The 123898-nt window shown below is 47.5% G+C and overlaps 6 protein-coding genes, 2 long non-coding RNA genes, 1 other non-coding gene and 1 pseudogene across 14 annotated transcripts; 4 read left to right on the plus strand and 6 right to left on the minus strand.

The window, feature by feature from the left end:
* Window positions 1-6474: 6474 nt before the first annotated feature.
* Window positions 6475-18617, plus strand: LOC119951363 (zinc finger protein 239-like). Of its 2 annotated transcripts, none has more exons than XR_005457596.1 (2): window positions 6475-6604; window positions 17604-18617. XR_005457596.1 is itself a non-coding variant. In XM_038774505.1 (2 exons), exon 2 carries the CDS (start codon window positions 7659-7661, stop codon window positions 8685-8687), a length of 1029 nt encoding a protein of 342 aa, XP_038630433.1. In that variant the 5' UTR covers window positions 6511-6604; window positions 7329-7658; the 3' UTR covers window positions 8688-9495. The 2 variants fall into 2 exon arrangements, 1 of the variants encoding a protein (XP_038630433.1); XM_038774505.1 differs by lacking the exon at window positions 17604-18617 and adding an exon at window positions 7329-9495 and having other exon boundaries at window positions 6511-6604.
* A 1172-nt stretch (window positions 18618-19789) lies between these two features.
* On the minus strand, window positions 19790-31435 carry LOC119951353 (gastrula zinc finger protein XlCGF26.1-like). Its single transcript, XM_038774488.1, has 4 exons — window positions 30435-31435; window positions 27764-27766; window positions 21905-24017; window positions 19790-20807 (listed from the first exon to the last, which is right to left on the minus strand). Exons 1-3 carry the CDS (start codon window positions 31233-31235, stop codon window positions 23142-23144), a joined length of 1680 nt encoding a protein of 559 aa, XP_038630416.1. The 5' UTR covers window positions 31236-31435; the 3' UTR covers window positions 19790-20807; window positions 21905-23141.
* Window positions 31436-44432: 12997 nt separating this feature from the next.
* On the plus strand, window positions 44433-52096 carry LOC119951369 (zinc finger protein 239-like). 3 transcript variants are annotated; one of them, XR_005457598.1, is made up of 2 exons: window positions 44433-46542; window positions 51344-52096. XR_005457598.1 is itself a non-coding variant. In XM_038774514.1 (2 exons), exons 1-2 carry the CDS (start codon window positions 45512-45514, stop codon window positions 51355-51357), a joined length of 702 nt encoding a protein of 233 aa, XP_038630442.1. In that variant the 5' UTR covers window positions 44433-45511; the 3' UTR covers window positions 51358-52096. The 3 variants fall into 3 exon arrangements, 2 of the variants coding, with proteins under 2 accessions (XP_038630442.1, XP_038630441.1); XM_038774514.1 differs by having other exon boundaries at window positions 44433-46199; XM_038774513.1 differs by lacking the exon at window positions 51344-52096 and having other exon boundaries at window positions 44433-44646; window positions 45088-46731.
* trnai-aau lies at window positions 51020-51093 on the minus strand. Its single transcript has one exon. It is a non-coding gene; the product is annotated as a tRNA-Ile (tRNA).
* A 10228-nt stretch (window positions 52097-62324) lies between the features above and the next one.
* On the plus strand, window positions 62325-64106 carry LOC119951366 (zinc finger protein 239-like). Its single transcript, XM_038774509.1, has 2 exons — window positions 62325-62443; window positions 62783-64106. Exon 2 carries the CDS (start codon window positions 63132-63134, stop codon window positions 63975-63977), a length of 846 nt encoding a protein of 281 aa, XP_038630437.1. The 5' UTR covers window positions 62325-62443; window positions 62783-63131; the 3' UTR covers window positions 63978-64106.
* A 2148-nt stretch (window positions 64107-66254) lies between these two features.
* Window positions 66255-67933, minus strand: LOC119951372 (annotated as a pseudogene).
* Window positions 67934-74049: 6116 nt separating this feature from the next.
* On the minus strand, window positions 74050-76064 carry LOC119951380 (zinc finger protein 239-like). The gene has a single exon (XM_038774527.1). The coding sequence runs from the start codon at window positions 75998-76000 to the stop codon at window positions 75494-75496; it is 507 nt and encodes a 168-aa protein (XP_038630455.1). The 5' UTR covers window positions 76001-76064; the 3' UTR covers window positions 74050-75493.
* Window positions 74050-96908, minus strand: LOC119951391. Its single transcript, XR_005457608.1, has 2 exons — window positions 96154-96908; window positions 74050-75072 (listed from the first exon to the last, which is right to left on the minus strand). It is a non-coding gene; the product is annotated as an uncharacterized LOC119951391 (long non-coding RNA).
* A 481-nt stretch (window positions 96909-97389) lies between these two features.
* Window positions 97390-103132, minus strand: LOC119951386. The gene is made up of 2 exons (XR_005457603.1): window positions 102945-103132; window positions 97390-97509 (listed from the first exon to the last, which is right to left on the minus strand). It is a non-coding gene; the product is annotated as an uncharacterized LOC119951386 (long non-coding RNA).
* Window positions 98250-107090, plus strand: LOC119951375 (zinc finger protein 239-like). 3 transcript variants are annotated; one of them, XM_038774522.1, is made up of 2 exons: window positions 98250-98259; window positions 104611-107090. In XM_038774522.1, exon 2 carries the CDS (start codon window positions 104896-104898, stop codon window positions 105568-105570), a length of 675 nt encoding a protein of 224 aa, XP_038630450.1. In that variant the 5' UTR covers window positions 98250-98259; window positions 104611-104895; the 3' UTR covers window positions 105571-107090. The 3 variants fall into 3 exon arrangements, 2 of the variants coding, with proteins under 2 accessions (XP_038630450.1, XP_038630449.1); XR_005457600.1 differs by lacking the exon at window positions 98250-98259 and adding an exon at window positions 103832-103888 and having other exon boundaries at window positions 104303-107090; XM_038774521.1 differs by lacking the exon at window positions 98250-98259 and adding an exon at window positions 103862-103888.
* Window positions 107091-123898: the final 16808 nt, after the last annotated feature.

Genomic DNA, 123898 nt, shown 5'->3' on the forward strand with positions numbered 1-123898 from the left:
ATGTCTGGCACACAGTCCTCAATCCTGGAAGCCAAAAGCTTGGCTAGTAATTTAGCATCTACATTGAGCAGAGAGATCGGCCTACAGGACCCACATACCTCCGGGTCTTTGCCCCGTTTCAGTATCAGCGAGATAGTGGCCTGTGACATCGTCAGGGGTAAAACCTGTCCCTTGCCTCATTAAAAACCCTGACCAGCACCGGCCCCACTATACCGGAGAACTTTTTATAGAACTCCACCGGGTATCCGTCTGGCCCGGGGCTTTACCCGACTGCATGGACCTCAAATATTTCTTTGGCCCTAATCGGGGCCCCCAGCCCGTCTACCAACCCCCTCCCCACTTTTGGGAAGGTCAGTCCGTCCAAAAAGCGCCTCATCCCCTCCGGCCCCGTAGGGGGTTCCGAGGTATAAAGCTTACTGTAGACATCCCTAAACACCTTGTTCAGTCCTGTCGGGTCCCCTACCAAGTTACCCTCCCCGTCATCTACCTTCCCTATTTCCCTAGCCACCTCCCTCTTTCTAAGTTGCTGTGCCAGCATTCTACTGGCTTTCTCCCCATGCTCGTAAATCGTGCCCCTCGCCTCCCTAAGCTGCTCCACAGCCTTACCTGTGGACAACACACCAAACTCAGTCTGCAGCCTCCGCCGTTCCCTTAATAGCTCTGCCCCCGGGGTCTCTGCATACCTCCTGTCTATCCGTAAGATCTCCTTTACCAGTCGGTCCATTTCTGCCCTGTCCGTCCTGTCCCTATGAGCTCAAATCGAAATCGGCTCCCCTCTCACCACTGCCTTCAGTGCCTCCCAAAGCACCGCTGCTGAGACGTCTTCTGTGTCATTGACCTGCAGGTAGTTTTGCATACATTTCCTCTACCTCTCGCACACCACCTCGTCCGCCAACAATCCAACCTCTAACCTCCATTGTGGGCGCTGAAAGCTTTCCTTACAGACCTGCAGATCAACCCAATGTGGAGCATGGCCCAAAATAGTGATCGCCGAATATTCTGCATCCGTTACCCCCGCCAGCAAATCCCTGCTCATGATGAAAAAAATCAATTCGGGAATACGCCTGATGAACATGTGAATAGAACAAAAACTCCTTCCCCGTCGGCCGACTAAACCTCCATGGATCAAACCCCCCACCATTTACTCCATGAACCCTCTCAGTTCCTTTGCCATTGCTGGCACCTTACCCGTTTTTGGACACAACCGGTCCAAGCCGGGATCAAGGACTGTGTTAAAATCACCTCCCATAATCAGCTTGTGCGAGTCCAGGTCAGGTATCTGCCCCAGCAGCTTCTTAATAAAATCTACATCATCCCAATTCGGGGCGTATACATTGACCAAAACTACCCTCACCCCACCGAGCTTACCACTAACCATGACAAATTGGATTTGGATTTGGATTTGTTTATTGTCATGTGTACCGAGGTACAGTGAAAAGTATTTTTCTGCAAGCAGCTCAATAAATCATTCAGTACATGGGAAGAAAAGGGAATTAAACAAAATTCAAGAAAATACATAATAGGGCAACACAAGATATACAATGTAACTACATAAGCATTGGCATCGGATGAAGCATACAGGGTGTAGTGTTAGGAGTCTGGTGACAGTGGGGAAGAAGCTGTTTTTGAGTCTGTTCATGCGTGTTCTCTGACTTCTGTATCTCCTGCCCGATGGAAGAAGTTGGAAGAGTGAGTAAGCCGGGTGGGAGGGATCCTTGATTATGCTGCCTGCTTTCCCCAGGCAGCGGGAGGTGTAGATGGAGTCCATGGATGGGAGGCACGTTTGTGTAATGGACTGGGCGGTATTCACGACTCTCTGAAGTTCCTTGCTGTCCTGGGCCGAGCAGTTGCCATACCAGGCTGTGATGCAGCCAGATAGGATGCTTTCTATGGTGCATCTGTAAAAGTTGGTACGGGTTAATGTGGACATGCCGAATTTCCTCAGTTTCCTGTGGAAGTATAGGCGCTGTTGTGCTTTCTTGGTGGTAGCGTCGACGTGAGTGGACCAGGACAGATTTTTGGTGATGTGCACCCCTAGGAATTTGAAACTGCTAACCATCTCCACCTCAGCCCCGTTGATGCTGACAGGGGTGTTACAGTACTTTGCTTCCTGAAGTCAATGACCAGCTCTTTAGGTTTGCTGGCATTGAGGGAGAGATTGTTGTTGCTGCACAACTCCACTAGGTTCTCTATCTCCCTCCTGTATTCTGACTCTTCGTTATTCGAGATCCGGCCCACTATGGTCGTATCGTCAGAAAAATTGTAGATGGAGTTGAAACCAAATTTTGCCACGCAGTTGTGTGTGTACAGGGAGTAGAGTAGGGGACTAAGTACGCAGCCTTGCGGGGCACCGGTATTGAGGACTATTGTGGAGGAGGTGTTGTTGTTCATTCTTACTGATTGTGGTCTGTTGGTCAGAAAATCGAGGATCCAGTTGCAGAGTGAGGAGCCAAGTCCTAGCTTTTGGAACTTTGATATGAGCTTGGCTGGGATTATGGAGTTGAAGGCGGAGTCAATAAATAGGAGTCTGATGTAGGAGTTCTTGTTGTCGCGATGCTCTCGGGATGAGTGTAGGGCCAGGGAAATGGCGCCTGCTGCGGACCGGTTGCGACGGTATGCAAATTGCAGTGAGTCAAGGCATTCTGGGAGTATGGAGGTGATGCGCTTCATGATCAACGTCTCGAAGCACTTCATTACGACTGAAGTCAGGGCCATCGGACGGTAGTCATTGAGGCATGTTGCCTGGTTCTTCTTTGGTACCGGTATGATGGTGGTCTTCTTGAAGCAGGTGGGGACCTCGGAGTGGAGTAGGGATAGGTTAAAGATGCCCACGAACACCTCTGCTGGCTGGTCCGCGCAGGCTCTGAGTGCACAACCAGGAATCCCGTCATGGCCCATCGCCTTCCGTGGGTTCACTTTCGTGAAGGCCGATCTGTCTTCGGAAACTGTGATGGTGGGTATGGATGAATTATGGGCTGCTGGGGCACTCGACAGCAGATTGTTGGTTACCTGCTCAAACCGAGCATAGAATGCATTGAGTTCATCGGGGAGGGGTGCACCACTGCCAGAGATAGTGCTCTGCTCCGCTTTGTAGCCCGTTATGTTGTTTAGTCCTTGCCACAACCTCCGAAAGTGTGTCTGTGACTCTAGCTTGGTTTGATATTCTCTCTTGGCATCTCAGATGGCTTTGCGGAGGTCGTACCTGGATTTCTTGTATAGGTCAGGGTCATCTGCGATGAATGCCTCAGATCTGTCCTTCTGTAGGGAGTCAATCTCGCGATTGAGCCATGGTTTCCGGTTGGGGAACGTACATATTGCTTTCTTTGGCACGCAGTCGTCCACACATTTTCTGATGAAGTCTGTGACGGTGGTGGCATACTCATTTAAGTTAGTCACTGAGTTGGTGGGGGGAGTGTGATACATGTGATGTTACGGTTTGGGGGGAATTGTGGGTGTTATGGGGCTGTTAATTGCATATTAATGCTTGTTGCTATACTTGTTGTTATATTTTTATATTTTCTGTAAAAAATTCCAATAAAATTATTTTTTTTTAAAAAGTTAGTCACTGAGTTCTTAAATATGGACCAGTCCACTGTCTCTAAGCAGTCACGTAAGAGCTCTTCTGTCTCCTCGGACCAGCACTGCACAACCTTCTTAGCTGGATTCTCCTGCTTGAGTTTCTGCTTGTAAGCCGGGAGAAGGAGCACAGTCTTATGGTCTGATTTCCCAAAATGCGGTCGGGGGATGGAACGGTAGGTGCCCTTGATTTTTGAGTAGCAGTGGTCAAAAGTGTTGTCGCCCCTGTTGGGACAGGAGATGTGCTGGTGAAGTTTTGGCAGTACACGCTTGAGGTTGGCGTTGTTGAAGTCTCCGGCCATGATGAACAAGGCCTCCGGGTGTTCTGTTTCGTAGTTGTTTATGACTGTGTACAGTTCGTCCAGTGCCTTTCTCACTTCTGCCTGGGGTAGGATGCAGACCGCTGTGATAATGGCTGAAGTGAACCCACATGGAAGATAGTATGGGCGGCACTTCACAGTCGGGTATTCCAGGTCTGGGGAGCAGTAGATCGCCAGGGCCGCCACATTCAAGCACCAGGAGGAGTTGATGAGGAGGCACACCCCTCCACCCTTCACTTTGCCTGATGATGCCGTGCAGTCCACCCGGTGAATTGAAAAGCCTTCAGGTTGTATGGCACAGTCTGGTGAGGCGGGGGTGAGCCATGTCTCTGTGAAACAGAGCACACAGCAGTCTCTTACTTCCCTCTGAGAGGTAAGTCTGGCGTTAAGTTCATCCAGCTTGTTTTCAATCGCTTGGACGTTTGCCAGGAGTATGCTGGGGAGAGGGGTCTCGAAACCACGTTCCTTCAGTCTAACCTGTGGACTGCCGTGTTTCCCTCACTTCCTCGGTCGGCGACTGCTGCTGGATGATCCTGGGATCCGATGGGAGATGTCAGCCCTTGTGGAAGGTAGGTGGATGCGTCTGGCGGGGTCCAGGGCGCTGACGGGGTCCAGGGCGCTGGCGGGGACCAGGGCGCTGTTTACGTATCTGGGGTCACGTCTGGCAGGGTCCCGTGCGCTGGTTGAGGTAGAGGGGTTACTAGGGGGGTGAGTTTGCGATCCAGATGGGTCCCGGAGTTCTGCGGGCACGTGAATAACTTGCAGCGCGTTCGATTCCTCATGCGCGATCTCCGCCGTTTCTGCGGTCCTGGGTCATGGGCAGGGGCTTCCTGAGGCAGGTTGGGCTGGGTCCCGTGGTCTGTTCCCTCCTTGGGCGCTCCTGGGGTCGGATCTTGAAGTAGGCCCGGTCGGGCCTCCACGTGGATTTTTCTTTCTTCCATCACCAGGTACGTCGGGTTTTTAAAAATGGCCTCCCGATCTCTCATGACAGTGGGGCGTTCTGATCAGCGGAACTCTCCACTGTACAAAATGGGGCTATGTGCAGCATTGGCCGCGCATTCCCCGTTCATGTCCCTTATACAACGTGAGGCGCGTTGAATAGCCATGTGCTTCTCAGCACTGCGAGTGGCGGGCAACGTGCAGCTAAACGCACTGGCTCGGGGAATTTGTTCGTCTTCGTAGAATCGCGTCCACTATGTTAACATGTTAACTGTTCAATTGCTCTGGCATTTCACCTGGCGAGCCTAAGCCCTTCAAATATCCTGTTCTGAAATAATTCTGCAATACCTTGTTGTATTTATGCTGGCAATATCTCTTATTCTGCCCTGTACCCAATTTCCACCAGTTTTTGTCACTCCATTGTGTTTATTGTATAAAAACAGATTTAAAACAATCTGTCCAATTTATCCGTGAAAATATTCAATGCCCCTCTAGCCCTCCACGGTCCCTGTGGAAGAGAAATCCAGAGACTAACAACCCTCTGAGGAAAGAGATGACTGGAAATATATAACATAGCTACAGTACAATATTACACAACTGGAAATAATAATAAATGTACTTTATTACTGAACCATCAATAATATATCTAATCTATACCAGATATCAACACCAGACTGAAACAACTGAAAGTGGGAGAAAATAATGGGCGGAATTCTCCCCCTCACACCGGGGGGGGGAGAATCGCTGGGGCGCCGAGCGAGTCCCGCCACGCCGTCCCAGCACCCGCAGGCTATTCTCCCATCCCCCGCAAACCGGCACGGCGGGATTCACGGCTGGCAGCTTGGAGAATCGGCGTTCGCCGTTAGTAACGGGCGAGCGGCGATTCTCTGGCCCGAATGGGCTGAGCGGCCTGCCCAACACGACAGGTTCCCGCTGGCGCCATCCACACCTGGTCGCTGCCGGTGGGAACAGCGTGGGTACACTGGGGGGGGGGGGGGGGGCGGCCTGTGTGGGGGGGAGGGGGGATCCTGCACCGGGGGGGCCCTCAAAAGGGGTCTGGCCCACGTTCGGTGCCCACCGATCGGCAGGCCGGCCTCTCTGAGGGAGGACCTCCTTTCCTCCGCCGCCCCGCCAAATCCATCCGACATTTCTTGCGGGGCGGCCGCGGGGAGGACGGCAACCGCGCAGCGCCAAGGCCCAGCGTGTGGAAATGACGCGGTGCCGCTCCTAGCCCCCTGGGTGTGGGAGAATAGGGGCGGGGAGCAGCCTCTGAAGCCAGAGCGAAACACTCCGGTTTTCGGAGAATCCCGCCCCCATGGGAGAATCTCGCCCAAAGTGTTTGACTGACAGAGGTTGGAGACAAGAGGAGGTTTCATTCTGTGTGAAGCTCATTGTTCGACAACACAAAGCCCGCGCTCTGATTGGCTGGAGGACCAGAGTCCTTCCAGCCGGACAAGTCTGCCCATTGGTGAACAGCTCAGAAGGAAAGTCAGTGGTAGCCCCGCCCCCGCAATTACGGAAATTACCCTCTCCCTTGGACATGCGCAGTCCCGGACCACAGTGAGAGATCGCCGAGCGGCTTCTCGCTCTGGCCGGAGCTGTCAGCCGGTTGCCTGGAAACCTCGTCTCGAGGAGCTGTGGAGAGGGGGCGGAACCTAGAAACGTCACCGCCGAACAGAGTGAGTCCTATTGGCTGATTCAAGCTTGTTTTCACTGACGTCACACAAAGCGGAAGTTGGAGGTGAAACTTCCTCCTGTCTCCAACATCTGTGAGTAAAACACTTTCTTTTCTCCCCCTTTCCATTTATTTTCTCGTTCTGACCTTCAATTAGTGACTTGCAGCAACTGAAGGGAAAGGAAGTGAATCCAGGGAGGGTGCAGGCTCTGGAAAGCTTGGCCCAGGTCTCTCTCTCTCTTAAAGACATTGACATCCTTTGCTCCCTCAGCTTGACACATTTATTTGTCTGGCTAAAAGGATGCTCTCTTTCCTAATGTTCACATTTAAAGAGCTGCTTTCCCCAGGAGATGGCTGACATTTAAGGGGGCAGTAAATTAATATCACACTGAGATATATCTGGTGTTGTTACATGGCACAGATTAGATATATTGGGAGGCACGGTAGTACGGTAGTTAGCACGGTTTCTTCGCCACTCTGATGTCCTAGGTTCGATTACCGGCTTGGATTACTGTCTATGCGGAGTCTGCACATTCTACCCGTGTCGCCATGGGCTTCCTCCGGGTGCCCTGGTTTCCTCCAACAGTCCAAAGATGTGCAGGTTAGGTGGATTGGCAATGCTAAATTGCCCTTGGTGTCCATAAAGGCTAGGTTGGTTCACGGGGATATGATGGAGGTGTGGGCTTAAGTAGGGTGCTCTTTTCAAGGGCGGTGCAGACTCGATTGGCCGAATGGCCTCCTGCACTGTAATTACTATGATTATTGTTGGTTTTGTAATAAAGTGCATTTGTTATATTGAGTCTTGAAACATTTTACAGGATATTAGAAGAGAAGGAATTACAGGCAGAAATCTCAAACATCACGTCGAGATCTGACAGAGCCACTTGACTCCTTGGGAGATGAACATTATCGGCATTTGACTCTGGAAGGAGAAATGTCTGCCTGTTCTGTCTGCATCAAAACACTGAAAAAGCAAAGATACATATGTGGGTGAGAGTTTTCCAGAGCACTGACTGTAGAAAGAGGTTGAACCAGTGAGACAGCCTGAAAAAAAGTTGCACCATTCACAGCGGGAAAGACCATACCTTGTATGTGGACAAGGCTTCAACTGATTATCCGATGTGGAGAGAAACCAGGGGACCCAAAACATGGAGAAACCATTCAAACCGTGGATATGTGGTGACTGTGGGAAGAGATACAGCTTCCCATCAGAACTGGAAACTCATCGACGCAGTCACACTGGGGAGCGGCCATTCACCTGCTCTCAGTGTGGGAAGGGATTCACTGAGCTATCCAGCCTGCATACACACCAGCGAGTTCACACTGGGGAGAAGCCTTTCACCTGCCCTCAATGTGGGAAGGGATTCAGTTTTTCATCCACCCTGCAGAAGCACCAGCGAGTTCACACTGGGGAGAAGCCGTTCACCTGCACTCAGTGTGGGAAAGGATTCAGACATTCATGCACTCTGCAGAAACATCAGCGAATTCACACTGGGGAAAAGCCTTTTACTTGCTCTCAGTGTGGGAAGGGATTCTCTCAATTATCCCACCTGCAAGTACATGGGCGAATTCATACCGGGGAGAGGCCATTCACCTGCTCTCAGTGTGGGAAGGGATTCAGTGATTCATCCCACCTATTGACACACCAGCGAATTCACACTGGGGAGAGGCCATTCTCCTGCTCTCAGTGTGGGAAAGGATTTACTCAATTATCCAACCTGCAAACACATCAGCGCGTTCACACTGGGGAGAGACCATTCTCCTGCTCTCAGTGTGGGAAAGGATTTACTCAAATATCCACCCTGCAAACACACCAGCGCGTTCACACTGGCGAGAGGCCATTCACCTGCTCCCAGTGTGGGAAGGGATTTATTGATTCATCCCATCTATTGAGACACCAGCGTATTCACACCGGGGAGTGGCCATTCGTCTGTCCTCAATGTGGGAAGGGATTCAGTGATTCATCCACCTTGCAGTCACACCAGCGAGTTCACACTGGGGAGAGGCCATTCACCTGCTCTCAGTGTGGGAAGGGATTCACTCAATTATCTAACCTGCAGACACACCAGCGAATTCACACTGGGGAGCGGCCGTTCTCCTGCTCTCAGTGTGGGAAAGGATTTACTCAATTCTCCAACCTGCAGACACACCAGAGAGTTCACATTGAGAGCATGTGAACAATTGTTACCCAATGTGGGAAGGAATTCCATGATTCATCGCACATGATGAGACACCAACAAGTTCATAATTAATTTCAGTGGTTCTATTTTGCTGTTATTGTTTCTGCTCTCAGTTTTATCGCGAATGGCATTTTGTTCATTCTTGACAGTTGGTCAATGGAGACGGGCGGGGGTTTCTTTCTGCTGGACTTGTCGCTCTCTTGTCTTTGTCTCCAGTGGGCTGATGCTCTTTGAGCTTTGTTGCGAATACCTGGCTTCAAATTGCACAATGATCACAGAGTGAAAAGGTGTTTGGATTTTTGAAGATATTTGGTCGCCATTTTTCTTTTTAATCCCCCAAAGCATACTTTGTTGCCATGGAGATGGGTCCTCATGGTTACATGGTTCCTTTGCTCAATTTACCTGGGTGTTTCTCACAGAAAGAAACTGTCAAGGTATGAAGGCCAAGTTACCTGTGATAGTTTGGGAAACTGATGGGAGACAGGCAATAGCTAATCTTTGAACCGTGCTGCTGGCCTGCCTTGGTCTGCTTTAAAAGCCAGCTATTTAGCCCAGTGTGCCAAACCAGCTCCTTTAGAAATAATTACATATTTACACGGGGATCAGTTAGCTCCGTTGGCGGTATGGTCTGTTTCTGATGCAGAGCGACATGAACAGTGCGGCTTCAACTCCCACACCAGCTGTGCATATTCATGAAGGCCCAGCCTTCTCAACATTGCCCCTCATCTGATGTGTGGTGACCCTCAGGTTGAATCATCACCAGTCAGCTCTCCCCTCTGTCTGGGCAGCACGGTGGCCTCGTGGTTAGCACAACCGCCTCACGGCGCTGAGGTCCCAGGTTCGATCCCGGCTCTGGGTCACTGTCCGTGTGGAGTTTGCACGTTCTCCCCGTGTCTGCGTGGGTTTCGCCCCCACAACCCAAAGATGTGCAGAGTAGGTGGATTGGCCACGCTAAATTGCCCCTTAATAGAAAAAAAAATAAATAAATAATTGGGTAATCTAAATTAAAAAAAAAAAAGCTCTCCCCTCTGTCAAAGGGGGAGCAGACTATAGACCTCTGGGACTTTGGCAACGTTCATTTCACACATATACAAGACATAGTGATTCCTTTTAGGAATAAAACTCCAACAGGAAAAGTGATGCAACGTGACTAACAAAAAAAGTTAAAAGATTCCATTAGATCCATGGAAGAGACTCAAAGTGGCCAAAATAGTAGTAAGCCTGTGAATTGGGAACTTGATTTAGAATTCAGCAAAGAAGGACCAAGAAACTGATAAAGAGAAAATAGAACATGAGAGCAAACATTAAAACCAACTGGAAAAGCTCCTATCAGAATGTGAAAAGGAAAAGATTAGCAAAGACCAATGTGGGTCCATTCCATACAGAGACAGGAGAGTTTATAATGGGGAATAAGGAAATGGTAGAGAAACTAAACAATGTGAATCTGTCTTCATGGAGGAAGATACATAAATTGCCCCAAAAACTCTAGAGAACCAAGGGACTAGTGATCACGAGGAACTGAAAGAGATTAGTATTAGTGAAAAGGTAGCACTGGAGAAATTAATGTGGTTGAAAGTTAATAAATCCCCAGAAGCTGCTGCTCGACATCCCAGAGCGTTGAAAGAGGCGGCTGTAGAGATAGTGGATACATTGGTGATCATCTTTCAAAATTCTATAGATTCTGGAATGATTCCTGCAGATTGGAAGGTGGTAAATGTAACCCCAATATTTAAGGAGAGTGAGAAAACGGGAACCACAGACCCATTAACCTGACATCAGTAGGAGGTAAAAATGCTACAACTATTTTTTTTTTGAAAATATTTTTATTCACCATTTTCACATTTTCTTCACAATTTACACCCCACCAACAAAAGGTAACATATGTCCATCCCCTTATCAACAACAACAATCCCCTTCTCCCACCACCCCAAACAATGGCCCACCTGACAATATAAGCATAAAATAAAACAACCTTTCCAAGGTTGGAAAATAAAGAAAAGGAAAAAATTGACATATACAGCCCCCCCCCCAATATTCTGGATCTGTTTTCCACATCTTCCATTTTGGCTCACAGACCCTTGTTGGTCTCTATCACCCTCCGCAGCTCCTTCCCCATCGAGGTGAGTTGATCACTGTGCTGCGATAATGCCTCTTCTACTTCCTTCAGCGCCTCACCTTGCTCCCCCACTTCCGCCGCTGCGCTTGATACCGCTGCCCTCACCGGGGCAATCCCGCCCTCCACCAGCACTTTTAATACCGCCCCATCTCCTTCTTTATCGCTTCCATGTGCTTTGTGAACTGTTTTTCAAGTTTCACAGCCATCACCGTGGTCATTTCTTCTGCTGTGAGCAATGCGGCCTCCCCTGGTGCTCCAGCCTCCGCTTTCCTTACAGTTCCTGTGCTGACTTTTGCACTCACCGGCGAACTTCCGTTAACCCCTTTTTCACGGCCGTTTTTCTCCCAAATTTGGCCATTTCTCTTCCCTGTGCCTTCGCACATCCTTTTCAGCCTCTGTTGCTCCTGCGACCGGGTGTTAAAACTCCAAAATTCCTATTCCTGGCTGCCTCCCGCCCGCCCGCCATCACCGGAAGTCCCATGCTACAATCCATTATAAAGGATGTGATTCTTTTGTTATGCTCTTGACATAGCATAAGCTGCTTCCTTGATGTGCACTCTGACAAAGGAAGATTCAGACTTGGAGATAGCTTCAACATATTTATTAAACTGTTAACAATTCTCCTACTTGGATTCGACTCTCCTGTTAATCCTGCTATAGCTACTCAGACTATCTAACCAGACTGCTACAATCCACGTGGTGAGTTTGATGTGTTCAATCAACCCTGTGTACTCTATACCTCATAGAGGTACTGGAGCGGTTCGGGCTTGGAACAGGGTTCACAGCTTGGGTAAAGCTCCTGTACAACGCTCCCATGGCGAGTGTACAGACCAACAATACCAACTCCCAATACTTCCAGCTGCACAGGGGCACCAGACAAGGATGCCCACTGTCCCCGCTGCTGTTCGCACTAGCAATCGAACCGCTAGCAATCGCGCTCAGGGCAGCAAAAAATTGGAGGGGGATCCGAAGGGGAGGTAGAGAGCACAGAGTCTCACTCTATGCGGATGATCTGCTCCTCTATATCTCGGACCCACAAAGCAGCATGGACGGAATCATCGCGCTCCTGAAAGAGTTTGGAGCCTTCTCGGGCTACAAACTCAACATGAGCAAAAGTGAGATCTTCCCATTACACCCGCAGGGGGGGGGGGGGGGCAGCACTAAAGGGGCTGCCGTTCAAACAAGCCCAACATAAATTCCGCTACCTGGGGATCCAAATAGCCCATGACTGGAAAGGGATCCACAAATGGAACCTCACCAGCCTGACGGAGGAAGTTAAAAAGGACCTGCAAAGATGGAACACACTCCCGCTCTCCCTCGCGGGGAGAGTTCAGACGATCAAAATGAACGTACTGCCCAGGTTCCTCTTCCTGTTTAGATCCATTCCGATCTACATCCCCAAGGCCTTTTTCAAAGCGCTGGACAAACTCATCATGGCGTTCGTATGGGGGGGTAAAAATGCTAGGATCCCAAAGAAGGTCTTACAAAAAACAAAAACCAGGGGAGGGTTAGCCCTCCCGAATCTACAATTCTACCACTGGGCAGCAACAGCCGAGCGAGTAAGGGGATGGATCCAGGAGCCAGAAGCTGAGTGGGTGCGTGCGGAGGAGGCCTCCTGCATGGGAACCTCCCTCCGGGCCCTCGCCACGGCAGCACTCCCATCCCCACCCAAAAAACACTCCAGCAGCCCAGTGGTGACAGCCACCCTCCAATCCTGGAACCAACTGCGGCAGCAACTTGGCCTGACCAAAATGTCGAACAGGGCTCCCATCTGCAACAACCATAGGTTCAAACCAGCACTGACCGACGCCACCTTCAAAAGGTGGAGGCAGGACGGGGGGACACTGACAGTCAGGGACCTATACACGGACGACAGGATCGCAACACTGGACGAACTGACAGAGAAATTTCAGCTAGCTGGGGGGAACGAGCTACGGTACCTGCAGCTCAAAAACTTCCTACGAAAGGAGACAAGGACGTACCCACAACCGCCACGACAGACACTACTGGAAGACCTACTGGACGCAAGTATCCTAGAGAAAGGGAACTGTAGTGACATGTATGACCGACTGGTAGATAGGGACGACACCGTACTGGACGCAACAAGGAGGAAATGGGAGGACGACCTGGGGATGGAGATCGGGTGGGGACTCTGGAGCGAAGCACTGCATAGGGTCAACTCCACCTCCACGTGCGCAAGGCTCAGCCTGACGCAACTAAAAGTGGTACATAGAGCCCACTTAACAAGAACCCGTATGAGTAGGTTCTTCCCGGAGGTGGAAGACAGATGTGAACGGTGCCAAAGAGGCCCGGCCAACCACGCCCACATGTTCTGGTCCTGCCCCAGACTCGTGGAGTACTGGACAGCCTTCTTCGAGGTAATGTCCAAAGTGGTGGGAGTGAGGGTGGAGCCATGCCCGATAGTGGCGGTCTTCGGGGTTTCAGAACAGCCAGATCTATTCCTGGGGAGGAGGGCGGATGCCCTTGCCTTTGCCTCCCTGATCGCCCGCCGTAGAATCCTGTTTGGCTGGCGGTCAGCAGCACCGCCCAGAGCTGCGGACTGGCTGTCCGACCTCTCGGAATCTCTCCAAATGGAGAAAATCAAATTTGCCATCCGAGGGTCGGACGACGGCTTCCACAGAACGTGGGAGCCATTCATGCAACTGTTCCGGGACCTATTTGTGGCCAATGTACAAGAGGAAGAATAGTCGGGGGAAGGTAGCGGGAGGGGGGGGGGGGGCTACAGGTTCGTTACGGGGGTTCGATGGCTAGCTAAGGCCCAAAACCAAGCTAAATAAACATGTTGAGGGGGGGGGGGGGGGGGGGGGGCGCAGTTACTACTACGAAGATGCTTACCTGTAAATATGTATGTTAATTTTTGCGTGTTTGTTTTTGTTTGTTTTTTTTTTTTTTCTCTCTCCTAACAATTTGTAATTTGTTCAATATAAAATACGAAAACTGAATAAAAGCATTTATAAAAAAAAAAAACCCTGTGTACTCACTGAGTGCTTCCATTGGAAAGAGGAAGATCATGTGTGCTGTGTCCTTTTATATGGGTTGGTCTAATGCCTCCTGTGGTAGTGTCACCTGTGTGTGTGTCTTGAATTCTGATTGGTCATGTCTCTGGTGCTCCCTCTGGTGTCTATCTAGTCTACATGTGTTTACATTAACCCCTTGTGTATTTACAGTGATGCATATCACCACAGTGATAACATATGAATTAGAAGCATGAGTAAGCCACTCGGCCCCTCGAGCCTGCTTCACCATTCAATAAGTTCACAGCTGATCTGACTGTAACCTCAAGTCCACATTCCTGCTGACCCCCGATAACCTTTCACCCCTTTGCTTATCAAGATTCTATCCTGCTCTGCCGTCAAAATAGTCACAGATTCTGCTTCCACTGTCCTTTGAGGAAGAGTTCCAAATACTCCCAACCCTCTGAGAGAAATGAGTTCTCCTCTGCCTTTAGTGGACAAGTGATTACTTTTAACATATCTCCAATTTCTAAATTATCCCACAAGAGGAAACATCCTTTCCACATCCACCCTGTCAAGGCCCCTCAGGATCTTATACGGTTCAATCAAGTCACCTAAACTCCATCGGACACAAGCCCAGCCTGTCCAATCATTCCTCATAAGACCAGCCTCCAATTCCAAGTATGAGTCCAGTAAACCTTCTCTGAACTGCTTCCAACACATTGACATCATTCCTTAAATGAGAGCAATACTGTACACAGTGCTCCAGATGTGGTCTCACCAATGTCCTGTATAACTGAAGCATAACCTCCCTACTTTTGTATTCAATTCCCCTCACAATAAACAATAACATTCTATTAGCTTTCCTAATTACTTGCTGTACCTGTATCCTCGCCTTTTGTGATTCATGCTCTTGGATACCCAGATCGCTCTGAATCTCAGAGCTCTGCAATCTCTCACCATTTAGATAATAAGCTTTTTATTTTACCTGCCAAAATGGAGAATTTCACATTATCCCACATTATCCTCCATTTTGCAGATCTTTTCCCACTCACTTAACCTATCTATATCCCTTTGTAGTCTCCTTCTGTCCGCTTCAAAATTTACTTTACTATCTTTGTATCATTGGAACATAGGAGCAGGAGTTGGCCATTCAGCCCATCGAGCCTGCTCCACCATTCAATACGATCATGGCTGATCATCCACTTCAATGCCTTTTCCCCACACTATCCCCATATCCCTTTGTGTTATTGGTATTTAGAAACCTGTCAGTCTCAGCTTTAAACACACGCAATGACTGAGCTCCCACAGCCCTCTGGGGTAGAGAATTCCAAAGATTCACAACCCTCTGAGCAAAGAAATGTCTCCTCCGAGACCCGTCCTAAGTGGCTTCTTCCTTATTTTGAAATTGTGTCCCCTGGTTCCAGACTCTCCAACCAGGGGAAACATCTCACCTGCACCTACCCTGTCTGTTCCTTTATGGATTTTGTAAATTTCAATGAAATCCTCTCTCATTCTTCAAAATTCTGGAGAAACGAGGCCTAGGTTCCCCAATCTCTCTTCACATGACAGTCCGATCTTGCTCAGAGCAAGTCTGGTGAACCTTCATTACCCTCCCTCTGTGGCAATAATACCTTTCCTAAGGTAAGGGGAGTAAAACTGCACACCGTACTCCAGCTGTGGTCTAACCAAGGTTCTATACTATTATGCACAATAAAAAGTCTTACAACACTAGGTTAAAGTCCAACAGGTTTGTTTCAAACACGAGCTTTCCGAGCACTGCTCCTTCCAATGAGCTGTGCTCGGAAAGCTAGTGTTTGAAACAAACCTGTTGGACTTTAACCTAGTGTTGTAAGACTTTTTACTGTGCTCACCCCAGTCCAATGCTGGCATCTCCACATCACATCTATACTATTGAAGCATGTCTTCACTACTCCTGTACTCAAATCCTCTTGTGATAAAGGCCAACATCCCATTAGCCTTCTTAATAACTTGCTGCACCTGCATGTTAGCCTTCAGTGACTTATTGACAGGCCGCCTGGGTCCATTTATACCCAGGTCCCTTTACCACGAATACCACTTACGTTAACAGCACACGAGGCTCAGGTCGCACAGAGGGAGACCATTCGGCCCGTTGTGCTAATGCCAGATCTGTGAAAGAGCCAACCAATTAATCCCATTGTCCAGAAATTTTCTTTTCTTTTCAAAGATCTGCCCAATTCCCTTTTGAAAGAAAGAGTTGAATCTGTTTCTTGCAGTCTTTTCAGGTAATGCTCTCCTGATCACAACTTGTCTGTGTTTTAAAAACAAATTATTCAGGATATAGTGTGTTTAGATTTTCATTGAGAATTTCAGAGAGAATGAAAATATTACTCAAAATTAAAGCTCAATCTTTGTCAATCTTTTTGATGAGGGGTCCAACTGTAAGATATCCCAAGTTTGAGGAAAATATAAAAAAAAAAATCCTTTTCTATAACATCACAGAGCCTCCAAAAGTTTTAGATTTTAGATTTAAATATATTGTTACGCGTACTGAGATACAGTGAAAAGTATTGTTCTGCGTACAGTGCAGGCAGATCGTTCCATAGATGAAAAACATAGGACATACAATAAATACACAATGTAAATACACAGACATCGGGTGAAGCCTAATGAATGTGGTGCTAAGTGTAGTCATTATTGTAATGTACAAAACTCTAGGTAGGACTGGGAAATCCATAAATTTTATAATTCCATCACTTTTACACCACATTCATGGCTATAATTAACAAGGTCAAGGAAGTCATTTTAAACTCCTTACATCTAGCTTCTAGCACAGATTATGGAACATTTCTTCGTTAATCACATATTGATTTCATGTCAGAAGCTAGTCACAAAACAGTTGATTATTCAACAATGAATTTTGATTAAGTTATAATTCGCTAAACAATAATAGAGAATTTTGTAATGGCTGAATTGTTCTTTTAAAAATTAAGATTGTACAAACCCAAATGTTTCGAAACTGCAGAGCTAGCAGAAATCGTTTATTCAAAGAAAGTATTCTGATAAATAGCAGCCTATCATATTCTATCCAAGTCTGACTCAAGAATAAGCTTATTATTCAACCTGATCAAGATTAGAAAAAGAGGGCAGCACGGCGGCGCAGTAGTTAGCACTGCTGCCTCACGGCACCGAGGTCCCTAGTTCAATCCCGGCTCTGGGTCACTGTCTGTGTGGAGTTGCACATTCTCCCTGTGTTGGTGTGGGTTTCGCCCCCACAACCCAAAAATGTGCAGCCCAGGTGTATTGGACGTGCTAAAATTGCCACTTAATTGGGAAAAATTAATTGGGTACTTTAAATTTATTTTTTAAAAAGATTAGAAAAGAAGAAAGCTATTGCTTTCCACAAACTGTTTTTTTAAACCAGTGTATCTTGTATTAACCAAATGTATGAATTAGATTACTGTATTAATTAGCTACCAGCAGTAGCAGTAATACCTAGTGAGCCTTAATCGAATTGCAACTAATGAATCCACCATGAATCAGTAGTTATAGTGAAAGCCTGATTTTCTTTTTGCTGTAAAAATGTAAACGCTTAATTGCTGTGTATGTAAAAAATATGAAATGAAGATAAATGTACTGGCAAGAGAGACCTTCAAGTTCAGATTAGCCTCAACATTTGAAACTGTATGAAAAAGGGATTGTATAGAATCAGATAAAGGGATAGTATAAAACAGTTCTATTGTATTCCTGACTAAGATAATGAGGGAAGGTGGTGTCAGTAATTGGAATCCAATTAAATTAATCCAGTGACCAAATTGACCAATTGTCATGTTACAACAGGCCCAACTCTGACGTGAGGTAATGGTTACTTTGGGATAAAAGTAGAGGTTGCGAAGGTCTTCCTTGTTGGCCAAGTACTGAAGATTCCCGAGGCCGAGTTCCAAGGAAATTACTGTCAAAGAAGGAGCCAGACTCCCGAGGCTGAATTCCACAAGAATTACTGTCAAAGAAGGAGCCAGAGAGGGTTACGCTGCTACAGACTGGTCACCCACATGAAGTTGGAAAAGTCAATGTCTTAAAGTTGTTCAGTAAATCATTTCATTTAATAAACTTTTAAATCCAGAGAATTCTGATTTTGACTTAATTGATTAAAGTCTTGTCTGAACCAAAGTGAATTTATTAAATGGTAATTTGTGGGTGTCTGAAATCAATTATGTTCCGGATAAAAGATCAGAAAACAGAAATCTTCAATTAAAAAACTTGCATTTCTATAGCACCTTTCACACCAGAGGAGGTCCTGTATCATCTCAGATGACCACCTGCAAAGTACCATGGGAATTATGGCCACCCCAGGACTCAGACAGACTCAGAGCTTGTGTGTGTATTTGCAACCCAGATAGCTAGACGCGATTGAAACCCCCGCTCGTTTGCATTCTAATGGCCCATTTCCCCAGAACGAAAGAACTGTACTCAGGTAATTGATACAGATTAATCGGCCACTCCCTTTACCCAGGGAGCCCAAACAGCCAGGGTCAATGACCACTAAGGACACGCCCAGCCATCAAGGCACCCGCCCCTTTATGGGCCAAAATCGAAGGCAGTGATCGAAGCCTGTCGAATTATTGGGTCAATAATCGCCCCAAAGAGCACGAAATCCCAGAGGGTTAAGAAGAGACGCAGCCATGTCCTCGGTCTCTCTTGGATCCAGCCTATGCCAACCCAAGTGCAGCATAATGACCAGGCAGACAAGTTCAAGACCAACGATTGCTACCAGATGGATGAGCCCAGCAGAAACAGAGCCACTTCTTCCACCCAGCCATGCGAGATCTGGACAAAGGCCTTGTTCATCTGCATAGAGCCGGTTGCACTGAAGTTAAGTATACGTTATTGTAGTTGTTAGGTGTAGTTTAACTTGTCGTGTTTTTGTGTTGCATGTCGAAGTCATCCTTGTGTTTAAAGAAACCATCTTTGAACTTGAACTGACTAACTGGTTATGTGGTCCTTTGATCGATATCTGATAAAACCTTGTGGTGGTATCATTTGATACCTGGCGACTCTAAAGAGCATCATTATTTAAAAAAGCAACAGGCCCAACATACTTTACAGCCAATGAAGTACTTTTGAAGTGTAGTCACTATTATGAATGAAGCGCAGCAGCCAACTTACACACAGCAAGATCCCACACACAGCAATGTGATAATGAGCAGATGATCTGTTTTGAGTGATGTTGATTGAGGGATAAATATTGACCAGGACACCGGGGATAACTCCCCTGCACTTCTTCAAAATAGCGGCTGTGGGAACTTTTACACCCACCTGAGAGGGGCAGACAGGGCCTCAGTTTAACATCTTATTTGAAAGAAGGCTGTTCTGACAGTGCAGCACTCCCTCAGTGCTGGGACCAGGAATGTTGGAACTGGTTTTTGTCCACAGTTCCCTGACTTGGCCTTAACCTTCTGACTCATAGGTGATAGTGCTGCCCACTGAGCCCTGACTGACACTAGCTAGAAAGGAAAAGTAACACTTTAAAACCCTCTACCTTTTGCCTCCAGTGCCTAAATCTAATAACTAAAAACCCAGTATAAATAACATATTTCACTGACAAATGTTGAAGTGTTGATTTGGAGCCACAAGTTTTAACTTCCCACTTGCTCCTCTGCACCTTTCTGTCTCTATTGCTCGTCTCAGTGACAGCCAGGAGACGGAGCTGAGGCTGAATCTCGCTGAGAATAACAGGGCCTGGGCCCCAGTTGGGAAACTGCCATGGGCGTCGCACTAATAGAGACAGGAAGGTGCTGGAGGACTGACTGGGAAATGGGCCTCCAACCAATTGTTACATCGGTCACTATTCCGATTCCAGACCAGACCCCAACAGAGGCTGGGATACTCGACCAAACCCCCAATGTTTCAGTTTATTTGTCAGACTGTGCGGAAAGAATGATTCGCTCCAGGAGTGATCGCATAAAGAAATAGAGCTTGGTTATTTTTAAAATAAAACTTTACTATTGCTACAATATTAAACATTTTAACTTCAGACCCAAAAACAACAGCTTACAATTAGCCATTTAAACATCACTACTCAATTTCCCATTAAATAATAGGAAAAGAAAGATACAGCTCTCAATCTATCTCACTGTGGAAGAATTGTGGACCCAGAATTCAACTCCTCTCTCCAAATCTTTCTCCAAAAACTGCTCTCTAAAGATTTTTAAAATGTCTTTCTGCCTTCCTTGGTTCCACCCAGCAATGACCTCATCTCCCCAAGCTGGAAAACAAATGATCTCTGCCGGCTGCAAAGAACATTCAGTCCACAAGTACTTTCCCAGTCAAACCACTCCTTGAAGATTGCTTTGGAACATTCCGTACAATCTCTGATCAGTCCATTAGCCCAGATTGAAACACATTCCTTTGTCAATTTCACCTTCTGGCTTCTAAAAACACCCACGCCCTGCTAAACAGGATTCTTCTTTCAAATAAAAACAGGACCACTGCAGTGAATCACACTCTAACCCCACGCTTTTAACCCTTAAATTGCCCAATACAATGAAAATGGAATTTTCTAAAATCTTCCAATCGTCACACCTCCCCCTTAAAAAAAATGAACCAGCTATGTCCGCAGATGGCTTTCGTTTTCTAAAAACATTTTAAATTTTGAACATTTCTTATGATTACATGCAACTTATACTCTGTAATATCATTTTACATGTTACAACAGTCAAACATACATGCGAGTGTAGTGAGTATAGTCCATTTTAGTCTCTCACGTCACAGTCACAAGCACAAATTTATCCACTCCTTGATTTCTAAAGACCGGGGCGGCCTCCAAGATTACACAAGAAAAGCTTCAACAATTCAGTGATATGTAGTTGCCTGGCTCTGACTGCAGAATTCTTCACTTGATGGTGAGACAGGTTGCTATCGATGCTGCAACATTCATCATCTGTTCTTCACATTTATCAGCTGCTTTGTATTCTGTGTCTGTTGAGGAGAGCCAAAAATAATTGGCAACAGATGCAGATGAGATGTTTGCCCTGGTTGGGGAGTCTAGAATCAGGGGACACAATTTCAAAATAAGGGAGAAGCCACTTGGGGCCGGTCTCTGAGGAGACATTTCTTTACTCAGATAGGAAGGAAAGTAAATTGTGAAGGGGACATAAGGAGACTAAAGTGATATAGATAGTGTTATGGGCCAGGGTTTAGAGAACCACAAAGTGTATCATGGAGTACACCTAACCCACAACTTTTACTAGATTGTGGTATGGGGAGCACATGGCCCACTCTACAGGTGTGGTACAGCAGAAATCGAAAAGTTTTTGTCAGCAAAACAATGTTTATTCTATGAACTCAAGTTAACCTTTTTAAAACATAAAATGAACATCTTAGCAACCATCAATTCAAATACAACCCCCAAAGAATACAACAATAAGTAATCCTTACTTTCCTTTTAACATCCATAAAACATTTTTAAAAACCTTTAACAGAAGCACATCTGGTTTAGATTTACTACTGAGAACAGTTATAACTCTGGATTCACCAAATGATCAAGAGATAGACTTTACATGGCAGAGAGAACATTACACCTTCTCTGGCTGGCTTCAGCTCCAACACTGAAACACAACCAAAAAACACAGACACACCAAAGCTTTTCTCAAAGTGAAACTAAAAAGCTGAGCCAGAGCTCAGCTCCACCCACACTCTGACATCACTGCAGTAAGTTTAGCAGACTACCATTTCTGAAAGTGACAGTCTCATGACAATAGGTTAAGTGAGTGGGAAAAGATCTGCTAAATGGAATATAATGAGGGAAAATGTGAAATTCTTCATTTTGGTAGAAAGAATAAAAAAAGCTTATTATCTAAATGGTGAGAGATTGCAGAGCTCTGAGATTCAGAGGGATCTGGGTGTCCAAGGGCATGAATCACAAAAGGTGAGTATACAGGTACAGCAAGTAATTAGGAAAGCTAATAGAATATTATTGTTTATTGTGAGGGGAATTGAATACAAAAGTAGGGAGGTTATGCTTCAGTTATACAGGACATTGGTGAGACCACATCTGGAGCACTGTGTACAGTATTGCTCTCATTTAAGGAATGATGTCAATGTGTTGGAAGCAGTTCAGAGAAGGTTTACTGGACTCATACCTGGAATTTTGAAAGATGACCACAATGTATCCACTATCTTACAGCCGCCTCTTTCAACACTCTGGGATGTAGAGCATCAGTTTTTGGGGATTTATTAACTTTGAACCACATAAATTTCTCCAGTACAACATTTGCACTAATACTAATCTCAGTTCCTCGTGCTCACTGGTCCCTTGGTTCTCCAGTGTTTTTGGGACATTTTCTGTATCTTCCTCTGTGAAGACAGACACACATTGTTTAGTTTCCCTGCCATTTCCTTATTCCCCATTATAAACTCTCCTGTCTCTGTCAGCAATGGACCCACATTGGTCTTTGCTAATCTTTTCCTTTTCACATTCCCATAGGGGCTTTTCCAGTTCTCCCCAGCTTGCTCTCATATTCTATTTTCTCTTATCAGTTTCTTGGTCCTCCTTTGCTGAATTCTAAAACAAAGTTCCCAATCCTCAGATTTATTACTATTTTGGCCACTTTGAGCTTCTTCCTTTGATCAAATGGAATCTTTAAATTTTCTTGGTAGCCACGGATGCATCACTTTTCCTGTTGGATTTTTGTTCCTTAATGGAATCTATAGTTGATGTATAAATCTGAAATCAAAGTCCCCAAAGTTCCCAGAAGACCATAAGCACCTCTCCCGTTTGAGAGAGACGGAGAACTGAGTGGTGGAGATTTAACATGAGGGTCATCACATCTCAGGTCAGGGGCAATGTTGAGAAGGTGAGGCCTTCCTGAATAACCTCAGCTGATACGGGAGTTGAAGGCACGCTTTTGGCGTTGCTCCGCACCACGATCGAGCCATCCAGCCAACTGAGCGAACTGTCCCACTTGTAATTCTGTAATAATTCCATAAATATTAGCTATTGTCCACCTCCCATCAGACCACTTAATGTAGTTTCCGAGGCCACCTCAGACAACCTGCCCCTCATACCCTGATGGTTTTCTGCTGTGAAAAACACCCAGATGAATGAAACAAAAGAACCATGTAATCACCATCACCCATCTCCATGGCAACGTGGCAGGCATTGGGGATTCCAAACAGAAATATGAATGAAATATCTTCCAACTTTCATTCTGCGATCATTGTGAATCTCGAAGTCCACTGAAATAGTCATGAAATAGGCCAGTCCAGCAGAAAGAAACCCTCAGACCCTCCCCATTGACCAACTAACAGAATGAACAAAATGCAGTCCTGGATGTAATTGAGAGCAGAAACAATAACAGCAGAATCCAACCCCTGTAATCACTTGTGAACTTGTTGGTGTCTCAGCAGGTGTGATGAAACACAAACTCCATTCCCACGTTGAGAAGTGAACGGTTTCTCCACAATGTGAACTCTCTGGTGTCTCTGCAGGTTGGGTAAACGACTGAATCCTTTCCCACAGTGAAAGCAGGTGAACGGCCTCTCCCCGGTGTGAACTCGCTGATGTCTCTGCAGATCAGATGACTGAGTGAAACCCTTCCCACACTGAGAGCAGGTGAATGGCCTCTCCCCGGTGTGAACTCGTTGATGTCTCCGCAGGTCAGATGTCTGAGCGAATCCTTTCCCACACTGAGAGCAGTTGAATGGCCTCTCCCCAGTGTGAACTCGCTGGTGTGTCTGCAGGTTGGTTAACTGAGCGAATTCCTTCCCACACTGAGAGCAGGCGAACGGTTTCTCCCCAGTGTGAACTCGCTGATGTCTCCGAAGGTCAGATGACTGAGTGAATCCTTTCCCACACTGAGAGCAGGTGAACGGCTTCTCCCCAGTGTGAACTCGCTGATGTTTCTGCAAGTGGGATAATTCAGTGAATTCCTTCCCACACTGAGAGCAGGTGAATGGTTTCTCCCCAGAGTGAACTCGCTGATGTTTCTGCATGTTGGAGAAATCACTGAATCCCTTCCCACACTGAGAGCAGCTGAACGGCTTCTCCCCAGTGTGAACTCGCTGGTGTGTCTGCAGGGTGGACAATTGAGTGAATCCCTTTCCACACTGAGAGCAGGTGAACGGCCTCTCCCCAGTGTGAATCCGTCGATGAACTTCCAGCTCTGATGGGGCTCGGAATCCGTTCCCACATTCCCCACATTTCCACGGTTTACCCATGTTTTCGGTCAGCTTGTGTCTCTGCAGATTGGACAACTGAAGCCTTGACCACACACAGAACACATGTATGTTTTTCCTCGCTGTGAATGGAGCGATGTTTTTTCAGGCTGTGTAACTGGTTATAGCTCTTTCCACTGTCAGTGCTCTGGAACACTCTCTCACTCGGTTGTGTGTGTCTCGGTGCTTTTCCAGTCACACTGATGGTTAAAATCCTTTGAAGCAGACGGATAGGGCAAACATTTCTCCTTCTAGATTCAAAGGCTGATGATATTCAGGTCCCAAGGAATCTGGTTACTCTGTCAGATCGAGAGGTTACGTTTGAGATTTCTGTCTGTAATTCTTCCTCTTTTAACATTCTGTAAAAGGAGTTTACAAAAGTTATCACTGTCAGTACAGGATAGAAATTCAGAACAGACAATTCTCGTTTCTTTGGAACATTCTTTCCTCTCTCATTCCCCAAAAGCTGTAAATCTCCATCCCACACACTCTCCCTCCATTCTCACTCTGCTGTATCTAATATTCACTCTCCCAATTCCCCTGAAGGTCTGATTCAGGATGATTAACAGATCCATGCTCACGGCTTCCTGTCCTTGACACAGACCAGAAAATCTTCATGCAGGCTGCCAGCCTAACGGAAATGTGTCTCTATCACTGGACTAATTTATAGGATTGTTTCAGTCGTTCAAGATACAGGGGTTTGTGGTTGATCATGATCCGCTGGCCCAGATACTGCGATCAGTAAGACTCTGTACTCCAGGACCTGGGTACATCTTTGAAACATTTTCGCTTGCAGATTAAAACAAAGAGAGCAGGGTTTTTGAAAACACAGGTCCTGAAAGTAACTCCACAGTTAAAAAGGGTAAAAGGTTTTGTCGCGGACAGCCTACATGTCGCGGACGTGAAAGAGAGAAAAAGTTAAAAGGTAAAAGGCTCTGCTGCAGGCAACCTTGCCTACTGTAACACGTGTTGGAAACTGGGAACCGAGGCTGGTTTAGCTCAGTGGGCTAGACAGCTTATTTTGATGTAGAACAAGGCCAGCAGCACAGGTTCAATTCCCATACCAGCTTACCCGAACAGGCGCTGGAATATGCCGACTAGAGGCTTTTCACAGTAACTTCATACTTGTGACAATAAACGGTTATGATTATGAACACAATTAAAGTTGGCAGTATTTGTACTGGGGCTTGTCAGGGACAACCAAGAAGGATTTGACCATAAGTTTAGATAAGTTAGAATTGTATATGTAAGGACTCTATCTACAGTGGCGAACAACCCAAATCAAAAATTGATTGTATCATTAGTTAAAGCAGAAGTATTTGTAAGTTATATGTCTGTTTAAGAACTGTTGTAACTCCTGCAAACTGAAACAGCCTGGACTAAGGGATAGTGATACCAGAGTTTAAACTACCTATCACCCCAGGATGAAAGAATGGTAAAGAATGGTAAAGATGAAAGAGGTAAAGCACCACCAAGGGGCAAACCTATTTCATGCTCCAGAATCGTGGCCAGTCATCTATAGGCCATTAAAAAAATTGGGTAAAATGGGCAAAAGGGGGGAACAGGCCAACTGTGTTGTTAACTGTTATGCTTCTTTCAGTCTAAAAGTCTTACTCGGATGTTAAAGATTTCAATAGTGATAATGACGTGGTAGTGAGGCAAGAAAGAGGAAAATAGTACAGCTGAACATGTGGCTAAAGAGCTGGTGCAGGAGGGAGGGCGGCAGATTTTCAGATCATTGGGAACTCTTCCAGGGCAGGTGGGATCTGTTCAAAAAGGACGGATGCATCCAAACTGGAGGGGCACCAATATTCTTACAGGGAGATTTGCTAGTGCCACTCGGGAGGGTTTAAACGAATATAGCAGAGAGGTGGCAACCAAAATAGCAGGACAGCAGGCGAGGGGAAGGTAGTGGTTAATAGCATGAACAAGTAGGGCCAGTCTAACAATGACAGAGGTGAAAGGAAATGTAAACAAATAAAATGTAAGATGAGGACATGACTGTGAGAGTGAAAGTTGGGAAGGGGATGAGTGTTATCAGAGATCAATAAAGGAGGACAGAATGTCTGGAAAGCAGACAGCACAACATAATCCTGCAGGTCGAAGACAAATCAGGAGGACATATTTCCAAACCTTGTACCTTAATGCACGCAGTATTGGGAACAAGGTCAATGAGCTGACAGCACAAAGAGAGACAAATGGGTGTGATTTGGTGGGGATGCGATTTGGTGGGGATGCGATTTGGTGGGGATACGATTTGGTGGGGATGCGATTTGGTGGGGATATGATTTGGTGAGGATATTATTTGGTGGAGATATTATTTGGTGGGGATGCGATTTGGTGGGGATTACTGAAACATGGTTGCAGGAGGACTGGGATTGAGAGTTGAATGTCCCAGGTACTCAGTATTCTGAAATGATAGACAGAATGGAACTGTTGGTGGAGTTGCTTCATTGGTTAAAGATTACATCAAAAAGAAATTGTATTGGCACTAAGGGCTAAAATGTAGAGCCAATACAGGTGGAAATAAAAAATATGGGGTAGAACTCCTTGGTCGGAGTGATTTACAGGCCCCCGAGGAATACGTCATAATACATAATAACCATGGGTGTTTTAACATGCATATTGACTGGATTAATCAAATTGGCAAGGGTAGCCATGAGGGAGCTTTCATAGAGCAATCTGATATGGAGCCAACCGAAGGGGGTATTTTAGATTTAGCATTATGTAACAAAGAAATATTGATAAACAGCTTTGTCATGAAGGATCCTCTTGGAAGGAGTGATCATAGCATGCTAGAATTTCAAATTCAGATTAAGCGAGGGAAGACAGAGTGTGATACTAGAGTGACAGCATTGGGCAGAGGTAATTACACAGGCCTGAGGAAAGAGTGGCCCAAGGAAACTGGGCACAAATAACTGAGGGTAAGACAGTGGATGAACAATGACGAATGTTCAGGGAAATATTGCAGACCTATGGGCGACACGGTAGCACAGTGGTTATCACTGCTGCTCCACAGCACCAGAGACCCGGATTCGATTCCCGGCTTGGGTCACAGTCTGTGTGGAGTCTGTACGTTCTCCCCGTGTCTGCGTGGGTTTCCTCCGGGTGCTCCGGATGCATGCCACAAGTCTCGAAAGACATGTGTTTTAGGTGAACTGGACATTCTGAATTCTCCCTCAGTGTAACCAAACAGGCACTGGAGTGTGACGACTGGGGGTTTTCACAGTACTTCATTGCAGTGTCAATGTAAGCCTACTTGTGACACTAATAAAGATAATTATTGGCTTTCAATTAAAGCATGTTGTATATTCCTGAGAGTAAGACAAATTGTAAAAGGGAGAAAACGTCCCATGGCTAAAAAAGGAAGTCAAAGAGGACATAAAGGTAAAAAGCTGTGGCATACCATACTGCAAAAGCTACTGGTAAGCTGGAGGATTGAGAGAACTTGAATGTTCAACAAAAGGCACTAAAAATAAAATCAAAAGAGCTAAGATGAACTACAAAAGGAAACTAGCAGAAAATATAAACACCTGATACCAAAAGCTTCAAAAGGTAAATAAAGAGCAAGAGATTATCTAAAGTAAACGTGAGCCCTTCGGAGGACAATGCATGGTCGCACAGTGGTTAGCACTGTTGCTTCACAGCATCAGTGCCGTGGGTTCGGTTCCCGCTTGTCTCTGTCTGTGCGCAGACTGCACATTCTCCCCGTGTCTGTGTGGGTTTCCTCCGGGCGCTCCACTTTCCTCCCACAAGTCCTGAAAGACATGCTGGGTGAATTGGACATTCTGAACATAAGTAAGAGATTATTCATTTTGGCCAAAAAGATCAAAAGGCAAATTATTGGAATCAAAAGCAGATTCAAAATGCTTCTGGGCAGAGGGATCTGGGTGCCTTTGTTCGTGAACCGCAGAAAGTCAGTATGCTGGTACAACATTCAATAAAAAGGCAAATGGAATTTTAGCATTTATTGCAAAAGGACCTGAGAATAAAAGTAGAGATGTATTGTTGCAATTGTATTGGGTGTTGGTAAGACCACATCTGGAGTAATCTGGAGGATGTGGTGGCATTGGAGGCAGTTCAGAGGACGCTCACCAGATTGATTCCAGGGATGAAACGGTTGACGTACGAGGAGAGATTGAACATCTCAAAACGAAACTAAAATATACTGTAGCTGCCTGCTCAAAAACAAAGTGTAAGTCAGACAGCCCAGCTCCACCCACACTCTGACATCACTGCAGCTTTCTGACAAACACCCATTTCATAAAGGTACACCTAATACAGCTATTCGAGAAACACCCATTTCTTACTCGCACATGACACCTCCCCCAAGAAAAAAAACTAAACCATCAACTTCAACATGGTTTCATTTTTCACCTTTTCACTTTCCTTTTAGAAATATGGACAATGAATATACGTTTTTTTTTTAACAAAACACACAAACATTTAATAATAAAATAGTCCATTTCAGTTCTTCCTCCAACTGGAATCCTTCTTGATTGACAGTCTCTCTGGACAAGAAGGTCTCTGCACAATCCATCGATTTCTCTATGCCTCGGCATTTCTCTTTAAAGTCAGATAAATTAGTTCAATCTGATCACAGAGCCCCTTGTAATTCTCCAACACAGGAGCATTGGTTATCACAGCTTTCAGGCAGTCAAATGCCTGTTGAAACTCCGCTGTTCATTTAAATTTGCTACGCTTCTTTAGCAAGTCCATCAGTGGAGCAACCGCACTGCGAAGATTTTGCACAAATTTCCGGTAGAATCCACTCATGCCAAGAAACCGCATTATTTCCCTTCTTGTCGAGGGTATTGGAAACTCCCCAATAACTTTTGTTTTCACATCCCATGGGATCATTGGGCCCTGTCCGATTGTATGGCCCAGGAAAGTGACTTCGGCTTTTCCAAATTCACTTTTGGCTAGGTTTACCACCAAATCTGCCTCCTGAAGGTGATGGAGTAACTCCATCAGATGCTACAAATGTTCTTTGCATGTCAGGCTGAAAATTACCAGATCATCGCTGTATACCGCACAATTGAGTAATCATAAATGACTTTGTTAGTTAACCGTTGAAATGTGGCTGGGGCGTTTTTCATGCTAAATGGCATAACTTTGATTTGGTATATACCATCTGGAGTCTCCTTCATCCTTTCGGATAAAGGTACCTGCCAGTAACCTTTAAGTAAATCCAGTTTGGAAATAAAAGCTGATTGTCCCACTTTCTCATTGCAATCCTCCAAACATGGGATAGGATAAGAGTCCGTTCTTCTAACCACATTAACATTTCTATAGTCCACACACAACCGTTGGGTACCGTCTGGTTCAGGTACCATCACTATGGGTGAGCTCCATTGGCTACAGCTATTTGATAAACATCCATTTCTTAAAGGTACTCACACATGACAGCGGGAAGGGAAAAGGTTAATGGCTGTTGCTCACAGCGAGTGGTTTAGGACACTTTCCGTGATCTGGAGGCCAGGCCACCTTAAGGATCCAGCACCGTGTCCTCAACTATGATCGAGGAAGGAGAGCTTCCATGAGGATAGGCAACGATATCCACAAGGTATAGTTTATTTCACAAGTGGGGTGCACCACAACAGATATCGGTTCATGGCGATCTTGGGTCTATTTTTCATCCAGGGGGGCCTGTTGTGGGAAAATATCGGGGCCCATGTTTTTCTATATATATATTTATTCACATGTCCATTCACATCTCCGTTTAATCGCGGGATAAATGTACAAACGCACAAAGGCAAGTCATACCTCACTAGAAAATAGGGACGGGTTAATTCAGACATCCTGGCAGGCAGCAATCAACACAGGCCATCTACACCCACAATGGCAAAAGTCTGAAAAACCCATTTGAATGAGCAAAACAATCAGGGAAACTGCACGGAGACAGACAGACTGCTCAGACATCCATAAAGATGGTTATCTCCGGATGAACATAGATGGGAGGCTGTTAACACCACATCACAGTTAGAACAACCCTTTGAAATGCTAAATAGGGGCCAGAAATTGTCCGGAGATGCAATTATCAGGTCTGTTTATAACAATTTCTGTAGCTAATGTGATTATACGAACCATCCAGTATTCAATAAAACAAATCAATGTTAATATTAAGTTTTACATATGTCCAACTATCTGTAGTCAGTAAAAACAAGTAACATATCAATGCGACATCGGACAGTACAATGTACAATGGGGGAGAGGCACAGACTCTGCAGCATTCAGGCCCAAGCCTTTGTATCTCCACATACATGTGAAACAAAGACCTTTCCTTAAAGTTCACCACAATCTCCAGGACTCAACTTTAATTCCCTCCAACACCAACTGTCAGAATGAGCAAAATGCCGTCCTGGATGTAACTGAAGCAGAAACGGTAACAGCAACACAATCCAACCCCTGGAATCACTTGTGAAGTTGTTCGTGTCTGAGTAAGCGCCAGGAAACAGAGAATTCCTTCCCACACACAGAGCAGGTGAACGGCCTCTTCCAAAAGTGAACTTGCTGGTGTCTCTGCAGGTTGGATGAGTAACTGAATCCTTTTCCACACGTGGAGCAGATGAATGGCTTCTCCCCAGTGTGAGCCCGCTGGTGTCTCTGCAGTTTGATTGATTCACTGAATCCCTTCCCACACTGAGAGCAGGTGAACGGCTTTCTCCCAGTGTGAACACGCTGGTGTTTCTTCAGGCTGGATAACACAGTGAATCCCTTCCCACACTGAGAGCAGGTGAACGGCCTTTCCCCAGTGTGAACTCGCTGGTGTGTCCGCAGATTGGAGGAAACACTGAATCCCTTCCCACACTGAGAGCAGGTGAACGGTTTCTCCCCAGTGTGAACTCGCTGGTGTTTCTTCAGGCTGGATAACACAGGGAATCCCTTCCCACACTGAGAGCAAGTGAACGGCTTCTCCCCAGTGTGAACTCGCTGGTGTATCTGCAGGTTGGATAACTGAGTGAATCGCTTCTCACACACAGAGCAGGTGAATGGCCTCTTCCCAGTGTGAACTCGCTGGTGTGTCTGCAGGTTGGAGGAATCACCGAATCCCTTCCCACACTGAGAGCAGGTGAACGGTTTCTCCCCAGTGTGAATTCGCTGGTGTGTTTTCAGGCCATATAACTGACCAAATTCCTTCCCACACACAAAGCAGCTGAACGGCCTCTCCCCAGTGTGAACGCGTTGATGACACTCCAGCTTAGATCGGACACTGAATCTCTTCCCACAATCCCCACATTTCCACGGTTTTTCCATGTTTTGCGTCTCCTTCTGTCACTCCAGGTTGGACAATTGAAACCTTACCCACACACAGAACACGTGTACAGTCCCTCCCCGCTGTGGAAGGTACAATGTTTTTTTCAGGCTGTGTAACTGGTTGAAGCTCTTTCCACAGTCAGTGCTCTGGAACACTCTCACCTGCTTGTGTGTCCCAAGGAATCAAGTGATTCTGTCAGATCAAGACAGATTTCTGTCTGTAATTCCTCTTCTTCTAATATCCTGGAAAAACAATTTACAAAAGACATCACTGTCAGAACAGGATAGAAATTCAGAACAGACAATTCTAGTTTCTCTGGAACATTCTTTCCTCTCTTATTCCCCAAAAGGTGTAAATCTCCATCCCATACACTCTCCCTCCATTCTCACTCTGTTGTATCTAATATTCACCCTCCCAATTCTCCTGAAGGTGCTGATTCAGGCTGATTGACAGATCCCTGCTCACTGCTTCCTGGCCGATATTAATTTATTGTCTCCTTAAACGTCAGCCACCTGCTGGGGAAACCAGAACCTTTCATTGTTTGAGAGCCTGAATCAGCCAATAGGAATCATTCTGCTCTGCGATGACGTCTCTGCATTGCAGTGCGCAGGCTCGGCGCGGGAGCCCCGCTGGGTCCCCACTCATTGTTGTGCCTCCTCGAGACAACGTTTCCAGGCAACCGGCTGACGTCTCCGGCCAGGGCGAGAAGACTCTCGCCCACCACCCTTCCCCCGCCGGGGCAAGCGACTGCGCATGTCCAAGAGAGAGGGGGAACTGAGCATGTGCGAGGGAGTGCCCACCACCTGACCGTCCAGCAAAGGGTATTGACCAATGGAAAGAGCTGGACGACCGGAAGGACTCTGGTCCTGCAGTTCACAGCTCCAGGGTCCCAGGTTCGATTCCCGGCTGGGTCACTGTCTGTGTGGAGTCTGCACGTCCTCCCCCTGTGTGCGTGGGTTTCCTCCCGGTGCTCCGGTTTCCTCCCACAGTCCAAAGATGTGCGGGTTAGGTGGATTGGCCATGCTAAATTGCCCGTAGTGTCCTAATAAATGTAAGGTTAAGGGGGGGGTTGGGTTACGGGTATAGGGTGGATATGTGGGTTTGAGTAGGGTGATCATGGCTCGGCACAACATTGAGGGCCGAAGGGCCTGTTCTGTGCTGTACTGTTCTATGTTCTATGATTGTAGATTGAGCTTCACGTAGACTGAAACCTCCTCCTGTCTCCAACATCTGAGTAAAACACTTTCTTTTCTCTCTCTTTCCATTTCTTTTCTCATTCTCACCTTCAATTGGTCACTTGCAGCAACTGAAGGGAAACGAAGTGAATCCAGGGAGGGTGCAGACTCTGGAAAGCTTGGCCCAGGCCTCTCTCTCTCTCTCTCGTCCTTTGCTCCTTCAGCTTGACGCATTTATTTGTCTGTCCAAAATGATAGTCTCTTTCCTCATGTTCACAATTAAAGTGCTGGTTTCCCCAGGAGATGGCTGACATTTAAGGTGACAGTAAATTAATATTTGACAGAGATAATAATCATAATAATAATCTTTATTATTGTCACAAGTAGGCTTACATTATCACTGTAAGTTACTGTGGAAAGCCCCTAGTCGCCACAGTTCGGTGCCTGTTCGGGTACACTGAAGGAGAATTCAGAATGTCCAATTCACCCAACAAGCACGTCTTTCGGGACTGGTGAGAGGAATCTGGAGCACCCGGAGGAAACCCACACAGACATGGCGAGAAAGTGCAGACTCCACACAGACAGTGACCCAAGCTGGGAATCGAACCTAGGACCCTGGCGCTGAGAAGCACAGTGCTAAACACTGTGCTACTGTGCCACCCTGTATGATATGTCTAGTGTTGTTATATGGTGTACATTCGACATATTATTCAGGGTTCTGTAATAAAGCACATTTATTGTTATTCCTAGCTGTTTAATATAGTATAATAACTCCGTTATATATTTCCAATCATTGTTCCATCAGGTGGTTGTTGGACTCTGGATTTCTCTTCTACAGGGACCAGTGTAGGGCGAGGGTCAGTGAATATTTTTACGGATGAGTTGGATAGATTTGTGATTGAAGAAGGTTATGGGGAACAGGTGGGAAAATGGAAAGAAAGCTGAGATGAGGAGGGATTTCTTCACTCGAGGATGTTGTGAAGCTTTGGAATTCTATACCCCAGAGGACTGTGGAGCCTCCATCAGCAAGTATTCCCAAGACAAAAATTGATAGGTTTCTGTTATAACCTGCCTGCTTACCATTGGCTGGGGACTAATGACAATCCCACAATCCTGTGGGAGTATGAGCTTCCCCAATGAGGGGGGGCGGAGAAATCATTAGCAGACTCCCTGCATAAATAGAGCTGGCCAATTTGGAACCAGGGAGAGAGAGGAGTGAGCAGCAAGGGAAGTTGCTGCTGCTGCTGTTGTGTATATATATGTTATTGTAAATAAATTTTATTTCTTTGTATCCTGAAAACTCGTGCTGGATTCTTCATGGCCCTCACAAAAGTTTCTATATATTGAAGATATCAAAGAATATGGGGGATAGTGTGGGAAAATGGTGCTGAGGTAGATCGGTCAATGATCTCATTGAATGGTTGAGCAGGCTCGATGGGCCGAATGGCTGACTGCAACTCCGATTTGTTATGGTTTCTGTGTCCAGGACAGGAGCATGGATCTGTTAATCAGCCTGAATCAGCACCTTCAGGAGAATTGGGAGGGTGAATATTAGACACAGCAGAGTGAGAATGGGGGGAGAGTGTGTGGGATGGAGATTTACAGCTTTTGGGGAATGAGAGAGGAAAGAATGTTCCATTGTAAGTAGAGTTGTCTGTTCTGAATTTCGATCTTATGCTGACTGCAATGTCTTTTCCAAACTGTTTTACAGGATATTAGAAGAGGAGGAATTACAGACAGTTATCTCAAACATCATGTCTCGGTCTCACAGACTCACTCAATACATCGGGTCCTAAATGTCATTGGTCTTTGAATCCAGAAGGAGAATGTTTTACCGATCTGTTGACTTCAAAAGATTTTAACCATCAGTGTGACTGAAAAGCACCGAGACACACACACCCGAATGAGAGTGTTCCAGAGCACTGACGGTGGAAAGAGCTTTAACCAGTTATGCAGCCTGAAAAACATCACACCATTCACAGCAGGGAGAGACCGTACATGTGTTCTGTGTGTGGACGAGGCTTCAACTGATCGGAAAACCTGGAGAGACACAAGGAGTAACAAAACATGAAGAAGCCTTGGAAATGTGGGGACTGTGGGAAGGGATACAGAGTCCCATCTGTGCTGGAAACTCATCGACACATTCTCACTGGGGAGAGGCCGTTCACCTGCTCTGTGTGTGGGAAGGGATTCACTCATTTAGTCTGTCTGCAGTCACACCAGCGAGTTCGCACGAGGGAAACACTGTTCACTTGCTCTGTGTGGGAAAGGATTCAGTGATTCATCCAACCACCAGAGACACCAGCGAGTTCACACTGGGGTGAAGCCATTCACCTGCCCTTAGTGTGGGAAGGGATTTACTCAGTCATCCAACTTACAGATACACCAGCGAGTTCACACTGGGGAGAGGCCGTTCACCTGCCCTCAGTGTTGGAAGGGATTCATGTGATTATCCAGCCTGCAGTCACACCAGCGAATTCATACTGGGGAGAAGCGGTTCACCTGTGTTCAGTGTGGGAAGGGATTCAGTGATTCACCCACCCTGCAGACACATCAGCGAGTTCATACTGGGGAGAGGCCGTTCACCTGCTCTCAGCGTGGGAAGGTATTCCCTGTTATCCAACCTGCAGAAGCATCAGCGAGTTCACACTGGGGAAAGGCCGCTCAGCTGCTCTCAGTGTGGGAAGGGATTCACTCGGTTATCCAACCTGCTGAGACACCAACAAGTTTACAAGTGATTACGGAGGCTGGATTCTGCTGTTCTTGTTTCTGCTTCAATTACAGCCAGGACGGCATTTGTTTCATTCTGACAGTTTCGGACATGAACTTCAAATTGCTAAAGGGCTGGTAGCAATGCTAAGCTTCCTTCTCAATGGTGCAGTAGTTTCTCTGGCACAGACATAATATATATTTTTTAAGTATGCCACCAGCCTCTCTATTCCTGACTCACCATCCTGTAGTAACACTGCCCCTGCACCCAGGTCCCTAGTATCTGTGGCTATTCCAAAGGGTTTCGAAAAATCAGGTTTGCTTACCAGCACGACCCTCAGTTTTACAAACGCTGTTTGGCATCTGCTAAACATACCATTTTTGCTTGTTTCCGCAATACATTTGTCAAAAATACCGCTGTGGTACTGAAGTCAAATACAAACTTTCTATAGAACCAGCACATGCCTAGGAACCTCATAATCTCCCGTTTTGTTTTGGGAATGGGGAAATCTAGTAACGTCCTTACCTTGGCTCTTCTGGGCACCACTCACCCCTGTCCCACTACTTGCCCCAGCTTTGGCAAACTGGCTTTTGGCCAAAGTGATGACTAAATCGGCCAACTGCAGTTGTTTAAATGACCCCTCAAAGTGTCCTACATGCTCCTTCGGTGTGTCACTGTAAACTACCACGTTGTCCAAATAGACTACGCAGTTAGGCATGGGAGCAGTCACTTGGTACATCAGTCGCTGAAGTATAATTGGTGTGTTTTTAAATCGAAATGGCAATACTTTACACTGATATACTCCCCTTGGAGTCACAAAGGCAGATATCTCTTTAACCCTTGGGAGGTTTAAGGAACCTGCCAATAGCCCTTTAACAGGTTGATTTTTGAAAGGAGTGAGGCACTGCCTATCCTATCGATACAGTCCTCCAACCTGGGAATCGGATACAAATCCATTTTGTTGGTGGCATTTGTCTTCCACTAGTCTGTCCAGAACCGGTTGTCCCATCCGGCTTAGGTACAAACATGGCCGGCGACCATCAGCTATTCTACTCGGCTCAATTAAATGATTCTCCAACATGTGTTGGATTTCCGCTTCTATCTGAGCTGCTTTCTGTGGGTTCAGTCGATATGGATGGTGTTTTATTGTCACCCACACCTCCATCATGTTCAGTTAATGTAGTGCACCCCCCGTGTGTCCCGACCAATCTTCCTGTGTAGGATCCTTATGAGACCTTTGTGTTGCTCTCCTAAGTCTGCCACCTCAGTATCTAACTGTTCTGGTATTAGCGTATTTGTTAGTTGTACCACAGGAGGGTCGTTCTATCCCTCTAGAATGGAATCCTATATGTGGGCCCCACACTTCAGGAAAGATGTGAAGTTCACAGAGAGGGTGCAGAGGAGATTTATGAGAATGGCAGCAGGGATGAGGGATTTCAGTGAGTTGGAGAGACTGCAGCACCTGAATTTGTTCTTTTCAATCATAGACTCATTAGAATGGAGAAGGAGGCCATTCAGCCCATCAAATGTGATATGGGGAATAAAGTGTTAATATGATTGGGATGAGTTGTAAAGTGGGTTATATTTATGAAAGCTGTGTGTCTCTCACTGTATTTTCCACCAGAACCATTAACCTGCACATCTGCCACTTGTTTTTTCATTCATGAGATGTGGGCATCGCTGGCTGGGCCGCATTTGTTGCCCATCCCTAATTGCCCTTGAACTGAGTGGCTGCAGTTAAGAGGCAACTACATTGCTGTGGGTCTGAAGTCCCAAGTAGGCCAGACCATGTCAGCATGGCAGATTTCCTTCTCTTTTTAAAAAAAAAATAATTTTTATTCACATTTTCACAAAAATGAAAACAATAACAGAAAATTCTAAGAACAATAAAAAACAGAACCCCCCCTCCCCCCCCGCCGTAAATACAAAAGAGAAGAAATTAACACCCGTCATTGGCAAAAAACAGACATTCAACCCAAAACAAAAACAAAAGAGACAACCCCCCCCCCCCCCCACCGGGTTGCTGCTGCTGCTGACCTTTTATTTTTACCGTTCTGCCAGGAGATCTAGGAATGGTTGCCATCTCCTGAACAACTCCTGCACTGATCCCCCCTTAGGGCAAAGTTCACCCTCTCCAATTTAATAAACCCCACCATATCATTGACCACGCTTGGGGGCCTCGCATCCTTCCACTGAAGAAGAATCCTCCGCCGGGCTACTAGGGATGTAAAGGCCAGAATGCTGGCCTCTTTCGCCTCCTGCACTCCCGGCTCCACTGCAACCCCAAATATTGGGAGTCCGCAGACTGGATTGACCCTGGATCCTACCACCCTCGATACCGTCCTTGCTACACCCTTCCAAAATTCCCCCAGCGCTGGGCATGCCCAGAACATGTGGACATGGTTTGCTGGGCTCCCTGAGCACCTAATACACCTGTCCTCGGTCCCAAAAAAATGGCTCATCCTTGTCCCGGTCATATGAGCCCTATGCAGTACCTTAAACTGTATGAGGCTAAGCCTCGCACACAAAGAGGAGGAGTTCACCCTTTCTAGGGCATCCGCCCACGTCCCCTCCTCAATCTCCTCATCCAGCTCCTCCTCCCATTTATCTTTCAGCTCCTCCACCGAGGCCTCGTCTACCTCCTGCATCACCTGGTACACTTCCGAGATCCTCCCCTCTCCAACCCATACCCCGAGAGCACCCTGTCCTGGACCCCACGCGGCAGCAGCAGGGGGAACCCCGCCACCTGCCGCCTGACAAACGCCCTTACTTACATGTACCTAAAGGTGTTCCCCGGGGGGAGCCTGAACTTCCCTTCCAGTTCACCCAGGCTCGCAAACTTCCCTTCTATGAACAGGTCCCCCAGCCTCCTGACACCTGCCCTGTGCCAACTCAGGAACCCACCATCAATTCTCCCCGGCACAAACCGGTGGTTCCCCCGTATCGGGGACCCCATCGAGGCCCCCACCTCCCCCCTGTGCTGCCTCCATTGCCCCCAAATCTTGAGGGTAGCTGCCACCACCGGGCTCGTGGTATACCTCGTCGGAGGGAGCGGCAGCGGCGCCGTTGCAAGCGCTTCCAGGCTCGTACCCACACAGGATGCCATCTCCAGCCTCTTCCATGCCGCCCCCTCCCCGTCCATTACCCACTTGCACCATCGCTCTGTTGGCAGCCCAATAATACCCACAGAGGTTGGGCAACGCCAGCCCCCCCCCCCCCCCCCCCATCCCTGCCCCGCTCCAAGAACACCCGTCTCCCCTTGGAGTCCCGTGTGCCCACACAAACCCCGTAATGCTCCTGTTAACCCGCCTGAAAAAGGCATTGGAATAAGGATGGGGAGGCACTGGAACAGGAACAGAAACCTCGGGAGCACCATAGATTTCCTTCTCTAAAGGACATTCGTGAACCAGATGGATCTTTACAACAATTAACAATTCCTTCATGGTCATCGATGACTTTTAATTCCAAATTTCAAATGAATTCAAATTTCACCATCTGCCGAACCTGGATTCCCACTGCATTACCCTGGGTCTCTGGAACTACTGTTTCCAAAATGTTTTGAGAGGGTGAAGTTCCTGTAGCTGATCAGCCTGAGCTGTTTCGCGTTGTCAGCTGACTAGCTGCAATTGTACTGTGTATAAATGTGTGTTCTTGTAACTACTCCTTGAGATGCTTCAGTTCACTGAAGCATTCCCCTGCATGTTTGTAATAAAGATTCAGCCAGCATTATCACATCGATGGATCAGCACCGAAGAGATCCAACTGGATGGAATTTTTCAGGCCAAGGCGAGGCTAGTGTCTCGGGGAATTGAAGAACCCTTAGGAGATAAAGAGGTCAGAGTGGACTCGCCCACAGTGGGGAAGGTCATTCTGAAATTTCTTTGGCCCTTTTCGGGATGTTTTCTCGGGAATGTGAGCCAAGAAACATAAAAGCTGTGTTTGTGCTGGGGGATCGTCTCAAGGGGGCAGTGTTTCTGCAACCTCCTAAAAATGTGCCAGATGTAAAAGGAAGACTTTGGAAGTTAAATAAGTTTGTCGATGTTTTGAACGATGTTTCAGAGTGTATGGTACTTCTCAGATCAGTTTTGTTGAAGTCGGGTTAACTCTACCTGAAGGCAGAAGCTGCCGTGCTTTATTGGTACCATGGCAGGAAACTCTCAGGCATCTTTATGATGCATGTTGATGGCTGCCTATGTGGTGGTACTAGTGAGTTCCAAAACAATGTTACTGACAGGATCATAGATCATAGAATTTACAGTGCAGAAGGAGGCCATTTGGCCCATCGAGTCTGCACCGGCTCCTGGAAAGAGCACCCCACCCAAAGTTAACACCTCCACCCTATCCCAGTAACCCCACCCAACACTAAGGGCAATTTTGGACACTAAGGGCAATTTATCATGTCCAATCCACCTAACTTGCACACCTTTGGACTGTGGGAGGAAACCGGAGCACCCGGAGGAAACCCACGCACACACGGGGAGGATGTGCAAACTCCGCACAGACAGTGACCCAAGCCGGAATCGAACCTGGGACCCTGGAGCTATGAAGCGATTGTGCTATCCGCAATGCTTCCGTGCTGCCCACTTTTTAAGAGGCAATCACATTGTGGGTCTGGAGTCACTTGTAGAGACTAGACATCAGAACAACATTTAAGATTTGGAGTCAGACTTCTGGGACCTTTAAGTAAATTGGATTGGAAATCAGACAGTGTGTCACAGTCAATGGGGCCGGGGCCTCACAGAAAGATGAAGATGTTTCCAAAGCTGGGACTGAGCAGCTGCAAAGTTGAATTGGCCAATTGGATTGGCTGGGCCCACAGGCAAGGCCGGACTCAAGTTTTGATGTCTTCGAGCTGAGTTCTGTAATGAAACGTCCAAAGGTCGAGGACATTTAACGGGTGAAGAAAACATTAAAAAATACAAGATGAAGAAATGTGTGCTGCAATTTCCACCTTTGGGTGAGCTGAAGAATATAAAATGGATTGTTTTTAGTGATGCCTCTCACTGGTAGGAGCCTGTCTCAGTGTCTATACACTGAGTGATGTTTAAACATCTCTTTCAGCAGAACAGACAAACATTTCTCATTCTAGATTCAAAGGTTGATGATGTTCAGCTTCGATGAATCGAGTGACTCTCACATCTTGACGTGATATTTGGTGAGAAATTTCTGTCTGTAAATCCTCCCCTTCTAATATCCTGTAAAAGGAGTTTACAAAAGCCATCACTGTTAGTGCAGGATACCCAAATGGAATGTGAAATTCGATCCTATTGTAAGATCTGGGTTTGGCTCCAATCTCAATTGTAATCCTCAAATCAATTACACGTCAGAATTTGTTGTGAAAGTTCCCTGAAAGGAACCTGCAGCTCCTGACTAGTTACAGACCATTCTGGGTACAAGAATGTTGTCACAGAATTTATTAAATTAATTATACAAAATCACAATAATTAACAAAGTCAGTGGAATCAGTCCGTTCACTCTGGATCGCCAACTCTCGACTTTCCGGGTCACTGTGGTGATGTCTCTTGTTCTGTTGACTGAAGTCTATCCTCTTACTTCATGTTGTGTTGTGTACCGAGCTCCAGAGAATTGTAGCTCATTAACCCTTTCCAGCAATTACCTCTACGCTTGATCGGGAGTAGCCTGTGGTTCTGATTGGCCCAAGAAGCCCATGATCAGTCCCTGATTGGTTAAATGGGGCACGATCAATGTCTGATTGGTCTCTGAAGGATATCGGTGACCTTGCTGATGTGTGATGTCACTTTCTCATTGTAATGTCACTTCCTCATGATTAATATTCGTCAGGCTCACCGTCCTAACTGATACCATAGAACCACTGAATCCTTACAGTGCAGAAAGAGGACATTCAGCCCATCAAGTCTCCACCGACCATCTAAAAGAACACCCTATCTAGGCCCACTCCCCACCCTATCCCCATAACCCCAGCTAACCTGCACATCTTTGGACTGTTGGAGGAAACTGGAGCACCCGGAAAAAACCCATGCAGACACAGGGACAATGTGCAAACTTATCACAGACAGTAACACAAGCCAGACTTGAACCTGGGTCCCTGGTGCTGTAAAGAGGCTGTGCTAACCATTATGCCATCAGAGCACTGACTGAGAAAACATTGCACCAGTCACAATGGGGAAAGACTATACCCATGTTTTGTGTGTTGTTATGGGCCAGGGTTTAGAGAACACCAAAGTATATCATAGAGTTCGCCTGACCTACACCTTTTATTAGATTCTGGTTATGAGGAGCACAAGGGCCCACTTTCCAGGTGTTATACAATGAAGATCTTTAAACAAAACAATGTTTATTCTATGAATTCAGTTTACATTTTATAAACACACAGTAAACATCTTATCAACTACCAAAACAAATACTGCCCCAAAGATAGAATACTCTATAGGCAACCCTTAATAACTTTCCTAACAACATCCATAAGCCAAACACCCTTTTTTCTGACAAAACTGTAGGTTTGAATTCCTTACAGAAAACAGGTATTACTTTGAAGTTATCAAGTGGTCTGGAGACATTCTTTAGCATGCTGAGAGACCAAAACTACACCTTCTTTGTTTGAATGCAGCTCCCAACTGAAAACAAAACCAAAAAACTCAGAGCCACAAAACAGCTTCCTGCTCAAGACGAAAGTAAAAGACAGAATCACAGCCCAGCTCCACGCACACAGTGACATCACTGCAGCCATTTGATAAAATTCACTTTTCTTAAAGGTACCCTCACATGACAGTGTGGACATGACTTCAGTGAATTGCTCACCTTGAGAGATACAAAGAGACACAACATGAAGAAACCATGGAAATGTTGGGACTGTGGGAAGGGATTCAGATTCCGTGTGTTGGAAATTCATCAATGCGTTCACACTGAGGAGAGGTCGTTCACCCGCTCTCAATTTGGAAAGGGATTCACTGAAGATTTATCTGGGTGTTTCTCACAGAAGGAACTGTTAAGGTATGAGGGGCAAGGTGTCTGTCGTAGATTGGGAATTTGCAATAAAGGTATGATGATGGACAGGCAATCGCTACCATTTAAGGAATCATTACATATTATCATCAAATATAGATTCATTTAAGGGACGTAAATCCAACAGGAAAGGTGATGCAACCGTGACTACAAGAAAAATTAAAGATTTCATTAGATCAAAGGAAGAAGTTCATAAAGTGGCCAAAATAGTAGTAATGCCTAATGTGAACATGTTGGTGCGTCAGCAGGATGGATGACAGAGTGAATCTCTTCCCACACACACCAAGCATATAAATCGCCTCTCCACCAGTGTGAACTTGCTGATGTATCCGCAGGGTAGATGTTTCACTGAATCCCTTCCCACACTGAGAGCAGCACCGATGAGATTCCAGCTCTGATGGAGATCTGCATCCCTTCCCATAGTCCCCACATTTCCACCATTTCCCCATGTATTTGGTCTCCTTCTGTCTCTCCAGGTTGGACAATCAGTTGAAGGCTCATCCACACACAGAACAACCGCTGTGAATGGTGCAATGTTTTTTCAGGCTGTGTAACTGGTTAAAGCTCTTTCCACAGTTAGTGCTCTGGAACACTCTCACTCGGGTGTGTGTCTCGGTGATTTTCCAGTCACTTTGATGTTTAAAATCTTTTGAAGCCAACAGATCGGGCAAACACTTCTCCTTCTAGATTCAAAGAATTGAGTGTCAGACAGAGAAGTGACATTTGGGATTTCTGTCTGTAATTCCTCACCGTCTAATATCCTGGAACAATTTACAAAAGTCATCCAGTCAGTGCATGATAGAAATTCAGAACAGACAATTCTAGTTTCTCTGAAACATTAATTCCTCTCTCATTCCCCAAAATCTGTAAATCTCCTTCCCACACACTCTCCCTCCATTCTCACTCTGCTGTATCTAATATTCACCCTCCCAATTCTCCTGAAGGTGCTGATTCAGGCTGATTGACAGATTCATGCTCACTGCTTCCTGTCCTGGACACAGAGATCATAACAAATAGGAACTGCAGCCAGCCATTTGGTCCATCGAACCTGCTCAACCATTCAATGAGATAATTGGCCGATCTCCCTCAGAACTACTTTCCTACACTATCCCCCATATCCCTACCTACCTCCACAACCAATCAATCTGTGCCTTGATAACTGAGGCTTCACAGTCCTCTGGGGTAGAGAATTCCAAAGCTTAATCACATCATTGAATGAAGAAAAGCAAATTCCTACAGATCCTGGAATCTGAAACGAAAGAGAAAATGCTGGAAAATCTCAGAAAGTCTAGCAGCATCTGTAGGGAGAGAAAAGAGCTAATGTTTCGAGTCCGATGACAATTGAGTGAAGAAATCCCTCTTCTTAGCTTTCTCTCCATTTTCCTACCTGTTCCCCATAACCCTTTGCTCACATGTCAATCAGAAATCTGTCCAACTCTTCCTTGAATATATTCAGTGACCCCCAGACTCCACTGGTCCCTTTGGAAGATAAATCCAGAGACGAACAACCCTCTCAGGGAAGAGATGACTGGAAATATATAACGTAGCTACAGCACAATATTACACAACTGGAAATAATAATGACTGAACTTTATTACAGAACCATAAATAATATATCTAATCTGTACCATCTAACACTTTTAAAAATTAAGTTACGGGATTTTGGTGTCGTTGGTTAGGCAAGCACATATTGCCCATTCCTAGTTGCCCTTCAGAAAGTAGTGGTGAGTTGCCTTCCTAAACCACTGCAGTCCTTGAGTGTAGGTACACCCACTGTGTTGTTAGGGAGGGAGTTCCGGGCTGTTGCCCCAGCAACATTAAAGGATGGCGATATACTTCCAAGTCAGATCTCGACATATCTCTGTCCGATAATAATTGACTGTCCCCTTAAATGTCAGCCATCTCCTGGAGAAACGAGCCGTTTAATTGTGGACATTGGGAAAGAGACTATTCTTTTAGCCAGATACATAAATGTGTCAAGCTGAGGGAGCAAAGGATGTCTATGCCTTTTAAGAGAGAGAGACCTGGGCCAAGCTTTCCAGAGTCTGCACCCTCCCTGGATTCACTTCCTTTCCCTTCAGTTGCTGCAAGTCACCAATTGAAGGTGAGAATGAGAAAAAAACTGGAAAGGGGAGAAAAGAAAGTTGGAGACAGGAGGAAGTTTCAATCATTGTGAAGCTCCATCTTCATTCACTCAAAGTCCTCGCCATGATTGACTGGAGGACCAGCGTCTTCCGGTCCTCCCATTGGGCAAGACCTCAGCAGGACGGTCAAGGGGTGGTCCTCCTCGCACATGCGCAGCTTCCCCTCTCCTTTGGACATGTGCAGTCTCGAGCCGGGGAGAAAGGGAAATCACCGAGCGGCTTCTCGCTCTGGCCAGAGCGTCAGCCGGTTGCTTGGAAACCTTATCTCGAGCAGGTGTCGAGGGGCAGCGCCCTGTGTCCGTGCGCCGGGCCTGCGCAGGTGACCCCGAAGAAGTCACCGCGAAACATAGTGGTTCTTATTGGCTGATTCCGGCAGGGCTCTACTGTGACGTCACAGGTCGGAAGTAGGACAATGAGTAACAGTTTAAAAGCTCCTCCTCTGGGCAACATTTGGGAGGAATCAATGTTTCCCTTTTCCATTTCTTTTCTCATTCTGGGAGGATATTGGTGACTTGCAGCAACTGAAGGGAAAATAAGTGAATCCAGTCTGTATATTTTTAGTCCAGTAATATAGACAAATGTCTGGCAGCCTGCAAGAAGATTTTCAGCTCTGTGTCCATGAAAGGAAGCAGTGAGCATGGATCTGTCAATCAGCACCTTCAGGAGAATTGGGACGATTAATATTAGAGACAGCAGAGTGAGAATGGAGAGAGAGTGTGTGGGATGGAGACTTACAGCTTTGGGGAATGAGAGAGGAAAATTGTTCCATAGAAACTAAAATTTTTCTCAGTTTCTTTTCTGTACTGACAGTGATGACTTTTGTAAATCCATTTTACAGGATACTGGTAAGGGAGAATTTCAGACTGAAATCTCAAACCAGACGTCACATCAAGATCTGACAGTCACGCAATTTTTGCATGGTGAATATTACCCACCTTTGAAAGAAATCGCAAACGTCACGTCTGGGATCTGTCAGAGTCACTCGATTCCTTGGGACCTGAATCATCGGCCTTTGAATCTGGAAGGAGAAATGTTTGTCCGACCTGTCAGCTTCAAAGATTTTAAACATCAGTGTGACTGGAAAAGCACCGAGACACACACACACACACACCTGAGTGAGAGTGTTGCAGAGCACAAACTGTGAAAAGAACTTTAACCAGTTAAACAGTCTGAAAAACATTGCACCATTCACAATGGGAAGTGACTGTACCAGTCTTGTGTGTGTGGAGAAGGCTTAAACTGATCATCAAATTTGGAGAGTCATGGTCATCTGCACAATGGAGAAACCTTGGAAATGTGGGGACTGTGGGAAGGAATTCAATTTCCCATCAAAGCTGGAAATCCATCAACGCAGTCACACTGGGGAGAGGCCATTCAACTGCTCTCAATGTGGGAAGGGATTTCGTCAGTTATCCCACCTGCTGACACACCAGCGTGTTCACATTGGGGAGAAGCCGTTCACTTGCTCTGAGTGTGGAAAGGGATTCAGTGACGTATCCACCCTGCAGAGACACCAGCGAGTCCACACTGGGGAGAGACCGTTCATCTGCTCTGAGTGTGGGAAGAGATTCATTCAGTCATCCCACCTACTGGAACACCAACGGGTTCACACTGGGGAAAGGCCGTTCACTTGCTCTGTGTGTGGAAAGGGATTCAGTAATTCATCTCACATGCTGACACATCAGCGAATTCACACTGGGGAGAGATCATTCACTTGCACTGTTTGTGGGAAAGCATTCTCTCGGTTATTCCACTTGCTGACACACCAGCGAGTTCACAGTGGGGAAAAGCCTTTCACCTGCTCTCAGTGTGGGAGGGGATTCAGTGATTCATCCAATCTGCTGACACACCGACGAGTTCACACTGAGGAGAGACCATTCATCTGCTCCATGTGTGGAAAGCGTTTCAATCATTCAAGAACTAAGGTTGGACACCAGCGAGTTCACAACGGTGAGAGACCGTTCCCCTGCTCCATGTGTGGGAAGAGATTCACTCTGTTATGTTACCTGCAGAGACACCAGCACATTCACGAGTGATGATAGGGGGGGGATTCTGTTGTTATTGCTGCTGTTAATCACATCTGGTACTGAACTATGTTCATTCTGACACTTGGTGCAGTGGGAGGGTCGCAGGGTTTCTTTCTGCTGGACTGGCCGGTCTCACGACTTTGCTTCCAGTGGGCTGATGCTCCTTGAGCCTTGGAGAGCACATTTCCACTGAAATGATCCACAGAAGCTGATGAAGGACATTAATTTTATCCTGGACAGTAAATAGTGTTTTCCCCCCACTACAGGTAGATCTAAAATAATAGATTTGTCTCTGTTCCATTAAGTCTACAGCACAGGGCCAGGCCAGACGGCTCAATTGGTCTCTGTCAGTATTAATGCTCCACATGAGCCAAAACCCACACCTTTTCATCTCCCCCATCAGCATCTCCTTCTATTCCTTTCTCCCTCATGTGATTCTGGCTTCCCCTTCAATGTATTAGAACATAGAACAGTACAGCACAGAACAGGCCCTTCGGCCCTCGATGTTGTGCCGAACAATGATCATCCTACTTAAACCCACGTAACCCGTATACCCATAACCCAACAATCCCCCATTAACCTTACACTACGGGCAATTTAGCATGGCCAATCCACCTAACCCGCACATCTTTGGACTGTGGGAGGAAACCGGAGCACCCGGAGGAAACCCACGCACACACGGGGAGGACGTGCAGACTCCACACAGACAGTGACCCAGCCGGGAATCGAACCTGGGACCCTGGAGCTGTGAAGCATTGATGCTAACCACCATGCTACCGTGAGGCCCCATTCATGCTGTTCATGCTGTTCACCTCAACCACTCGCTGTGGGAATGAGTTCTACATTCTCACCACTCACTGGGTAAAGAGGTTTCTCATCAAATCCTTATTGGATTATGGAACCCCTGAAAAGGGATCGAAAATAAATGCAGCATTTGAAACAAAAGGGTGAATTGTCAGCACTGATAAAGGTAAATGTCCTGATAGACATTACAGCAACTTGTTCAAAAGGTGACAAAGGCTGACATCTAAATGTTGAAAAGCTGTTGACAAATCGGAATGGCAGGAAGCTGGGAAAAGGTGACAGGATTGTAATAATAATCTTTATTAGTTTTGCAAGTAGGCTCAAATTAACACTGCAATGAAGTTACTGTGAAAATCCCCTTGTCGCCTGTTCAGGAACACTGAGGGAGAATTCAGAATGTCCAAGTCACCTAATAAGTACATCTTTCAGGATTTGTGGGAGGAAACCAGAACACCCGGAGGAAACCCACGCAGACACGGGGAGAACGTGCAGACTCCGCACAGACAGTGACCCAAGCCAGGAATCGAACAACAGTGCTAACCGCTGCTACCGTGCCACCCATATCGCTGCTATTAATACTAATCGCTTATTGTCATGAGTAGGCTTCAATGAAGTTACTGTGAAAAGTCCCGAGTCGCCACATTCTGGCACCTGTTCGGGGAGGCTGGTACGGGAATTGAACCCGCGCTGCTGGCCTTGTTCTGCATTACAAGCCAGCTGTTTAGCCCACTGTCCTAAACCAGCCCCTATTAAGGGTGGCGTTAGTTCAGTACTGAGAGATCACCTCAGCTTGAAAGATCAGGATGTGGATTCAGTTTGGGTCATGATAAGAAATATTAAACATGTGAGGTCTCTTGTGGGAATACTTAATGGCCTTTCTAAGAGTGGGTACACTAGGTAGAGTGTATAGGAAGTAATACATGAGGCCTGATGATTGTGGTACATTTCTTTCAAGGATGGTGTTAATCTACATAGAATCATAGAATTTACAGTGCAGAAGAAGCCCATTTGGCCCATAGAGTCTGCACCAGCCCTTAGAAAGAGCATCCTACCTATGCCCACACCTCCACCCTAACCCCGTAACAGAACCTGACCTTTTTTGGACACTATGGGCAATTTAGCATGGCCAATTGACCTACCCTGCACGTCTTTGGACATACATGGGAGAATCTGATTCGCAAAACCTATCTGGAAAATGAGTTCACAGAGTCTTTCTGGAAAAGGTAGTGACATAGTGGTATTGTCGCTGGACTCTTATTCGAGAGACCAGAGTCATGCTCTGGAGACCCGGGTCTGAATACCACCGTGGCGGATGGTAACATTTGAATTCAATAAAAAAAGCTGGAATTAAACGTCTAAAGATAACTATGGCGCCATTGTTGATTGTTGTAAAAACCTATCTGGTTCACTAATGTCCGTTAGGGAAGGAAATCTGTCATCCTTACCTGGTCTGGCCTACATGTGAGTCCGGATCCACGGCAATGTGGTTGACTCTTTTAAATTTAAAGTGCCCAATTCTTTTTTTCCAATTAAGGGGCAATTTAGCACGGCCAATCCACCTACTCTGAACATCTTTGTGTTGTGGGGATGTGACCCACGCAGACACAGGGAGAATATGCAAATTGCACATGGACAGTGACCCAGGCCATGATCAAAACCCGGGTCCTCAGCGCCGTGAGGCAGCAGAGCTAACCACTGTGTCGCTGTGGCGCCCATGTGATTGACTCTTAAATGCCCTCAGGATTGGGAAACAGATGCTGGCTCACCAGTGATGCCCACATCCCATGAACGATTAAAAAAACATTTCTTTGAGCGTACGTTCTTGAGCCAACCAGGGCACTGGTCATCCTAGACCTGGTAATGTGAAACAAGACAGGAATAATCAATATCCTAATGGTGATGGAGCCTTTACGTAACAATGATCATAATGATCATGAATTGCACATTCAGTTTGAAAGTGAGAAGCATCGGTCTAAGGCCAGTGTTTCAAACGTAAATCAAAGTATCTCGAAGGTTCTGAAGGGAGAGCTGGCTCAGGTGAACTGGGAAACTGGGTTAAAAGTTAGAACATCAGTGTTGCAGTGGCTGACTCTCAATAACTCTCAGCAAAGATTTATCCCAGTGAGGAAACGCTTTTTGAGAAGAATGCATCATCCATGGTTAAATAAGGAAGTCAAGAATTGGATTAAATTGGAAGGAACACCATCCAAATCTGCAAAGGTTCATGTTCACTTAAAGGCTGGAAAACGCTTACCCAGAGATCAGAGGCTGAATGCCCTTGACTGCTGAAGTGTTCCCGGACTGGAAGTGAACATTCCTGTCTGGTAAACGTTCTCCAAGGCGGCCTTCAGGACGCGTGACAACGCAGAATCCCCGAACAAAAACTTGTAGCCGAGTTCCGCACACGTGAATACGGCCTCAACCGGGACCTTGGATTCATTTTTAAAAAAACATTTTATTAGAGTATTTGTAGTTTTTATAATCCTGACGATAACAGCGACATAAACACGATACATGAAACATTTCCATCCCCATGCTGATCTTCGCACCCTCAACAATGAAACAATAGCCAACAATAGTCTGACCAGACTTACTAGCTACCGCATGGTGTTTGCACTGGCTAACGCTCACAAGCTTTGACTGTCTCAGAGGCTGGGTCCAGAGAGCGTGGGAAACCTAGTGCCCTCTGGCTTTATAGTGGTAGTGTCCTGTCTGGTGATTGGCTGCTCTGTTCTGTGTGTTTACTGGTCATCCTGTGTGTCAATCACTGCCTGTCTGCACTCCATTATATACATAGATGTATATTATGACAGCTACCAGGAAGGCAAAGGCCAAAACGTCAGCCTCTCTTGCCCTCTGGACTCCCGGCTCTTCCGACACTCCAAAGATCGCCACCTCTGGAATCGGCGCCTGGGACCTTGGATTCATGTTGCATTACATTCACCCCCAACCATCTGGCCTGGGCTTGCAAAATCCTACCAACTGTCCTGGTTTGAGATCTGTGTGAATCTCTGATTATTCCTCGCTCCAGTTGCTTCGTTTGGACCTGGAAAGACTTAATTACCTGCAAACACTCACATTCAAAGTATCGTCTTGCATCATTGACTTTGTCCAAATATGGGTTTCTGGAACCCACCACTTCATTCACCTGAGGAAGGAGCTGCGCTCTGAAAGCTAGTGATTCAAAACAAACCTGTTGGACTTTAGCCTAGTGTCATAAGATTTCATGCTGTGCCTGCCACTCCATTGGTTCTCCAATCCCTACTCGTCTCTCCCATGCCTCCCCTTTCCTGCCCCCCCCCCGGCCCCCGCCCCCTGCTAAAAACTTAATTTTTCTCAAAGAAGTCAATGAACGGCTGCCACCTCCGAGCAAACCCCTGCAACATACCACACAAGGCAAATTACATTTTTTCGAGTCTGAGAAACCCTGCCATGTTGCTAACCCACACCCCCGGCTTCGGGGGCTCCGAGTCCCTCCAACCGAGTAAGATCCGTCTCCGGGCCACCAGGGAGCTAAAGGCCAGGCCGTCGGCTTCTCTCATCTCCTGGGCTCCCGGGTCTTTCGTCATAACGAAGATCACCACCTCTGGATTCGGAACCACTGTGGGGCAGCACGGCAGCACAGTGGGTAGCATTGTTACTTCACAGCGCCAGGGTCCCAAGTTCGATTCCGGCTTGGGTCACTGTCTGTGTGGAGTCAGCACGTTCTCCCTGTGTCTGCGTGGGTTTCCTCCGGGTGCTCCGGTTTCCACCCACAAGTTCCGAAAATCGTACTGTTAGGTGAATTGGACATTCTGAATTCACCCTAAGTGTACCCGAACAGACGCCGGAATGTGGCGACTAGGGGCTTTTCACAGTAACTTCATTGCAGTGTTAATGAAAGCCTACTTGTGACAATAAAGATTATTATTATAACCGTGCCGCCCATAAAGGAAAGAATGGCCCGTATGGGGATCAAACCCACGACCTTGGCGTTATTAACACCATGCTCTAATCAACTGAGCTAATCGGCCAGCTGCTGAGTATGTTAATAGCTGGGATCAGTTGGGAGTGTTTAATTTCTGTTTTAAAGATTATTGGAAAAATAAATCCTAGACAATAAAGGAATTGGAATAACTCACCTTTGTTGTAATTAACTGGAATATATCAATTTGGTTTCCGCCTACATTCTAGCGAAAGTCAGGAAAGTAGATGAGATGAATGAGTTGATCACTTTCTCTTGCCAATATTTCTATCCTTTGATGATTAACTTTTTTTTTCAAGCAAATCACAATTGAAAGCCCCAGACCTGACTGGAAATATCAACACCGTAACAGGGAAATAAGCAAAGATCTCGGGACCAACACACCCTTGGATCTTGTGATGAGATGATCTGAGAGTCACGGATGTGTAGCATGCTGTATGGACACTGGAGGGAGTGTGCGGATGGGGATTATTACATGTTCTGCAATTTATACGTGGAAGTTCACGGTGAAATGGACTGAAGACCGGGTCCCAAACACACACAGCTACTGGAGACACAGCAGGAGATGAAATGGTTAATCTGGCCAGGGGATTGAGACACCATTGTGACATCATCAAGACATTGACACACACTCCAGAGAGAAACTGACTTTAAAACAATCCGGATAGAATTAAACACACTGGACATGGGCAAAATGGGAGTGAAATTAAAGTGATAATGGGACAATGAAGGGCTTGGGAGAAATAATACTGAGTAAGAACTGTCCACAAGTTGGATAGAGGTAAAGAGAGAATCTTTTACATCCATGTTTGATATGTTGCTTGAAGCATCTGTCCTAATGTACCAGGAACTTGGAACTCACGACGCTAATTCAGGAGAAGAGAATATCAAGTACATGTTGTCCCAGGTGGAGCCAGAACAGAACGGAAAAATAACTGAGTGAGGGGTTGGAGAGAGAGTTCTCTCCCTCCAGGTTGGACAATAAGATTCCTGGGGGGCTCCCTACTTTGGGTTTTGTTGCTAATGAGTGAACATTAAATTAAATTCTATGACTGGCTGTGGATTTATTTTGAATTTGATTGTTACATTTCTCCTGTTTTTATTCCTGTTGTGATTACGCTCTGGGTAAGGATGGCTGACAGGTGACAGGATGGGATATTGTGGTTTGGGTCTTCACTGACCAAATGTTTTATTGATCTGAAAGGTGTAAAAGGGACCAAACTCCCTCAGAAATCAAGCAGAGCTGAGAACAGACGACTTGCTGAGTGGGAACAGGGAGATAAACAGCTCCCAGAGAAAACAAGAGTGCCTGGAATCCTAGACAACACCTGGGTGTCAAGGCCACCATGTTTTCACTGCTTGGCATGGGAATGCTGACTCCCTGTACCGGGGACGGAGCATGGGGAAGACAATTGTTTGAGAGTTTGACGTGGCTTGGGCGTGTACAGATGGTTCAATAACAGGCTTTGTAATTGGTCTGTTCAAATGTTAGCTCAGCAATGATTGGGTTAAATCAGTCTCCAGAGCCTTTGTGATGTAATAAAGTATAAGAAGGGATTCCCTGAGCACAGAGATTTGTTGAGGTTTTACATATTCCACTGACTGGGACCATGGCATCTGGGGCAGAGCAGGGAGCATTTACCTGGAGATGGTGCTTCTACCCAGAGTGTAATGGGAATGCTGCTGCACTTTGATATTACTGCTCAGACACAGGAACAGGCCATTCGGCCCCTCAAGCCCACTCCACCATTCAATAAGATCAGGGCTGATCTGATTGTGGTCTTAACTCCACTTTCCTTCCTCCACCCTTTCACTCCCTCGTCAATCGAGAATCTTTCACTCCCTCGTCAATCGAGAATCTATCAAATTCAATCTGAAAACATATTCACTGATCCTGCCTCCAGCACTCTCTGGAGAAAGAGAGATTCACAGACCCACGGCCCTCAGGAGTAAAATAATATTCTCATCCGTGTCTTAAATGGGACACCTCTAATCTTTAAGCCGTGTCCCCTAATTCTAGTCTCTCCTACAAGGGGAAACATTCTCTCAGCAATCTCTCTGTCAGTTCCACTCATGATCTGATTGAAACACACGAGATCCTCTCTCATTCTTCTAAACTGCAATTGATACAGGCCCAACCTGTCAAACCTTTCCTCAGAGGATAACCCCCTCATTCCAGGAATCCGGGGAGTCAACCTCCTCTGAACTGCTTCTAAGGCAACTATCTCATTTCTGAAATAAGGAGACCCAAACAGTACACAGTGCTCTAAATATGGTCTCACCAAGGCCCTGTGCAACTGCAGCAAAACATCCCGACTTTTATATTCCAGTCCCTTTGCCATACACATAATATTCCATTGTGCTTCCCAAGTGATTTCAACTCACTCGATAAAGCCTGATTAAACTGTTTAAGGACTCGATCGAGCCGCTGGCTGTACCTATAAACTAACTTATTGTGATTCTTGTACAATGACACCCAGATCCCTCTGTACCTCATCGTTCTGCAATGTCTCACCATTTAAATGATATTGTTTTATTTAATCCTTCCTGCCAAAGTGGACAATTCACATTTTCCCACGTTATCCTCCATCTGTCAAGTTTTTGTCCATTCGCTTAACGTCCTTTGCAGACTCCTTATGTCCACTTCACAAATTACTTTCTGAACTCTCTTTAGATCATCAGAAAACTTAGCCGCCATACATTCAATCCCATCACCCAACTCATTAATAGATTGTAAATAGTTGAAGGCCCAGCACTGATCCCTGTGTCACTCCACTTGTCAGATCTCACCAACCCAGAAATGACCCATTTATACCCCCTCTCTGCTTCCTGTTAGCTAACCAATCCTCTATCCATGCTGATATGTTAAACCCCCCCCCCCCCCCCCCACACCATGAGCTCCTATTTTGTGCAGTGACCTTTGATGTGGCCCCTTGGAAAATACCTTCTGGAAATCTAGATAAACCACATCTCCAGGTTCCCCTTTATTGACATTCCGTGTTACTTCCTCAAAGAGCCTGGATCAAATTAGTTCATCCCGGAATCTCATTTTGAAACATTGTGTGTCAAAATAAAAATCAAATCTCCACCCCTCTGGCTCCTTTGCTAATTACCTTAGAGGGGCTCAGTCTCTGTTAAAGAGCCTGCCAACCCCTCTCACCCACTTTCCCCAAAGTGAATGAATTTAATCAGAAAAAGACAAAAAAAAAACAAATATTTTTAATGAAACAAGTTTATTAATGAAACAGAACATGGGTTAAAAAAAATCAGAAAATGACTTGAGGATCAAAGACAACCAGAGTAAAAGAATAACCAGAATAAAAACATGTTCACAATGTTCTAGACCCAAATGTTTCTCTTCAGCTCCCCGTACCCTGCTCCTGTGACTCCCCACATTGGACACAGGAGCACTGAACCTGGGGGTCACGTCCCCATCAGCCCCAGTTACCCCACCGCAGAACCGATTGGTTGGGGATCCATTTTCCAGTCAGTCCTTCAGCACCTTCCTGTCTCTTTATTAGTGTCACACCCGTGGCAATTTCCCAACTGGAGCGCAGGTCCCAGCTAAATTCAGCCCTCCGCTCCATTGCCTGCCTGTCATTGACACGAGCAATAGAGACAGAAAGGTGCCGGAGGCTCAAATGGGAAGTCAAAACTTGTGGATTACGATCGCTGTAAAGATCAGTAACTAAGGGCAGCATGGTAGCATGGTGGTTAGCATAAATGCGTCACAGCTCCAGGGTCCCAGGTTCGATTCCCAGCTGGGTCACTGTCTGTGCGGAGTCTGCACGTCCTCCCCATGTGTGCGTGGGTTTCCTCCGGGTGCTCCGGTTTCCTCCCACAGTCGAAAGATGTGCGGGTTAGGTGGATTGGCTATGCTAAATTGCCCTTAGTGTCCTAAAAAATAAGGTTAATGGGTGGGGGTGGGGGTGGGGGTGGGGGTGGGGGTGGAGGTGGGTGGTGGGGGGGGGGGGGGGGGGGGGGGGTGGGGGGGGTGTGGGGGTGGGGGGGGGGTTGTTGGGTTACTGGTATAGGGTGGATACGTTGACTTGAGTAGGGTGATCATTGCTCGGCACAACATCGAGGGCCGAAGGGCCTGTTCTGTGCTGTACTGTTCTATATCTGTATCTATCATATTTAAAATTCAAATTCCCAGTCAACAAATTAAAGGATCACATGACAAGAAGTCTTTATGACTTTTGCTGCAACAAACAAAATAGAATCAACGTTAACTAAACACTATTTTTGAAGGAAACCTACAAAGTATAAAATATAACTTTTCCCTTTTACACAATCTAAAATCACTCCACAATTATTCTCTACTCTACCCTGGAAGTTGAAACTTAATTCTCTCAGAACCAGTCCAAAGTGATTATTCATTCCAGAGGTTTCCATTCTTTTCTTTTCCCAATCTGCAGGCTTTAACCCCAGAACTGTCTTTCACAGTGAATGATTGACGAGCTACCAGAAAACCAAGAGTCGGCATAAATAGGTCATTTTCTGGTTGGCAAGATGCAACGAGCGATCTGTCACAGGGATTGGTGCTGGGCCTGAAGGTCTGATCATTATGTTTGTTAATACTGCGGGCAAAAAGGAAAAGGAGGCGGTGCTGCGCCGATAACAAGGATGATGTCAGAACGTAAGGGAGGATCTCAGATCAGGAATACAAAATATGGAAACTGTTTGGGTGGAGCTAAGAAACAGCAGAGGGCAGCAAACATTGGGAAGAGTTGTTTACAGACCACCAAACAGTAGCTGCCGTGTGTGGACTGTAAAAGCTTCTATAGGTACGTAAAAAGGAAATATTTGGCTAAGACAAACGTGGGTCCATTACAGGGAGAGACAGGAGAATTTATAGTAGTGGGAATAGAAAAATGGCAGAGTATCTACATTTTTAAAATTAAATTTAGAGTATCCAATTAAGGGGCAATTTAGCATGACCAATCCACCTACCCTGCACATCTTTGGGTTGATGGAGTGAGACCCATGCAGAAACGGGGAGAATGTGCAAACTCCACATGGACAGTGACCTGGGGCCAGGATCGAACCTGGGTCCTCAGTGCTGTAGGCAGCAGGGCTAACCACTGCAGCACCAGTATATTACCTCCTATCCCATGTGGGCTTTCATTTTGCTAACTAACCTCCTGTGGGGTGTTTATCAAAGAACATCCTGAACCTCCAAGTGTACTACATCCACGGACTCTCCTTGATCAATTCTGTTAGTGACATCCTCAAAATCTCCAAAACGTTCGTCAAACATGATTCCCTATTCCTAAATCCATGTTGAGTATTCTGAGTTTGCTCTCATATTCTAATTCCTCATCATCAGTTTCTTGGTCCGCCTTTGCTGAATTCTAAACAAGTTCCCAATCCTCAGGCTTACTACACTCTTACCCACTTTCTGAACCTCTTCCTTTGAACTAATGTGAATCTTAAACTTTGCTTGCCACGTTTCCATCACATTTCCTGTGGATTTTTATTTCTAAAAGGAATTTATATTTGATGTAAATATGTAATAATATTTTAAATGCCAGCAATTGTCTATCTATTGTCACACTTTTTACTATAAGTTCCCAATGTGTCACAACTTGTCCCTCATACCTTGACAGTTGCCTTCTTTGAGAAACACCCAGATAAATTAAACAAAAGAATCATGTAACCACCATAGCCCATCTTCATGGCAATGTGGCTGCTTTGGAGGTTTCCAATCAGGAATGGGAACAAAATAACTTCCAACATCCAAATACCCTTTCAGTCTCTGGTCCTCGTGAAACTTGGAACCAGGTATTCACAACAAGGCCCAAAGAGCATCAGCCCACAGGAGGCAAAGTCGTGAGACCGGCCAGTCCAGCAGAAGGAAACCCTCCCACCATCCCCATTGACCAACTGACAGAATGAACACAATGCAGTCCTGGCTGTAATTAAGAGCAGAAATATTAATAACAGAATCCAATCCCTTGTTCACTTGTGAACTTGTTGATGTCTCAGCAGGTGCGATGAAACACAAAATCCCTTCCCACATTGAGAGCAGATGAAAGGCCTCTCCCCAGAGTGAACTCGTTGGTGGCTCCGTAGGTGGGATGGATGACTGAATCCCTTCCCACATTGAGAGCAGGAGAATGGCTTCTCCCCAGTGTGAACTCGCTGGTGTGTCTGCTGGCTGGATAACCGAGAGAATCCCTTCCCACAGTCAAGCATGTGCACGGCCTCTCCCCATGTGAACTCGCTGATGTCTCTGCAGGTTTGGATAACTGGAGAATCCCTTCCCACAGTCAACAGGTGACGGGCCTCTCCCCAGTGTGAACTCGCTGGGAGAAGATCAGTTTCTCGAGAGCTTTATGAAAGCCACCCCAAGTCAGAGCATTTAAGGTCTTATTGGTGTGAGTGACACTGTGTCTCCGCATGTTTATAAGGGAGAATCCCTTTCACACACAGAGCAGTGACGGCCTTTCCTCAGTGTTAACTAACTCGCTGGTGAGAGATCAGGTTCTCGGAGCTTTGAAGCCACTCCCACAGTCAGAGCATTTAAAGGGTCTCTCATTGGTAGTGAGTGAACTGGTCCTGCGGTGAACATGAATCCCTTCCCACACACGGAGCAGGTGAACGGCCTCTCCCCGGTGTGACTGTGTCGATGGGTTTCAAGCACAGATGGGAACTTAAATCCCTTTCCACAGTCCCCACATTTCCACCGTTTCTCCATGTTGCTGGTGTCCTTGTGTCTCTCCAAGTCGGACAATCAGTTAAAGTCTCACACAAGATACGGGAACTTTCTCTCTCCGCTGTGAATGGTGTGATGTTTTTTCAGGTTGTGTATCTGGTTGAAGCTCTTTCCACAGTCAGTGCACTGGAACACTCTCACTCGGGTGTGTGTGTGTCTCGGTGCTTTTCCAGTCACACTGATGTTTAAAATCTCTTGAAGCCGAACAGAACAGACAAACGTTTGTTATTCTAGATTGACAGGCCAATGATATTCAGAACCCAATGAATCGAATTACTCTGTCAGATGTTGATGCAATGTTTCGTTTTGAGATTTCTGTCTGTAAACCTTCCTCTTCTAATATCCTGTAAAAGGAGTTTACAAAATACCATCACTGTCAGTACAGGATAGAAATTCAGAACAGACAATTGTAGTTTCTCTGGAACATTTTTTCCTCTCTCATTACCCAAAAGGTGTAAATCTCCATCCCACACACTCTCCCTCCATTCTCACTCTGCTGTATCTAATATTCACCCTCCCAATTCACCTGAAAGTGCTGATTCAGGCTGATTGACAGATCCCTGCTCACTGCTTCCTGTCCTGGACAGGTACCTGAAAATCTTCATGCAGGCTGCCAGACAGATATGTGTCTGTATTACTGGACTGAAAATGTTTTAATGTATAGGATTGTTCCGGTTGGTTAAGATACAGGGGGTTGTGACTGATCATGTCCTTGAACTTGCTGCCTATGAGGGGAGTCAAGCAGAGATAATAAAGTGCTGCAGGGTTACAGAATGGGACCCACTCGAGACTGACAGAATTGCCCAACAGACAGTCAGCATCAACTCAAAAGGCCCAATGGACTCCTCTTCTGTTATAAATCTGATTGGAAATATATAACGTAGCTACTGTACTACAGTCCAAAACAAGAATAATGAATGTATTTTATTTCATAACCATCAGTAATAATCTAATCTGTGTCATATAACACACAGTGAGGCACAGTGGTTTGCACTACTGCCTCACAGCATGAGGGAACCGGATTCAATTCCAGCCTCGGCTGATTGTCTGTGTGGAGTTTGCACGTTCTCCCCGTGTCTGTGTGGGTTTCCTCCGGGTGCTCCGGTTTCCTCCCACATTCCAAAGATGTGCAGATTAGGTGGATTAGCCGTGCTAAATTGCCCCTTAGTGTCCAATAAGGTTAGCTAGGGATAGGGTGGGGGCTTGGGCCTCGGTGGGCTGCTCTTTTGGAGAGTTGGTACAGACTTGATGGGCCCAATGGCCTCTTTCTGCACTGTAGGGATTCTATGAAAACAGAGTTTTACAGCAGAGCCAGAGGCCCTTCGGCCCATCATTTCTGCATCAGCCATCGAGCATGTATGAATTCCAATCACTTGGACCATAGCCTTGTATGCTATGGCCTATCAAGTGCTCATCTCAATGCTTCTTCAATGTTGTGAGGTTTCCCGCCTCTGCCACGCTTTCAGGCAGCGAGTTCCAGATTCCCACCACCCACTGGTGAAAATGTTTTTCCTCAAATCCCATCTAAATCTCCTGCCCCTCACCTTAAATTTCTGCCCACTGTTTATTGACCTGTCAACTAAGGGGAAAGCTCTCTTCCTATCTACTCTAGCTGTGTCCTTCATAAATTTGTATAATAATAATCTTTATTGTCACAGATAGGCTTACATTAACACTGCAATGAAGTTACCGTGAAAAGCTCCGAGTTGCTACACTGCGGCGGCTGTTCAGGTACACAGAGGGAGAATTCAGAATGTCCAAATTACCTAACAGCACGTCTTTCGGAACTTGTGGGAGGAAACCGGAGCACCCGGAGGAAATCCATGGAGACACGGGGAGAATCGAACGTTGGACCCTGGCACTGTGAAGCAACAGTGCTAACCACTATGCTACCGTGCCACCCATATTACATATCTCCTCAGCCTCCTCGGCTCCCAGGAAACTCCTAACCAGGTTCTCTTCATCGCTGAAACGCCCAGGCAACATGCTTAATGAATCTCCTCTGCATCCTCTCCAGTGCAATCACATCCTTCCTGTAGTGTGGCAACCAGAACTGCACTCAGTACTCCAGCTATGGCTTAAAGAGTGTTTTACACAGCTCCATCGTAACCTCCGTGCTCTTATCTTCTATACCTCAGCTAATCGAAGTGTCCCATATCTGTTCTGAATCACCATATCCATCTTTCCTATTGACTTCAAAGATCTATGGACAGGGACATTAAGGTCCCTCTGACCCTCATAGGGTAGGGGTTAGGAGGTTGAGGGACCTGTTTGTGGAGGGGAGGTTCGCGAGCTTGGGGGAGTTAGAGGGGAAGTTTGGGCTCCCCCCGGGGAACATGTTTAGGTACATGCAGGTGAGGGCGTTTGCCAGGCGGCAGGTGGAGGGGTTCCCCTTGCTGCCCCCACGTGGGGTGCAGGACAGGGTGCTCTCGGGGTTGTGGGTTGGAGGAGGGAGGATTTCGAACATATACCGGGTGATGCAGGAGGTAGACGAGGCCTCGGTGGAGGAACTGAAGGGTAAATGGGAAGAGGAGCTGGGTGAGGAGATTGAGGAGGGGACGTGGGCGGATGTCCTGGAGAGAGTGAATTCCTCCTCTTCCTGTGCGAGGCTTAGCCTCATACAGTTCAAGGTGCTGCATAGGGCCCACATGACTGGGACGAGGATGAGTAGGTTTTTTGGGGGCGAAGACAGGTGTGCTAGGTGCTCGGGGGGGGTCCAGCAAACCACGCCCATATGTTTTGGGCATGCCCAGCGCTGGGGGAGTTTTGGAAGGGGGTAGCAAGGACGGTGTCGAGGGTGGTGGGATCCAGGGTCGAGCCAGGCTTGGGACTCGCAATTTTTGGGGTGGCAGTGGAGCCGGGAGTGCAGGAGGCGAAAGAGGCCGGTGTTCTGGCCTTTGCGTCCCTAGTAGCCCGGTGGAGGATCTTGCTCCAGTGGAAGGATGCGAGGCCCCCAAGCTTAAGGCCTGGATCAATGATATGGCGGGGTTCATCAAATTGGAGAAGGTGAAATTTGCCCTGAGGGGATCAGTACAAGGGTTCTTTAGGCGGTGGCAGCCTTTCCTGGACTTCCTGGCGGAACGGTAGGGAAATAGGCCGGCAGCAGCAGCAACCCGGGGGGGGGAGGGGGGGGTTTGGTTTGGTGGGAGGGAGAACGGTGTACATGGGATTGTGGGATGTGGCGGGTGTTATTTCTTTCCCTTTTGGTGTTTGGGTGTTCTTTTGTTTTTTCATTTGTTTGTAGTTGCGTTTGAAGATGGGTGGGTGTTGTTCTTGGGGTGTTGCCGCGGTTGTTTTGTTAATATAGTTGTGATGTTAATATTTTGTAAAAATTTCAATAAAAATTATTTTTTTAAAAAAAGGTCCCTCTGACCCTCTGTACTTCCGAGAGTCCTACTATTCATTGTATATTCCCTTTCCTTTTAATCCTCCCACAATGCATTGCCTCACACTTTTCAGGGTTAAATTCCATTTGCTACTGTTCTAACCATCTAACCAGTCCGACAACACCCTTTAATCTTTCCTCCTCACTACTTATCATACAAACAACTTTTGTATCATCTGTGAACATACTTGATCATACACAAGAACATAAGAACTAGGAGTAGGAGTAGGCCATATGGCCCCTCAAGCCTGCTCCGCCATTCAATGAGATCATGGCTGATGTTTTGTGGACTCAGCTCCACTTTCCGGCCCGAACACCATAACCCTTAATCCCTTTATTCTTCAAAAAACTATCGATCCTTACCTTAAAAACATGTAATGAAGGAGCCTCAACTGCTTCACTGGGCAAGGAATTCCACAGATTCACAACCCTTTGGGTGAAGAAGTTCCTCTTTCAAAAGTTTCCCTACCACTGAGGTTAGTCTCACTGGTCTGTAATTTCCTGAATTTTCCCTACTTCACTTTTTGAATAATGGAACCACATTATTTGCCTCCAGTCCTCCGGCACTGCTCCTGTGACCAGAGCCTCTGCAATCTTCTCTCTTGCAGCCCACAGCAGCCTGGGAAACATATTATCTGGGCCTGGGGTTTTAAACAATTGAAGGTCAGAATGAGTAAAGAAATGGAAAGGGGGAGAAAAGAAAGTGTTTTACTCACAGAAGTTGGGGACAGGAGGACGTTTCAATCTGTGTGAAGCTCAATCTTCATTCATACAGAGGAGCAGCAGTTTTGCTGGGCTGACAGTGGACAAGCTCCGTGCAACCTTGATCAGTGATATTGTGCTGGAAGTATTTGTGACGTCACAATGACGCCATGCATTAATCATCCAATAGCAATTACTCTGCTGTGCGATGATGTCTCCGGGTCCCAGTGCGAAGGCCGGCCGCGCGGACACGGGAGCCCCGCCCCCAGCGACTATGTCCCCGCCCCCACCGACTGTGACCCCTCTTCCTGCACCTCCTCGAGACAAGGTTTCCAGGCAACCGTCTGATATTCCCGCCACAGTGAGATCTCTCACTCCACCCCCTGGCCTGGGACTGCGCATGTCCAAGGAGGAGGGGAAGTTGCGTATGGGCAGTGGAGAACCCGTCCTTGAACTTCCTGCTGAGATGTTGACCAATGGGAATATGCTGAAAACCGGAAGGACTCTGGTCCTCCAACCAATCAAAGTGCGGGTTTTGGGTTAATGAAGATTGAGTTTCACACAGACTGAAAGATCCTCCTGTCTCCAACATCTGTGAGTAAAACACTTTCTTTTCTCCCCCTTTCATTTATTTTCTCATTCTCACCTTCAATTGGTCACTTGCAGCAACTGAAGGGAAAGGAAGTGAATCCAGGGAGGGTGCAGACCCTGGAAAGGTTGGCCCAGATCGCGCTCTCTTAAATACATTGACATCCTTTCCTCCCACAGCTTAACACATTTATTTGTCTGGCTGGAATGGAGGGAGTGTGTGTGGGGTGGAAAATTACAGTTTTGGGAGAAACAAGAGGGAAAACAATATTCCATAAAAACAGAATTGTCTTTTCTGAATTTCTATCCTGTACTGATAATTAATTTTGGAAACTCCTTTTACAGGATGTTTAAAGAGGAGGATTTACAGACAGAAATCTCAAACCAGACATCATGTCAGCATCTGCCAAAGACATTCAGATTCACAGGGCCTGAATATCATTGGCCTTGAGTCTCGAGGGAGAAATGTTTGTTTTGACTACTTCAAAAGATTTTAATCATCAGTGTGACTGAAAGAGCACTGAGACACACAAGTGGGAGTGTTACAGTTAACTGACTGTGAAAATAACTTAACACAGCCTGAAAAAAAAATCACACCATTCATAGCAGGGAGAGACTGTGTGTGTTGTGTGTGTGTGTGAGCCAAGCCATCAACCGATTCCCAAACCTGGCGAGTCACATAAACACCAGCCAAATGGAGAAGCCATGGAAATGTGGGGATTGTGGGAAGGGATACAAAGCCCCATCTGAGCTGGAAATTCATCGACGCAGCCACACTGGGGAGAGGCCGTTCACCTGCCCTGAGTGTGGGAAGGGATTCGCTCGGTTATTTAACCTTCAGTTACATCAGCGAATTCACACCCAGGAGAGGCCATTCACCTGCTCTGAGTGTGGGAAAGGGTTCACCAAGTCATCCAACCTGAAGTTACACCAGAGAGTTCACACTGGAGAACGGCCATACACCTGCTCTCGGTGTGCGAAGGGATTCATTGATTCATCCACTCTACAGAAACATCAGCGAGTTCACACCAGGGAAAAGCCGTTCTCCTGCTCTGACTGTGGGAAGGGATTCGCTCAGTCATCCCACCTGCAGACACATCAGCGAATTCACAATGGGGAGCGGCCTTTTACTTGCTCTGCGTGTGGGAAGGGATTCACTCAGTTATCCAACCTGCTGTCACACCAGCGGGTTCACAGTGGGGAGAGGCCGTTCACCTGCTCCATGTGTGGGAAAGCATTCATTGATTCATCCACTCTGCAGAGACACCAGAGAGTTCACACCGGGGAAAAGCCGTTCACCTGCTCTGACTGTGGGAAGGGATTCGCTCAGTCATACCACCTGCAGACACACCAGCGGGTTCACACTGGGGAGCAGCCTTTTACCTGCCCCATGTGTGGGAAGGGATTCACTCAGTCGTCCCACCTGCAGACACACCAGCGGGTTCACAGTGGAGAGAGGCCGTTCACCTGCTCTGTGTGTGGGAAGGGATTTATTTGTTCATCTGAGCTGCTAAGACACCAGGGCAGTCACACTGATTAGAGACTTTTTAGATGCTCTGACTGTGGGTGTTAATTGTATCTGTTGGGTTTCAGTATACACAGTATTGATTAGATTAGGGGTGGGCAAACTATGGCCCGCGGGCCGCATGCGGCCCGCCAAAGGTCTTTATGCGGCCCACCAAGTCATTAAAAAATTTTTTTTTTTAAAAACTTTAAAAAAAAAAAATTTTTTTTTAAAGGTTAATGGGGGGGGGGGGGGGGCTGTTGGGTTACTTACTGGTATAGGGTGGATACGTTGACTTGAGTAGGGTGATCATTGCTCGGCACAACATCGAGGGCCGAAGGGCCCGTTCTGTGCTGTACTGTTCTATGTTCTACATGAGGCGCCCAGAATCATAACCGGGTGAAGTAATCATTTTACTTAATATACTATGCGGCCCTTTAAAATTGTGAATTTCTGAATGTGGCCCTTGCACGGAAAAGTTTGCCCACCCCTGGATTAGATGGTTACTTGAGCCATTCTTCATTCCCGGTGGGCACTGCGGGGGTTGAGCTGCATCATTGACTCACAAGATAACATTTTAGTTTCAAGTTTTATAACTTTACTTTGGTAATTTGTTTTTTGTTTCACTGCCTATTCAATGTTATTTGTTTTAAAGGAGCAGAAAGAGACACTGACTGACATCAGGTGGTGTCAGGTGGTCTATAAATGTAACATTTCACTCTGTGAACAAATCCACACCAAATAGAGATTGAGTCCACCCTGAGACTGGATTTTAAAAAAAGTTTTAGCAAATCTCCCAGATGATTTCTGGAAGGAGATTTTTTCTTTTATTTTCACAAGATTCTTAATACAACTGCTAATGACGAGAGAAGAAATGAGTCATTGATTATACATAGAATAAGAGTTCAGCAAATACCCAGTCTGTGTGAATAGATGAACAAATACCCAGTCTGTTGCTGAATCCAGCAATGGGAATAGAATTAAAAATATATACTTGACTGTCGGAAGTTTGCTGACAAAGTTGGTCAATAATTATTCCTGTTGACCAGTAATATATCAATTTCACACCTCTAGTGTAAATATCTTTTTCTCTCCAAAATACTTTTAATATTTGTTTTGAGCCTATTGGTTACTGTAGAAACCAGGATTGGCTAAACCCAGCCAACTGCACCATCTAGTGGAGTAATCTCAGACTGCAGGGTGCCAACTGCACCATCTAGTGGAGTAATCTCAGACTGCAGGGTGCCAACTGCACCATCTAGTGGAGTAATCTCAGACTGCAGGGTGCCAACTGCACCATCTAGTGGAGTAATCTCAGACTGCAGGGTGCCAACTGCACCATCTAGTGGAGTAATCTCAGACTGCAGGGTGCCAACTACACCATCTAGTGGAGTAATCTCAGACTGCAGGGTGCCAACTGCACCATCTAGTGGAGTAATCTCAGGATGCAGGGTGCCAACTGCACCATCTAGTGGAGTAATCTCAGATTGCAGGGTGCCAACTGCACCATCTAGTGGAGTAATCTCATATTGTAGGGTGCCAACTGCACCATCTAGTGGAGTAATCTCAGATTGCAGGGTGCCAACTGCACCATCTAGTGGAGCCGCGCAGAATTACAGTCAAAGCCTGGTCGACAATGGTTGATAAACTCATGGTCGTCCTGTGGTATTTCCAGTCCGTGTTGTCAGAACCCCAGCTGCTCGCTGGCTGAGGTACACAGCTGTGTTCCCTCTGGACATCTGCTGAGGTAGCTCTCCAGGGTCGTACACGGTGTTGGCTCAGCCATTATACTCCCTACAGTTAGATATCTCAGTGGTCCTCAGTCCTGAAGCTCCAGCTGCGGTAAGTGTGAGCAGCTTCTGGGTTTGTGAGGTGGGGTTGGTGTGCCATGGCTGAGCTGACAGGAAGAGAAGCGGAGGTGTAGCTGTGACCCTTTGCGATGGAGTGTGTGAACCCCTCGTCCTTACCAATGTCAAACCAACACGAATTTGCTGCTTGCTATCACTGTCCTTCAGCTAACAAACCTTCAGTCAATTCCTCAGCACCTCACCCAATTGGGGTGGAACCGATTGTTCACACCGGGCAGAGACGAGGCAGGTTCTGAGGGAGGCTGGACGAGGGCAGGATCAGCAACTCACATTTTTACTCCAGGAATTGCATCCAACTAACCTACAACAAAATTCCCTCTCCAGCCTGAACACCAGGCAGCCTGGCCAGGATCGGCACATTCCCGGATAGATCCTGTGACGAGTAACCGGAGATTGTTGTCACTTGTGTTGTACATTGTTTATCAAGGAAGCATTTCTTTTTTTAAAAAATCACTTTTATTTTTGTAACAAATTACACATTCAGCAACACAACAGGGGTGAGAGTAACAGTGGGAGAGATCAGAGCCACATGATGGGAGCTGCCTCGTTCACTGATGCTGTGGCCGGGTTCCGCATCTTCACCCAGCAATAGATCTTGAAGCACATGACCCATTCCTGGTGACACTGTTTATTCCAGTTTAATATTGACAGTGCTTAATGCTTCTACACTCCCATACATCCGCTTCATGAACTGCTAAACGAACGCTGGGAATTTCTCCTGCTGAATACTCTCATGAATAAAGCGCATCAGGTTCAGCTGGTAGGCAATGTTGTGGATGGTGATGTGATGGAAGGCGGCAGTGTCACTCCTGAACAGAGCGTGGAGATATGCTCGAGTGTACCTCTTACAAGTCGGGCATTCACAATCCTCATCGATGGGCCCGAAATCCTTGGCATATTGCCTGTGCTTCAACTGCAAAGATCCCCAGGGAACGAGTGCAGATCCAAACTGCGCTGTGCGTGTGGGAAATACAGTCAAACATGTCACAGCCCAGAGCCACACACACCACCAGATCTGTCGCATACCCGACTCCCATTAGGTAACGTGGTTTCTCGGGTGGGAGGTACTCTGTGCTCAGCTTCACCATTCTCCAGAAATGATCCTTCTCCTCCCCTGCCACTCAATCCTCCGATGGCAAAACCAGAGACGCACATTTAATCATCTCTGTCAGACATTTCTTCCACAGTTCAGCATCCAGACCCCCCTGGATAATGGCAAATAGACTCTGCTGCCCGGGATTCATGTTTGCTGCAATGCAGCGATCCAACCAGCGAACAGACCTGAACATGGCTTCCTCCACCCTCGGCCCAGTCACTGTACTGCTGACAACATCATCCAGCCTCATGCCCAGGTGGTAGGTGTTGCCCAGGCAGATTTGGCAGCCCAGCGCCTCCAGCTGCGGGACGGCGATTCCCTTCAGGGTTCCCTGGGTTCCCACCGGCATAAACACCGGGGTGTCCAGGGCTCCGTGCGGCAGCTGCAGGCGGCACAGGCGGGCCCGGCTCACCGGACAGTCGGTGCGGCTCAGAGTCCGGAGCGGGCGGCGCGGGAGGAGGCCTAGTCCCGCCCACCGGCCCGTCACCAGGGCAACGCCGGAGGCTGGATTCTTAATGGAAGTTCGAGCTCACACCAAACTGAAAGGTGAAGGAAAATACACCACCACTTATAAAGGGGGAGATCAGGAATCAAAACCTCCATTCTGTTTACAGACCAGTAGTGAGAGGAGAAATCAGGGCTGTTTAAATTAATTCCCTTCCTTTCTGACATGGAGTGGAGTGGGGTCAGGAGGTATCTACCTGTAATGTTTCACTCTGTGAATAAATCTATACCAAGTACAGATTGGTTCCAGTTTCTTCCTTCACCAAAAGACTCTCAGGATTATATTATGGTAATACACAACCCTTATCATATGGTGAAAGTTGGAAAATAACATTTCAGACAGAATCTTACAATCCCAGTAGTTTTTGTGGGAAATAACTGAAGCGAGTGGAAATTGTCAGGGTCTGATTACTCGCCGATGTTCTCGGAGTCTGAGCCATACGACCAGTGGAAGAATGAAGTGGAGATGTGGACAAGGGTTACGTCCCCACCAAGGAGGAAACAAGGTCCGGCCCTCGGCAGTCTCACTTCCTAACAAAGGGAAAATCAGAAGCAAAGTATTCTGGGAGCTGGTCGCTGGCCAGTTGGATCCTGATTAAAGTTTGGATTTTCCATTAGGGTTTTGTTAATGAGGTTTACAAGAAAGATGATCTATTGGATATCTATGATGCATATTTGGACTTGGACAGATTGTGAATTAGGGTGAAAGTATCTTTAGCAGATCTAGATAGGGGGCTGGTTTAGCTCACCAGGCTAAATCGCTGGCTTTTGAAGCAGACCAAGCAGGCCAGCAGCATGGTTCGATTCCCGTACCAGCCTCCCCGGACAGGCGCCGGAATGTGGCGACTAGGGGCTTTTCACAGTAACTTCATTGAAGCCTGCTCGTGACAATAAGCGATTTTCATTTCATATCAATCAATAGTCAGAATTGGAACAGCACTAATAGGTGAATGAACCCCAGGAATGACTGGGGAACAATTAACAGCAGTTTCAGGTCCGACTGAAAATATCATTGTGATGAACTTCCCAATGTGGAAAACCAGGGTCATCAAAGTGACACATGGCAGAGAGAATTCTGAGGCTGAAGGTGATGCTGATCAGTCTGAAGGAATTGTCTTCATCACAAGGAGCTTTGGTCCAGTATTTTATTTAGCGAATGCAAAGTCCCCCAGCCGAGCAGTTTCTTCTGGTCCTGCTGTGTTGAGTGCGGATAGGCCTCCGCTGTGTCTGCGGATTGGACATTATTCTGTGAGGTGAGCTGGTACTAATGCCCCATCTGTGGAGGTTGGTCAGGCAGGGGCCCTGGCCGGTCCTGAACCTGTGAAGTGTGGGCCACTCTTTCCTGGGAAGGTTGAAAGCAGGCAGCTGTTGGGTTGGGTTTCAGACCAGGTCCTTGTTTGTCAAGTCCAATGATTCCCATTCATTTGCCCAGGTGGAATTTGCGTTGATGTCCTGTGTGGGAGGATTTTTCCAGATTGGCGCCTTGATGGGAGACATATTTTGGGTGGGCTGAATACATAGAAACATACATAGAAAATAGAAGCAGGAGGAGGCCATTCAGCCCTTCGAGCTGCTCCGCCATTCATTATGATCATGGCTGATTATCAAGTTCAATAGGGGCAAGACTTCTGGTGGTGGCGATGTGCTGAGCGGAAACACATCAGGTGGCTCTCCACCCAAACAAACCCACAGAGGCAATTTATCGGGAATTCCGGCTTTAAAAGCCCACCAAAATCCATCCAAGGGTGAAAGACGCAAGGAAGGAACATGCCTGGGAGCAACAAACAGAGGGGATGGCGAGATATTAGGAGCAGCAGCGAAGGAAAGGGGCAGGAACTGCGGGTGCACAGACAGGAGGCCACACGAGGCGAGGCGGAGGTTCAGGCGAACCAGGAGGGGGAAAAGCCGGCGAACCGAACAGCGGAGCAGGACGCAGCGACCCCCCCCCTCCCCTCCCCCACCCCCACACACTCAGGGGGACTAATGGAGAATGGTGCTGGAAAGAGAGCTAAATGCCATGAAGGTGATCAGGACGGAGCTCCACACGATGATGAAGGTGATGTCAGAGGCGACAAACACAATGCAGCGAACCATCAAAGGCCTGGGAAGGAAGGTGGAGGCACAGGAGAAAACAATCCTGGAGTTGGAAAAAGCTGCCTCGGACCAGAACGACAGGGTCGAAGCCCTGGAAACTAAGGTGAGAAGGTTGGTGACGGCCCAAGGGAGCCGAAGAGGGAAAGTGGAGGACCAGGAAAACCGGTCCAGACGGCAGAACGTCAGAATAGTGGGTCTGCCAGAGTGGATAGAGGATGGGGTTACAGGGATAGGTTGGAGGTGTGGGCTTAAGTGGGGTGCTCTTACCAAGGGCCGGTGCAGACTCGATGGGCCGAATAGCCTCCTTCCGCACTGTAAATTCTTTAATTCTGTGAATACCCTGAGCCTTCCCTCCATATCCATTGATCCCTTCAGCCCCAAGAACCGTATCTAATTACTTCTTGAAGTTACACAACGTTTTGGCCTCAACTATTTTCTGTGATAGTGAATTGCAAAGATTCACCAGTCTCTGGGTGAAGAAATTTCCCCTCGCCTCAGTCCTAAAAGGTTTACCAACCCTTATCCTCAAATTATGACCTCCAGTTCTGGACTCCCCCTCGATAGAGAACATTCTTTCTGAATCTACCCTGTCTAATCCTGTTAGACTTTTGTACGTCAGCCTGGTTTCTATTGATGTGATCCAATCAGTGTGGTCGGAGAGGCTGTTCTGATCCAATCAGTGTGGTCGGAGAGGCTGTTACGATCCGATCAGTACGGTCGGAGAGACTGTTACGATCCGATCAGTACGGTCGGAGAGACTGTTGCGATCCGATCAGTATGGTCGGAGAGGCTGTTACGATGCGATCAGTATGATCGGAGAGGCTGTTACGATCCGATCAGTACCGTCGGAGAGACTGTTACGATCCGATCAGTACGGTCGGAGAGGCTGTTACGATGCGATCAGTGTGGTCGGAGAGGCTGTTACGATCCGATCAGTATGGTCGGAGAGGCTGTTACGATCCGATCAGTACGGTCGGAGAGGCTGTTACGATCCGATCAGTGTGGTCAGAGAGGCTGTTACGGTCCGATCAGTATGGTCGGAGAGGCTGTTACGATGCGATCAGTATGGTCGGAGAGGCTGTTACGATCCGATCAGTATGGTCGGAGATGCTGTTACGATCCGATCAGTATGGTCGGAGAGGCTGTTACCATCCGATCAGTGTGGTCGGAGAGGCTGTTACGATCCGATCAGTATAGTCGGAGAGGCTGTTGCGATCCGATCAGTATGGTCGGAGAGGCTGTTACGATCCGATCAGTGTGGTTGGAGAGGCTGTTACGATCCGATCAGTGTGGTCGGAGAGGCTGTTACGATCCGATCAGTATGGTCGGAGAGGCTGTTACGATCCGATCAGTATGGTCAGAGAGGTTGTTACGATCCGATCAGTGTGGTCGGAGATGCTGTTATGATCCGATCAGTACGGTCGGAGAGGCTGTTACGATCCGATCAGTATGGTCGGAGAGGCTGTTGCGATCCGATCAGTATGGTCGGAGAGGCTGTTACGATGCGATCAGTATGGTCGGAGAGGCTGTTACGATCCGATCAGTATGGTCGGAGAGGCTGTTACGATCCGATCAGTATGGTCGGAGAGGCTGTTGCGATCCGATCAGTATGGTCGGAGAGGCTGTTACGATGCGATCAGTATGGTCGGAGAGGCTGTTACGATCCGATCAGTGTGGTCGGAGAGGCTGTTACGATCCGATCAGTATGGTCGGAGAGGCTGTTACGATCCGATCAGTGTGGTCGGAGAGGCTGTTACGATCCAATCAGTATGGTCGGAGAGGCTGTTACGATGCGATCAGTATGGTCGGAGAGGCTGTTACGATGCGATCAGTGAGGTCAGAGAGGCTGTTACAATCCGATCAGTATGGTCGGAGAGGCTGTTACGATCCGATCAGTACGGTCGGAGAGGCTGTTACGATCCGATCAGTACGGTCGGAGAGGCTGTTACGATGCGATCAGTGTGGTCGGAGAGGCTGTTACGATCCGATCAGTATGATCGGAGATGCTGTTACGATCTGATCAGTACGGTCGGAGAGGCTGTTACGATCCGATCAGTATAGTCGGAGAGGCTGTTGCGATCCGATCAGTGTGGTCGGAGAGGCTGTTACGATCCGATCAGTACGGTCGGAGAGGCTGTTACGATCCGATCAGTACGGTCGGAGAGGCTGTTACGATCCGATCAGTATGGTCGGAGAGGCTGTTACGATCCGATCAGTGTGGTCGGAGAGGCTGTTACGATCCAATCAGTATAGTCGGAGAGGCTGTTACGATCCGATCAGTGTGGTTGGAGAGGCTGTTACGATCCGATCAGTATGGTCGGAGATGCTGTTACGATCCGATCAGTACGGTTGGAGAGGCTGTTACGATCCGATCAGTACGGTCGGAGAGGCTGTTACGATCCGATCAGTGTGGTCGGAGAGGCTGTTACGATCCGATCAGTATGGTCGGAGATGCTGTTACGATCCGATCAGTATAGTCGGAGAGGCTGTTACGATCCGATCAGTGCGGTCGGAGAGGCTGTTACGATCCGATCAGTACGGTCGGAGAGGCTGTTACGATCCGATCAGTGTGGTCGGAGAGGCTGTTACGATCCGATCAGTGTGGTCGGAGAGGCTGTTACGATCCGATCAGTATGGTCGGAGAGGCTGTTACGATCCGATCAGTGCGGTCGGAGAGGCTGTTACGATCCGATCAGTACGGTCGGAGAGGCTGTTACGATCCGATCAGTATGGTCGGAGAGGCTGTTACGATCTGATCAGTATGGTCGGAGAGGCTGTTACGATCCGATCAGTATGGTCGGAGAGGCTGTTACGACCCGATCAGTCCGGTCGGAGAGGTTGTTACGATGCGATCAGTGTGGTCGGAGAGGCTGTTACGATCCGATCAGTATGATCGGAGATGCTGTTACGATCTGATCAGTACGGTCGGAGAGGCTGTTACGATCCGATCAGTATAGTCGGAGAGGCTGTTACGATCCGATCAGTGTGGTCGGAGAGGCTGTTACGATCCGATCAGTACGGTCGGAGAGGCTGTTACGATCCGATCAGTACGGTCGGAGAGGCTGTTACGATCCGATCAGTGTGGTCGGAGAGGCTGTTACGATCCAATCAGTATAGTCGGAGAGGCTGTTACGATCCGATCAGTGTGGTCGGAGAGGCTGTTACGATCCGATCAGTATGGTCGGAGATGCTGTTACGATCCGATCAGTACGGTTGGAGAGGCTGTTACGATCCGATCAGTATGGTCGGAGAGGCTGTTACGATCCGATCAGTGTGGTCGGAGAGGCTGTTACGATCCGATCAGTATGGTCGGAGATGCTGTTACGATCCGATCAGTATAGTCGGAGAGGCTGTTACGATCCGATCAGTGCGGTCGGAGAGGCTGTTACGATCCGATCAGTACGGTCGGAGAGGCTGTTACGATCCGATCAGTGTGGTCGGAGAGGCTGTTACGATCCGATCAGTGTGGTCGGAGAGGCTGTTACGATCCGATCAGTGCGGTCGGAGAGGCTGTTACGATCCGATCAGTACGGTCGGAGAGGCTGTTACGATCCGATCAGTGTGGTCGGAGAGGCTGTTACGATCCGATCAGTATAGTCGGAGAGGCTGTTACGATCCGATCAGTATGGTCGGAGAGGCTGTTACGATCCGATCAGTATAGTCGGAGAGGCTGTTATGATCCGATCAGTATAATCGGAGAGGCTGTTCCCAGCTTTTCTCTGTGGCACCACGTGTTTCCAGGATTTTACTCCGATTTTCCCATTTTGCAGAGATATGAGCCGGGGCCTCCTCGACCGATTTCTTTAATCCCACCGCCAAGGTTTGATGATGTTTCTCTAATCCGGCCACCACAATGCGGCCAATATCGTCGCCATCGGCAACATATTCGGCAGGGGAGAGGGAGAGCCGCCCTCACCACCTTGTTACTTACCGAACCCTGCAACACCTCGGAATCTGAAGAGTAATCGCACCTTTCTTGTTTTATTCCTTCCTGGGTATTTCCGGTGGGTTTGTATCTTCCCCAGTCAGGTTGGTGGGTTTGGAAGTTCCCGTCAGCGGCCGCTGTGCCTCAAACCTATATTTAGAACCCGTGTGTCCCCCTCTCCTAAATACGTCACTGAGTCCCCCAGCGTCACATTCCTGTCCTCGGCCTGCTGCAATGTTCCGGAGAAGCCCAACACAAGCTGGACCAACAGCCCCTCATCTTCCCATGAGGCACTTTACAGCCTTCTGGGCTCAACATTGAGATCAACAACTTCACACCCTGAACTCTCTCCTCCATTTTGATCTGTTTTTTTGCCGAGTGCCTGTCTACATCTTGTCTTCATGTTTTTTACTTCCAGACAGAGCTGTCCTTTATTCTGCCATTAACACTTACTCTTGACCAATGCTTTGTTTCTTTACCACAACCATTACCTCTCCCTTTTGTTCCAGGACATTTTTTCACATTTAATCTCACCCTCCCTCTAACCAATCCCTGACAAATGGAACCCTGGATATCAGTTATTCCTTCGCAGTTCTCAAATAACAGAGATCAAGTCTGTGCTTTTTGGCAAAGTCCCCTTGTACTTTATTTGTCAGCTGTGCCACTGGTAAACTTATTTTCAATACAAAATTTAGAAAGTTTCCAACTAGCCCTGTAGCAAGCTAGTCAGATTGATTATCTTTAGCGAATACAGTAGTGAGTTTTCATTCAATTGCAGATCATGGTAATTCTTCAAATCATAATACACAGGATAAAATTACTAAGTAATTTAAACAAAAGAAAGATGGTGATTAGCAAAAGCAAGCAGCAAAGGAAATTGGTTTCAGAAATATAGATGAGTTTTTCCATCCCGGTAAGTGATTTTTAAGGAGATTATTATCTTAATGTCTCACCTTCTTTTTACTTCTGATTGGCTTTAACTAATTTATAATTTCCTCAATTCGGCCAAAATGTCTGTCCCTCAGTTTAAGAGATATTTGTATTTAAATGTACTGGTGCAAATTTCTCATTCCATCGCTTGCCAATTTTGCAAAATATCCACACCTGCACCTAACATTAATTGAAAAACAGTTTTCGTTGAGACATTATCACCCTAGACTGGCTGTTACCATAGAAACTGGACGACTCGTTCTTAGGACAGCAGCACCAGTTTTTACGATACAATGGGGCCTTTTAGCTCATTGTCGTCACTGACCTTGCAGATGTGAAACCCAAGAAATTAAAGTGTATGATTTGGATTAACCCTTAGTGGATTCCCAGCTACTGTTGCACTCAAGTAATGCTGAAATTGAATGAAAATCGCTTATTGTCACAAGTAGGCTTCAAATGAAGCTCCTGTGAAAAGTCCCTAGTCGCCACATTCCTGCGCCTGTTCAGGAGGCTGGTACGGGAATTGAACCGTGCTGCTCGCCTGCTTTCAAAGCCAGCGATTTAGCCCTGTGCTAAATCAGCCCCTAATATGCTTAATATGATTATAGTTAATTATTAATGAGTTCTCATTTAATCCTTTTACCTCTATCGCCTTCCATTACTCTCATGGTTATTGCTGACCAGAAAAGTCACTGACTTTCCCTTTTGTTCTGTCTAACCGTCCCCCTTTCTCACCAGCATTAAACCCATCACATTTCTCCCTCTCTTTAGTTCAGAAGTAGAGTTACATTAGACGTGAAACATTAACTCTGTTTCTCTCTCCACAGATGCTGCCAGACCTGCTGCGTTTTTCCAGTTCTTTCTGTATTTATGTTATATCTGTCTGTAGTGGGGGGATAAATGCTCTTTACTATCCAGTAATAAATTAAATGTCCTTCTTCAACCTTTGTGGATCATTTCAGTGAAAATGTGCTCTCCCAGGCTCAAAGAGCATCAGCCCACTGGAAGCAAACCCAGTGAAACGGACCAGTCCAGCAGAAAGAAACCCTCCAACTTCATTCACTGTCAGAATGAACATGGTTCAGTCCTGGATGTGATTAACAGCAGCAATAACAGCAGAATCCAACCCCTCTCATCACTTGTGAACTCCCTGGTGTTTCAACAGATAGGATGACCGAGTGAATCCCTTCCCACACACAGAGCAGGTGAACGGCTTCTCCCCCAAGTGAACTCGCTGGTGTCTCAGCAGCTGTGATGAAACACAGAATCTCTTCCCACACTCAGTGCAGGTGAACGGCTTCTCCCCCAAGTGAACTCGCTGGTGTGTCCGCAGGTTGGACGAATATCCAAATTCCTTCCCACACTGAGAGCAGGTGAACGGCTTCTCCCCAGTGTGAATTAGTTGGTGTTTCCGTAGGCTGGATAATTGAGTGAATCCCTTCCCACACTGAGAGCAGGTGGATGGCTTCTCCCCGGTGTGAATTTGCTGATGTGACTTCAGGTTGGATAACTGAACGAATCCCTTCCCACACACAGAGCAGGTGAACGGCCTCTCCCCAGTGTGAATGTGTCGATGAACTTCGAGCCTTGATGGGAAACTGTATCTCTTCCCACAATCCCCACATTTCCACGGTTTCTCCATGTTTTTGGTCAACTCGTGTCTCTCCAGGTTGGACAATCAGTTGAGGCTTTGCCCACACACAGAACACGTGTACGGTCTCCCCGCTGTGAATGGTGTGATGTTTTTTCAGGCTGTGTAACTAGTTAAAGCTCTTTCCACAGTCAGTGCTCTGGAACACTCTCACTCGGGTGTGTGTGTCTCGGTGCTTTTCCAGTCACACTGATGGTTAAAATGTTTTGAAGCTGACAGATCCGGCAAACATTTCTCCTTCTAGATTTAAAGGCCGATGATATTCAGGTCCAAGGAATCGAGTGACTCTGACAGATCCCAGATGCGACATTTGCGATTTCGGTCTGTAATTCCTCCTCTTCTAAACTCCTGAAAAGGAATCACCACTGTCAGTACAGGATCGAAATTCACAAACAGCCAATTCTAGTTTCTCTGGAACATTCTTTCCTCTCTCATTCCCCAAAAGCTGTAAATCTCCATCCCACACACTCTCCCTCCATTCTCACTCTGCTGTATCTAATATTCACCCTCCCAATTCTCCTGAAGGTGCTGATTCAGGCTGATTGACAGACCCATGCTCACTGCTTCCTGTCCTGGACAGGAGATCATAACAAACAGGAGCTGTAGTCGGCCATTCAGCCCATCGAGCCTGCTCAACCATTCAATGGGATCATTGTCCGATTTACCTCAGCACCATTTTCCCACACTATCCTCCCATATCCCTCGATATCTTCAGTATCTAGAAACCTGTCAATCTCTGTCTTGAAAATATTTGATGACCGACGCCACACAATCATCTGGGGTAGAGAATTGGGGCAGCACGGTAGCACAGTGGTTAGTACTGCGGCCTCGCAATGCCAGGGTCCTGGGTTCAATTCCAGCCTTGGGTCAATGTCTGTGTGGAGTTTGTACGTTCTCCCCGTGTCTGCGTGGGTTTCCTCCGGGTGCTCTGGGTTCTCCCAGATGTACGGGGTAAGTGGATTGGCTGTGCTAAATTGCCCCCTAGTGTCCAGGGATGTGCAGGTTAGAGTGTGGGGCTGCAGGGTTAGGGTGGGATATGGATCCGTGCAGGCTCGATGGGCCGAATAGCCTCCTTCTGCACTGCAGGGATTCTAACATTCTAAGAATTCCAAAGCAGCACCACATCTTCGAGTAAAGAAATCCCTCCCTCATCTCCATTTTCCTGCCTGTTCCCCAGAACCCTCGACTCCCTCATCAATCAGAAATCTGTCTGGGGGTCCACACGAGGTGGGTGGGGGAGTAGCTGCTTTTCCGCAGGTTCTGGTGCCATTCGCATAGAATCCGTCATTTATCCTGATTGCCTGGCACTCATCTACCTCATCCTTCAATTAATATTTGTTGTCATGTCCCTGGAAGGCTTCGGGATTGGGTTTGGTGGGATTATGCTGAAAAACGTCAAAACATCCATCGCTAAGAGTGCAGGCGGATTCAGTGGGAGTGGAGCCGCCTTTTCAACATGGCGGCCTGACCCTCAGGAAGTCTCTCGACCCCGCGCTCTCTGGGGCTCTCTCGGAGGCGGTGAAAATGATGACTGCCGACATTCTCCGTGTTATTGACCAGAGGCTGAGTGAGCTGACTCAATATCTGTGAGCTCATGAGGCCGAGCTGTAAAACACCATGAAGAGGCTCAATGATCCGGAGGAGAGAATCCTGAATATTGAACAAGATGCTTCCTCGGCGGAGGCAAGAATTCAAGTCTTGGAAACCGGCCGAGTGGGGTGACGGAGGTCCTGGAGGATTTGGAGAACCGAGGGTCAGAGAAAGAACATCCAAGTCGTCGGCCTGCCAGAAGGTGTGGAGGGTGAGGCTCCCATTAGGTTCTTCGAGGACCGGCTGCCATGTTTTCTCCAGCTGGATGTGAATCCTGGGTGTTTTGAATTCAAAAGTGCGCATCATGGACTTCCAGTAACAGCCATGGAGTGAGTGGGCGCACACAGGGCGGCTCCTGCTCGAAGGTGTTGGCTTTGTCCCTTTTTTGCCTGAGTTCCGGGTACATTCAGCAGTAAAGTGGAGCGGAGGGTGCAGGGCAGGAGGTTCTCCCCTGGATGGGCATGTTTATGAGCTATCAGACCCGCCTGAAGATAGGTAAAGAGCTGGTGAAATAGTTGGGGAGGCTCTTGGCGCTGTTCCAGTTAGGAAGGAGGAGGAGGGGGGAGGGTCGTTGTCAACGGGGAAACTGCAGATGGAGCAACTGATTGGCTTCATTAAAGAGGAGTTTTGGCAAATGTTGTGGGGGGGCCCCTCAAATCACATTGATATGTTTTGGTCCTGTCCAAAGCTGGAGGATTACTGGAAGGAGGTGTTTAGGGTAATCTATAAAGTGATGCTCGTGAAACTGGACCCGGGCCCTCGGGAGGCCATATTCGGGGTGTCGGACCAGCCGAGGTTGTAAATGAGTGCGGAGGCAGATCTTGTAGCCTTTGTCTCGTTGATCGTCCAAAGGCGGATCCTGTTGGGGTGGAGATCAACCTCTCCATCCTGTGCCCTGGCATGGTGGGGGGACCTGCTGGAATTCGTAACGCTTGAAAAGGTCAAATTTGAACTGAGGGGAAGGATGGACGGGTTCTACAATTCATGGGCGTTATTCATTATGCACTTTCGAGAATTGGATCACATTGAACATTAGGGGGGCTGGGAGGGTTGGGGGGGTCGGGGGGAGGACTGTAGGTGTTAATGGTGACTATGGGTGATTCCTGATTCCTCTTTGTCATCTGTTTATGATAGCATGCGGGCTAATGTCTGGGCTTTGGTGGGAGGATGGGATCATTGTTATTGATGTGGGGATTGACATGACATTCGTTACTGATTATTGTTTATTGTTGGGTGCAAATTTGGGAGAAAATGTGAAAAAGGAGAATAAGAAATATTTTTAAATAAAGAGGAGTTTGGGCAGCAGAGGAAGGGAATGCAGAGCGAATGGTCGAGGCGATTCAGGGGGCAGTGGCACCTCTTTGCGGGACCCTGGAATGGTGGGAAAGTGCCTCGAGATGCAGAGGGTGATGATCCGCGAAGTGGAGAAGGTGGGGACCGATCAGAGTGACCGTATTGTGCCGTTGGAGGCGGAGGTGGTGATCCTGGGGGAGTTGTGTAAGTCGCTGCGGTCTAAGGCGGAGGAGCAGGAGAACAGGTCCAGGTGGTAAAATCTGTGGATTATGGGTCTGTCAGAGGGAGTGGAGGGAATGAGTGCTACGAGCTACGTTGCCAGGATGCTGGCCAAGTTGGTGGAGGAGAAGGTGTTGGACAAGGCCCCAGAGGTGGATCAGGCCCATTGGTCCCCGAGACAGAAGCTGAGAGTGGGGGAGCCGCCGTGGGAAGTGATTGTGCGGATGTACAAGTTCCAGGACAAAGAAAAGATCCTGCGGTGGGCCAGGGCACAGCAGGACTGTGAATGGGAGGTGCCATATCGGCGAAAGGTCCGATTCGGGGTGCAGTACCCAGCCAGACTTTGGGTGATCTATGTAGTCCGGTGCTTGTTGCACGCGGCCACCTTTCTACGCAAGGCCAACGCGGGTTGTGTGGGGGGAAGGGATGGGGGAGTTGTTGGGGGTGGCCTTTGGGTGCAGTCACCACGGTACCAGGTAATGCCAGTGAACGGAAGTGTAGTGAAGCCGGGAGTGGGGGGGGGTGGTTAGCCAGTGTGGGAGGAGGGGGAGTAAGGGATGGGAGGGGGTACGGCGACATGGGAGGTATGGAGGATGGGTTTGGTTCTGGGCAGGGTGGGGGAACCATCTTGGTTGGGCCCGGTTCAGTGTGGGGATGGGGGTGGGGGGGGTGGGGATGGGGGGGGGGGGGGGGGGGGCCCAATGGTGATGTTGGCGGACACTGGAGGCGGGGGGGGGGGGGGGGGGGGGGGGGAGGCGTAAGCCTCCAGTGAGAATCGTGACATGGAATGTCCGCGGACTATATGGGCCGGTCAAGAGGTCCCGTATGTTTACACACCTGAAGTGTTTGGGAGCGGAGGTGATTTTCTTGCAGGAGACTCATCTCTGGGTGATAGGCCAGATAAGACTGATGAAGGGATGGATGGGTCAAGTGTTTCACTCGGGGTTTGATTCACAGTCAAAGGGGTGGCCATTTTGTTGAGCAAGACAACAGGGTTTACGGGGGCCAGAGAGGTGTTGGACCTGGGGGGAGGTTTGTGATGGTGAGTGGTAGGTGAGAGGGGACGGCGGTGGTGTTGGTAAATGTGTATGCGCCCATTTGGCATGATATTGGTTTTGTAAAGAAGTTACTGGGAGCGATTCCGGACCTGGATTCTCAGCAGCTGATCATGGGAGTGGATTTTAATTGTGCCATGGAGATCGGGGAGGTCGAGCCCTAAGTCGATGGGAAGTTCGAGAATGATGAAAGAGCTCTGAAGGTTCTGGAAAGGATGGGAATGGTGTATCAGTGGAGGTTCGTGAACCCGGGAGAGAGGGAATATTCCTTCTTCTCGCATGTGTATAGGGTGTATTCCAGGCTTTTTTTGTAGTGAGCCGGTTGGTGCTGATGGCGATGGTCGGACTGGAATCATGATCTCGGACCATCACCGCACTGGTTAGGTGTGAGGCTTTGATCGGGACAGGTGCAGAGACCGGGGTGGAGGATGAATTCTCGGCTTTAGACTGATAAGAAATTCTGTGGGAAGGCGAGAGGAGCGATTAAGAACTAAGCTGAGCTCAGCCTGAACGGGGAGGTGCTGGCGGCCATGTTGTGGGAAGCCGTGAAAGCGGTATCCGGGGAGAAATTACTTCATTTAAAGCCGACAGGGCGAGGGTGAGAAGGGAGAAGCACCGGTGGTTACTGGGTGAGTAGTGGGGGTGGGCAGGAGATACTCGGCGGCCCCCACGATGGAGTTGTTGGTAGAAAGGAAGACATTGCAGGGGCAGTTTGACAGATTGACGATGGGTGGGTAGGGTGGTGGGCAGCTGCAGAGGGTGAGGGTGCTGCAGTGTGAGCATGGGGAGAAGGCAAGGCGTAGGCTGGTCCACCATCTGCAGTATCAGGCAGCATCAAGGGAAATTCTGTAGGTGAAGGCGGCGAAGGGGGAGGTGGTATTAGACCCAAAAGGATAAATGAGGTGTTGAAGGCCTTCTACCAGGGGCTGTATAGCGCTGAGTTGGTGGGGGAGGTGGCAGATGTGGGCAGTTCCTGGATGGGTTGGAGTTCCCGGAGTTGGAGGAGAGGTAGAGGCCAGCACTGAAGGAGCCATTGGGGTTAAGGGAGGTAATGGAGTGTATTAGTAGGATGAAGGCGGGGTAGGCGATGGCTTTCCGACGGAATTTTATAAGCAGTTTATGACGGAGTTGCCCCTCCCCAGTTGTGTATGTTCAGCGAGGTGGTGGAAGAGGGAGAGTTGCCAGCTACGTTGGCGCAGTCATCGATCTCAGAAAAGAAGGACCCACCGGAGTGTGGGTCCTACAGGCCCATTTCGCTGTTAAACACGGACATGAAGGCCCCGGTGAAAGTGTTGCCGTGTAGGTAGGAGGGGTGTGTGCCGGTGGTGGTTTCCGAGGATCAAACGGATTTTGTGAAGGGGAGTTGGCTCTCCAGTAACATCAGGAGGTCACTGAATGTAATTATGACTCTGTGAAGGGGGTGAGAGCGTGGGTTTGATTGTTGTATGCATTCCCCATGACGCTGACACACGCACACACATGCCATAATCATCTTATCTATTGAATGGAAAAAGGCCTTAGGGATGTAGATCGGTAAGGATCCAAATAGGAAGAGGAACCTGGGCAGGACATTCACATTGATCATCTGCACCCTCCCGCCAGGGAAAGCGGGAGTCCATCCCATCTCTGTGGGCCATTTTTGACTTTGTCCGGCAGACTCACTCCTCCTGGGCTTTCCATCAGTAAATTAAATTCAACTTAGGTCGGGAGTGGGGTACAGTATTTAGCACTGCTGCCAGGGACCCAGGTTTGATTCCTTGAGTGGATGTCTGTGTGGCATTTGCACATTCTCCCTGTGTTTCCTCCGGGCACTCCGATTTTCTCCCACAGTCCAAAGATGTATAGCTAAAGTGGTTGGTCATGCTAAACTGCCCCTAATATCCAAAGATATGTAGGTTAGGCGGGTTGGCCATGATCGATGTACGGGGATAGGGTGGGGAATGGGTCTCAGTGAAGGGCTTTTTCTGAGGCTCAGTGCAGACCTGAGGGGTGAATGGCCTTCTGCACTATAGGAGATCTATGTCATCTATGTTGTGTTCTTCATTTTAATTCGACTATGCTGTTAGTCTGTTTTGTAATATTTTGGGGTGTGTGACCTGCATTGTTATCCTTCTGTTTTTGTATAATCTTACCCTCTTTCCCCACTCAATGTGTTAACCTGTTAGCTGGTTGTTCAATTGATCTGGCATTTCACATAGTGTCTCTGATCCCTAAAATATCCTGCTACAAATTAATTCTGCAATGTGTTGCTTGTATTTATGCGGCAATATCTCTTGGGGAAACCAGCCCTTTAATTGTGAACATTGGGAAAGAGACCATCATTTAAGCCAGACAAATAAATGTGTCAAGTTGAGGGAGCAAAGGATGTCAACGTCTGTAAGAGAGAGAGACCTGGGCCAAGCATTCCAGAGTCTGCACCCTCCCTGGATTCACTTCCTTTCCCTTCAGTTGCTGCAAGCGACCAATTGAAGGTGAGAATGAGAAAAGAAATGGAAAGGGGGAGAAAAGAAAGTGTTTGACTCACAGATGTTGGAGACAGGGGGAGATTTCATCCAACTTCCGCTTTGTGACATCACAATGGCGCCCTGCCTCAATCAACCAATAGGAATCACCCTGTTCCGCGGTGTCGTCTCCGGGTTGCAGTGCGCAGGCGCAGACTCGGGAGGCCGACCCTCCCCTTTGTTCTCCCTCTGCCTGCACGTGTACCTCCTGGAACGAAGGTTTCTGACGGCTCCGGTCAGAGCGAGGAACCGCTCGGTGATCTCCGCGGGGGCCCCCCGGGATTGCGCATGTGCGAACGAGAGCCCGCCCACTATCTTTCCTGCTGAGGTGTTGACCAATTGAAGTATTGGAGGACCGGAAGGTCTCTGATCCTCCAGCCAATCAGAGCGTGGGGTTTGTGTGAGTGACAATTGAGATTCAGTGAGACGGAAGCTTCTTCCTTTCTCCAACATCTGTGAGTAAAACACTTTATTTTCTCCCCCTTTCCATTTTTTTCCTCATTCTCACCTTCAATTGGTCACTTGCAGCAACTGAAGGGAAAGGAAGTGAATCCAGGGAGGGTGCAGACTGCAAAGCTTGGCCCAGGTCTCTCTCTCTCTCTCATCCTTTGCTCCCTCAGTTTGACACATTTATTTGTCGAGACTCTCTGAAGCTCAAATACGACAAATATAAACCATCCATGAGCCCGGCTGCTGCCCAGCCTGTAATATAACAGAGGGCTGGTTTCCCTCAGCTCGTTAGAGAAGCAGAGCGAGGCCAGCAGCGTTGGTTTAATTCCCGTAACGGCTGAAATTATTCATGAAGGCCCCACCTTCTCAAACCTGTCCCTCGCCTCAAACGGGAAAGCAGCCTCTGGTCATCTGGGGCTATGGTGACTTTACCTTTAGTATAATAATTGAATCAACTTGATATAATCCTCACCCAACCCGAAGCCTCTCAGTGTTTACACCAGATAATTCCACTCAACTTGAGCAAATGCTTTCAGTACACCGCTTTTACCAGACTCCTAAACGACCCTCTTATGGACTGACCTTATTAACACTACATCTCTGTAGGCTTCACCTGTTGCCGGTGTTTATGTAGTTACGTTGTGTACCTTGTGTTGCCGTATTATGTATTTTCTTTTATTTCCTTTTTGTTTCATGTACTTAATGATCTGTTGAGCTGCTTGCAGAAAAATACTCTTCCCTGTACCTCGGTACACGGGACAATCAACAAATCCAATCCAAGAGATCACCAGTCCATCCAGTGCATATTTCTGAAAAACTTGAATCACATTCAGCAACCTTTCAAAGTTGTGACTGGAAAATCTTTCCCGATAAACCCAGTCTGGTCCTCCTGCACAATTGTCGGAAGGATGTCCTCGAGCCTTCTCACCAAAACTTTAGATAGCAGTTTGAAGTGAAGATTCAAAAGAGGGATTGACCAATAAGAGGTCCACTCCTCCGTGTCCTTGCCCGTCTTCAGAATCAAAGATATATAAGCATCACAGAGAGTTGCTGGCAGCATCCCCGAGTCAAAAGAGTGACAATACATATCCACCAATGGATCTGACAACAAATCCTCAAATCCGCTATAATAATAATCTTTATTAGTGTCAGAAGTAGGCTGATATTAACACTGCAGTGAAGTTACTGTGAAAATCCCCTATCGCCACACTCCGGCGCCTGTTCGGGTACCATGAGGGAGAATTCAGAATATCCAAATTACCTAACAGCATGTCTTTCGGGACTTGTGGAACGAATCTGGAGCACCCGGAGGAAACCCACACAGACAGGGAGAACGTGCAGACGTTGCATAGACAGAGACCCAAGCCAGGAATCGAATGCAGATCCCTGACGCCGTGAAACAACAATGCTAACCACTGTGCTACATGCCAAGGATTTGCTCGGTTTATTCCCAAACTTGTACAACCTCCTGAGTCAATAGGGAGTCCAAAACCACTCTTGCCATGTTAACCTCCTTTAGCGATCGCTTACTCGGGGCCTTTATATAATTCTCCTCGACCTTTGCCAAACAAATCTCCAGACGTCGTTGGTGCTCCAGCTCCTGTACCTTTTATTAGTAGTGTAAGAAATGATCACCCCCTCCGCCCCCCCCCCCCCCACACACACACACACACACACACACACATACATTGGCATGAGCTATAGACATCTGGAGGGGGAAATGCAGGGAGAAATACCAGGGGCCAAGTTAAAGAAAAAGAAGAATTCAAATTCTTCCTCAAAATGTGTCGGAAATGACGTAACTCTTATCAGGGAGGCATCAAATCACCACTCCTGACCTTGGGGTGAGCCCTCGAGCAGGAACTCCAGAGAAATTAGGAGATGGTCCACAATTACGATGTTTCCTGTGGTGCAGGAGGACACCAGGTGGAGGATTGTCCTCGGCTGAAATAAAATCATTGATTCTATTATGACTTTGATGTGGGGCTGGAAAGACGGTAAAATCTACACCCTTTGGTGCAAAGCTCTCCACATAACCCAACTCCTTACAAGCCTGGGCCACCGCCCGACCTTGCAGCATGGGGGGTGGGGGTTCCTGGTAACCAGGGGCTTATCTACCAGAGAATTTAAGTGGCCGTTGAAGTCTACTAAATCCACAAAAACCTTTGTAATGAACTTCATAGAGTATTTTGGGGATCCCTAAACATTCATTATTGAAACAACATCTCCATGTATTGAACCTCTAATGATCACGTATCTACCTCTTTTGTCCTTTGTGCTGGTTTCAACCTTAAAAGTGATATTTTTATTAATAAGGATTTCCACACCCCTGCTACTTGATGAAAAGGTGGTGAAACACCCCTCCCCCCAATCCTGACTCAATTTAAAGTGTTCCTCATCATCCAGATGGGTTTTCTGTAATTCATAGAATTTACAGTGCAGAAGGAGGCCATTCGGCCCATCGAGTCTGCACCGGCTCTTGGAATGTGCACCCTACCCAAGGTCCACACCTCCACCCTATCCCCATAACCCAGTAACCCCACCCAACACTCAAGGGCAATTTTGGACACTAAGGGCAATTTATCATGGCCAATCCACCTAACCTGCACATCTTTGTGACGCTGGGAGGAAACCGGAGCACCCAGAGGAAACCCATGCACACACGGTGAGGATGTGCAGACTCCACACAGACAGTGACCCAAGCCGGAATCAAACCTGGGACGCTGGAGCTGTGAAGCGATTATGCTATCCACAATGCTACCATAATGAAGCTGTGTCGAATTACTCCTTAAGAAAGGAGAGGATCTTTTTCCTTCTGACAAGGTGATGGATGCCCCGTACATTCCCTGAGAAAATTTGCAGATTAACTACCGCCGTTAGTTAGGCGACAGAGAGAACAGGAACAGATTTTCACACCGCAATCGGGCATGCGCCATTACCCCCTCCTCCAACTCACTTTACACCAGAGGCACCAAAGTTTCCCCAAACTGCTCCTTTCACAGATAAAAGCCCCGTCTGTACCAGAGTAGGATAAAGTCAACAACACATAAACCCTCCCATAATGACAAAAATACAAAAGAATCACCACCACAATAGATCCAAGGGAACATTCCTCAATAAGACTGAGGACCTGGAGGATTAACCCCACGGCCAGAGTGTCGTTACCCTAAGGATAACTTCTCCAAAATGAGGAGAAGAAAAGAAGGGCCAACTGGGGAATGGGGATCGAATGTCCTCCCACATTTTACACCCACCCGTGAAGACCTGCATCCACCACCACCCACCCTTCGGCAATGGCGCCACTCGGTTCTGCCATGATTAACAATCAGATAATAGAAGAAAGATGATGGATAATAAGCACACGGCACATCTACCATAACTGAGATAAGATAATATGAGTCCCTGGAACACTCAAGGAGAAGATGACATTCAATCGGCGCTCACAGAATAACAACTCCCTTCAACAGGATAAAAGATAACAAATTCAGACAACAACACCATGATAGGGAAAGAGTCCAGATTAGAGCCTGAGTTCGTCTGAGCAGCAAACCATCCCTCCAAATCCTTGCCCTTCAAGGATTTAGCGACGGCCGAGGCAGTAGTCGGATTATTGAAAGACTTGACGGAGTTGTTGGATACAATTTTCAGGGTCATAGGATAAAGCGACATAATTCACTGTAAGGGGAGGTGGGAGCCAGGTTTCACCTCACCTGACCCGTCTACAGGACCCACCTCACCTGACTCGTCCCCAGGATCTTCTGGTGATCTTTCAAGTTGTGGAAGGGAATGATTCCAGGCCTGGGATGAAAACTATCCCTCAGCCTCAAAGACAGGATCCGATGCCCTTTCTAATTTAAAACACCCAGGCTTCATATCCAGCTGGAGAAAACGTGGCAGCTGGTCCTCGAAGAACCTTACGGGAGTCTCACCCTCCACACCTCCTGGCAGGCCGACGACTCGGATGTTCTTTCTCTGATCTTCAGTTCTCCAAGTCCTCCAGGACAACCCCCCCCACTCCTCCCTCTCCTCCCCCCCCCCCCCCCCCCCCCCCCAACCCTCTCAGCTGGTTTTCCAAGGATTTAAATCTTGCCTCCCCCGAGGAGGCATCTTGCTCAATATTCAGGATTCTCTCCTCAGGATCGTTGATCCTTTCCTTGGTGTTTTACAGTTCAGCCTCATGAACTCACAGATATTGAACCAGCTCACTCAGCCTCTGGTCAATAACATGGAGAATGTCGCTGACATAGATCGGCCAATGATCCCATAGAATAGACGAGCAGGCTTGATGGGCCGAATGGCTGACTGCAGCTCCTATTTTTATGATTTCCGTGTCCATGACAGGATGCAGTGAGCATGGATCTGTCAATCAGCCTGAAGCAGCACCTTCAGGAGAATTGGGAGGGTGAATATTAGATACAGCAGAGTGAGAATGGAGGGAGAGTGTGTGGGATGGAGATTTACAGCTTTTGGGGAATGAGAGAGGAAAGAATGTTCCAGAGAATCTCAAATTGTCTGTTCTGAATTTCTATCCTGTACTGACAGTGATGTCTTTTGTAAATTGTTTTCACACAATATTAGAAGAGGAGGAATTACAGACAGAAATCTCAAACGTCTCATCTCAATCTGACTGAGTCTCTCAATTCCTTGGAACTGAATATCATCAGACTTTTATTCGAGAAGGAGAAATGTTTGTCTGTTCTGTCGGCTTCAAAAGATTTTAAACATCAGTGTGACTGAAAAAGCATCGAGAGACACACACCCGAGTGAGAGTGTTCCAGAGCACTGACTGGGAAGAGCTTTAACCAGTTACACAGCCTGAAAAATCATCACACCATTCGCAGCGGGGAGAGACCGTACACATGTTCTGTGTGTAGACGAGGCCTCAACTGATTGTCCGACCTGGAGAGACACAAGGACACCCCCACCCTGGAGAAACCGTGGAAATGTGGGGACTGTGGGAAGGGATACAGGGCTCCATCTGAGCTGGAAGCTCATCGGCGCAGTCACACTGGGGAGAGGCCGTTCACCTGCACTCAGTGTGAGAAGGGATTCGCTCAGTTATCCAGCCTGCAGAATCACCAGCGAGTTCACACTGGGGAGAGGCCGTTCACCTGCTCTCAGTGTGGGAAGGGATTCACTCAGTTGTCCACCCTGCGGATACACCAACGAGTTCACACTGGGGAGAGGCCGTTCACCTGCTCTCAGTGTGGGAAGGGATTCACTCAGTTGTCCACCCTGCGGATACACCAACGAGTTCACACTGGGGAGAGGCCGTTCACCTGCTCTCATTGTGAGAAGGGATTCACTCAGTTATACAGCCTGCAGACACACCAGCGAGTTCATACTGGGGAGAGGCCGTTCACCTGCCCTCAGTGTGAGAAGGGATTCACTCAGTTATCCAGCTTGCGGTCACACCAGCGAGTTCACACTGGGGGAAAAGCCGTTTACTTGCTCTCAGTGTGAGAAGGGATTTACTTACTTATCCAACCTGCGGAGACACCAGCTTGTTCACACTGGGGAGAGACCGTTCACCTGCTCTCAGTGTGGGAAGGGATTCTGTGTTTCCTCGTCCCTGCAAAGACACCAACAAGTTCACAATTGATCACAGTGATGGATTCTGCTGTTATTGTTTCTGCTTCAATTACATCCAGGGCTGCATTTCGTTCTCTCTTCTCTTTCCATCTCAGGGATTCTGAGACAGGAAAAGTGATGCAACCGCGGCGAACAAGAAAATTAAAAATCCATTAGCTCAAAGGAAGAGGCTCATAAAGTGGCAAAAGTAAGTGTAGGCTTAAGGATTGGCAACTTGTTTTCGAATTCAGCAAAGAAGGATCAATAAACTGATCAAGAGAAAAAAGAATATGAGAGCAAACTGGCGAGAAACATAAAAACCAACTGGAAAAGCTCCAACAGGAAGGTGAAAAGGAAAAGATTAGCAAAGGGCTATTCCAGACAGAGACAGGAGAGTTTATAATGGGGAATACGGAAATGACAGAGAAACTAAACAATGTGTCTGTCTTCACGGAGGAAGATACAGATATTGTCCCAAAAACACGAGAGAACCAAGGGACTAGTGAACATAAGGAACTGAAAGAGATTAGTATTGGTGAGAAAGTAGTGCTGGAGAAATTAATGTGGTTGAAAGTTAAATCCCCAAAAGCTGATGCTCTACATCCCAGAGTGTTGAAAGAAGCGGCTGTAAAGATAGTGGATACATTGGTGATCATCTTTCAAAATTCTCTAGATTCTGGAATGGTTCCTGCAGATTGGAAGGTGGTAAATGTATCCCCACTATTTAAGGAGGGAGAGAGAAAACAGGGAACCACAGACCCATTAGCCTGACATCAGTAGGAAGGATGATGCTACAATCTATTATAAATGATGTGATAACATACGAATTAGGAGCAGGAGTAGGCCACTCGGCCCCTCGAGCCTGCCCCACCATTCAATAAGTTCACGGCTGATCTGATTGTAACCTCAACTCCACATTCCCGACGACCCCCCGATAACCTTTCACCTTCTTATCAATAATCTATCCAGCTCTGCCTTAAAAATATTCACAGATTCTGCTTCCCCTGCCCTTTGAGGAAGAGAGTTCCAAAGACTCGCAACCCTCGGAGAGAAAAAGTTCTCCTCTGCTTTAAATGGGCAAGTTATTACTTTTAAATTGACTCCAATTTCTAGATTCTTCCACAAGAGGAAACATCCTTTCCACATCCACCCTGTCAAGGCCCCTCAAGGTCTTACATGGTCCAATCAAGTCACCTAAACTCCATCGGACACAAGCCCAGCCTGTCCAATCATTCCTCATAAGACCAGCCTCCAATTCCAGGTATGAGTCCAGTAAACCTTCTCTGAACTGCTTCCAACACATTGACATTATTCCTTAAATGAGAGCAATACTGTACACAGTGCTCCAGATGTGGTCTCACCAATGTCCTGTATAACTGAAGCATAATCCCCCTACTTTTGTATTCAATTCCCCTCACAGTAAACAATAACATTCTATTAGCTTTCCTAATTACTTGCTGTACCTGTATACTCGCCTTTTGTGATTCATGCTCTTGGACACCCAGATCCCTCTGAATCTCAGAGCTCTGCAATCTCTCACCATTTAGATAATAAGCTTTTTTATTCTTTGTGCCAAAATGGACAATTTCACATTTTCCCACATAATACTAGATTTTACAGATCTTTTCCCACTCACTTAACCGATCTATATCCCTTTGTAACCTCATTATGTCTTCTTCACAATTTACTTTCCTACCTATCTTTGTATCATTGGAACAGAGGAGCAGGAGTTGGCCATTCAGCCCGTTGAGCCTGCTCCACCATTCAATACGATCATGGCTGATCATCCACTTCAATGCCTTTTCCCCACACTATCCCCATATCCCTCTGTGTTATTGGGATTTAGAAATCTGTCAGTCTCTGCTTTAAACTCACTCAATGACTGAGCTTCCACAGCCGTCTGGGGTAGAGAATTCCAAAGATTCACAACTTGTAGATTTCTATTGATCAAATGATTGCCCTGTTCTATTCCTGTATCCGTGTCTGTTTATTTCCTTCAAAAGCCCATCCAATTTCCTTTTGGAAACATTCCAACATCTCCGCTTCTACCCCCTGGTAGGAAGTGCATTTCGGGTATTTCCCAAATACTGCCAAACTCTGGTTCAAGTCTTAAGATTTTCTTCAAATGTAAACAAGAATCAAAGGGCAAAGAAGGAGGCCATTAAGCCCACTATTCCCATGCTAGCTCTTTGAATGAACAATCTCATTGGTCCCATCACCCTGCAAGTTTATTTTCCTGCAGAATCTGTCCAGTTCCCTTTTGAAAGTTACAGTAGAATTTACTTCCTGCACCATTGTCAGGCAGTGAATCCCAAATCACAACAAGTCATTCTGTTTTAAATCAAATACTTTCATGAGATACTGTGTTTGGATTTTCACAGGGTATTTGAAATGCAGTGAACGACATGGTTGTTACATAAAATCAAGTCTCAGTCTTCATGAGTGATCTTCGTGAGTGGACCGAGTGTGATATATCCAAGTTTGGGGACTAGTTCTAAAAATAAATTACATTTATTTGAGCGGCACAATGGCATAGTAGTTAGCACTGTTGCCTCACAGCACTGGGGTCCCATGTTCAATTCTGGCCTTGGTCACTGTCTGTGTGGGGTTTGTACGTTCTCCCGTGTCTGTGTGGGTTTCCACTGAGTGCCTTGGTTTCCTCCCACAGTCCTAAGATGTATGGGTTAGGGGGATTGGCCCTGATAAATTGCCCCTCAGTGTCCAGGGATGTGCAGGTTAGGTTATGGGGTTACGGGTGAGTGGATATGGGTAGAGTGCTCTTTGGAAGAGTCGGTGCCGACACGATGGGCTGAATGGCCTCCTTCTGCACTCAAGGGATTCTATATCTATTTCGATAACACTTTTCATGACCACACAATCTCCTAAAGCCTTTGAAGTACTTTTGAAGTGTAGCCACTGTTGTAATGTCGGAAACTCTCGGTATGCCTCATTAATAATATTTTGTTTTAAAAATCAGTCGATCTTCGCTGTTATAAGTAACAAGGTTAAGGAAGTCAAGTTAAACTCTAAAACCTGACTGGACCTTTATTTTAAAAATTCATTCTATATAAACCAAACTGTTTCTAGAAACTGCTGAATGAGGCGAAATAGTTTAAAGTAACAAATTGTTCCAGAATTTTGTAAAGCTACAGGGTATCATCCTGCCAAAGCCTGGCTCAAGCCCAAGACTCATTGTTCAATCCAATCAAAGTTAGTAAGAAAGTAAGTGATTGTCTTCCATAAAACAGTCTTTTTCAACCAATGGATATTGTATTAACCAAATGTATTAATTAAAGATTACTGTATTAATGAGCTGCCAGTCAGTAACAGATGGCTGAATAAATAATGAGCCTTAATTGAGTGACAATTAAATAATCAATAATGAATCAGTAGTTATAGTGAGAGACTGGGTTTTATTTGCTGTAAAAATGTAAAAGCTTAATTGCTGTGTCTGTAAAGAATGCAATGAGGATAAATGTATTGGCAAGAGAGACCTTCAAGCTCTGATTAGCCTCAACATTTGAAACTATGAATCAGGGATTGTATAGAATCAGACAAAGGGATAGTATGAAACAGTTCTATTGTATTCCTGTCTGAGATAATGAGAGAAGCTGGTGTCAGTAATTGGGGATCCAATTAAATTAATCCAGATACCAAATTGACCAATTGTCATGTTATAACAGACCCAACTCTGACGTGAGGTAATGGTCACTTTGGGGATAAAAGTAGAAGTTCTGAAGGTCTTCCTTGCTGGCCAAGTAGATTCCCGAGGCCGAGTTCCAAGGAAATTACTGTCAAAGAAGGAGCCAGAGAGGGTTACGCTTCTGCAGACTGATCACCACATGAAGTTGGAAAAGTCAATGCCTTAAAGTTTCTTTCAATAAACTTTTTAAATTTAATATAAAGTGAATTATGTCTTTGCCTTAATTGCCTTCTCTGAACCAAAGGGAATTTATTAAATGGTAAGTTGGGAGTGGCTGAAATCAATTAAGTTCAAGATAACAAGATCAGAAAATATACATCTTTAATTTAACAACTTGCATTTCTATAGTACCTTTCACAACCACAGGATGTCACAAAGAGCTTTCCAGCCAATGAAGTACTTTTGAAGTGTAGTCACTGTTGTAATGTAGGATATGCAGCAGCCAATTTACACACAGCAAGATCCCACACACAGCAATGTGATAATGAGCAGATGATGTCTTTTTAGTGATGTTGATTGAGGGATAAATATTGACCAGGACACCGGGGATAACTCCCCTGCTCTTCTTCAAAATAGTAGCTGTGGGAACTTTTACACCCACGTGAGAGGGGCAGACAGGGCCTCAGTTTAACATCTTATTTGAAAGAAGGCTGTTCTGACAGTGTAGCACTCCCTCAATGCTGGGACCAGGAATGTTGGACGTGACTTTTGTCCTCGGGTCCCTGACTGGGATTTGATCCCACAATCTTCTGACTCAGAGGTGAGGGAGCTGCCCACTGAGCCACGGCTGACACTATCGACAATGCAAAGTTCGAAAGGGAAAGTTACCTGTTAAAACTCACCCTTTGTCTCCCCTCTCACCCACTTTCCCTGAAGTACATCAATGTAACATGAAAAGGGGTGGCACGGTAATAATACAAACCCCAGTATCAATAACATGGATTGGTTGACAAATGTTGAAGTGTATGTTTAGAGCCACAAGTTTCTACTTCCATTTGAGCCTCGGGCACGTTTCTGTCTCTATTGCTCGTGTCAATGACAGCCAGAAGACAGAGCTGGGGGCTGAATTTAGCTGAGAATAACGGGGCCTGTGCCCCAGTTGGGAAACTGCCATGGAGACAGGAAGGTGCTGGAGGACTGACTGGGAAATGGGCCTCCAACCAATTGTTATATCGGTCATTCAGAGCTAAAGAGAAACCTGTCTCTTTAAATACATATACAGGGAAGAGGCTGCAATGAAATCTGTCCCTTTTAACCTGCACAAAAGCAGGAGGCTCAGATTCACAGCCTGCTGAAGGAGTCCATTCGGCTCATCATGTCCCTGCTATCTCTTTAAAAGACACTCGGATTCATCCAACTGCTCTGCTCTTTCCGCACAACCCTGCAAATTCTTCTCTCAAGTATTTACCCTTTGGAAAGATACAATTTTAGCTGTTTTCAAGCAGATCAGAACAACTCACTGTGTCAAAAAATAAAATTAAATCTCATCTGCCCCTGTGGCTGCTTTGCCAATTACCTTCGAGGGACTCACTTTCTGTTACAGAGTCTGTCAACCCCTTTCACCCACTTTCCCTGAAGGACATCAATCTAATCATGAAAAGTGAAGAAAAATCAAACATTATTACTGATAAAACATTCATTAATGAAACTGAACATGGTTAAAATAAAATAGAAAATTACTTAAGGATCAAAGACAAGGATGTTCACAATGATCTGGACCCAAATATTTTCTCTTTAATTCATCTGTTCGCTGCCCTCTTTGTGAACACCTCCGCTCAGTCCACAAGCCTGACCCTGACCTTCCGCTTGCTGCCATTAGAATTCACCACCTTGCTCTCAGGCTCACATTTCTGTCCTCGGCCTGCTGCAATGTTCCGGAGAAGCCCAACACAAGGTGGACAAATAGCCCCTTATCTGGGGCTGGTTTAGCATAGTGGGATAAGAAGCTGGATTGTAATGCAGAACAAGACAGCAGCGTGGGTTCAATTCCCATACCAGCCTCTGAACAGGTGTCGGAATGTGGCGACTTGGGGCTTTTCACAGTAACTTTACTGAAGCCTACTTGTGACAATAAGCTATTATTATCTTCCGATGAGGCACTTTACAGCCTTCTGGACTCAACATAGAAAGAGTAAGAGGGCGGCATGTTGGTGCAGTGGTTAGCACTGCTGCCTCATGGCATTGAGGCCCTGAGTTCGATCCCGCCCGGGGTCACTGTCCGTGTGAAGTTTGCACATTCTCCCCGTGTATGCATGGATCTCACCCCCACAACCCAAACGGATGTGCAGGGTAAGTGAATTTGCCACGCTAAATTGGCCCTTAATTGGAAAAAGCAATTGGATACTCTACATTTAGAAGAGAAAGAATACAAGAGCAGGGATGTACTGTTGAGGCTATATAAAGCTCTCATCGGACCCCATTTGGAATATTGTGAGCAGTTTTGGGCTCCGTATCTGAGGAAGAATGTGCAGGCCTCGGAGAGGATGCAGAGGAGGTTCACAAGAATGATCCCCGGAATGAAGGAGATATGAGGAGCGTTGAGGACTTTAGGTCTGTACTTGATGCAGTTTAGAAGGGTAAGGGGGGATCTCATCGAAACTTAACTGAGACGCTGTTATTACTGCATTATTCACCAATTATTACTGAATTATATAATCAACTTCAATTATTACTGAATTGTTATTGTACTTTATAATCACTTTTTGAATAAAATACTTTCAGAATGCTTGTAATGCTTGCAAAGCTTTGCCCGCTCCATTGTTAAAGGCTGTTCTCAACTATTAAAGGCAATGTGAATGAGTTCCTCTTCGTGCTTACTTCTATCCTGTCACATTCCTTTCTTCTATTCATTATTTTGATTCATCTTATTAATCTTTAGAAGAATCAAAAGGGGAGACTTATCGAAATCAGTGTTTTGTTCCCTGTGTGGTAGGTAACATGTGCTCCTCAATCCTTGTTTAGTGATGACGTATTCTGAATCCCGATGAAGAATATTCGAACTCTTCCAGTAATAACAAAAGGTTTATTGAGTAGCTACAACAGTATTTACATGAGTTCTTTACTTTAACTTTGATACCAGTGATAAGGTTAACAAGGTCTAACTATGATAACTATACGTAACTCCACTGGCCATCTAAACTAGTCTGCTGTTGCTATGATCACAGCGCACCCAAGAGAGAGAGAGAGCCCCAATGTGGCTGCCTTTTATACCCCTGTTGGTCCGGCCCTCTAGTGATCATGTGGTGCTACTGATGACACATTAATCCCTTGTGTACATGCACACATAGAGATCACCACAATCAGATTTTCTGGTTAGCTATAGACGAGGTAGATAGGGGGTTTAAATAAGAAATCATTGGGAGTAATTGACTGATTCATATTAACCGTGAGAGTAAGAGAAGCTGACTAACTGGGAATTAATCAGATAAGACTTAAAATGTTCATATTTTGCAAGTTGTGTAAACTGCTCGAGACTGCAATGTGAAATCACAGAAAGACCCTTTGTGTTAAGACCCGGTTTCGATCCCCGGGTTACTCTTGTGTGGAGTTTGCACATTCTGCCCGTGTCTGCGTGGGTCTCACCCCCACAACCAAAAGATGTGCAGGTTTGATAAATTGGCCATACTAAATTGGAAATAAATAATTGGGTACTCTAAAATTTAAAAACCACATTACCCTTCCCTTTGCCTTTTGTTCGAGCACAATTTTTATCATTTAATCTCACCCACCCTCTAACCAATCCGACTTTCCCTTTTGTTCTACCTGACCCTCCCCCTTTCTCACCAGCATCAAACACATCACATTTCTCCCTCTCTTTAGTTCAGAAGTAGAGTTACATTGGACGTGATTCATTAACTCTGTTTCAATTTCCATAGATGCTGCCAGACCTGCTGCGTTTTTCCAGTTCTTTCTGTGTTTATTTCAGATCTGCCTGTAGTGGGGCAAAATCACTATTTACCATCCAGGAAAAAATAAATGTCCTTCATCATCTTTTGTGGATCATTTCAGTGGAAAGGTGCTCTCCCAGGCTCAAAGAGCATCAGCCCACTGTAAGCAAAGTCGTGAGAACGGCCGGTCCAGCAGAATGAAACCCTCCGACCCTCCCACTTCACCAAGTGTCAGAATGAACATGGTTCAGTTCCTGGGTGTGATTAACAGCAGCACTAACAGCAGAATCCAACACCCAAAATCACTTGTGAACTCGCTGGTGTGTCCGCAGTGTGGATGATGTTCGAAACCGCTTAGCACAGTGAGAGCAGCTGAACGGTCTCTCCTCAGTGTGAATGCGCTGGTGGATCATCAGTACGTGAGAGCTTTTGAAACCCCTCCCACAGTCAGAGCATTTAAAGGGTCTCTCATTGGTATGAGTGACATTGTGTCTGAGCAAATTGGACGACTGAGTGAATCCCTTTCCACACACAGAGCAGGTGAAAGGCCTCTCCCCGGTGTGAACTCGCTGGTGTCTCTGCAGTGCGAATAAGTGAGTGAATCCCTTCCCACACACAGAGCAGGTGAACGGCTTCTCCCCGGTGTGAATTCGCTGGTGTGCCTGCAGGGTGGATGACTGAATGAAACTCTTCCCACACACAGAGCATCTGAATGGCTTTTCACCTGTGTGAATTCGCTGATGTCTCCAGAGGCTGGATGAATCACTGAATTCTTTTCCACACTTTAAGCAGCTGAATGGCCTCGTCCCGGCATGAATGCGTCGATGCGTTTCCAGTGCAGATGGGTACCTAAATCCCTTCCCACAGTCCCCACATTTCCACCGTTTCTCCATGGTGTGGGTGTCTCTGAAGGCTAGACAATCAGTTGAAGCCTTACACAGGACAGTATCTCCCCCTGTGAATGGTGCAATGTGTTTTCAGGCTGTGTAACCGATTAAAGCTCCTTCCACAGTCAGTGCACGAGGACAGCCTCACTCAGGTATGTTTGTGCGTCTCGATGCTTTCCCACTCACACTGATGGTTAAAGCATTCTGAAGTAAACAGAACAATCATTTGTCCGTCTTATTTAATGACCGATAATATTCAGCACCCAATGAATTGAGTGACAGTCAGATTTTGATGTGAATTTGGGTTTGAGATTTCTGTCTGTAAATCCTCATCTTCGGATATCCTGTAAAAGGAGGTTACAAAAAGTTATCACTGTCAGTACAGGATAGAAATTCAGAACAGATTATTCTAGTTCCTAGAGAACATTCTTTCCTCTCTCATTCCCCAAAAGCTGTAAATCTCCATCCCACACACTCTCCCTCCCTTCTCACTCTGCTGTATCTAATATTCATTCTGCTGAAGGTGCTGATTCAGGCTGATTGACAGGTCCATGCTCGCTGCTTCCTGTCCTGGACACAGAGACATGCAAATCTTCATGCAGGCTGCCAGACAGATATGTGTGTTTAATGTATAGCAAAATAGAAAATCTCAGCAGGTCTGACAGAAAAGGGAACTGATGTTTCGAGTCTCGATGACTTTTTCTCAAAGTTAGAGAGAGCTGGAAATGGGGTCAGATTTATACTGTTGTTGGTGGCGATAGGTGGAGACAGACGAACCTCGACATCGAAAGATGTGAAGATTAGTTGGATTGCCCATGATAAATTGCGCCTTCGTTGCCAAAAAGGTTAGCTGGGGTTATGGGGATAGGATGGGAAGCTGCTCCATGATGTCCCCCTCCCCCTTGTCCGGCACTGCGCATGTCCAAGAACGAGGGGAAAGTGCGTGTGTGCAGGGCTAGCCCACCCTCCTTGACCTGCCTGATGAGGTGTTGACCAATGGGAAATCGAGTGGGCCAGCCAATCAGAGCGTGGGATTTGTGTGAATGGATATTGAGCTTCACACAGACTGAAACCTCCTCCAGTCTCCAACATCTGTCAGTAAAACACTTTTATAGAACAGTACAGCACAGAACAGGCCCTTCGGCCCTCGATGTTGTGCCGAGCAATGATCACCCTACTCAAACCCACGTATCCACCCTATACCCGTAACCCAACAACCCCCCCTTAACCTTACTTTATAGGACACTACGGGCAATTTAGCATAGCCAATCCACCTTTTCTCCCCCTTTCCATTTCTTTTCTCATTCTGACCTTCAATTGGTCACTTGCAGCAACTGAAGGGAAAGGAAGTGAAGCCAGGGAGGGTGCAGGCTCTGGAAAGCTTGGCCCAGGTCTCTCTCTTTTTTAATATAAAACATTTTATTGAGGTATTTGTGATTTTGTAACAATAACAGAAGAAACAGTGTACATACAAATATAAACATAGTGCAAAGGCCGTCTTCCTCCTCACAGGTCCCACCTTTCTTACACACTAATCTAAGCTAAAACGCTTCCCCCCAACTCTTTCTCTGCCGATGGTTAATTTTCTCTGAAGAAGTTGACGAACGGCTGCCACCTCTGGACGAACCCTGACATTGACCCTCTCAGGGCGAACTTGATTTTCTCCAGACAGAGAAAGCCAGCCATGTCAGTGAGCCAGGTCTCTGACGTCGGGGCTTTGAGTCCCTCCAAGATAATAGTATCCGTCTCCGGGCTACCAGAGAGGCAAAGGCCAGAACATCTTCTTTCTCCTCCTGCACTCCCGGATTCTCCGACACTCTGAAAATCAGCACCTCTAGACTTGGTGCCACCTTTGTTTTTAACACCGGGGACATGACGTCTGCAAACCCCTGCCAGAATCCCCTAAGCTTCGGGCATGCCCAGAACATATGGACATGGTTCGCTGGTCCTGCCGCACACCTTGCGCACCCATCTTCTATCCCAAAGAATCTGTTCATCCGGGCCACTATCATGTGAGCCCGGTGAATGACCTTGAATTGTATCAGGCTGAGCCTGGCACATGATGTGGACGCGTTGACTCTACTCAACGCATCTGCCCAGAGACCATCCTCTATCTCTCCTCCTAACGCCTCTTCCCATTTGTGTTTCAGCTCCTCGATCTGCATTTCCTCTGACCCCATAAATTCCTTGTAAATGTCCAAAACCCTCCCCTCTCCCACCCATACTCTGGAAACGACCCTGTCCTGCATCCTCCTTGGTGGAAGGATCGGGAAGGTTGAGACCTGCCTGCGTAGGAAGTCCCGCGCCTGCAGGTACCTGAACTCATTCCCTCAACCCTCTGGGGGCATCATGATCACATTCAACAGTCTTCTAATGTTGGCCGCCAACAGCCTGTCCTTAACAAATCCCGCCTGGTCCTCCCTAATCACATCCGGAATGCAGTCTTTGATCCTTGAGGACAAGATTTTGGCCTACAGTTTGGCGTCAACAATTAATAAGGAGATCGATCTGTAGGACCCGCATAGCTCCGGGTCCTTCTCCCGCTTCAGGATCAGTGAGATAGTGGCTGTGCCATCATCGGAGGAAGTCCCCATCGCTCCCTTGCCTCATTAAATGTCCTCATCAGCAGCGACCCCAGCTTCCCAGAGAACCTTTTGTAAAACTCAACTGGGTACCCGTCCGGTCCTGGGGCTTTACCCGACTGCATGGCCTTCAGCCCTTCTGCTATTTCTTCAATCCAGATTGGGGCCCCCAGTCCTTCCTCCACCTTCAGGAACCTCAGCCCCCCCTAAGAATTGCCTCATCCCTTCCGGCCCAGCGGGGGGTTCCGACTCATATCGCCTGCTATAAAACTCCTTGAACGCCCTGTTAACCCCTGCTGAATCTCCGACCAAGTTCCGGTCTCTGTCCTTCATTTTCCCAATCTCCCTGGCTGCCTCCCTCTTTCTGAGCTGCTACGCAAGCATTCTGCTGGCCGTCTCTCCATATTCATATATCGCCGCCTCGCCTTCCTCTGCTGCTCCACCACATTCCCTGTAGTTAGCAAGCCAAACTCCACCTGTAGCCTCCGTTGTTTCCTTAAATGCCCTGCCTCTGGGGTCTCCGCCCATCTCCTGTCGACCTGAAGTATTTCCCCTATCAGTCGATCCATCTCTGCTCTAGCTACCTTCTCCTTGTGGGCCCATATCAAAATCAGCTTCCCTCTGACTACCGCCTTCAGTGCCTCCCAGACCGTTGCTGCCGAGACTTCCCCCATGTCATTAACTTCCAGATAGTTCTGGATGCATGTCATCACCCGCCCACACACCTCCTCATCCGCTAACAATCCGACATCCAATCTCCAATGTGGGCGCTGGCCACACTCCTTGCTCACCTGTAAGTCCAGCCAGTGCGGGGCATGATCCGAGACCGTGATCACTGAGTACTCAGTGTCTACTATCCCCTTAGCCCTCTTCAAAATGAAAAAGTTGATTCGGGAATACACTTTATGTGTAGAAAGTGAACTTCTTCACTCTCGGCCACCCAAATCTCCATGGGTCCACTCTCCCCATCTGCTCCATAAACCCCTCGAGCTCCTTTGCCATTGCTGGCACCCTACCTGTCATTGAGCTCGACCGGTCTATCCTTGGGTCAATGACTGTGTTGAAGTCCCCCCCAATGACCCGATTATGCAAGTCCAGGTCCGGGATCTTCTCCAACATCCTCCTTATAAACTCCACATCATCCTAGTTTGGCGCGTAGACATTCACGAGTACCACCGGCAGCCCTTCCAGCTTCCCATTAACCATGATGTACCGACCTCCCACATCCGCAACTATTCTTCCCGCCTCGAATGACACTCGCTTATTAATCTGGATCACGACACCTCTAGTCTTACAGTCCAGCCCCGAATGAAATACCTGCCCGCCCCACCCCTTCCTTAGTCTAGCCTGATTGATTACCCTAAGATGCGTCTCCTGTAACATTGCCACATCCGCCTTCAATCCCTTCAAGTGCGCGAACACATGTGCCCTCTTAACAGGCCCATTTAGCCCTCTAACGTTCCACATGATCAGACTGGTCGAGGCCCCCCCAACAGTCCCCCCTCCTGCCGCCGATCAGACATCACCTTTCTTAGGCCAGGGTCCAGCTTTCACCCCGTGCACCCATAGGCCCGCCCCCAGGCAGCCTCCGTCTGCAACCTCCCTTTTGTCCCCCCAGCAACAGTCCCTCCCTCGTCAGCAGAGCAAGTCCCCCCCCCCCCCCCACAGTAACAGCACAGTAAAAACAGTCCCCTTCAACAAGCATAAATTCTGCTCACCCCCCACTGCGCTTCCGTGAGCCAGCCTGCCCAGCTAGCTGGGTAGCACCAGCACATGGCGACAAACATTTTCCCACCTATTGTTCCCCCCCCCCCCCCCCCCCCCCCTTCCCCTGCTCGGACACACATATGCAAGAGAAAAACCATTCCCAGCCCAGTTAACCGAAAGAAACAAAAAGACAAGAAAGACCTCACACTGAAAATTCACACCTCCATCCCAACCAGTACAAATGCTAATTTTAATTTACAAAAATACGCGGCGGCTCCAGGATCGATACAGAAGGCATCACCAATCTAGTGCAAAAACAAAAGGGATATTTAACGCGAACACTGCAGCAAAGTTCAAACACCTCAGTCCCCTGCCAGCCCTTTGCCAATGACATTCATGTCCCGCAGAATTGCGCAACTCTACAAGATCTTGACGTGACGTTTATTGAGACTTGTGTCTGCAAATCATCTGCTTCCACTACCCTGCAAAAGGAGTTCACAAATGTTATCACTGTCAGTACAGGATAGAAATTCCAAACAGACAATTCTATTTCCTATGGAACTTTCTTTCTTCTTTCGTTCCCCAAAAGCTGACCATCTCCATCCCAAAAACTCATCCCGCCCCATTCAGTTCTCACTCTGCTGCAGCTCGTATACACCCTCCCAATTCTCCTCAATGTGCTAATTCATACTGATCAACAGATCCATGCCTACGGAAAATTTAATGCAATGCACAATACTGAATTACGTGACACAAGAGTGAGGAGAGCAAGAACCTTCTTTGGACAGAACATAATCATGCCTCGGAACTTACTGCCGAAGGTTAAAAATGTGAAGATGATCAATGAGTTTCAAGTGAAATTGGATAGATGATTGAAGGAAATATACTGCAGGGAAATGGGGATATAGAGGGTGAATGGGACTGACTGGGTTGCTCCCCTTTGGTATAGATGCGAGTTACCAAAGGGACTCCTATGTCTAAATGCCTCTATGCTTGGAAATAAATTGAAAGGTAGAATGAGAAACAGAATGGAAAGGAGTAAAGAATGGCTAGCACAGTGATTGGTGCTGCTGCCTGACAATGCCAGGTTCCCAGGTTCAATTCCAGCCTTGTGTGACACAGTCCAAAGATGTGTCAGTTAGGTCGATTGGCCATGCTAAATTGTCCCTTAATGTCCAAAGGCTAGGAGGAGTTACGGGGATTGGGTGGGGTTTCAGAGGGTCGGTGCAGATGTGATGGGCCAAATGGCCTCCTTCTGCACAAAGGGATTCTATGATTAAAAATACAGCACATTCCTAAAGAACAAAATAAAGCTACGAGGAGAACCATGAATAAAAAGTACAATATAACACACATCAATGTCCCAAGGTAGCAAAATGTCCATTTAAATATCAGCCATCTCCTGGGGAAACATTGATTTCCTCCCAGATGTTTCACAGAGGAGGAAGTTTCAGCCTCCAGCTCATTGAAACGTCACAATGGAGCACTACCTGAAACAGCCAATAGGAATCACTCTGTTCCTCGGTGACGTCTCCGGGTTCCAGTGCCCTGGCCCGGCTCGCGGACACGAGAGCCCCGCCCCCACCCGTTGTTACCTTTCCCTGGACATCTCCACGAGACTAGGCTTCCAGGCAACCAGCTGACGGCCAGAGCGAGAAGCCGCACGGGTCTGCGCATGTCTAAGGGAGAGGCGTTGCGCATGCGGGAGAGAACGCCCGCCCCCTGACCTTTCTGCTGAGGTATTGACCAATGGGAAGAGAGGGGTACCGGAAGGATTCTTGCCCAACAGCCAATCAGAGCATGGGTTCTGTGTAATTCAAGGTTGAAGTTCAGATAGACGGAAACTTCATCCTGTCTCCAACATCTGGGAGTAAAACACTTTCTTTTCTCCCCTTTCCATTTCTTTTCTCATTCTCACCTTTAATTTGTGACTGGCAGCAACTGAAGGGAAAGGAAGTGAATCCAGGGAGGGTGCAGACTCGGCAAAGCTTGGCCCAGGTCTCTCTCTTAAAGACATTGACATCCTTTGCTCCCTCAGCTTGACACATTTATTTGTCTGGCTTAAAGGATGGTCTCTTTCCCAATGTTCACAATTAAAGGGCTGGTTTCCCCAGGAGATGGCTGACATTTAATATAGACAGAGAGATATAGAACATAGAACAGTACAGCACAGAACAGGCCCTTCAGCCCTCAATGTTGTGCCGAGCCATGATCACCCTACTCAAAACCCACGTATCCACCCTATACCCGTAACCCAACAACCCCCCCCTTTTTTAACCTTACTTTTTTTATTAGGCCACTACGGGCAATTTAGCATGGCCAATCCACCTAACCCGCACATCTTTGGACTGTGGGAGGAAACCGGAGCACCCGGAGGAAACCCACGCACACAGGGGGAGGATGTGCAGACTCCACACAGACAGTGACCCAGCCGGTATGTGATGTTGATATATGGTACACATTCGTAGAATCCCTAAAGTGCAGAAGGGGGACATTCAGTCAATCAAGTTTGCACTGTCCCTCCCAAAGAGCACCCTACCGAGGCCCAGTCCCCCACCCACTCCCCATAACCCCATATAACCATTGGACACTAAGGGGCAATTTAGTATGGCCGATCCTGCACATCTTTGGATATATGAGATATATTATTTATGGTTATGGATAATGTACATTTATTAGTATTTCTAGTCTTATAATATAGTATTGTAACTTATTTATTTCCAGTCATAGATTCATTACAGTACAGCTCAAATTTGTTTGTTATGTAACCCTGCAAGTGCATTTCCTTGCAGTGCACATGCAATTTTATTTTGAAATTATTGATCATCTCTAAATGTTTCTCTCATAGGCAGCAAGTTCAAAGTCAAATAAATCGCTGCCTAAGTAGATATATTTCTCACAAATCCCTGTACCTTCAGCAACTTAAACAGGACTCAGTGGCCATGAATCTGTCAATCAGTTTGAATCAGCACCTTCAAGAGAATTGGGAGGATGAATATTGGATACAGCAGAGTGAGAATGGAGGGATTATGTGGGACGGAGATTTTACAGCTTTTGGGGAATGAGAGGAAAGAATGTTCCATAGAAACTTGAATTGTCTGTTGTGAATTTCTATCCTTTACTGACTGTGATGACTTTTGTAAACTCCTTTCACAGTTTACTAGAAGTTGGATATTACGCAGACCCAATTCTCCAAACAAATGTCACATGAGTGTATGACAGAGTCACTTGATTCATCAGGCCCTGAATATCTTCAGCCTTTGAATCTAGAAGGAGAGAAGTTTGTCTGTTCTGTCTGCTGACTGTGGAAAGAGCTTTCGCCAGTTACACAAGCTGAAATATCATCACACCATTTAGTGGGGAGAGACCATACCCATGTTTCTGTGTGGACAAGGCTTCAACTGAATGTGAAACTTGAAAAATCACAAGGATACATGCACCATGGAGAAACCGTGGAAATGTGGTGATTGTGGGAAGGGATTTCGTGCTCCCTCTGATCTAGAGATTCATCGACGCAGCCACACTGGGGAGAGGCCGTTCATCTGCTCTGTGTGTGCGAAGGGGTTCAGTAAGTCATCTGTCTTGCAGACACACCAGCGAGTTCACAGCAGAGAGCGGCCATTCACCTGCCTTGACTGTGGGAAAGGATTCACTCATTCATGGAACCTGCAGACACACCAGCGAGTTCACACTGGCGAGAGGCCATTCACCTGTTCTGAGTGTGGGAAGGGCTTCAGTCGGTTGTCCAGCCTGCAGGTACACCGGCGAGTTCACTCCGGGGAGAGGCTGTTCTCCTGTTCTGCATGTGGGAAGGGATTCACTGATCCATCCAACCTGTGGAAGCACCAGCGAGTTCACACAGGGGAGAAGCCTTTCACCTGCTCCAAGTGTGGGAAGGGATTCTGTGATTCATCACATCTGCTGGCACACCAGCGAGTTCACACTGGCGAGAGGCCATTCATTTGCTCTCAGTGTGGGAAGGGATTCACTCAGTTCTCAAACCTACTGACACATCGGCGACTTCACACCGGGGAGAGGCCATTCACCTGCCTGGAGTGCGGGAAGGGATTCACTCAGTTAATATGCCTGCAGAAACACCAACGAGTTCACAAGTGATTACAGGTGTTCGATTATAATGTTAATCACGTCCAGGACTGAACCATGTTCATTCTGACAGTTAGTGAATAGGGAGAGTCAGAGGGTTTCTTTCAGCTGGACTGATCAGTCTCACAACTTTGCTTCAACTGGTCTGATGTTCTTTGCAATTTGCAGCAAAAAGTAGCGTCATGTGTCACATGGATCCCCGAATCAAGAGATATTTTGAAGACAGAATATATTGACTGTACTTTTATGTTTGGAACTTCCCATTGTGCCACATTGGCATGGAAATGGGCTGTGGGGATTCGGAAGGTTCTTTTGTTTAATTTTTCTGAGTGTTTCTCACAGCAGATTGTTGCAGATTTGGTCCTGTGTAATTTATAGTTCATTTGGAGTTTGTGCGAGAGTAGACGAGGCTGGATGATTTTCCTAGCTTGGAGCTCGAAACCTTTGATGGTCCCCACAATGAAAGACAGTGAGCCGAAGGCGGTCAGCTTGAACGGTGAGCTTGGAAAGAGGTGTGAAGCAGCTGCAGGATCCGACAGGGGAAGCAGTCAGTCTGTCCAAGAAGGCAGTGGAATATATGTAATAGAGGGGAGGCAGTGGCATATTGGTATTGTCACTGGACTGGTAATCCAGAGGCCCAGATAATGCCCTGGGGACTCGGATTCAAATCCACAGCAGATAAGCAAATTTGATTGCAATAAAAAAAAGTGTGGAATTAAAAGTCGAATGATGACCATGAAATCATTGTCAGTTGCTGTAAAAACCCCACCTGGTTTACTAATGTCCTTCAGGGAAGGAAATCTGCCGTCCTTACATGTGAATCCATACCCACAGCAATGTGATTGACTCGTAAAATGTCCTCTGAAATGACCCAGAAAGCCACTCAGTTCAAGGGTAATTAGGGATGAGCAATAAATGCTGGCATAGCCAGTGATGCCCAATCCTATGATTGAATAAAGGTAAACATACAAACTAGGAGTTTGGCCACTGGAGTCTGTTCCACCATTCATCTGATCTGATTTTAAACTCAACTCCACATTCCTGCTGCTCCTGTTCGTCCCCTTGCTTATCAAGAATTTATCCAGCTCTGCCTTCAAAATATTCAAAGACTCTGCTTCTACTGCCCTTTAAGGAAAAAGTTCCAAAGACTCACAACCCTCTGAGAGAGAAAAAGATTCTCCTCATCTCTGTCTTAAATGAGCGATAACTTATTTTTAAACAGTCCACATCCACCGATGAAAACCCCTCAGGATCAATGTTTGATCAACTCACCTCTTACTTTTCTAGATTCCAGTGGATACAATCGTAACCTGTCCAACCTTTCCTCATGAGATAACCCATCAATTCTTTGTCGTAGTTCAGTAAACCTTCTCTGAATTGCTTGTAAACCATTTACATCTTTCCTTAAATAAGGAGACCGATATTGTACACAGTGCTCCAGATGTGGTCTCACCAGTGTCCTGTATAACTGAAGCATAACCTCCCTACTCTTGTAATCCAGTCTCCTCGCAATAAAGAACAATATTCTGTTAGCTTTCCTAATTACTTCGAATCTTCACAGCAAGAAAATGTATTTAAATGTGTATTTATTTCAGGAGAAGTTATGGCGTTTTATTGTTCAATACATAATTGGAAATATTTTAATGCACCAGGTGATCTTCAAGCTGGTGCCATTGGGTGGAGTGAAGGGAAAATGTTTTTTAAAAATAATTTAAATGTTGCATTGTGAAGCGATGGTATTATCAGGAAAACTCTTTTAAAGGTTACATTTTTAAACTTTGGAGTGATTTTGTGAGAAACCCGTCTTTGATAGAACTTGAGTGGGGGACATTCTCCCTCCTGAAGCGAGATTAACCCGAGGCTGGGAAGGTGGCGTTCTTCATAAAGCGCAGGTCAATAAACCCATCAACATGGGTCCAGTGGACAGCGAAGAGAAACTTTGTATATCCAAGTTAACAAAGAACCGCTGTTGCCAGGCTAATGACTCTTCCTGATTGGTTAACAAACACCAGGCCTGAGAGAAATATTCTGTGAACATTTTTATTATTTAAAACTCTCAGGGGACAGAGTGTGTGCACCGTGGCAGCCGGCAGCAAGATAAAGTCTCTCTCTTCCTCCCACCTTTTTGTTACATTCGGTTTCGAGTGAGTTCATCTTTCATCCGAAATGTCTCATCAGAATAACTCATCTATTTTATGAAAGCCTGTAAAGGCGTGATAAATAAAAGTCATCAACGACTTTCACCATAAATAGAACTTCCAACTTTAACCTGACAGAATTTTGTCAGATCAACAGCACCAAGATCCTTTTGAGGTAGTTGTGTTGGTAGTTGATGAAATGTTTACTGTGTGTTTATAAAATGTTAACTGAATTCATAGAACAAACATTGTTTTGTTTAAAAATACTTAAAACCTCTGTTGCATAACACCTGAAAAGTGGGCTCTTGTGCTCCTCATAACCAAAATTTATTAAAAGTTGCAGGTCAGGTAAACTCCATGACATACTTTGGTGTTCTCTAAAGCCTGGCCCAGAACAAGAGTGTCTGGCAATGTTCGAGTATCTGTATTTTTAGAAAAAGTGGTTAATTGTTACACTTTGAAACTACAACTTGTATGTTCACCAGTTTTATAACTAGATTGTAAAAAAGATTATTTTACAATAAATCATTTTTTCTGTGTTTACTGAAAGAAGCCTGGGAATAACATTATCAAATTGGCCAGTTTTGTGGGTGAGTTAGATGTTTAAATTATTGCTATGACTGTGGAGAAAGGGGCTGGATTTAACTGTTGTAAAAACTCACCTGGTTCACGAATGTACTTCAGGAAAGGAAATCTGGGGACTTCCGGTGGCGGCGATGTCCGAGTGAGCCGCACATTCAGCGGGCTCTCACTCCGGTGGGCGTTTAGGGGCTGATTCCCCGCGATAGCGGGACAACGGAGCTGAAGGAAGGCGGCAGTGAAAGTGCGGAGGAGCGGGCTGCGGCACATGGAACAGCGGGAGTCCACGAGGCAGAAGAAGAGAGAGAAAAAGGGACAGAGACAAGGAGCTGAAGAAACTTACCTGGAACCTAAGATGGCGGACACACGGACCCCGGACTCAGCAATACAGCAGGCGCTGGATAACATGCTCCAGGTAATGAAATCCAGTTTTGAAGCGTTGAAGCGGGACAGCTTGGGCCCAATCCAGAAGGCAGTGGATCAGCTGAACCAGAGGCTGGATGCGCAAGATGTTAAAAGTTAAGGAGCTGGGAGAGGCGGTGGAGGAGCAGGCGGATGCGCAGACTGTTGCGGCGCTAGAAGTTGATGGGCTGAAGGAGCGGCAGAGAAGACTGCTTGACAGAGTGGAGGAGCTGGAGAATAGAGTCCGCAGGAACAACCTGAGGATGGTCGGCCTCCCGAAGGGGGCTGAGGGAGCTGATGCCACAGCATTTGTAGCAGACCTATTGATGCAGCTGATGGGGGCCGAAGCCTTTCCGCGACCGCCGGAGCTGGAGGGGGCATACAGAGTGCAGGCGAGGCAGGGGCGGCCGGGTGGACCCCCCCCCCCCCCCGGATGGTGATTAGGTTCCACAGGTTCGTGGACAAGGAGCGGGTGCTGCGTGGGCAAAGAGCGGCAGGAGCAGCGCGTGGAACAACAGTGTCCTCCGCATTTACCAGGAACTAAGCCAGGAGGTGGCTCGGCAGCGAGCAGCCTTTAAGAATGTCAAGGAGGTGCTGTTCAAGAAGCACGTGAAGTTTGGTCTGCTGTTCCCAGCTCGTTTATGGGTCACGCACCAGGGTCAACACCACTACTTCTCCGAGCCTGAAGAAGCGATGGACTTTGCGAGGGATCAGGGGCTGGTCCCGAAAAGAGGCCCCACGGACGCGAATTAGGGCCCGAGGATTACCGTGGGATGGTACGCCGAATGGGCCTGGACTGCTGTTCAATGGTTTGCTGGGTCAAAGGTGCCAAGCGGAACATCTGGGACTCTTTCCTTTGTTCATGGACATTGGTTTGGGGGGTTTTTTGTTTTTTGTTCTCTTATGTTTTTGTTTTTTCCTCTTTTTCTGTTTTTTCCTTTTTGGGCAGATTTTTACTTTTTGTGCGGCTTGTGGAGGACACTGGAGCCGGCACGGTAACGTCAGCAAGGGGGGCCAAGGACGTGGGTTGGGGGTTTTTTGATTTGTTGATGACCATGCCTTCCTGTGCCAGTGCATTTGCTCCAGTGGGTTGGAGAGGGGGATGGGGAAGCCGGGGAGGGGGAGGACGGGGAAACAATGGGAATGAGACAGGAGGGCGCCGGAGTGTTGAGTCGCTGGGTTAGCAGATTGGCTAGTCAAGGGAGTCAGGTGGGGGGGGAGATAACAGCCAGTGGATGGCAGGTGTGGGGGCTATCGGGAGATGTTGTTGGGGGGGGGGGGGGGGGGTTCTGCTGACATGGGAGGGACTTGAAATAGGCACTGGAAAGGAGGTTGAGGGTGGAGGCAGCCAACGGGCGGGCCAGGAATGGCGCGATGCACGGGCCGGGGGCCGGCCCGAGAAAGGCTATGGCTGACCGGCGGGGTGGGGGGGGTGGGGGGTGTTGTGCCCCCGACCAGGCTGATCACCTGGAACATCAGGGGACTGAATGGGCCGGTTAAGAGGGCACAGGTGTTCGCGCACTTGCGGGCTCTGAAGGCGGACGTAATTATGTTGCAGGAGATATATCTGAAAGTGTCTGACCAGACCAGGCTAAGGAAGGGTCGGATTAGCCAGGTCTTCCACTCGGACTTGGACTCAAAGTCCAGGGGGTGGCAATCATGATCGACAAGCGGGTGCAATTTGAGGCGGAGGGCATAGCCGCAGACAGGGGGGGCAGATACCTGATGGTACGGGGCAGACTGGAGGGGAGAAGAGTGGTGCTGGTGAATATATATGCCCCGAACTGGGATGACGTGGACTTCATTAAAAGAGTTCTGGGGAAGATCCCGGACCTGGACTCCCGCAGGCTAATATTGGCGGGGGGGGGGGGGGACTTTAACATGGTTTTTGACCCGGCTTTGGATCGGTCGTGTCCCAGAACGGGTAGACTCCCAGCAATGGCAAGGGAGCTGAAAGGGTTCATGGAGCAAATGGGGGCAGTGGACCCCTGGAGAGCCAGACAGCCGACAGGAAGGGGCTACTCGTTTTATTCGCACGTCCATAAAGTATATTCTAGGATAGATTTCTTTGTACTAAGCAGGGATTGTATAGGGGAGGTAAAGAACACAGAATATTCGGCAATTACTATCTCAGACCATGCCCCGCACTGGGTAGACCTGCAGATCGGGGGAGCGAGCTACCAACGCCCGCAATGGAGGCTAGACGTGGGACTGCTGTCGGAGGAGGGGATCTGTGAGAGGCTTCGGAGATGTATGCAAAATTACCTGCAGGTGAATGACACGGGGGAGGTCTCAGCGGCGACCCTGTGGGAGGCGCTAAAGGCAATAGTGAGGGGGGAGCTGATTTCAATTGGGGCCCACAGAGCCAAGGCAGACCGGGCAGAGATGGATAGATTGGTCAGAGAAATGGGTCGGATAGATGAAGAGCACGCGGAGTCCCCGGGGGAGGTTTTACTCAGGGAGAGGCAGAGACTACAGGCGGAACTGGGGGCACTATCCACGAGTAGGGCCGTGCAACAGCTTAGGAAGGCAAGGGGAGTGGTGTACGAGCATGGGGAAAAGGCTAGCAGACTGTTAGCGCAGCAACTCAGGAGGAGGGAGGCGGCCAGGGAAATAGGTAGAGTGAGGGACAGGGGGGGCGCAAAGTGGAGGACCCGGCAGAATTGAATAAGGTATTCCGGGACTTCTATCGTACGCTGTATACTTCGGAGCCGCCGGAAGAACCGGAGGGGATGAAAAGGTTTCTGGACAGGTTAACCTTCCCAACAGTAGGTGGGGGGCGAGTGGAAGAGCTGGGGGCCCCGATTAGAGGAGGTATTGGGGGGCCTTAAGGCCATGCAATCGGGGAAGTCCCCGGGGCCGGATGGATACCTAGTCTAGTTCTATAGGAAGTTCTCTGAGCTGGTGGGCCCGGTCTTGGCGAGGGTTTTCAATGAGGCAAGGGACAGAGGGACCCTGCCGCCGACAAGGTCACAAGCCACCATATCACTGATATTGAAGCGGGGTAAAGACCCGGAGGCGTGCGGGTCCTACAGGCCAATCTCCCTGATTAATGTAGACGCCAAGCTCCTGGCAAAGGTACTGGCGGGTAGAATGGAGGACTGCGTACCGGAGGTGATTGGGGAGGATCAAACGGGGTTCGTGAAAGGTAGGCAGCTGGCGGCCAACCTGAGAAGATCACTTAATGTGATAATGATGCCCCCAGTGGGTAGGGAGGTGGAGGTAGTGGTGGCAATGGACGCCGAGAAGGCCTTTGACCGGGTGGAGTGGGACTATCTATGGGAGGTGCTCGGACGGTTTGGGTTCGGGGAGGGATTGGTGGATTGGATCAAATTATTATATCAGTCCCCGAGGGCCAGTGTCAGGAGCAACAGAGAAGTGTCGGAGTACTTTAGGTTGTACCGAGGGACCAGACAGGACTGCCCGCTCTCCCCGCTGCTGTTTGCGCTGGCCATAGAGCCGCTGGCGATTGCGCTGAGAGCCGCAGAGGGATGGAAGGGGATGGTGAGGGGCGGGGTAGAACATAGGGTCTCTCTTTACGCAGACGACCTGCTCCTGTACGTGTCGGACCCAGTGGCCGGGATGGGAACTATACTGGGAATGCTGAGGAAGTTCGGCCAGTTCTCAGGATACAAATTAAATACGGTCAAGAGTGAAATGTTTGTGGTCCAGGCAAGGGGCCAGGAGAACAGATTGAGAGGCCTCCGTTTAGGCTGGTTGAGGAAAATTTCCGGTATTTGGGAATCCAGGTGGCACGAGACTGGGGCAGGCTGCATAAGTTAAATTTGGCCAGGGTGGTGGAGCAAATGAAGGGAGAGTTTCGGAGATGGGATGCACTCCCGCTGTCGCTGACAGGGAGGGGGCAGACTGTAAAGATGACAATCCTCCCTCGATTTTTGTTTATTTTTCAGTGCCTCCCGATCTTTATCCCACAGTCCTTCTTCAAAAGAGTTAACGGGCTGATCATGAGCTTTGTCTGGGCGGGAAAATCCCCGCGGGTGAAGAAGGCAATGTTGGAGAGGAACCGCAGCGAGAGAGGGCTGGCTTTGCCGAGTCTGATCAATTATTACTGGCCGGCCAACATCGCTATGATAAGGAAGCGGATGGTGGGTACGGGGTCTATTTGGGAGCGGGTGGAGGTGGCTTCGTGCAGGGGCTCCAGCTTGGCAGCCCTGGTCACGGCTCCGCTACCGCTGCCGCCGGCCAAGTACACCACCAGCCCGGTAATGGTGGCGACCCTGCGGATATGGGGCCAGTGGAGGAGGCATGTAGGGGAGATGGGGGCGTCTGTCTGGGCGCCAATCTGCGACAACCATCGGTTTGCCCCCGGGAGTATGGATGGGGGGTTCCGAGTATGGCGGCGGGCGGGGGCGGGAAGGGTGGGTGATATGTTCCTGGAAGGGAGCTTTGCGAGTTTGAGGAGCTTGGAGGAGAAATTTGGGTTGGTAAGGGGAAATGATTTTAGATACCTACAGTTGCGGGACTTTGTTCGTAGACAGGTCCCATCTTTCCCACGCCTCCCGCCAATGGGGATCCTAGACAGAATAGTCTCTAGGAGGGAAGAAGGGGAGGGTAGAGTCTCGGGTATTTATAAGGTGCTCATGAGGGAGGAAGGGTCCCAGACAGAGGAACTGAAACTTAAATGGGAGGAGGAGCTAGGCGGGGAAATGGAGGATGGGCTGTGGGCAGAGGCCCTGAGTAGGGTAAATTCGACCGCGACATGTGCTCGGCTCGGGCTGATTCAATTTAAGGTCGTTCACCGGGTCCATATGACGGTGGCTCGGATGAGCAAATTCTTCGGGATAGAGGACAAATGCGCTAGGTGCGCGGGAGGACCAGCGAACCACGTTCACATGTTTTGGGCATGCCCTAAGCTGAGGGGGTACTGGGAGGGATTTGCGGGGGTCATGTCCCAGGTGCTAAAAACAAGGGTGGTGATGAGTCCAGAGGTGGCAATGTTTGGGGTTTCGGAAGACCCGGGGGTCTAGGGGGAGAAAGAGGCCGATGTTTTGGCCTTTGCTTCCCTGATAGCCCGGCGACGAATACTATTGGCGTGGAGGAACTCAAAGCCCCCGAAGACTGAGTGGTGGCTTGCGGACATGGGTATGGAAAAAATTAAGTTCGCCTTGAGGGGATCTGTGCAGGGGTTCGCCCGGAGGTGGCAACCATTTATTGACTTCTTTGCGGGAGAGTGAGCGTCATCACGAGTGAACTCACTGGTGTCTCAGCAGATGGGATGACTGAGAGAATCCCTTTCCTCACACTGTGCAGGTGAATGGCCTCGCCCCAGTGTGAACTCGCTGGTGTGTCCGCAGGTTGGATGAATCACTGAATCCCTTCCCACACAGAGAGCAGGTAAATGGCCTCTCTCCAGTGTGACAGCGTCAATGAATTTCCAGCTCAGATGGTGACCTGAATCCCTTCCTACAGTCCCCACATTTCCACCGTTTCTCCATGGTGCGGGTGTGCTTGTGAGGCTCCAGGTTTGACAAAAGTTGAAACCTCGTCCACACACAGAACACGTTTACGATCTCTCACCGCTGTGAGTGCTGCAATGTTGTTTTCAGGCTTGTAACTGGTTAAAGCTCTTTCCACAGTCAGTGCTCTGGAACACTCTGACTCGGGTGTGTGTGTCTTGGTGCTTTTCCAGTCACAACGATGTTCAAAATCTTTTCCCACAGACTAAAAATTATCTTTCTAGATTCACATCTCGATGATATTCAGATCCTGATGAATGGAGAGACTCTGTTAAATCTTGGTGTGAGGTCTGATTTGCATTTCCCATCTGTAAATCCTCCCCTTGTAATATCCTGGAAAGTGAGTTTACAAAAATCATCGCTGTCAGTGACAGATAGAAATTCAGATGGGACAATTCTCGTTTCTATGGAATATTTTTTCCTCCTTTTCCCTTAACGTTGTAAATCTCCGTCTCGCACACTCGCCCTCCTCCCTGGGCTGAAATGCAAACCCATCTGACCATCTGCACCATTTCTTTCCTCCACTTTCAGTTTTCACCTTCCCTCTCCCTGGATTCAGTTCTCCAGCTCCTGTCTGCAGACTGACAAAATCAATGAGTCTAATTGAGAGGTTGGGGCCTCCAGCGAGTGTTTGTAAATCCTCCCCGCCCACCTCCCAGGGTTTCCTTTCTTCCCAGAGATCAGAATCCTCATTGAGTCCAGAGCGGAACCTCTGATTTATTGTCCTCCCCTCCCCCACCCGGAACAATGGGGATAGGGGGCGGGGCTGGAGGACTGCGACAGGCACCTGGTCCTCCAACCAATCAGAGTAAATAGGGGTGGGGCCTATTCTCGCTGTTTGATCCCCTCAATCCTCCACTCACTTAACCATGATGTGGGGATGCCGGCGTTGGACTGGGGTGAGCACAGTACGAAGTCTTACAACACCAGGTTAAAGTCCAACAGGTTTGTTTCAAACACGAGCTTTCGGAGCGCAGCTCCTTCCTCAGGTGAATAGATTTGTCACCATTCACCTGAGGAAGGAGCTGCGCTCCGAAAGCTCGTGTTTGAAAGAAACCTGTTGGACTTTAACTTGGTGTTGTAAGACTTCTTACTGTGCTCACTTAACCAAGATGGCGGCCGTTAACTTGGGCCAAGTTTCAGGAGGGAGAAATTCCGAAGGTGCGAACCAGGGAGCTGACAATTTTCAATAGGGCTTTGCCGACCATAAAGTTTTTTCCAAACCTTCCCACCACCTCCTTAGTTTCCCTCGTCTTCTGTCGGACGAACAGGTAAACAGTTCGACAACTGCGCTTGCGTGCTGGTGTCCCAGCCCGGGGAAGCTGCGCATGTGCAGTGTCCCCCTCCCGCGCTTCATGCTGAGGACTTGACCAATGGGAATACTTGGCGGACCGGAAGGAGTCTGCACCTCCAGCCAATCAGAACACGGGCTTGTGTGACTAAAGATTGAGCTTAACGCAGACTGAAACCTCCTCCTGTCTCCAACATCTGGGAGTAAAACACTTTCTTTTCTCCCCCTTTCCATTTCTTTTCTCATTCTCACCTTCAATTGGTCACTTGCAGCAACTGAAGGGAAAGGAAGTGAATCCAGGGAGGGTGCAGACTCTAGAAAGCTTGGCCCAGGTCTCTCTCTCTCTCAAAGACATTGACATCCTTTGCTCCCTCAGCTTGACACATTTATTTGTCTGGCTTAAAGGATCGTCTCTTTCCTAATGTTCACATTAAAGGGCTGGTTTGAGATGGTTGACATTTAAGGGGACACTAAATTAATATTGAACGGAGAAATATCTACTGTTGTCATATGGTACAGATTAGATATATAATTTATGGTTATGTAAAGTACATTTATTATTATTTCTAGTTGTATATTGTATTTCCAGTCAAAGAGTCAAGATGGCACAGAAGCTGTCCATTGGACAACTTGAATCCATGCCGACTCTCTGTCAAGCAATTCTGTAATTCTCAGCATATCTTCCTGTAACCCAGCAGTATCCATCCAATTTCCTTCACAAATTATCGTACTCGATTAACCTCATAGGCAACAAGTTCAATATTCTGATCAATCTACTCCGTCCATGAAAGACGTTTCAGTCCCAGCCTGCATGTGTGTCCAGGACAGGAAGGAGTGAGCATAGATTTGTCAATCAGCCTCAATCAGCACCTTCAGGAGAATTGGGAGGGTGAATATTAGATACAGCAGAGTGAGAATGGAGTGAGAGTTTATGGGATGGAGATTTACAGATTTTGGGGAGTAAAAGAGGAACGAATGTTCCATAGAAACTAGAATTGTCTGTTCTGAATTTCTATCCTGTACTGACAGTGGTGTATTTTGTAAATTCCTTTTCCAGGATATTCGAAGATGCGGAATTATAGACGGAAATTTCAAACCAAACATTATATCAAAATCTGATAGTCACTCGATTCCACAGGTCTGGAATATTGTCAGTCTTTGAAACTAGAAGGAGAAATGTTTCTGTATTCTGTCTGTTTCAAAAGATTGTAAATACAAGTATGACTGGAAAAGCACCGAGATAATTGATATTTTTGAGAAATAAAATCATAGCTTTAGTCAGAATGGAGTGGGGAACTTGGCCTTTAATCCAGGCTGAAAAAAAATCCACCTTTATCCTCTGCAAAGGAGATTTACCAGGATGTTGCCTGGAATGGGGAGTAGGTCTTATGAGGAAAGGTTGAGGGTGCTCGGCCTTTACACATTAGAACAGAGAAGGATGAGGGGCGACTTGATAGAAGTTTATAAGATGATCAGGGGAATAGATAGAGTAGACAGTCAGAGACTTTGTCCCTGGGTGGAACAAACCATTACAAGGGGACATAAATTTAAGGTGAATGGTGGAAGATATAGGGGGATGTCAGAGGTAAGTTCTTTACCCAGAGACTAGTGGGAGCATGGAATGCACTGCCTGTGGAAGTAGTTGAGTCGGAAACATTGGGGACCTTCAAGCGGCTATTGGATAGGTACATGGATTATTATAGAATGAGGGGGTGTAGATTAATTTGTTCTTAATCTCGGACAAAAGTTCAGCACAACATCGTGGGCTGAAGGGCCTGTTCTGTGCTGTATTTTTCTATGTTCTATATGTTCTATATAAACACACCCGAGTGAGAGTGTTCCAGAGCAGTGACTGTGGAAAGAGCTTTAACCAGTTACACAGCCTGAAAAAAACATCACACCATTCACAGCGGGGGGAGGCTATACATGTCCTGTGTGAGAGTTCAACTGATTGTCTAACCTGGAGAGACAGCAGAACATCCAGCACCTTAGCGAAATGGTGGAAGTGGGAAGAGATTCAGGTACCCATCTCATCTGGAAATTCGACACATTCACACTCGGAGTGAGACCATTCACTTGCTCTGTATGTGGGAAGGGCTTCAGTGGATCACCCACCTACAGAAACACCAGCGAATCCACATTAGGGAGAGACCATTCACCTGCTCTGACTGTGGGAATGGATATAGTACTTCATTCATTCCAAATGATGAAACACCAACAAGTTCACACCGTGGAGACACCGCTGAACTGCTCTGCAGATGGGAAGGGATTTACTGAGTTACCCAACCTGCTGAGCCACGTCACAAACACTTAGGAGAGACCCTTTAAATGCTCTGACTGGGAGTGGCTTCAAGTGGTTTTAGGGACTGATGGAGCACCAGCGCATTCACACTGAGGAGAGACCGTTCAGCTGCTCTCACTGCACAAAGAGGTTTAGAATGTCATTCGCCCTGCAGAGACACCAGCGAGTTCACACTGGGGAGAGCCATTCACCTGCACTGTGTGTGCGAAGGGATTCAGCTAGTTAGGCCATCTGGGGAGACACCAGCGAGTTCATACGCAGTGCGGCGCATTTTTTATATGGTAAAAAGGCCGCTCAGGGGCTTTGAGTCCCTCCACATTAATAAAATCCATCTCCGGGCTACTAGGGATGCAAAGGCCAAGGCGTCGGCCTCTTTCGCCCCCTGAACTCCCGGGTCTTCTGCCACTCCAAAGATCGCTACCTCCGCACTCGGCACCACCCGGTGTTAAGCACCTTGGACATTGCCCTCGCGAACCCCTGCCAGAACTCTCTCAGCTCTGGGCATGCCCAAAACATGTGGACATGGTTTGCTGGGCTGCCCTTGCCTTTAATTCCAAAAAACGTGCTCATTCTCGCTGCCGTCATGTGTGCCCGGTGAACCACCTTAAATTGAATTAGACTGAGCCAGGCACATGATGAGGAGGAATTAACCCTGTCCAGGACCTCTGTCCACAGACCCGCTTCCAACTCCTCACCTAGCTCCTCCTCCCACTTGCCCTTTGAGCTCCTCCACCGGGGTTTCCTGTAGTTCCTGGTAGATATCCGACACCCTCCCTTCCTCCACCCAGGTGCCAGAGACCACCCTGACCCGTATCCTCAGTGACGGCAGCGTCGGAAAGGCCACCACCTGTTTTTTCAGGAAGGATCGTACTTGCAGATATTTAAAGGCATTTCCTGGCGGCAGATTAAATTTGTCCTCTCGCGCCTTCAAACTGGGAAAGCTTCCTTTCATGAACAGATACCCCATCCTTCTCATGCCTGCCCTCTGCCGGCTCTGGAACCCACCATCCATCTTACCCGGGACAAACCTGTGGTTGTTACATATCAAGGTCCAGACCGATGCGCCCTCCACCTTCTTGTACCTCCTCCACTGTCCCCAGATCCTCAGTATCACCACCACCACCGGACTTGTGGAGTAACGGGTCGGCGAGCCCCCACCCCAACTCACCCACTTTAAAAAGGCCTTAGGGCTGTTGTTTTAGGGCTTTGTTTTAGGCCCAACAAGGCTGAAGAACGCTGTCCGCCTGCCTTTCACCACCTGTGGCGGGTGTGGGGCAGCCCGAGACATTATTTTAGGCCCCTCCTTGGCTGAAGAATGCTGCCCAGCTCTGCTGTTGCCCTGCAGCACCTTCCCTTGTGGCACCTGCTGTTGTGGTGCCACATCCATCCCCCCTCCCCACACCCTTTCCCTATTACCCTGGTCTTAGATACACGACCAGACTGTACCAGGGGTGGACATGGCCAATACCCCAGGGGCATCCTCCACTCTGCCGGGGACAGGGCTGCCAAGAACCTATGCGGGGGCGGCAGCCCCTAGACCCTCCGCTGCCCCCTCGCCTTTCTGCCTACTACCATGGCAACTTAGGGTCAAATGTTATGCCCATCCCCACCATGACCATCAAGGTGTGCACACGTGCAATGGCCGGGATCTTCGGCCCCTCGCCCAGCGTAGCTGCCTCCAGGATGTACGGCAACGTTGTGTTTTTCCTGCGGGCCGAGCAGGCGGTACCATGTCTACCATGTCCTGGAAATGGAGCTCACGGTGGGCAGTACACACATGGTGGTGGACCCGCTGGGGGCCACCGCCGAACGTGTGGTTCTTTCAAACGTGCCGCCCTACCTCCCCACCGAGCTACTCCTCCCCCATCTCAACCTACTGGGGGAGGTCAGGTCAGGGGTGGCACTGCTGACACGTGGCCTGCGGGACCTCTCCCTCCGCCATGTATACCACTTCTGGCGTCAGGTTTTTGTCTGCCTGACCCGGGAGGAGGTCACGGAGGGACGTTTCGTGGTCTCCCGCCAAGGGGAGGACGATAAAGTGTTTTGGTCTGTGGATGGCATGTGGTGCCATGCCCGCAGATGGCTGGGGCATATTCACCAGAACTGCCCCACCCTATCGGCCGCCACCAACACCACCTCAGGGTCTCGGACAATAATAGTGGAGCTGGGGCCCAGAGGATAAACAGCAAAGGATTCACTCACTTTGAGAGTAAGAAGTCTTACAACACCAGGTTAAAGTCCAACAGGTTTGAACCTGTTGGACTTTAACCTGGTGTTGTAAGACTTCTTACTGTGGTCACCCCAGTCCAACGCCGGCATCTCCACATCATCACTTTGAGAGTGGCAAACACAGTGTCTGTTGCAATAATAAGTCAGGCTGCAGTGAAGAAGTGAACACATCATTGAATCCAACGAAGGGCAGGGTCTACAGTTCCATCTGATCCCACTCCCACCTCAGGCACAGGGGTGGGAGGTCAGAGGGCAGCAAGAGAGGGAATTGGGAGGGGCAGAGACAGGAACAATCAGCTAGTCAGCCTGAGCCAATGGCCTCTCTCACCATCTGCAACCGTCACAATGTCCGGTGATTGACGGCAGGTCCCGACCAATAGGAAGAGGGGACCGGACTGGAGGACCAAGTGAGGGCGGCTGGTCCTCCAAGCAATTGGAGTGAATGAGGGGCGGGGCCCGCTGTGATTGAAGCATGCGCAGTGTGGGTAATGGCGCAAGAGAAGAACGTTTTTTCAGATCGGAAATTGGTAAGAGGCGTTTAACAATATGAGGGAGCGAGAGATCGCGGGGATGGGCGGAAACGTTGTGTAAAGCTATTGTGAGCCGCAAACCGCGGAAAAAAATTCAGGGACCCAGTTTGTGCCGAGCAGAACTGCAACTCCTCATTTCAGCTCGCGTTAACGGCCGCCATCTTTATTGGATGTGCATCAGGGCGCATGCGCGTTTGCCTCTCTGGGGCGATGTTTCAATGAGTGGGAGGAGCTTGTTCCCCATTGTTCAGAATGGAGACAACTTGTCCATCAAACTGGATTAGAGTGTCTGAGTCCCAATGTCTTATTGATGATGCAAAGCGGTGGCAGAGATGGAAAGAAAAGGAAGCAAATCCTGCTCTCCGGATTTCACTGCCTCATTGGACATCTTGCCCCATGTGTCCAAAGGTCTGCGGCTCTGTTCAGTCACATGAAGACGCAGGGCAGAAACTTGCAACCCTGAATCAACATCATCCTCAAATCAGGGGACTGCTGATGACAACGAGGGTCAGTATGCAGAGGGGAACATGAGTGGTGATCGTGGACCCGGGAGCAGGAGGAGAGAATGTAGTGGAATTCTTTTCTGGACTGACAGTGTTTGCGGGCAGCATGGTAGCACTGTGGCTAGCACAGTGGCTAGCACAATTGCTTCACAGCTCCAGGGTCCCAGGTTCGATTCCGGCTTGGGTCACTGCACATGGGTTTCCTCCGGGTGCTCCGGTTTCCTCCCACAGTCCAAAGATGTGCAGGTTAGGTGGATTGGCCATGCTAAATTGCCCTTAGTGTCCACAATTGCCCTTAGTGTTGAGTAGGGTTACTGGGTTATGGAGATAGTGTTGAGGTGTGGATCTTGAATAGGGGGTGCTCTTTCCAAGAGCCGGTGCAGATTTGATGGGCCAAATGGCCTCCTTCTGAACTGTAAATTCTGTGATCTATGATTAATTTTGGAAACTCCTTTTACAGGGAATTAGAAGGGGAAGATTTACACACAGCAAATTCACACCAGGAGAAATATTTATCTTTACTGAATTACATTTCTGGACTGATAGTGATGCCTTTGTAAACTTCTTTCACGGGGGATTAGAAAGGGATTCGCAGACAGGAAACTCACAACCAATCCTCACATGAAATTCTGACACTGCTGTTCGAGTTATCAGGACTTGGAGATTATCAACCTTTATGTGTAAGCATTGAGTTCCAGATCTGTATAAAATGACTACCTCCTATCTCCCGTGTAGATCTTGTTCACAACCTTAAATCTGTGTCCTGTAATCCTTTTACAATCTGCTGATGGGAACAGTTTAAAAAAATCTTTTGCTGGATTTGCCATTGTCGTTTCTGGTGCCTGGGCCGATGTCGGATGGTCTGGAATGGATCCCAACAATTTTTTCACAAATGCCACATAATAATAATCTTTATTATTGCCACATTCTTTATTATTAACACTGCAATGAAGTTACTGTAAAAATCCCCAGGTCACCTATTTCAGCACCTGTTCCGGTACACTGAGGTAGAATTCAGAATGTTCAAATTACCTAACAGCACATCTTTTGGAACTGTGGGAGGAAACCGGAACACCTGGAAGAAACCCACGCTCACACAGAGAGAACGTGTAAACTCCGCACAGACTGTGACCCAAGCCGGGAATTGAACCTGGGTCCTTGGTGCTGTGGAGCAATGGTGCTAACCACTGGGCTACCGTGCCACCCATCATCCCAGTTAGGGGCATAGACATTCACCAGCACCACCAATGTACCTGCCAACAACCCACTGACCACCGTGTATCTCCCATTAGTGTCCGCAACGAGCCCAGTGACCGAAAGAAGAATCTGTTTATTGATTAGAATTGCAGCAGCTCGAGCCCTTCGTCAAAGCCCGAGTGAAACAGTTGGCTCACCCCTCCGCAGTCTGGTCTGATCTCTATTTTTTTTCTATACGTTTAGAGTGCCCGAATATTTTTTTTTCCAATTAAGGAGCAATTTCACGTGGCCAATCCACTAACCTGCACAGCTTTGGGTTGTTTTGGGCGAAGCCCATGCAGACATGGGGAGAATGAGCACACTCCACGCAGCCAATGACGCAGGGCCAGGATCGAACCTGGGACCTCGGTGCCGTGAGGCAGCAGTGCTAACCACTGTGCCACCCTGGTCTGATCTCTAACCTGCAAGTGAGTCTCTTGCATTGGGCAACACACCAGCATTTAGATTCTTTCAGTGAGCTAAAACACTCGACCCCTTCACTGTTCCACCCAATCCCCTTACATTCTAGATGACCAACCAAATCCAGGGTCTCCCACCCCCACTTCCCCATCATGGAATCAGCCATTTCCACCGTGACGGACGATCGAGTAAATCTTCAAAAAGTACAAGCCAAGGGTCCACACAAGATGGCCGCCACACGCACCCTGAGAGTAAAACAAAAACAGTTCTATCGTCATCACCAGCAAGCTAACCCCTCTGTCCCACCCTCATTTCCTGCCATCGCCCCACCCAGATACACAGAGTCATCACCAGCAAGCTAACCCCTCTGTCCCATCCCCATTTCCTGCCACGCCCCACCCAGATACACAAATTGAAACCAACCCCCACCCCCCGCCCTTTGACCCAGACAAAACAAGCCAAAATTGGTTCGACAGCTGCAGCCCCCATCTGACTCTCATTCACCAGCTTACTCCTGGCGGGCAACCCCTCTCAGAACAAAAAGAAAAAGAACGATGATATTGCCCACCTCGAGGATAAATCCTCACTGGTATAACTGAGTGAATCCCTTTCCACACTCAGAACAGGTGAATGGTCTGTCGCCGGTATGATTATGGTGATCAGTCTCCAGCTCACATGGGGATCTGAATCCCTTCCCACAGTCCCCATATTTCCATAGTTTCAGCATGCTGCTGGTGCCCTTGTCGCTTTCCACATTTGACGATCAGTTGAAGTCTTGTCCCCATAGAGAACACATGTATGGCCTCTCCCCGCTGTGAATGGTGTGATGTTTTTTCAGACCGTGTAACTGGTGAAAGCTCTTTCCACAGTCAGTTCACTGGAACACTCTCACTCGAGTCGTGCGTGTATGTATCGGGGTTTTTTCAGTCACACTGATCTTGAAAATCTTTTCCTGCAGACAGAACAGACAAACATTTCTTCTTCCACATTCACAGGCCAATGATATTCATACGCAGACTGGTGCCATCCTTCCCACGTCTCCCACCGAAGGGGAGGCAGGACAGGGTAGTTTCTAGGGGAGAGGTGGGAGAGGGTAGAGTCTCGGACGTCTTCAAGGAACTAATGGGAGATAGAGTAGGGGGATATTGAGGCAGCTCCTTTCGTGAACAGAGCCGTGGTTTGCACTATGTTTAATTTGTGTCTTGACTTTTTTTGTACTATACAATGTCACTT

The sequence above is a fragment of the Scyliorhinus canicula genome, chromosome 17 (assembly GCF_902713615.1).
Source record: "Scyliorhinus canicula chromosome 17, sScyCan1.1, whole genome shotgun sequence".
In the NCBI taxonomy this organism is placed as follows: Eukaryota; Metazoa; Chordata; class Chondrichthyes; order Carcharhiniformes; family Scyliorhinidae; genus Scyliorhinus; species Scyliorhinus canicula.

Bases quoted from the DNA above. Each gene is read 5' to 3' on its own strand.
- LOC119951363 (XM_038774505.1), top strand. From the start codon at position 7,659: ATGGAGAAACCATTCAAACCGTGGATATGTGGTGACTGTGGGAAGAGA.
- LOC119951353 (XM_038774488.1), bottom strand. From the start codon at position 31,235: ATGGAAAAACCGTGGAAATGTGGGGATTGTGGGAAGAGATTCAGTGTC.
- LOC119951369 (XM_038774513.1), top strand. From the start codon at position 45,512: ATGGTCATCTGCACAATGGAGAAACCTTGGAAATGTGGGGACTGTGGG.
- LOC119951366 (XM_038774509.1), top strand. From the start codon at position 63,132: ATGGAGAAGCCATGGAAATGTGGGGATTGTGGGAAGGGATACAAAGCC.
- LOC119951380 (XM_038774527.1), bottom strand. From the start codon at position 76,000: ATGGAGAAACCGTGGAAATGTGGGGATTGTGGGAAGAGATACAGTTTC.
- LOC119951375 (XM_038774522.1), top strand. From the start codon at position 104,896: ATGGAGAAACCGTGGAAATGTGGTGATTGTGGGAAGGGATTTCGTGCT.